Here is a 115,577-nt window from a genome sequence, read left to right on the forward strand (position 1 = left end):
TATTTCCCCATAAGTGTCATTAATCTGGTAAAGTATGAATTATCTAATCAACTATTCTTTGGTATCTCTACAACTTATCTGTTAAAGTAACAAAGCATTATTTCCCCTCTTTATATTTCCATGACATTAACTTCCTCAGGAAGCAATAGCTATAAAAGTCTTATTTTCCCTAACACATTGACACATTTGCTCTTCCCAACTGGTTTGGTCCTTGCACGTGATATTGTGCTTTTAAAAACTGATGAATAAGGGGCTGTGGTTGAGGCTCAGTGGTGGAGCACTTGCCTAGCACATGTGAGACACTGGATTTAATCTTCAGCACCACATAAAAATAAATAATATAAAGGTATTGTGTCCATATACAACTAAAAAAAAATTTTTTTAACTGATGAATAGGCTGGTCACAGTGGAACATGCCTGTAATCCCAGTAACTCAGGAGGCCGAAGCAGGAGGATCACAAGCTTAAGGCCAGCCTGGGCAACTTAAAGCGACTCTGTCTCAAAATTTAAAATAAAGGGCTGTGGATTTAGTTCAGTGGTAGAGCATCCCTGGGTTCAATCCCCATACCACCATTAAAAAAATCAGTTTATGAATGACTATACTGGGTTTTAGTCAAAAGACCTGAGTTCTAGATCTGCCTAGGTAATTTTGAGCAAATTACTTAACTTCACTGGACTATAAAATATGAGAGGTTTTAGGGTAAGTGCTATCCAGGGAAATGCTAAAATGTACAGTTAGCCTTTTCATTTTCCAAAGAAAATGGTGATCCAATTATCATTACTTATTCCAACCAATGGGCTCTTCTGAGTTAAATAGTTAAGTGCAAACATGGGTAAAGTTTTTATCCTAGTCAGTATCTTAGTTTGTGTGAATTTCTCTATGCGTGTAAAAGACCCAATACTGTGTGAGATGGCTTCTAATCAGAAAAACATTGGGGAGCTGAACATGTAAAAGAAAATGAGTGTTTGCAGAGGCAAATGCTATAAAAATAGGATATAATGACATTTAGTTTCTTGCATTAAAAAAAAAGGTAAATTACATGAATAGGAAATGTTAGAGTTTTCTTCTACACTTGCAAAATTTCTTTACATGCTGATGCTACCACAGCTCTTTGCCAGGGGCAATTACCAAGTTTAATTAGATTGAATATGTTGTGCTGAAATGTTTGTTCTCAGCACACTGATGTAAAACAAAACAATCCCTTCACAATGATCAGAAGATAGTATATGAAGCTACACCTACAAATTAGTACCCACAAGACAACAAATTACTTATGCAACACATTTGTGCAATACTGTTTTCATTCCATATATCTAGATTTTCTGCGTGATCTGGCTTGAGCTAACCTGCAATTCTCAAGTTGATTACCTACTACACTTATGCCATGATCACTTTGGCATGCACATGTGCATGTTTGTGTAGTATTTTATAAGCATTGATGTCCCTGCAAAAAAACAATGAAAACATACAATAGAAAAATTCAGGGGCTGGGGATGTGGCTCAAGCCGTTAGTGCGCTCGCCTGGCATGCATGCGGCCCGGGTTCAATCCTCAGCACCACATACAAACAAAGATGTTGTGTTCGCCGAAAACTAAAAAATAAATATTAAAAAATTCTCTCTCTTTAAAAAAAAAGTAGTACTTCAAAATGACCTAGTGCCAGATTTTAAGAAGATAATTAAAATAAATATTCATTTCAGTGCTTACTCTGAAGCACAATAATAAGGCATTGTGCTAGTTACTAAAGTACATAAAGATAATTAAGACGTGGTCCAAAGCCCATGACCTCAAGAAGATTAGTAGGTAAGGCAGATGAGAATAAAACAATTATTGTGCAAAGTAAGAAAACTGGCCACAGCGGGATATTGAGAAAAACAGTGGAATGACAACCAAGAACAATTAATTCTTATCAAAAGTATCAATAGGAGAAAACATTTAAATTGAATTTTATACAATAAAGTTTCAACATATGATCAGAGTATAAAATAGCAGGAACAAAGACTTCGGAATGGGGGCTGGGGTTGTGGCTCAGCGGAAGAGGGCTTGCCTAGCATGTGGGAGGCCCTGGGTTTGATCCTCAGCACCACATAAAGATAAATAAATAAAGGTGTCCAACTACAACTAAAAAAAAAAAAGACTTGGGAATGGGAAAATCAGAAATATTCAAAGAAAGGCCAATGTACAGGGTTTCATGCTCTAGGGATATTCCTTGCTAAGCATTTCTGATTTTATGCTTTAGGTGGTAAAGAGCTGAAAGAGTCTGAGCCAAGAAATTATATTTCCAATTACTTGTTTTAAAAATATCATTGTAGCAATAATGTTTAGAATTGTCTAAAGGGATGAAAAAGGAAAGCAACTTCAGACAAGAAGGTATGTGCCTCTTAAAAGTGAAGACTTATTTTCCTTATTTTTTTGCATCCTCTGTGCCTAGTATTGTATCTGTCACAAAGTATGTTCTCAGTAACATTAAACATTATCTTTGTGGCCTCAATAGCACAGCATGTGAATATAACAATGAAGCCTAGTATCATTTTAAAAGATTTCCACAAATGCAAGGAATAGGTCTGGACAGTAGAGGGACTCCCTCCCTTTAATTATGTTTCCTCAGCTTTGTTTATACTCAAGTAATCTAAACTTGTTTAATTTCTATTTAGATTCAAAGTAACAATGGTATAAATAACGTGCATTAAAACTTACAGGGAAAATGAACTATTATAAGATTCTCTTCATATGTAAAATTTTATAAATAATGATGCAGAAAAAGGATGATTTGGATATGGTAAAATTCCCTTTAGATATACAAAGAAAACTACCTTTAGAAACTTACAAAGACAAATAGGGAGAAAAATATTTGCAAAGTATATGGCAGATCAAAAGCAATATTCCTTTCAAAGAGTGTATGGCCTGGTTCAGAGTTTGGGCTCTAAGTCAAACTGCCTGTGTTTGTAATTCTGTCTCATACTTTCTACAAAATCTTGGGCAAGAGTTCTCAATGTCCCAGTTTTCTCATCATAAACTGGGCTTGTAATATCTGTAAACTGATCTAGTTTATAAGTTGTTGCAAAGTGTTTAGAATAGCGTTTGGCACATGGTAAATGTTAAATAAAATTTAGCTTTTAACAAAGTATTATCCTTGAGTTGGAGATGTTGCTTAATGGTAGAGTGCTTGCCTAGCATGATCAAGGTCCTGAGTTCAATCCTTAGCACCATGAAAATAAAAAATACAAACAGAAAAAACGAATTTTTTTAAAGTATTATCTTTAATGTGAGAGATTGCAATATATTTTGCAACATCTGTTCTTTTTTTTTCTTATATTAGTAGAATCTTCAAGCTGTAACCATGCACATAATTGTTCAGAATAAACACTGCATCTTCTAGCCTTTATTGCAGCCATGCATGGCCATGTCACCAGGGATTGTCCAATGAGATGTAAGCAGAAGTATTGTATGGGAGCTAATTCAAACTTTCCCTAAGAGACAACTGGACACCTACTAGATTCTCAAAATTTAAAAGTATTAAATTACTAAGGGTTGGTTAGGAGAAATAGCAATAGGAACTCTTAAACATTGGTGGTGGGAGTATAAATTGGTATAATCACTTTGGAAAGCAGTTTGGCATTTATTGAACAAATGCAAATATTTGCATATTCAATAATCCAAAAATTTTCCTAAATTTATTTTCTAGAGAGATATATATGGGTGTAATAGCCCCAAATTGTAATAATCTTAAGATCCATAGTGTCAGTCAGTTTTCTTATGATTTGAGCCATCAAACCAAAAACAAATCTACGCCATACAGATTATTTGAAAACAAATACCCAAGACAATAAACTTATAAAGAGGAAAGGTTTATTTTGGCCCACAGTTTTGGAGGTTTCAATCCAATGGTTAGCCCAGTTGCTTTGGGACATATAGTGAGGTTCATAAACATCTAAAACATCATTGTGGGGAGCATGTGGTAGAGCAAAGTTCTTCACATTATAGCTGGGAACAAAAGAGAAAAGGAAGGGGTTACAATCCCAATAATTCCTTCAAGGGCAGACCCCCAATGACCTAACTTTCTCACATTAGGCCCTACCTGTTGAACATTCCCCCATCTCCCAAGATATGCCATAGGTTGGGGGAACCAATACTTTAACATGTGGGCCTTTGGGGATACTTCAGATTCAAACTATAGCATCCATCAACAGTAGAATGGATAAATATATTGAGGTATATTTATATAATAGAATACATTCAGCAATGAAATTGAAATATATACATATGTGTGTTTTTTTGTGTGTATATATATATATATGTATATATGTGTGTGCATATATATCTTGCTTCTTCTATTGAGAGGATGTTGAGATATATATGTATGTACATACATATACACACATGATATATACATATACATACATATATGTCTGTGTGTGTGTATATATATATACACACACACACACATCCACTGAATACAACAAGCAAGAACACAAACACAAAAATTCAAAAATAGGCAAACTAGGCAAACTGTGTCATTTAGAAACGCATATTTGGGTGGAACTCTTTACATAAAAGCAAGGCAATGATTACTATAAAGTCAGGATTATAGTAATCTCTAGGTCTAGAGGGAGATTTCCTCTAGGGAGAGTTGTGATTAGAAAAGGAATCACAGGGCTTCTGCAATTTTGCAGTGTTCTGCTTTTTTACTGTAATGGAGGTTCCATAAGGATTTCTTTAAAATAATTTTTAGAACTACACGTTGACTTTATGCACTTTTCTAATATGAACATTATATTTCATAATTTAAATTGCAGATACACAGAGAGACATGGTACCTTTTAGTCTCTCCTCTTTTTCATCTTTTCCTCTATCTTGATGCTTGAAACATTCACTTAAGACTATAATAACAGAAGAAATGTCAGACTAATGATTTGGAAGGAAGATAAGTCCCTGAGAGTTCTGTGGGGCCAAGCTACCATATCAGTCCTGAACTTCTTACCTCTCGACTTTATTTACTTGAAAAAAAATAAATTTCACATTATTTTGAAGTGTTCTGTTACTTATACAGTCAAATATGACATTAATGGATATGCCTATGTACAAAATTTTCAAAAAGACAACTCACCCAATAGAAAAACTGCCTGATCTTATAGACATAAATATACATAAATACATATATATTCTCCACATTTAAATGCACGTATGTAAATAGGCAATTCATGGAAGAAGAAATCTAAAGAACTCATAAACATCTAAAACATATTTAAGCAATAATCAGAGGAACAGATGTTAGAATGAAATAGTTTAATCAATATATTGGATCAGCAAAAATTTCTGAGAAGCAATATATTCAGTACTGTTGTATATTCAAGAAAATTATCCTGCTCATCATTATTAATGTAAACTGCTATACATTTCTGGAAAGTAAATTGGCAATATCTATTAAATTTGAGATGCTCTTATAACTTGAGCCAGCAAAGCAAAACCAAATCTATGCCATAAAGATTATTCGAAAACAGATATCCAAGAATTGTATGTGATATCTGTCAAGGTAAAAATCTGGAGATAATCTGTTAATTATTCATAGTGGAATATTTAGATAAATTATGGCACTTACTATGTGTGAAGTATTGTGTTATATTTAAAAAGTGGGTTAGATCTATATAATCAGATAGTTGTTTAGTGAGAAAAGTAAGTTACTCATTTGAATATCACTAGCCAACTCTGTGTATGCCTATTTATACACGGGAGAAAATGTGAAAAGATATTAACATATAAGAAAGCATGAAAAAATACAAGTCAAATTATTAATATTGGTTACCTGGGAGTCAGGGTGGAAATAGAGATTACTTTTTCTGTATAAGTCTTTGGATGGTTTTATTGGTTACAGTGAGTATGTTACTTTTATAACTTTTACAAAATTGCTTATAATTAATAAAATATATATGTACATGTATATTTATGAATACAAAATAATTAATGTGTGTCAATGGCAGGTGAACATCTGTAAAACTGATTACTGCGAAATCAATATGATTGACGCAAATTGCGCAAACCTGTACAAAATAGAATGAAGTAGGCGACTTAAGAAAATAATGTGATTTCTGTGAATAACGTGATAACTGTAAATAGTAATGTTTTACAGTATTTCAATGATCAACTAGAAAGGCAACTATTTGCTAGTAAAATAAATACATGCTACTTCCTGGGAAAGAACTCCATGCCAAGCCATGTCATGGAAAAGAAGTCAGGAATTAAAAATTACAGAGAAAAGGGCAGTTCTTCCTCAGCTAGGTCTAGTGACTTTAAATGAGAATGTACGGTGAGGGTGGAGGGGTGGCTGCCTGTCAATCAAGGTGTAAAATCCACCTGTCCCAATTCAAACTTACTGTCTTTCTGTCCTTCCTTAAATGTTCTTCTGCCGTTAAGGCACAATCACCTAGCTAGATACCTTAAGCAAGCTGGCCTCCTCCCTTTTGCTCTCCTTTTCCCTGAATCCATTTTATTGCTAAATCCTCTCAATAATGCCCTTGGAAAGCTTCTGCCCTTGCCCTCCCTCTGGCCCCGTTGCGTTTGGCCAGGACTATTAATAACAAGCCGGGACTCTTGGGTCTTCTCGTCCCTTCACACTAGGGTCCCCTGACTTTTCCAGCGTCACACTCGGCCTCGTGCCGTCAAGGTTTTCTCACTCACGAGGACGTTGGTGACAACCGGACCGTACACGCAGGGTTCCAATATCCTGTGAGCCCCCTAGCCTGTGGGCCTCCGCCGGAAGTCGAGGGGTGGGCTGCATCAGGGGCGGGGCCTGGCTTGGCCAATGGAAGCGCTGAGTTCAGCGCCAGAAGTCACGTTCTGAGTGGGCGGGAACTTTCCTCAGGGGAGAAAACCGTAGGAAGAGCTTTTACTTCAGGGAAAAGCCCTGAGTGACTGGCTTAGGGGACGGGGCTGGTGGGGGAAGATACTCCATAGCCCAGAGTAAGAGGAGATCAGGCCGTAGCTAAAAGAGGGCAGCTCAGAAGTTTCTGGAAAACAAATTTGTGAGGCCTGGCTGATGTGGCCGTGTGGGGACGAGACCAGAACCAGCGCCCACTTAAACTAATTAGGCAAAGAAAGCGGGGTGCGGGGTACAAAGGGCACTGCCACAAAAGGCCAGTGGAGTTTCAACCCACCGGCTAGAGGTTGCTTGGGTTAAACAACATGAGTAAGGAAATGAACCTCGCCTCCGTGATCTTACATTGTTAAGATGTGGTTTTTATGTGAGGGAGGAAGGGGAGAAAGTTGGAGATGCCTTAGAACCGTGGGAGTAGGAGAAAAGCCAGCTTGAAGATTCACTCGCCTCTATGTGATTGTAATTAAAATTGGGAAAACTTACCTCCCCGGCCTTGAGCCTAAGAACCCAACCTAATTGTTGTATGCGTTTCCATTTGGGCCCAGTAGAAACCAGTCAGGAAGTAGCACAAGAGAAAGCAAATCTTTTGGAATAGATAAGCCAAAAAAAAAAAAATGGGTGGGAGGGATTGCTGCAATTCAGAAGTTGAACATTTAAATGTACCTTCTCTCTAACCATGATTTTGCTTGTTTACTTCTTTGGTTTTAGAAAATAAGAACAATTTATGTTCTTCCCATTCATCCACTACTATAAGATAGGCTCAATTATCTATAATTCAATGAAACACACTTAACAAATGAAATTCTAAGAATGTATGTAAGGTGTGATACCTTAAGAACTACATATTTAGCATGAATGTGAATGACTTCAATACAAAACCTTTTTAAAGCAGTTGATGAGAGTGTTAAGTATGAAGTTGATAGAGATCATTGGCTTCACAAATCAGATGCAAATGCTAACATGAACTGAAAGAGTAAACTAATACTTATTTTTATTTTTTGAAATGACTTCTAGAAAGGAACAATCAGATAAATTTTTGAGACAGTGTAATATCAAGAACTGGAAAATCTAGAATCAATATATATTTTGCTGATCAGTGATACACTGTATAGAAAAAGGCATAGAAATGTGATGATGGGAAATATTCTCAGAGGTAATCAGTAATAAGATGTCATATTGTCATTGGTTAAGTAATGGTAACACTTATTGTCCCACACTAGCTTATACCACAGAATCTAACAGTATTAAAGCTAATATGTAATATAGTAATAATAAGTAACCTAGATATCTTACTGGGCTCAGTTTAATTGGAAAGCTTTGTAATATCAAAAAATTATTTTGAGTCACTAATCAAATAATTGTGTTCTAGATTAGTTTATTCTTAGTTTTATAAATCTAACAATTGCATAATTTAAAATATTCACTTGGTAATAACTGAAAACAGGTGTAGATTCCTTTAATATAAATGGTGCCTTCAGATCTTTTGGTTCAGTACATTTGCCACAGGTAAGGAAATAGATAGTACCAAACACATTTAAAAATAATAGTGAAAGTAAAGCAAGACCATTTGAATTAAAATGACTATTTCATTAAATAAAATCTTCTGACAAACTACCATGTAGAAACTTTTTACTTACATTTGACTTCCCCCAGACATTTTAATTTAACCAAATACTAAGAACTATTTGATAAAATGGCCTCTTTCATAGATTAAGTTGTAAGTGTAATTCCGTGAGTTCTCACATAAATGAGAACCAGCCTAGACTAACTCTGCATTCTAAAATTTACTTATTGCTTCATTAGATGTACTTGCTGATATACTACTAATGTCCTATTGACCTAGTTGCCTTGCTGTATTATAGTTGCTTTATTACAAATAAGCTGTCTATTAAGGAATGCTAGCTTTAGGCTTTTCATTTTCTAAGTAAGAGCATGGAAATAATTTCCCAAATACTAGTTTAGTCCTTCAGTGCAGAGTTCTGCTGTTGGTTATGCAATTTCAAGACCTCTTGAAAAACATGGTTATCTTGAGAAAACTGCTCTGGCAGTCTTTGAAACTCCAGTCTCTTCTGCAACAAAATGATCACATTAACTGTATTTCAACCCATAAACAGCTATATGGTTAAGCAATATAGAAAAATGTATAAATAAGTTTATGGATATACACAATATTTTCATATTAGATTTAAATCAATAATAAATGTTATTTTATAATTAACTTTTATCATCAGAACCATTTCTTTAAATGAGTGAAACAAAGTCTTGTGATTAAGAGAGATTTTCTCCTCTTGGCTTTGCTACTTACCAACATTTAATTTTGTATTTCCAGATGTTAAATATGTATTGCTTTATAGAAACAAGATATGTTTCCAGCTTTGAAATATTGTGCAATAGACTATTTATATGAGGTAATGTTACTGGCTTACTATCTATTTACTAGGAATTATGTTCTAAAAATATTATCTGCATTCGGTATATGATGGGTTACAGTAATCCTTACATTAATCTTCACTCTAATTATTTTTACTTTCATTTAAAATTACTTTCCACTTTTAATTTGTGCTTAAAATTCCATCTTGGAAGGAAATTGCTACATTAAAATAATTAAACAATTAAAATGAATTTGAAATTACTGGAAGAAGAAACAAAACTTGGCAAGTTGGGAGGGTCTGTTAACACTCTACAGTTGAAAAATCAATCCTAGTTATCTTTATTATAAGATAATAGTAACAGCATGTATTAACCACTTATGATGGGCCAGATACTTTGCTCTTCTGTGAATTATATTCTTTGATCATTATAATTACTCCAACAGGTTTTACAATTTTACAGGTTAGGAAAATGCTTTCCAGAGAAATTAAATAGTTTGTACAAATGTTGAAGGTGAGATTCAGTCCCAGGCACATTGTTTTTTATTGTTGTTTTGGTTTTATTTTTTTTTGTTGTTGTTGTTGTTGTTTGTTTGTTTGTTTGTTTGTTGTTTTTTTTTTTTTTTTTGTACCAGGGATTGAACTCAGGGGCACTTAACCACATCTCTAGCCCTTTTTAGAGACAGGGTCTCATTAAGTTATTTGGGGCTTTGCTAAGTTGCTGAAGCTGGCTTTGAACTCTCAATCCTCTTTCTTGCCTCAGCCTTCTTAGCCATTGAGATTACAGCATGCTCCACTGCCCTCAGCCTCAGGCACATTATTAAGAAATGTATTGGAGAAGTTGTCATATAACAGTTCATTGTTCTAATGATCTTAATTGACAAGTTAAATTTTCATTTCAATTTTCATTTCATTGAGCCCATCTAGCAGGGCAGAAATAAAATTACTCTAGTTAAACTAAAATTGTGCTATATTTTACATGAAATAAGACACATAGCCATCTTCAGCTTTAGTATTTCCTCATAACTGAGGGAAGCAAATATGTAGTGTTATGAGATATACATGATAGGGAGTCAGATATCTTAACAACTTTATGAATATAGATCACTTGCAAAAGTAGTGTGTACTCAAACATCCTCAAACTTTTATCCTTGCCCATGGAATCTTAGTTTCTTGCTGGTATACTACACTCCCATGATATAATGCAAATATGATACTAATCAATGGCAGAGATTGTAAAAGATGCAAGACCTTGAAAAGTTTATTAAGACAATATTTAAGAACCAGTTAAATAACAAATAAGACTATCATCAAATGAAGATCTTGCAAACTAGATCAGTACACAGACAAAAAGAAAAGAATGATTTGAACTATCCAAGGAATCAGAGATGCCTTGCCCCCTCAATTTTTTCTTTTGGACCTGGGGATTTAACCCTGGGAAGCTTAACTACTGAGCCACATCCATAGCCCTTTTTATTTTATTTTACTTAGAGACAAGGTCTCACTAAATTGCTTAGGGCCTTGATAAATTACTGAGGCTGGCTTTGAACTTGTAATCCTTCTGCTTCAGTCTCCTAAATCATTGAGATTACAAGCCTGTGCCACTGTGCCCACCTGCTCAAATATTTTCTAAAAATATCTTCTTTATGATCAAAGGTAAAGCAATGGTTAACATCATGTACATCATAATATTGTGAGAATATTATGATAGAAAGCAATTATAGGCTAGTTATAAACAAAATTTTGTTAAAGTTACCTTTTATAATTTCTTTTTTCGATAAAGTGTTAAGCATTTTTCCTACTTACTATGAATCTTTGGTCTTCATTTTATAGAAATTAAGTTATATCTTCTCTATACCATTTATTCTTACATAATGATAACTTCCCATTTAACATAACACCTTTGGCACACATAAAAATCTTTTGGAAATAATGTAAGAAAGTATCATTTGTCCAAATATGTAGAAAAATGAATTCTGTGTGAAGTTAGTACTGCTCACAATCCCAGCCCCCAGAAAGTAGTTTCAAAAGTGAGGGCAGGATGGGCAAGCTGACCAGATGGGTCCGGCTTCTAACACACAAAAAAGCCTGCATCTGTTTTATTTATATCGGAGAACATCAAAGACTTTCCATAGTTCTCCACCCAAAATAGGATAAAGGTGGGGGCAGTTGGCTACTCAGTTCCTAACAGGTTATGCCCCTCTCTGATACTACCGCGAGGGACCTTTCTAACAGAGTGGAGGGAAAGGTCACGTACATTGGGCGGTCTGTCTCCAAGGGAGAACCATGGGAAGTTCCCAGTGCCAGATCTATGCCCTTCCTGACTTCGATGCCAAGAATAGGTCCTCATGCATTTCATGGATGGCTTCCCACAAGTTAGAGTTACTAAGGGAAGGCTTCATAAAGGAGATATTTAAGATGGTCCTTGAAAGATGAGTAGGATTTTGATAGTGATAGTAGGGTACTCTTGGAAGCACACTGTAGACTGTTGTGTTGATGAGGGAGTAACTACTGAATGGCAAGGATAGGTAGAGAAGGAACTGGTCTATTAGGGAAAACAAGTAGAGTAATGGGAATTAATGTTGAAAAGTAAAGGTAAATCTAAATTAGAAATCTGATTGATTTACCAGTTTATTCAATTGTTTGAATATCCTTTTCAAAGATCAATTTTAATTTTCTTCATTAGATATATTTTTTAAATTAGAAACATATTTGCTGGTTATAACAAGTGAAAAAAAGGACAGCCGCATTATACTGGTTAGTGATATATAAATTATATGATCCCATTTTTTGTCTCACACACACACACACACACACACACACACACACACACACCCCACACATATTTTAGCCTAACCTAAGGAAAAAACTATAACAATACACAAACTATAAATGACATTACTAGGGACCTTAACTTTCTCAGTTAATGTGGTTCTTTTTTATATATTTTACAACAAGCATGTATTATGTTTAAAACAATAGAGATTTTACTATTCTGAATATTGATAGTGTGTGTTAAAAGACTTTATAATCTTACCTTCTTATACAGAGTGTAGTTAAAAAGAAGTTCTCCAGAGATGCTTTATTGCTTCGTATCCCTTCATGTTTCTCTCAAGGTGAAAATTATGCACGACTTACTGATGATAAATATAGGCGGCCATGGACAAGAGGTATGTTTTAAAAATTATTCAGTTTAGTACAGTAGATTATTAAGAAAATGCTGTGACCAGGCATGGTGGTACTCACCTATAATACAATTATTCAAGAATCACAATTCTAGGCCAGCCTGGGTGACCTAGGGAGATGCTGTCTCAAAATAAAATAAAAAGGGCTGGGGGATATAGCTCAGTGGTAGAGTGTTGACCTAGCATGAAGCATGTGAAAAACCCTAGATTCAATCCCTAACACACACCCCCCCACACACACACACACCAAGAACATGCTGTGCTTTATTCAGTAAAAAGTCGTTGTGGGAGATCTTGGGGAATGAAATTGGCCAAATTGTTACATGCATGTACAGATATATTACAGTGAATTCCTCTATTGTGTGTTAATTATAAAGCAACCCAAAACTCATTTCACTTACATCAAAATTCCCAGTAGTTTATAAGTTGATTTTTTTATTACAGAATTTGGGTGACTAAGTATAGAATTAGAAAGTTTATACTAACTATAATAATTATAAACAAAAAGATAAATAGATGATGAAGTCCTCAAATATTCTAAGATTATAAATATTTGTTTTATTATAAGATTTTTCTGTCCCAAGAATGACTATAAATTATAATTATACACTGAATATAGAATTACTCTAAAATGTATTTGTATGAAATATTGTATCTATCAAGTCAGAGGCTAAGAAATAGGTAACTTCCTTGGAATCCAGTTTGTCCCCTTTCTCACTGGTAGTTCTTAAGAATAACTATAAAATAGCTGAGCTCAGTGGTGTATGCCTATAATCTCAGCAACTCAGGAGGCTGAGACACATGAATCACAAGTTTAAGGCCAACCTTAGCAAATTAGTGAGGCCCCTAAGCAATGTAGTAAGACCTGGTCTCAACATAAATAATAAAAAGACTGGGGATGTAGCTCTGGGTTCAACCCTCAGTATCAAAAAAAAAAAAAAAAAAGAATAATTATAAAATGTTTTGGAAATATAACATCCTGAAATAGAGGGAAATTGGCTGAAACAACTCAGTCTCTGTTCAGAAACAGGATTTCTTTAATGCTTTAACCCAGTGTGGGGTGTTTTCTGGGATCCCTCAGTTGCTACACAAGTGGGGCCCATGAAAACAAGATTCCATCCACCCTGGGTAACTTTCCTGAATCTTGGGAAACCAGCTCACAATGAATCCTAGGCTTCTTTTGTCCCATACTGCCTATCTGTAAGTAATAAATTTATTTCATTTTTCTTTTTATATGTCTCACTGCACTCAGAAAAGTTGGTAACCAGTGCATAGTGAACCTGCTTCATAACCTGGAGTTTCAAATTAGAGTTATCAAAGTGTATATTGCACATAAACTAATGAAAATGGGAGGAAACACCAATAGCATGAGTATAGATAGACCAGAGAGCTTAGGGCAGACCCTGGAACACTCCAGGTAACATCAGTAATTAAAAATCTATGTAGTCGGGGGGGGGGGGGGGGTGCTAGGATTGTGGCTCAGTGGTAGAGTGCTTTCCTAGCACACGTGAAGCCCTGGGTTCAATCCTCAGCACCACATAAAACTGAAATAAAGATATTGTGTCCACTTACAACTAAAAAATAAGTATTTTTTTAAAAATCTATGTACAGGGCTGGGGTTGTGGCTCAATGGTAGAGCGCTCACCTAGCACGTGTGAGGCCCTGGGTTCGATCCTCAGCAGCACATAAAATAAAATAAATGTAAAAAAAAAAATCCAAGTAGAAGGAGAAACCAGCTAAGAATTGAGATAGAAAAACCATGAGTATGATATTGTAAAATTCTAAAGAAAAAAGTACTTAAAGAAGGAAGTCATTGATAACCTTGCTATAAGTGGCTTCCCTGGAATATGGTTACAAATTTGATTAGAATATGGTTGGAATGTGATTGAAGTATACTGAGAAGAGAATGAGGAGTGGGGAAATAAGGTAGCAAGTTTGGACAACTCTTTTGAGGACTTTATATGAAGGAAAATTTTTAAATGAAGCACTAGCTGAAGGGAGAATGAGGTAAAGAGAATTATTCTTTGTTTTTGTTTTGTTTTGGATGTGTGATTTTTAAAAATATGTATAATAAGGAGAAACTCTAAAATGCTTATTTGCCAATGGAAATAATCTTAGTAAAAAGAGAATATGATGATGCAGGAAAGAAAAAGGAAACTTGGGAGTAAAGGGGGATAGGATAAGGAGCAGAATCATGGAAGTTGGTACCCAGTAGGTACCAGAATGATTATTCCATTGTATATATTAGCAATATAGAGTTTGTGGGTGCCTATGCCAGGAGATTGTTAGAATTGGTGGTTAAAGATGAGGTAGTTCCTCTTTGTTTATATCAATTTTGTATGTGAATGCAGAGTCATAGATAGGGATCAGGATCAGGGGGATGAGCATTGAAAATTTGAGGAGAAAATATGTGAAATGACTGTCTTAAAGAGCAAGAAAGTCATTGTATTAGGGAATATACTATTATCATCTGTCAATGTTGGATGGCCACTTAAAATTTATGATCATAACTTTAAAGAGATCATTCAACATAGCTGGATGATTTTTCCCCCATACTTTTCAGTTGTTCTATAGTACATACCCAGAAAGTTGAGAAGGTATTTTCCTCCATTAATACAAGGAAAGGAGGAACAGGGGAATCCAGAGTCTTTGTAAAGCAGTGACCTTGGAACTTACAATGTAAGTTACAACAACACTATGAAACAGCAACTACTAAGGAAACTGAGGTACATAAGTAGTGTAACGTGGAGGGTAGATGGGTGGGTTCTTGGTTTTGTGAATTCAAAGAATGAAATATATGGATACAAGGGTGAGATCAAGATAACAGGATTTATTAGAATAACAGAAAGAAAGCAGAGCTCCCAAAGAAGGAGGTGTCCAAGAGAGAGATGCCAACAGGTGTCTAATGTGTAGGAGTTTTGAAAGGTGTATTGGTGCGGTGAGGGATGTTAACAAGCCAATCAACATGTATAATTTCAATCCCTTATTTACATAATTAAGAGGACAAGTCAGAAATTGTGGTTTAACACATCTGTTGGGGAGAGGAAGGGATCTACTTTGTGGTCAGCCATTGTTAGGGATAGGAGTAGGATCAGCTAAGGAGGAGGCATTGTGGTTGAAACTGTCAGCAGCAGTGACAGAATGTTCTAGCTAAGAAGGAGGTGTTGTGGTTGAAGTTGTCAGGAGCAATGACAGGATCTCCCCTAGTCCTGATGTTTCTTCTTCTAGGAAGGCAAAATCTCATTCCCTCTTTTCCTTCAAGGCCTGTGTCCTATCTGCTTATGGGAATTCTCCTTTCCTGCCTCATTCTCTTAGTAGTAGCATAAGGATTACAATCTAGGCAGAGTGATTTCAGAACCTGTACATTTACTCATTGAACTTTCATATTTTTTCAATAAGGTATAGACTTATATGTAAAGTGATTTGTTTCAGGTATCAAAACTAGTCAGAAATAATACTGATGGACTCTGATTTTACTGGCGGTAGAATATTTCATTTGTATATTCCGACACTAGCATATGACATGGTCCATCTCCTTTAAGAACCAAGGAGGCAATTTGGGTGACAAGCTTAAATACATAAAATTTTAAATATGCAACTGCATATGATTAAGTACCAGATTGTTTCTGGCAATATTAAGGACTTTCAAGGGGAGTACATGAGAGTAAGATGGAATGGTTAGTGAAGGCCTTATTAATTATAGCATGAGCTGTTAAAGAAAAGCTGTGAAACAGGTTGATGTTTGATGATATTCTGTGGTTGAATTTTTGTTGAGGCAGGTTGTAACAATGAGAATGATTACCTAAATGTTTGGAATTAGATATCACTTTGGGAAAAAATACATTTGTGAAAAATAAAGATAATGCTTTATTTGTAAATAAATGAAAGATTCACCATGTAAAAATTTTGGTTTCCTTGTATTAAATATAAAAGAAAGTTTTAGAAGCTAATGTTTACTATTCTCTTTCCTAGTCTCAGCAGTTTCAGTTTGGGGAATGACAGACAGCTCAATCTTGGATCAATGGAAAGCAGGTTTCTTTGTGGAAGATTTCCTTGAGAAGTATGTGTTATTAACCTCAAATTTCCATTTACATCTAGGAAATGATAAGCATTAAGTTCTCCAGACACTTGAAAAGAAAAAAAATTTTCACCTCCCCACATATTTTCTTCTTTTATATAAAAAAGAGAGAGAAAAGAAAAGAAAGAACCCTAATTTGAACCACACAGAGGCTAACTGGAAATTATTTATTTCCCCCATTTAACATTTATCATCCTAACCTTTCTGTTTTTCATAGAATATGCCAATCTTGTTTCCTTCTTTAGGCCTTTGTATGGCTCTCTCCCTACCATTATGCCAGCTCCTCAGCAGGCCCTTCACTAACTATATTCTCTAAAATATATGTCTTACCAACCCACTGGCTGTTATTTGATGTTCATTTATCTTGTTTTATTCCAGTTTTTTTACCATAATTATTTATTTATTTATCTGTCTTTCCTTTAGCAGATCATCTTCGGGAGGGCAAGAACATTGCTTTGTTTACCTGTCTTTTCCCAGCACCTAGAATGGTATTAGCGTGTTATAGGCACTCAATAAATATTTTCTTAAAAGAATTAGTGAATGACAGTTGATAGAATTACACAAAAAAGAATGATAGAAAAAAAAGCTGATCTAGGTTGGAAATCTCAAAAGCGGCAGTATTTTCAGGTTAGGAAAAGGAGAGGCACCAGTGGAAAAAAACGAATAACTGAAACCCTATGACAGGAAATAAGGCGAAGGCCAAGAAACACGAATGGTCTTCATAGATCTTTGTATCGGGGAAAAGAATTGGCCATGTGTTCTCAAAATCATAGTACCAAGTATTATTACAAATGACAACTCTATCAGCAACATTTATTTTGTGTAAAAAAAAAAAACCCACCAGCTATGTAAGTACTAAAGTACTAAAGTCAAAAGTCTATAAAGACCCACATATGAATCATATGTTCTTAATCCATAATATGAATATGACCAAATGGAAATATTTCTTCCTGTAACTATGTTTTCTTCAAGAGTAAAGGAGAAATTCAAGAGATTTTTTTTCCTACCTATAATTTTAAGATAGAGCATATTCATTATTTTTATTATTTATTTTTACATTAGGAAGTTATATTGATTTGGTTCTTTCAGTCAGTACAAGAGAATTATATGGGCTAAAATATTTAGGATGTCAGAAAAAAAGGTATATTAGCATGTATGGCAAAACTATTCACGATGTGTTTATCTGCTGGAAGATCTCTTATAACGCCAATATCTTAATGGTATAGACAATGGCACATACACCTGTATCATTTGGGAAAGAGATATTGGCAAGGTTAAGGGAACCAAAAACCATTCCCCAGAACTGGGAACATCAGAAGTTTTTATTCCACCTAAGTAAGAAATAACATAGGAAATGAATAGTTATCAACATAGTAAGAACTACACCTACAGGAGATGGGCTATCCAATAAGAGATGTAACCTTTGGTGGAAGAGTACAGTCACTTCCAAATTACAGCCCAGCAGAGAAGGACTGGGAGGAATAATATTCCAACCTGTTTCTCTCACCTTTGTTCCCCTGCCAGTGCTTCCTGAACTCAACTAGAAGCTAGAGGGTACAAAAGCTTGGTTTGTCCATAGAGATCAGCTTCCCAGGTTGCAGAACAGAATATAAAAGTTTAGATAATGACATTGATGAGCAGGCATTGAATGTTCAGCACAAGGGCAGTTTGGCAATGCATGACAAAACTTTAAAAATCTGTATACCTTTAACCTCAACAGTTCCACTTTTAGGAAATGTATATTGGAAAATTATTAGATAAGTACACAAAGATGTACCTTACAATGTTGCTCATAATAGAAAACAATTAAAAGAAACTTCAATTTCTAATAATAGGGAACTGGTTGAATAAATTTTGATTTTCTGATTATGTAAGTCAGCTTTCTGACATTTTAACAAAATATATAAAGTAATAAACAGAAAAGATTTATTGGCTCGGGAGGTTCCAGTCCATGATCCCTTGATTGGTTCCTAGGGATCATTGGGCTTGTGATGAGGTAGCACCTCATGGAGGGAGCACATGGCAGAAATAAACTGCTTACCTCATGGACCAGAAGTAAAAAAAGGAAGAGGAAGGTGCTGAGATCCCACTGTCCCCTTCAAAGGCATAACTCCCATGACCTATAGACTTCCCACTAGACCCCACCTCTTGAATCCACCACTACTACCCAATAGTATACTCTGGGGACCAAGCCTTTCCTTTGGGGAACATGTAAGATCTAAACTATAGCACTGATTCAGTGAGATCCTTTTCATTCAAAAATGAAATGAATGTAAATATGCTCATGCTATTGTTAAACTAAAAAAGAACAGATTACAGAAAACTTATACACATGAATCCATTTTGTCTTAAAATATTTTTTAAAATAAAAATTTTTTCATAATTTTTGTATTCATCTTGAGTGGTAGGGCTGTGGATGATTTTTCTTTGTATATGTTGGAATTTGATATTTTTTTCCACAATGAACATATACTATTTATTAATAAAACTTTTTTAAATAGGATATAGACAAAAATAATAATTTTATAATATTATAGAAAGACAGTTACAGGAATGGTATACCAAGTAAATGGTGAATTTGAAGAAATTGTTCCAAGTTCAAATCCAAACTCCCAAACTGAAGTAGAAGAAGAAAGCTTCTACACTCATAAGGATTACAATGAAGTCTTTACACCTGTTAAGTGTTCAGAAAAATGTCCAGCACTTCAGGCACAGAACCAAGGTACAGCATTTGTCATTTCAATTGTTATAAAATATGACCTACTAACATGCATATTTTCACTTTAGTGCATTTCTATTTAATTGAATTTTAAAATTTTTATTTTTATTAAAGATAACTATGTGCATACTTATTGTTTAAACTTTGCCATATTAGGAAAATATTTCCTCTTTCATATTAATCCCCTTTCTGTAAATTGGAATTTTGTTGTTTTCTATTGTTGTTTTGTTTTATTTTTTGGAGTGTAAGTTTGCTGAGCCTCAAAATAACTTACAGAGATTTTATCATAGGTGCTCACAGCATTTGCTACAATGGTATTGGCATCTGTGTACAGATCTTATGACATAGCAATCTAGTATAACATTCAATCCCTATTATGAAGTTATGTTTGTATGTTATTTTTCAAAAAATGCTAAAGATTTTCTATCTTCTCTAATTTATGTGAAACTAAAGCTCAAAGTCTTGAATATTAAGATAAAGTTGAGTGTATAATGTAGTAGAAAGAGTCAGAATTTGAAGTCAGAAGATTTGAAATTCTAGTCCAAATCCAGTTAAGAAGTGGTACAATTTTTGACAAAATTCCACACCCCTTCATGAGAAAAGCCTAAAAAACTAGACAGAGAAGGATGTTACCGCTACATAATAAAGTCTATATTTGGAAAACTCATAGTCAGTACATACTGAATATGAAAATATTTCCAAGCAAATATATAGGAAAAAATGAAAGCATTTCCTCTAAAATCAGCATGTCCACTCTTGCCACTTCTATTCACTGTAGTATTTAATGGGAGCAAGTAGGCGAGACAAAGAAATAAAAAGGATGCAAACAAGGAAGAAAAGTCAAATTATCCCTGTTTGTGGACCCTAAAGACTCCACCAGAATACTTCAAAGTATTGGGATATAAAATTAACAAGCAAAATCAACAGATTTCCTGTACATTAATGTTGAACCCATTGAGAAAGAAATCAAGAAAACAATTCCATTCACAATGGCTTTTTAAAAAATATTGTTTAGCTGTTGATGGACCTTTATTTTACTTATTTGTATGTGGTGCTGAGAATCGAACCCAGTGCCTCACACATGCTAGGCAAGTGCTCTACCACAACCACTACCCATAGTACACTGAGCCACAACCCCAGCCCTACAATGGCTTTTTAAAATGCCTAGAATAAACCTAACCAAGGAGGTGAACAATTTTTTACAGTGAAAATTATAGAACATTAAAGAAATTGAAGAAGACACAAGAAGACAGAAAGACCTGCATGTTCATGGGTCAGCAAAATAAATATTGTTGAAATGGTAATGTTATCAAATACAATCTATAGATTCAATATCTTCTCCATCAAAATACCAATGATATTCTTCACAGAACAAGAAAAAAATCCTAAAATTCATATGGAGACACAAAAGAACCTGAATAGCTAAAACAATACTGAGTAAAAGGAGCAACATTGGAAATATCACAATACCCAATTTCAAAATATACTACATAGCCATAGGTAACAAAATATAATGGTACTGGCATAAAAATGAACACAAAGACCAATGGAATAGAATAGAGAATTCAGAGACAAACCCATGCCACTCCAGTCATCTGATTCTTGACAAAGGAGCCAAAAATACAGCCTCTTTAACAAATGTTGCTAGGAAAACTGAATATCCACAAGTAAAAGACAGAAACTAGATCCCTATCTCTTACTATGTATAAAAGTCAATTCAGAATAAATCAAGGACCTAAATGTAACACCTGAAACTTTGAAACTTCTGAATAGGACTCTAATAGCTCAGGAAATAACAAGAATTAGCAAATGGGACTACATCAGATTAAAATGCTTGAGCAAAGCAAAGTATACAATTAACAGAGTGAAGAGGCAGACTACAGAATGAGAAAAATTTTTGTCAGCTACCTTCTAGCAAAGGATTGGTACCCAGAATATATAAGGAACTAAAAAAACTTAACACTAAAACCACAAATAACCAGATCAATTAATGGATAAATGAACTGTACAGACATTTTAAAATAAGTATGAATAGCTAATAATTATATGAAAAAAATTTCAACATCTTTGACCTTGGAGAAATGCAAATCAAAACTTCATTGAGCCAGGTGCATTGGTGCTTATCTGTAATCCTGGCAAGTCAGGAGGCTGAGGCAGGAGGATCACAAGTTCAAAGTCAGCTTTGTTAACTTAGTGAGACCCTATCTCCAGAAAAGAAAAGAAAAGAAAGAACTACAGTGAGATCTCAGCTTGACTATCATCAAGAATAAATCAAGGGCTGGGGATGTGGCTCAAGCGGTAGCGCGCTCACCTGGCATGCTTGCGGCCAGGGTTCGATCCTCAGAACCACATACAAACAAAGATGTTGTGTCCACCGAAAACTGAAAAATAAATATTAAAATTCTGTCTCTCTCTCTCCCTCTCTCTCTCTTAAAAAAAAGAATAAATCAATAAATCAATAAATAAAAGCTGTTGAGGATGCAGCTCAGACATCCAAGCTTGGTGAATACTCTAATTAAAATCCACATAATATAGAGATACCTACTTACTCATGTTTATTGTGACACAATTCACAATAGCCAAGTTATAGAATCAGCCTAGGAGCCTGTCAACAGATGTGGTGTATATACACAATGGAGCATTATTCAGCCATAAATATAATGAAATCATGTTATTTACAAGAAAATGGATGCAACTGGAAATCATCATGTTAAGCAAAATAAGCCAGATTCAGAAATACAAGTGTCACATGACTTGTGAAATCTAGGAAGAATGAAAGATATGAAAATAGAAGGGAGATTATTAGAGAAGAGAAAGGATAAGGAGGTGGGGGTGCACATTAAGGAAGGGTAAGAGGGTAGACGTAATCAAAGTATGTTATGTACATGTATGAAGATGTCACAGTAAAACCTGCTGTTCTGTATAATTAAAATTCACTAATAAAAAACAAAGTGTCCTTTGAGATTTGGGGGAAAATGTTATGGTTTTTAATATTCATCTATAATTCCTTTCTCTTAATTTATTCTTCTAATTATAAAACTTTGTGAGGATAATATAATAAAAAATAATGTGTATATATGTATAAAGGAATACATATATACATGGTTTGTGAAAAATAGTAGGTTACATAAACAGGATTATTATTAAGGTAACAAATTAGAAGTCACTATTGGTTAGAATCAACTATTTACTGAATCAAAAAATGCTTTAATTTCCCAAATAATTATATATTATTCATATCCTATATTTCCTAAGAGGTCCTGTGTCATTCAACATCATTTTATAAATTTAGATTTTCAATTTCATTTATTTTCTTTGTATTCATTTTTTTATTGGTTATTCAAAACATTACAAAGATTGCAGAATCACATCAGTTACACATCCACATTTTTACATAATGCTTTCTTTGTATTCATATTGATTGTTTCCAACGTATTATAGATAAGTTGGTCTTACTATCTAAATCAAAAGGAACTTATTATACTTTGAATTTCAATTAATACTATATATTATCTGGATCTTATAATAAAGATAGAAAATCCTTAGTTATAAGATTATTTCAAAAATTTTAAAAAATTTTAAATTGTAGATGGACAAATTATCTTTATTGATTTTTTTATGAGGTGCTGAGAGTCGAACCCAGTGCCTCACACATGATAGGCAAGCACTCTACCACTGAGCACAACCCCAGCCCTATTTCAAAACACTTTTAAGACAAAAACAATGGCTGCTTTTCTTTTACTTTTTACTGGTTTGTTGATATTTGTTAATTTTCCAATACATATAATTATTTTTCTGGGTATCCTTCAGGACATCCTAGAAATACACAAACAAATGCAAATATATCTTTTATTTTTATACTTATAAATAAAGTTGTGCATGCATATAGTTTAGAGAGTCAATAGTTGATTGATGCTTGTCATAAAAAGCATCAATTCCCTGGCTTCATCAACCACTCTCATTTTTTCACTTTCCTGAGGCAACTGCTTACAACTCTTTGATACAGTTTCAAAAGAAACTCTATACCTTTGCCATTTACACTATTTATATGTCTATATATAAAAGATTTATACTGCTATTTCTTGATTTTGGGGGAACCTTATATTTTGAACTTTTACCACACAAAGATGGAACTGTCTCTACTTTTCTACTCCTTTACCACCACATACCCCCATGCTACCTATTGTTCACTCTTCCACTGTAGTTATAACTTTAGTTAGTTCAATAGTTAGTATTTATAGAATTTTGATTGTATAAAGTACAATGTATATATGTTACCCCTTGGCATTTATCTGAAGAATTAATATCATCATAGTAGAGTAGTTCATACATACCCATGTTTATAGTAGCACAATTCATAATAGCCAAATTATGGAACCAGCCATGTGGCCATCAACAGATGAATGGATAAAGAAAAAGTGGTATTTATACATGGTGAAGTTTTATTCAGTCATAAAGAAGAATGAAAGTATGTCATTTGCAGGAAAATGGATAGAACTTGAGAACATTATATTAAGCAAAATAAGCCAAACTTAGAAAGTCAAGAATCATGTGTTTTTCTTGTATGTGGAAGCTAGAGAGGAAAAAGGAAAAGAAAGGGGGGGATGGAGGAATCTCATGAAAATCAAAGGGAGACCACCAGTAGAGTAGAGGAAAAGAACCAGGGGGAGGAAGTATAGAGAGAAAGAGGAAGTATTGAAGAATGATATTGGCCAAATTCTGTTGTTATATCATGTATAGGTACAAATATGTAACAATGAATCTCATCATTATGAATAATTATAATACACCAATAAAAATGGGAAAATAACAATGTATAAAATAGTATTGTGGTGGTCAATGATTTCTTGTACTCTATGAAATTAATACTTGTTTTCTTAGTTTTCTATGAATTTAGTTCTGATCCTGAAACCCTCGTATAGTTGTCTAAATAGTTTCTTAATACATTCAAACATAAAGTTTAGTAATAGTTTTATCTATGGGGACTTTAGTTCTAGAAGCAGTCATTATCACCATCATCCTAGGGCATTCTGTTCACTCATGTCTTGTATTGGGTTCTCTGTTTCTTCAACCTTACGATAGCTGGGTTTATTCCCTCATTTCCACTAGCATAGCATAAGAATACCCTGTTAATGCCAGCTTTTTCATTGAGTATATTATTACTGATTTAAACCTTGTGATAAGTAAAAAAAGTATATTTTATTCATTTTTAAAATAATTGGTGTTTATTTGCCATGCAAATAATTTTCTTTTGTAAAGTGATTCTCACTTTTGTTTCTTTCTTGTTCATGTATATTATCTTTATATATAAGGTATCAGTAACTCCAAATATATTTACTTTGAACCTAACCAGTTCTGTTAATGTTTTCCATTATAGTTTCTTTCATCTTTTGTACTTAGAAAATTCTTCCACAATTAGATAACTGTTTACTTGTATTTTCTTTAAGATTTTTTATAGTTTTATTCTGGATTTTGTTATATGTTTAAAAGTATGGAATTTTTTCCCTAAATGTCTGGCAGCTATCTCAATATAATTTTCCACTGATGAGAAATGCCACTTGCATCATATACCAAATTCCTGCCCTCATTAGACTTTGTTTCTGGACTTTCTGTTGTGTTCTATTGTTTTGCCTAGTATCGTGTCAGTATTATATGGTTTTAACTATTTAATATACAATTATAGCATGTATTAATGGTCTCTTCTTTTTGTTATTTTTCCCTACTCATAAATCTTTATTCCTCTAAATTTCCTTTGTAATCACTTCTCCAAGTTCCAAAACAGACCTTGTGGAAAATTGAAATGGTGTTGAGATCCTTTAAAATTTACCAGTATTATTATTATTATTATTATTCAGGAATATGGTTTGTCTTGTCTTTTCTTCAAGTTTCTTTTAATTCTCAGTAAAGTTCTTTTTATTTGTTAGCAAATCAATCATTTAATAATTTTGATCAGACACCTAAGTTAACTTTTTTTTTTTTTACTTAATTATCTGGAGTGTTTTAGGTAAACAGAAGTATCTTCTGCAAAGAACAAACCCTTCCTCTTTCCTATGAATAGACCTCTTTTTTCTTCTTCTTTTCACAATTAACTAGACAAAATTTTGTTTCCTGGTGACAATTTAACACTCCCCTATGATAGATGGAAACAGTCTCTATCTGTGAAGCACACATCGTAGTTGTTATAAAGTACGAACTCTGGGGAATGCTACATAACTATGAGAGTTTAAAAGCAGCACCCTTGGTAAAACAGCCTTTGTAGAATTATAGAGAACATTGGCTGTGGTGAGATGCTGCCATCAAGTGGTTGCATCAAAAAAAGGCTGGTTGGAAAATAAGGCCTCATAAACTGACATGAGATGTCCTTATGTACTTACTCCTAGAAATATCAGAATGTATCTCCAGGTTGGGAAGACATTTGTAGGGTCTGTGTTTGGAAGAGGAAAGTGGAGATGATGATATAAATAAATGCTGGTTTTACTATTAATATGACTGCATTCATATTTTCAACATGGACTATATTGATAAACCATTTTAACTTTCTCAAATACAGCATCCTTGGGCCTGGAATTGATTTACTAGCTCTCTTTTGTGTGTCATGAAAATTTTTGTTCATGAGATTTATCAGGAGCTTAGGTTCAGATAAACAATCTCTTAGGAGGCTAGTTTATATCACAAGTTCTTGCCTGAAACACCTGTAATTCCAGTGGCTCAGGAGACTAAGACAAGAGAATCAATTGTTCAAAGCCAGCTTCATCAACTTAGCAAGGCCCTAAGTAACTCAGCAAGAGCCTGTCTCTACAGAAAAGGGCTGGGGATGTGACTCAATGGTTAGGTGACCCTGGATTCACTCCCTAGTATGATGATGATGATGATGATGATGATGATGATAATAATAATAATAATTATTATTATTATTATTATTATTTCTCTTTTCACAAAGCCATTTAGTACTAGAGATGTTCCCTGATGGCTTGACTTACACCACATATTTGTGTATTTATTAGGCATATATGGTACCACTTGTATAGTTGGCCAGGAGAGATTTCACTGCCTGAAAACTCCATACTATTATTCCTCTCTCATGACATTCTGCCATCACTCAACTGAAAGGCCACTGCACTGAACAGGAGACCACTGCTCTCCCTCCAGATGTTTTTAACATTGGGGAGTTTGGCTTTCCAAGTAGTTTCTCATCTGTACATATGTTTTCCTTTTTATCTTTCCATGCAGGAGCTTATTGGAAAGTTTTATGTTCAGAAATTGGCTCCAAAACTCCCAAGGCTCAGAAACTGTTAGAGCTCTCAGTTAGCCAAGATTCTAAAGTAACCAAAACTCAACAGGGTGCAGATAGAGAGTAAAGATTTATTCCAGCAATTAACCATTAACAGTAGTGTTTGTTAATATGTAAGACATATCACATTCTCAAGTAGATACTTTTATGTATAATTTTCATTGTAATTAACTTTATAGTAACCAGGCACGAGTAATTTTAAAATGGTATAATCAGAATTGGTTTCATTTGTAGGCTTTGTAGACTATCTTTCTTCCCCACATGTCAAAGTCTCTGGGGGATGAATTAAAGACCTTACAAGTTAAAATCATACAGAGATGAGAAGTTCAGAGTCAGCCAAAGTTAAATACTTTTATTTCTTTAAATTTTTGCTGGCTATTTGGAAGCACAAGATCTTTTTATCCAGTATTATAGTATAGCTCTTTTGGAACATTTGGCTACTCCTTGGTTTACTAAATAATATTAAAATGTATTGAGTTTTACCTAATGTTCTAGTACTATGCTACATGTTTTATATTTGTAATCCATTGAAGAACTAAAGAATTTTAAATGTGTTTGAAAAGCCCAATTATATCTAATGCTTGATTACAGTAGCTTTCAGATCCCTTTGTATAACTTTCACAACTTTTTATTATTTTTATTGTTCCTTTAAATTTCTTATTTCTTTTCAGATTTATTTATTGATGATGAAGAATTAATTTTTATAAATGATTTGGCGACGCTTAAAAGTCAACTACCAACTTTAAAGACTCTCTTGAGTAGACTAAAACTCTTTTTGATAAAGGATCCCCTTTTAGATTTCAAAGAGCAGATTTTCAAAGAAGCTAATCTTTTCAGGTATTTGTCAGTGCTATAAATATTTTTATAGGAGAAAATATTCTCCTATATTCCTTTGTACAGTCACAAGTTGAGATGATATCAATGATATTTTACCCTTGCTTTATTTCAACTTTAATTGTAGTCATTGTATACTTTGGTTAACTACATTTCTTATATAATTTGCTTTTAGTAAACACTGACTAATGTGTTTTGTTGTTGTTGTTGTTTAGTTGTAGTTAGATGCAGTACCTTTATTTATTTTTATGTGGTGCTGAGGATCGAACCCAGGGCCCCGCATATGCTAGATGAGCGCTATACCTCTGAGCTACCACCCCAGTCCCTGATTAATGTTTTATTGTTCTTATTTTAAGGAAATATTTCTCCTTTCAAGAAGATTTGGAAGTTTGTGTGAAAGAAGATTTTTATATGGATAAAGAAAACTTTTGTCAGGAGAAACTAGATGATGAAGTAGGTTTAAATGAGGTTGTAACACTTGGCTATCAATAATATTTTTATAAAAGTAAGAAAGCACACTTATAAATTTTTAGTAATAAACATTGACTATTTGCATTTATCATATATAAAAGATTTGATAATGAGTTGAATGTGTATAAATTAAGGAGTCAAATTTACTTTTAAATACTGTTTCTCAGTCTTGGCTGTACCATGGAATTACTTGAGGAGTTAATTTTTAAAAATAGTTAAAACCTGGGTCCTACCCAGATATATTCTGATTTAATTGTTCTGCTATTTATTCCAGGTATAGAGAATTTTAAAATGTCTTTCGATAATTCTAATTAATATACCTGATAGAGAAAATTGAGAAGTAATGTCTAATTTAAAAATTGGAGGCTGGGGCTATAAATATTGATTTATAAGTTATGCACAAAGCAGACAGTACCCAAGCTATATGGGAGGTGATCTCATTAAGGGAGTAAGACTACAGATTATCCAAGACTGAATCTGAAGTGCTACCAATATATAATAAGGAAAATAGCATCTTTGGGGGGCTGAAGTTGTGACTCAGTGGTAGAGCACTTGCCTAGCATGTGTGAGGCACTGGGTTCAATTCTCAGCGCCACATATTAAAAATAAAGTAAATAAAGATCCATCAACAATATATATATATATATAGCATCTTTGCATATTAAAGGTAAAACTTCTCAAAGATAGTCTTCTTTTTATGCATACAATTCCAATAGCTCACTGAATTGTTATTATAATACAGTATTTAAAGAATCCTAGTTGAGACTGTAAATAACTTTTTACAATTTGACAAGCCAAAATGTTAGATCCATATAGATTAGATACATTCACTAAGTTACTTTAAAAAATTTTTTAGAACAACTGAAAATATTTTATATTTTGGTGTTTTCTTAATATATTCAAAGGACATACATATAATGTTTGTATGTATAATGACATTTAAATGGCTTCCTTACAGTTAAAAATGTAACATGATGGTAAAAATAATCATTGTCTATTGGCTCCTTCCCTCCAGTGCCCCATCTCCTCTTTCATTTGAGAGTTGTGCACATAGTCAGTTTCACTTGTTGAAGAAGCCAGTTCAGTAGGAATGAAAGAGAACATTTTCTATGGAGTGCAGTAAAGATTCATTCCACTCCATCAAATCTTTTCACTTCTCCCCATTTACCACTTTTCATTTGCTGCAATGCTTGTTTTTAATTTAGAATTTTGAAATTTTGCTAAATTTGCTAATTTTGCATAAAGAATATGCTTCTGCATCTAGGAATAATGTACATCACTAATGTAATGAGTGATTATAAAAGATATTACTCAGAGAACAATATTTGAATATTCTTGTAATAGAATATACTTTTGGCTGCTATACTTCTATTTTTTCAAAGTATGTATATTTAAAAATCAAGTATGACTTTAGTTTAAAATTCAGTATGCCATTTAAGTAAACTACACATTTATAAATTAAAAAATATTTACTTGGGAAACCTCCTAAAAGCTTCTTTTAACTGTATATTATTTCAGCCACCAACTTTTCCTTCTGAGTTTGAATCCTTAATATCTTCAAGCTTCAAACAAGAAATTGATATTCAACCACCTTCAGAACTGAAGGAGTCACTAGCCATAGTACCAGAAATAAAAAATTGTATAGATGAAAATGAAAAAAAATTCAAAAGAGGTAAGAATTAATTTTAAAACATATTTCTTATAAAATAATATTACCTTGGTTCCTTATTAAAATATGTTCTGAACCTCCAGATTTTGTAAAAAAAAATGTTGTACAAGGCCAGGTGAGGTGGTACACTCCTGTAATCCCAGTGGCTTGGAAGACTGAGGCAGGAGGATCTTTGTTAAAAGCCAGATTCAGCAAAAGCAAGGTGCTAAGCAACTCAATGAGACCCTGTCTCTAAATAAAATATAAATAGGGCTGGGGATATGGCTCAGTGGTTGAGTGCCCCTGAGTTCAATCCCTGGTACGAAAAAAAAATGTACAAGTTACATGTTGAAATCTCAAAATTATTATTAATAAGACTCTTTTCTCACTGTCAATCTTTTTCTTTCTTTTTTCTTTTTGGTGGGGGAGGGTCAGTGCTGGAGATTGAACTTAGGGTCTTGAGCATGCAAGTGCTTGCCACTGAGTACATCTCCAGCCCATTATTCTCTTTGTACTTTCTATGCCTGAAATTTCTCTGAAATTAATCTAATTATTTCAAAATAATTATACAAATAAAGCTAAAAAACCTATATGGGTTTATAAAGATTTGTCTACTTACACACAGTGAAAGCACTATCTATTGCTTCTATGCTATTTTTAGTGAGCTACAGGAGCAGCTCTTAGTTAAGGCACTCACAATAAGTATTCATGGAATCAGATGACTAGGAGAAGCATAACCTAGAATTTAGATGATTTCTCCACAGTTAGTCTTAGTAAATATTATTGAGTTATTTTTAAGGACAATTTGAGTCATATATGTAACTACTCTCTCATAAATTCCATTTGAAATGGTCAAAGATATATAGCATTATGGAAGGATGAAAGGGGGATCTTTAACATCCATTGAGAAGAGCGATACTTACCACTCACAGATCATAGACTTGAAGGAATTCTTACACATAATACTAAATCAAGGGAATTACTGATAAGCCTACAAGTCAAAGCAAGGGATTAAAAAGCCAACTGAGCAGGTGGATCAAATCTATACTAGACCTTGAAAGTATATCAGAGTTCAAAGCCACAAGGTGGACCATGAACTTTTTAGCAGGATGCAAATCTCAACTCTATAAATGCTGATAGAAAGAACAAGTGAGTTTACTGTGATTACACTGTTAAACTCCCACACTTCACTTGACTTGAATGCTGTATTAATCAGAATATGGTGGTTATTACTATGCTATGTTATTACTGTTTTAAAATTTTTGTATATTTTTAAATCTGAGTCATCTCATGGGTTAGTGTCCATTGACATATTTTTGTTGAGTATGAGTCACATTTTCCTGTTTTCTTCATTTTGTTACTACAGAAACTGTATTTTACTATGTTCCTTGAATCAAGTTGATTTTTTTTTAGTAGGTTGTTAACTTGGTTGAACTCAAGCATTAAACTTAATCTCCCTTATGGTGGGAAAAAGCTGAAATCTCTACTAAATACATTTAGCCTTAATTACTGTGCTTGGAGTCTGCCCCATAAGTGTATATTTCAGAAATTTAGGCAGAGTTTATACATGTTTTGGGCTTTTCCTCTGTTGGCTTTCTCCTTTTCTGAATTTTTCCCTGTCACTTTTCAGCTGCTGTGGTAACTGTGAACTCTAGTTCAGGAAGAACTGTCCATAATTCTTTAAGACAATAAGATTACAAGTTATTATTCAAGTTCTAGTTGCCCCACGCAACACCAACTACAACCTCCCTTCAAGTGAAAACCTGAAGAAATGGGAAATTCATTCAGCTGCAATTCCCTTCAGTTTCTGCCTGCTTTAGACTGTAGAACCTTCTGGTAGTCATTTTACACATTTTATTTGGAATTATAGATGTTATTTACAAAAGAAAAGGAACAATTGTCAGAAGCAAAACTCTTCATTCTCTTTTACATATTAATTCTTTTTGGGAGGGATGGGTACCAGAGATTGAACTCAGGGGCACTCAACAACTGAGCTATATCCCCAGCCCTGTTTTGTATTTTATTTAGAGACAGGGTCTCACTAAGTTGCTTACCACCTCGCCATTGCTGAGGCTAGCTTTGAACTCTTTATCCTCCTGTCTAAGCCTCCCAAGCCACTGGGATTACAAGAGTGCACTATTATGCCCAGCCTACAGATTCTTTTTCATCTACTTTTTCTCTCCTACAGTTCTATTAACTCTGGTCCACAAATGAATTTTCCCTTCCTTTCTCCTATACTTCACTTTTGTGTATGTTTACTGTGATTCTAGTAGGATTTGGAAGGAAAAACTACTGGTATGTTTTATGCTATACTGAAGCAGAAGCCAGAAATACAATTTTGAAAGAAATTAATTATAACCTCTGAGATCCTGGAGAAAGGGAGAAACTTTTTTTAATATTTATTTTTTAGGGCTGGGGATGTAGCTCAAGCGGTAGCGTGCTCGCCTGTCATGCGTGCGGCCGGGGTTCTATCCTCAGCACCACATACAAACAAAGATGTTGTGTCCGCCGAGAACTGAAAAATAAATTTTAAAAAAATATTTATTTTTTAAATATAGATGGACACAATATCTTTATTTTATTTTTATATGGTGCTGAGGATCGAATACAGTGTCTCACGAATGCTAGGTGAGCACTCTACCTCTGAGCCACAACCCCAGCCTGGGAGAAACTTTTAGTAGAAAAATATGCTGAGTTCCTAATGTTAATAAGGGAATTGAGATTCTGCTTTTTTTTCAATTAATAGAAAAAAGTCAAGATAAATTATATTTTTAAAATTAATGATAATGCATGCATTTAAAATAAGATGTATAGTTTCTAAACACATAGAAAAAAAGTCTCTTAGCAGTAGAATTAATTCTTTGGAAAATAAAACAAAGCAACCAAAGAAATTAGAAGCATAAAATAAGATTGCAAAAGTACCACCTTTGTTTGAATAACAATAAATGGATTAAGCATCTCCATTAAATGAGAGATCAATTCTTAGATTAAATTTTAAAAGTAAACCTAATTGCCATATTTCCGCAATTCTAAGACACATTATCAACTGCTACCATAAGACACATTATTAATTTAATAAACATGTTTAAGGGGAAACATTCAAAGTATAAGTCATTATAAGATGAATCACAATTTCATAAAACGTGAAAAACTATGTCTTACAATCAAGGAATTACCACGTATGCTATTTGCAAGAGTTGTGCCTTGAAAGAAAGACAAAGGTGAAAAATAAAAGGATTGGCACAATGTGTCATACATCTAGGGAAAAAAAACAGTATTAATATAGACAGGGGCTGGGGGTGCAACTGATGATAGAGCACTGCCTAGCATACACGAGTCCCCTGTGTTGAATTCCCAGACCACAAGTAAAATTCCAGCTAAGTGGAGCATAGAAAGTCATTGTATACTGATGAAGATTAGATCTTTCAAAGTTATCTTATTCTTTGAAATTTTATAACTTATGGACTTGACACCCTATCTTATCTTCCAAGGATTATGTAGATTTTCCCAATTTTATATTTCTTTGTTACTTTTAATTGACAGTAGAGGGGTATGTGTACATAATTTTGACTGATAGAGAATGGCATATATAGGTAAGTAACTTTCACCATTAAGTCAGCATTTTCTTCTAAAGTCTAAATCTCTACTTCTTTCTAAAAGGAAAATTGACCTACAGTGAAGCACAATACTTTAAAAAGGAAAAGGCCACTGAACAATGTTACAAAAAAACTAATTTAATAGTACTTTTGTTGATGTACATTTTCTTCCTTTTCCTTTCAGATCTTACTACCAAACATGGAATTGATATTGATGATATAAAACGTAGCTCCACAGAGATTTCAGGCATTCAAAGCCAGAGTGAACCAGAGTGCAATAAACCAGGTAGAAAATTTCAATAATTGATCTTATCAAGGGATACCTATATATAATACAAAAGTACAATGCATTCACATATATCATCTATTCTGAGTCAGTTTCAGTTTTAAAATTTGGTTATTATAATCCTACTTTGTCATGTTTTTCTTATTCTCTATCCCTTTATATTTATTACTACCAGACTCTTATCAACATCAAGAGTGAATTATATAGAAAGGAGAGTTACAAAAAAATGGAGAAAATAGCATTAATATTAGAAAAAGAAATCTTAAAATATAACTTAATAAATAAAATTTTATATTTTTCTCAGTATTAGCAATCTTGCTGATCTCTTTTATACTCTTAAAAACTAGCTTTTTAATCCCCTCACAACAATCCCATCATCTTCTGCTCTGTCATTATTATATTATTATCTTACCTAATTTGGAACCTCAGGATCATATTTTGTTCTAATGTGATGTCAAACATATTGATGATACTGCTACTTAAATTTATAATTGGATCACATTAATCATCTATTTGGAAGTTTGCTGCTTTATTTATGAACACGATAAAACTGTTCAATACTATCAATAAATGAAGATACATTTTTCAAACCCCACTCTCTAAATGTATAACTCTGCGCGAGGCCATCTAGAGTCCAGACTTATTAAGATGAAGATTTTGTTTTCATAATACTATTTGTTTAACATCATCAATAATAAGTAAGGTGAGATAGTACTACCTCCTAAGTACTAACAAAATTAGCTACATAATTAAAACCATTATTATATATAAAACTCTTAGAACTTACAAAAATAAACTCAGTAAAGTTTAGCTGTTAGTGGATTTCTAAAAGATCACCACTATTGTAGTTGAGATATCAGATAATATGTGTGTGTGTGTGTATATATATAGAGATAAATTTAAGCCTGTGTCTCAAGAAACCCAAATTTGTCTTTACTGAAATATTTTTGTTGTAATAGAATGATTCAAACATAATAATTGATTATAAAATGTTCTGAATTTTACTTTATTTTATTAACTTTTTAATTTTCATATATTCCAGGAGAATTAGAAATACCACTGACTCGTATACACCTAACAAGTCAACTTTCTTCAGTAAATTCATTGTGTACAGGACTTGAGACATTTCCATTTTCTTCTGTTTGTAAAATGTAAGCAAAAATTATATCTAGAACTCAAGCTATGATTCAGAACAACCAGTTTTTAAAATGATCTCTCTATATAAAGGCAATTTTCAAGACTTCCATGAAAACATGTAAGAGATAATATAGTGCCTATTGTGAGCAACTGAAGGGAATATATGAATATACATATACATACATATACATACACACACATATACACATATATATACACATTTTATTTTATACATAGAATATCTTTAGAAAAAAAACATGAAAGAAGTTAACACTGCTTGTACCCAAAAGGGAACTGGGTAACCTGGCATTATAAGTGGGAGTTTTCTCTCAATACAGACTTTTCTACATTTAGAGTTTTCAATATGAATATATTACTACTAAAAATAAGTACTTTGAAAATTTTAAGATCAGAACATTGTACTTAGGACATTGCTTTAGATAGTTCCTCTACTGGCACTCACTGCCATAAAAAGGCAGTTGTAGAGTATTTGTTTGCTATGGCTTCCATAACAAATACCACAAACTATGTGGTACAAGACAACAGAAATTTATTTCCTCACAGTTCTAGAGGCTGGAAATTCACGACCAAAGTGTCAGTGAGGTTAGTTTCTTTCTAAGGCCTCTATCCTCTGCTTATAGAGGGCCAATAGCTCCTTTTGTATTCATAGGGTCTTTCCTTATCCTTGTCTTTGTCTTCTTTGCCTTTTCATATTGGAATACCAGTCCTATAGAATTAGGGTATACTCTAATGACTATTTAACCTATTTACCTCTTGAAAGACCTTGTCCTCAATATGGTCACATTCTGAGGTGTTACTAAGGATTAGGATTTCAACAATGAATGGATCGAGGTGGGAGCACACTTCAGCTAATAAATAATTTAAAGCTCTTAAGTAGAGACAGGTTTCCTGATTCTATCACTTAGTAACTCTGACCTTAATTGCTCTGTGCCTCAGTTTCTTTATCTGTTATAGTGGGTAATAATAATGTCTACTTCACAGGGTTGTTATGAGGTCTAAGAGATTTGTCATATATCTCTGACCAGAAATAGCTTAGGATCACAGAATAGTGATAGAATAGCATGGATTTTGATCAGTAGATCTGACTATCAATTTACTGCCCTTACAGTACCAAGGGGGCATATTTCATTTATAACAGAGGACATCTACTGACCTCATTCACCTCCATTAGTGTGATCTCAGTGTTGGAAAAACTGGACATGTAGAACCATAAATCTGTTTGATACCCCCATTGTTACTGCACAAAATGGTCTGTAGTCTTGGAACTAACATTTCAGGGCTGGATTGTTGTATTCTAATTTGAGCCAAAATTGCATAGCTTACTAGCCCAGCATATTGTACCTTTGACAAAGTCTGAGATAGCTTTGGTTGCTACCTTATAACATTTGGCATATATGTAATTTAATGTTTTATAAGATAGATTAATCTGGTATTTTGGAATAAAGTTCCCCCATTGCAGGCTGGGGTTGTGGCTCAGAGGTAGAGCCCTTGCCTAGCATGTGTGAGGCCCTGGGTTCGATCCTCAGCACCACATAAATATAAAATAAAGATATTGTGCCCAACTATAACTAAAAAATAAATATTAAAAAAAAAGCTCTCCTTTTCCTCTGCTTGTTACTCCAGTTAACACAACTAGGCAGGGTACAGTCCCCTTCTTCCATACTGTAAACCTGCAACTTAATGTATCCTAAAATTACATACTTTCAGGACAATTGCAGGAAAGTCTATAAGTCTCTAATGAATACTCCAGGATTAGAAACTGGGAACTGTATTCTGAGTTTTGAGTTCTTAGTTACTGGAGTTGAGCCTCTGAACTTATCACTATTTAGGCTGCTTAAGTTTCTATAGTAGTCTCAGGAAGATGTCAAGCCATAAAATGGAGGAGCCAGCACTGAGGTATACAAGTGTTTCTTCATCTTCTGTTTAAGAATTATTTGCATTTGTAGGGTAAATTTGTGCTATACAGAACTCGACCATGAATTAGGACTGTCCTATCATATATGAGCCCTAAAAATAGCATAGGACAATTATGGAAATACTATAACTTGTTTAAATATTTTTAGTCTCTTGGCTAAGTTGAAAGATGCTTATTTGCAGATGTGGAATTCGATGGGAAAGATGTCTTCAGAAATCTCATTAAGAACAACAATATTTGTCTATATTTTGTGAGGTTGGCTAAATATTTCTCCTCCTTTTTTGGCTAAAAACACTTATCTATTATCTGAAGGATCTAATTGTTAAAGAAACCTTAGTAAGATTCAAGAATTATCCAGATTCTCAAATTTTCTACCACATGACCAGATTTTTGGATTATGTGGGTAAACTGGATAGTGCAAACATGAAACCTAGCTTTCTATTAGCCTAGATTGGGATTTTAAAAATATATTTTTAAAATGGACCTTTATTTTATTTATTCATATGTGGTGGTGAAAATTGAACCCAGTGCCTCATACATGCTAGGCAAGCACTCTACCACTGAGCCACAACCCCAGCCCTAGATTGGGATTTAACTCACATGCTCACATATAGTCCACATAAACAAAACAACAGACTACAATCAATTCTCAGTCACAGGGAATGGAAGATTTGGGGCATAAAGGATTTGTGAATTAATAGAGAAGCTAAAACAGTCAGTCAGGACTTTTTCATAGTTCTGATCCTCAGACTAAGTGGTCTAGAGTTTCTATATAGAATGGTCTTAGGTAGAGCCATTTTGTAAAAATTTTTGTAAAAGCTGCTATTTGCATGATAAACATAGAAAGTTTGCTTAGATTATATTTTTATTTTTGATGGCTTAGAGGATTGGTGTTGTCAGTTTATAGAGGGGAGAGCTGAACTCTCCTAAGTCAGTCCCTTCTAGCTCCAGATTACATTGAAGAAGGTAAAGATTTACAGGCAAGCAGAAATAACGAAGGAGTTTACAAATGATTAGACCTGCCCAGAGAAGGAATTAAGTAAGTATTTGAAATGTTGTCCATGGAACGCTACTTCAGTTTACACATTTATAAGATTTAACTTTTCATTTGCTTTTGAGTGTAAAAACTTCTTAGAAAAATACTTTTATAATTGCACGGAAGATGGAAGGAGACCCTCATTGTTATACAAAATTACATATAAGAGGATGTGAGGGGGAAGGGGAAAAAAAGAGAGAGAGAGAAATGAGTTACAATAGATGGGGTAGAGATAGATGATGGGACAGGAGGGGAGGGGGGATAGGAAGGGGATAGGAAAGGCAGCAGAATACAACAGACACTAGTATGGCAGTATGTATAAACGTGGTTGTATAACCAATGTAATCCTGCAATCTGTACCGTGGGAAAAAATAAGAATTCATACCCCATTTGAATCAAATGTATGATATTTAATATGTCAAGATCATTGTAATGTTTTGAGCAACCAATAAAAAAAAGAAAAATACTTTTATTAAAAACAAAATTTTGGGCTAGGAATGTGGCTCAAGCGGTAGCACGCTTGCCTGGCATGCATGGGGCGCTGGGTTCGATCCTCAGCACCACATAAAAATAAAATGAAAGATGTATGAAGATGTTGTGTCCACTGAAAACTAAAAAATAAATAAATTTTTTTTAAAAAAACTTATTGTCAAAAAAGATTCAATGTTATTAATGTATTAAACTTTATTTCTTTTTTAGTAGTTTTCTTATTACTGAAGAATCAGCTAATAAATACTGTATGGTGTGGCAATTAGAAAGCTGTAAAAGCTCTTTGAACTCATTTTTGCATACAGGTAAAGAGTAATTGCTATCCAATGACAAGTAGAAAATATAGATGAAAATGTACAATGAATGGAAATGTAGATATCATTTTTCTTTGAGCATTGCTTAACACAGAATACATAACTTGGCACAAAACTAAAATACCTAGATTTGTGCTAAAAAGTTTATTATGCTAAATGACAAGATCTTGATCTTGCTGATTTTCTGGGTAATTCCTATACATGAAAAAAAAGAAAAAGAAAAAATACATTATATGAAATTCTGGAAAATGCAGTTTAATCTGTAGCAGCAAGAAGCAGAACATGGGGCAGGGTGAAGGAGTGGAGTGGATTACAGGGTGGTGTTATAAAGAGGTATGAGGAAACTTGGGAGGGTTAGAGATATGTTTATTATCTTGATTATGATAATGAATTCATGAGTGCATACATATTCAAAAGTTATCAAACTTTTTACTCTACTAAATGCAGTTTGATACTTATCAATAACATCTCAATAAAGGTCCTAAAATATTACTTATCTCATAGGATTATTTTAGAAACTATATAAGAATTATGCATATAAAGCACTTAGCACAATGTCAGATTTGTTTAGTAACTAGTAATTACTATTTTTAATATTACTACTTGTATTATTATTATTATTATTACAAAACTAATAATATCATTATAAAAAACACCATTCCAAACTTAGTATTTCAGAATTCATAATCCTAATTTTGAATGGATGTACCTTTGACAGAGTAGCAGACAGTGATATTAAGTAGTTGTGATACTTGGTTTCCTCCATGTATGATTTCTTCTATTTAGGCTAAAAAGTAATGAAGTAGTAACCTCTGTACCACAACATCTAAGATGATATATATCATAAAATCTGAAAAATGTTCCTTATTTAGGCTCATTACAATGAAGTAGAATTTCTGACTTAAAAAATCTTACATTCTTCAAAATATTATCAAATATATTAATTTAGTAATTGAAAATGGTCAAAATATGGTTCCTTCTTTTACTAAATATAGAATAATTTTAACTTCCTGACATACCCAAAAATTTAAATAAGTCCTTTATGTGAATTCTATTGTTATTATAACGTAGACTTTTACAAATAGTAACATCTTGAGGACAAAATACCAGATAATTTCAGGTTTCACTTTGTTCTAATGAAAGTATATTTCATCAAGAAATTTCAGTGTGGTTCTATTTATTATGTTTTTCTTTATTTTCCCCCCTCCTAAACTGTTTTCTTGGTTTTTTCTCAAGCACTAAGAATTCAAGAGCCAAACAGTCAATATTCAGTTACAGATTTTAAAAAGATATTTTCCATCAAAGAAGAAAGCCTTGCGATTAATCCTGTAAAGGCAGAATGGTGGAAACCAGCAAGACTAAATCTAGCAATAGGAGAAACTTTGGAACATCTAAATACATATGTGTGTCATGATGATCAATCTTCTAATGATACTAAAATGGAGATATTTTTGCCTAAAAAAGTGCTTCAATTGGAATGTAAGTACATTATAATAAAATATAACTTATGTGAACATTTTCATAATGAGAAAGGTTATATACCTGTGTTTCTTCTCAGTGATTAAGAAAATAAAACCAAATTCAAGTATTCATTATTGGCTCTAGCTGTGGCAGAATTTATTAATTCTGACTTCCCTGGACTTCACTTTGTAAAAGAGGGAGGGACGGAGGGAGGAAGAGAGAGAGAGAGAGAGAGAGAGAGAGAGAGACGGCTGATCTTGAAATCCTATTCTGTCCTAAAATTCTAATCTCTATTTTTAAATTTCTAGTCATTTTCAATTGACGTTATTTCCTTTTATAAATGATTGTTAGTATAGTTTATATTTATATCAGCATTTTGCATTAAGTATTTTTGACCTGATAACTAAACTTTGGTTTTCAATAATATCTAGTAATCTCTTTTCAACAACAACAAAAAACTTCATGTGTCTGGGGCTATAACTTAGTGGTAGTGCACTAGTTTGGTATATATAAGGTCCTGGGTTCAATGCCCATACTGAGAAAAAAAAAGTCTTCCTTAGCATTTTCTAATTTAGTATTTTTTACTTTTATAACTGAAGAAGGCAAATGTATTTTGTGTTCTCTTTTGCTAGTTTAGTTGCTATAAATGCCATTATATTTAACATGCATTATACCTCTTTGAATATATATATATATATATATATATATATATATATATATATATATATATATATTATTTTAAGATTAGTTTGTACACAGAGTAACTAGAAAACTTTAATGTTAAATAATTTGGGGAAGTTTATAATAAAAAAATAAATATATGTAAAAGTGAATTTGGGAAGTTATTATGTGTCCTGGTTTAAGGAAATAAGGATTTTGGATGAGAATTATTGTCTGTAAGTTGTGTTTCAAAGATAGAAGCCATAGAATGCTTTGAATGTGGTAGGAAGAAAAACAGATACACAGATTTTACCACTCAAATGTACACCAGTCCATCTCAGGCCTAGATGGTTACTCATGGTGGAATAAGAATTTATAGAGATTAGGTCAGAGGCCTGCAAATATCTAAACAGTGTATCAAACCTATGAAACTTAAAGTATTTTGATATATAACTAATTTGAGGTTAAAATAGAACATATTAACTTTGATATCTGATAGAATTATGATGATAATATTATTCTGAAGTTTAAGAAGCAGTAACTATTTCTGTATTCCCATAGTCAAGTTGTCAGAGTATGGATACTTAAAGATACAATAGTGTGGGAAAATAATCAGGAATGAACAGTTCCTACTTACCTGCTAACCAGATTATCTCTAGAGACTATCTCAGAGGTTAAAAATTGGTAGCACTCAGACCCTATTCAGCACACATTATTGACTCATAGAATGTTTCAATTACTTGACAGCATTTATAACTTGGAGGATTTAATATATTGATTGGTCTTTAAAAACTGGATTCAGATTCTTATGTGGCAACAATTAGCTGGAGCCCTTAGTAACTCACTACTCTAAACAGACCATGCACTTCCCAGCTCACTGTAGTTGTCAGCACTCACAAATTGGGGCCAGGTGTTATTTGGCAATTTAGCATTATTCTTGGACCTTTGTCTTATATCTAGTACAAAGAGGAAAATTAAATGTTTCTTATATCAATATCTATAATTTTAAAATCATAGGCCACATTTTGGAGAAAAAGAATATAAAATTTATCTTCCTAAGGATTATGATTTAAGCACTTGACATATACTTTTTATTCATTTACATCATTTAGTTGGCCCTAGAGGCAATTCAATTTTTTCAAATCTACCTTATAGGATATAACTTATATAATAAACTGCACCTATTTAACTATACAGTTTGATGCAGAGCTATACCACAAACTAATCTATATTTCATTGTGATTTTAATCTGTATTTCCCTAATGACTAATGATGGGGAGAATCTTTTTACATGCTCATTGGTCTTTTATATATCTTTTTTTAAAAAAATAGAACAACTTTACTTTGACATAATTCACATGCCATATAAAATTGGTCCATTTAATGTATACCATTCAATGGTTTTTAGTATAATCACAGAGATGTACAATCATCACAGTTTTAGAACACTTTTATTGCCCCCAAAAGAAATCCCATATCTATTAACATTCACTCCCAATTCTTCCTAGTATAACCACTATCTATTCTCTGTCATTGTAGATTTGCTTCTTCTGGACATTTCATATAAATAAAAAATAATTTAATTGTGGCCTTTATGATAATCCTCTTTCACTTAGTATGTTTTTAAGATTCATCCATGTTGCAGAATATACATATCTTATATGAAGAATTGTTAAAATCTTTTGCCAATTTTTAAATTGCGCTGCTTTTTCAATATTAAATTATAGGAGTTATTTGTTCATTTTGGATACAGTCCTTTGTCAGTTATATATATATTGCAAGTATTTTCTTAGTCTGTGGCTTGCCTGGTAACTAAGTTTTTGGCAATTGTTAGCTCCAAAGGTATAACTCATTATAAGCCTATTAGCAGTAGGGCTTTTCTGGAAATCTTTCTCTGCCTGGCAACCTAGCTCTTATAGAAAGAAAAAAGAGATATTAAATTTCTAACTTTTAAAAATTTTATTTAGACCAAAAATTGATTTTTAAAAAGTAAACAAATACTCCCAAAGATCAAATTGTGTTTAAAGAAACTAAAACTAAATGGTATCCAATACCCTAACAGAATACTCATTTAGGCATGAAAGTTATTTGGGTTTTTTATGTTCTGTTTTCAGCATGGCTAGACCATAAAAACTGTTCCTCACCAACTGTACTTACTAATGAGAAATCTATAAATGATAATATGTTGCTTCCACAAAAGAGCCCATCCCTGACAAAAGAAGTACCAGATCTGTGTTGGTCTGATGAATATGTCTCTGTTGAAAGACCAAAAAAGGAAGAAAAACTAAAGAATGATCAGGAGCTAGTTGATAGAACAATACAAAAGAAAGATAATAAAGATCATGTTGAACGTGACTGCATGGTGCCATCCAATGAATCATCTTCCTCTTCAAGAATTAAGATAGCATCTTTTGAGCCTGGTAAAAAACAGGAGAATGATTTGGACCTTTTGAGCAACTTTATTGTGCTGCGAAATAAGTACAAGACTTGCACCTCAAAGCCTGAAGTCATAGACCATGATAAAAAAGATGGTGGGTAATTTAGCAATATTCTGGCCTAGATATGATAGGTATAAAGCAAAAGTACATAATTTTTTATAAAGGCAAAGAAATAACATTCTTTTAGATAAAATTATATTTTTCACAAAGAAAATTGCATTGATTGATGATACTCATATGTAGAGATAGATATGGATATATAAATACAGATTTAAATATAGATGTACATATATATTTCAAAAAAAATTAAAAGTTGCATTTGAATTGGTAACAAAAGTCACTATCTATAAAACTTGTTTTCTACAACTGGGCCATACAAGTTCATAATATTTCCAACTTTTATTGATCATTCTGCCATTATTTTTTTCTGCTATCTGACAGCCCTATCTCAATATTTTAACTTACATTTTAATGTATATTTAAGGACTTTTCCCACTTAATTGTTTATTATATTTTATAATGTTACCAAAGAATTTCTGATTCAGTTGTAATTGTCTTGTTTCCTGCTTCTAGCCATATCAAAGGTAGTGAAATGTGTCAAATCTTTTCACTTTGGCTATTTAAAAAAAAATAGGCTTTCTAGAATAATTTTGACATATATTGTCTTGATAAAATAAATACTTATGTGACTTAGAGAATAGTTAGGTCTTACTGTCTGTCCTATATACTATTAATAGACACAGGATTTTTAGTTCTTAATGTCATGATGGTTACATATACTTTTCCAAAAGATGTGTTGGCCTTTTGTAGATCTGTTTAGAGTCATATTACTTTGTCAGTCAGAACATTTTTATAGAGAAAATCTCATAAAAATACAGAATAGAATTTAAATATTTCAGAATTTTGTAATCTTTTATGTTTATATATATTCACCTTAAAGTTGTTTTTTATGTAATAGTTTGACCAAGTTATAACTTACCCTGCTCGGTGACAATTCTATATGTAACTGAGATTATTCTTACCAATGTTTTCACTATAATTCAAGCATACCATCTACATAGAAGAATGAGCAAAATATAAAGAATCATGTTATATATATGATTAAAAATGGGAATCATTTAAAAGATTTATTTTCATAATTGTTAATGTTTTCAGAGTCTACTTATATTAGTTAAAAAAGGAATCCACTCCAAAATTAACACTGACATCCCTGTCTGGTTGTCATATTTAATAGCTTGTAATAGGATATAGTAGCAACATAAATGACAAAAATCAGCAAGAAAAGAGAAAAAGATAAAAAATATTTTCTTAAAAAAAGTTAGCCATTAATTTCCTAAACAATTAAAGGAAAATTAGTTGGAAATGCTTCTGTACTCTGATGTTTTCTCAATTAGTATTATGTTCCACCTGCTTTGCTTTTTTATACATTTTTTCCCAGAGTAGGTAGAAGGAATAATCTAAATGATAAATTTGAAAAAAAATAAATTGGATGTAAGCTTGTGGGAATGAACTTGCCAATAGGATAAGGTGTTTTCCTCAGCTTCTCTTACATCATGACTCTTTTCCCTATGAACAATTCTTTCCCAATCCAGTATACTCTAGGACTAGGTGGGTAACTCTACTTCATTCTATTGTTTAGTTTGCAAGCCCATTTGACTCTCAAATTAAGCACTATTCTCCAACTTTTTAGCTTTTATAGTAATAAATAATATTTTACTTCTTGTTTTATTTTGTAGTTGCTTCAAGGACAAGAAATGTTACAACAAGTAATATTACTTGACTATATCTTTTTAAATTATAGATAATTGAGTATTACTTGAAATTAATAACAATCTAGATAAGTATATACTCCATTATTATATTTTTAACCATGTATTTAAATCTTGTATATTAAAATTTCTCAAGATGGCAATATATTTCTAGAATTATCTTATAATTATATTATAGATGGATGACATTACTTTCTAGTTAATGTAACTACACACACATATATATATATATACATATATATATATGAACACACACATATATATATATATATATATATATATATATATATATATATGAGGACTCAGATATATACAATACCTAGGAAAGAGGAAATAAAACTAACATTTATTGAACTCTCTGTGCCAGGCACCAAATTATATATTAGAGAGAAACATGATGTGATTGCTTATCTTGAGACACTCATAGGTACTTGGTGTTTAATCTTTATAACAATACTTAAAATAGGTATTTTTGTCCATATTTTACATATGAGGAAACCAAAGCTCATGTCAGAACTGATGTTGAAATACTAATTTGATGACGACATTCTTCACAATTTTATCATTTATTTTTCTCTCCAGCATAGTGTTGTCATAGCTCTATTGATATGAAGAGTTTGTTCAATTTAATACTGATGTATTGCAGTGAAGAAGTTTAGCAACTATGATCATATTTTAGAAAAAAGTGTTAAAGCTTAATTAAAGCATGAAGTTTCTTCTGAACAATTCAAATTAATTTTTTTGTTAGAATTTCAAGATAAAGAAGAATATTCTTCAACTCTTCAAGAACAAAGTCCTGTTGTTTCCATTAATAAAACTCCAGAGAAAATAAATGAGAAAAGGGAAGTGGATGATGTACTTGAAGTTCAAGCATCAGGTATGCTACCTTTAAAATACGTTCAAAATTATTTGAGAGTCGTTCCCTGTATGTCTAGGACAAATTTTATTTTCCATGTAATTTTCTTTACTTATTTCAGAAATTTCTTTATTCCACTTCTCATTTCAAGTTATTTCCAGTCCTGGCATGCCCTGTTTACTGCCTCTGCCCCTCCTCATTACCCTACTCCAGTCAAATAATTGTTAATTCTTCTTTCATTAAAACTGCTACTGCCTTCCTACATCCATCAAAGTAAAAAAAATTCCAACTGTCAGGCTCTACTGCCCAGTCTGGAAAATGAACTGCAAATGGTTGCTCTCTGTTTTCTTAGTCACTATCAAAGTTATGTAAATTAGTTACTGTTGATTCCTGTGTTGATTAAATTTGTTTTGCTGTAAAGTACAATGTTATTGGACTCCAAAAGCATAACCTGTTTAAGAATACCAAGCTCGTTATTAAAATCAGCAAGGAAACATGACACTAGTTCCCAAATACCTTTCTTTCTTTTGGTTCAATTTTGTTTATGGCCTCCAGAAGATTATGCCCATCTTTAGTGGTATTCTAGTGAAAACTAGAAATAACTTGTCATTGCTACAAACCTGGCTTGAGTTTGTAATCTTATAATGGAAGAGGGAAAAGGAAAATATTATGTGGGTCTCTTTATAAGGCTCCTTATACTTGCTATGTTAAACTAGTTACTAAATAAATCCTTTCTAATAAGTACTATAGCCATAAAATTATATAATTCTATGAGGATTTTTTGTGTGTATTTACTATTCTACAGAATAAATATCTTAAAATAAATCTCTATACTGTCTCATGATTTTTAACTCATAAAATAATTTGAATATAAGTTCAGGTTTCTATGAAGTAACATGTTTAGTTGTTTTATCAAAAAGAGCATATTATTCTTATAAAAATATTGCTTTTAATGCTTTTATTTTTGCAGATAGCCAATGCCAGGCATACTATTTCCTAGAAGCAGCCGCTGCTCCTATCTTAAAAAAACTTGTATGCCTCTGTGCCCTCTCAGCTAATTGGAAATTTGCCACTGTTATTTTTGACCAAACAAGGTTCTTTTTAAAGGAACAAGAAAAAATACTAAGTGATGCCATTCACCAAGGTTAGTACAAATCAAATTTGCATGATTTAGAACGGGAGAAAACTGGAAATCCATATGTAGTAGAATGACACTTAACCCTTATCCCCCACCCTTCACAAAACTCAACTCAAAGTGGATCAAAGACCTAGGAATTAGGCCAGAGATCCTGTACCTGTTAGAAGAAAATGTAGGCCCACCACTCCAATAAATTGGCTCAGGAACTGACTTCCTTAAAAAGACTCCTAAAGAACAGGAGGTAAAATTTAAAAATCAATAAATGGGATGTTATAAAATTAAAGTTTCTTCACTGCAAAGGAAACAAACAAGAGCATGAAGAGAGAGCCTACAAAATGGGAGAAAATCTTTGCTACCTGCACTTCAGATAGAGCATTAATCTCGAGGATATATAAAGAACTCAAATTTGTCAAGAGCTTTGTAATGTTGTGAACATCCAATAAATAAAAAAAATAATAAAATAAAAACCAAGACGAACAAAATGAAAAAAAAAAGAACTCAAAAAACTTAACACGAAAAAAAAATAACCCAATCAATAAATGGATAAAGGAACTGAACAGAAGAACAAATACAAATGGTCAACAAATATATGAAAAAATGTTCAACATTACTAGAAATTAGAGAAATTCAAATTAAAACTACACTAAGATTTCATGTCACTCCAGTCAGAATAGCAATTACAAAAACACAAGTAACAATACAGTAAGACTATCATTATATTTAGCCTTTTCTGTTCTACTACAATTGTATTCTAAGCCATAGCTACACCTAACTCTTCTACTAAAATACAAACAACTAAAAAGACCTATGTGAAAAAGTTTTCCTGACTTTTCCTATAAGAATAAAAGGGATTGGCTAAGGAAAAAAAAAAACAAAAAACAAATGTTGGCAAGGATGTGGGGAAAAGGATACACTCATACATTGTTGGTGGGACTGCAAATTGGTGCAGCCACTCTGAAAAGCAGTATGGAGATTCCTCAGAAAACTAGCAATGGAACCACCATTTGATCCAGGTATCTTACTCCTTGACATATATATAAAGGATTTTAAATCAGCATACTACAGTGATGCAACCACATCAATGTTTAGAGCAGCACAGTAGCTAATCTATGGAGCCAACCTAGGTGTCCTTCAATAGATGAGTGGATTTTTTTTAAATGTGGTATATATACACAGTAGAGAATTACTCAGCAACAAAGAAGAATGACTTTATAACATTTGTTTGCCAATTGATGGATCTGGAAACTATCATGCTAAGTGAAGTAAGCCAATCCCCCAAAACCAAAGGTCAAATGTTTTCTCTATTGTAGAAACTAACCCACAATAAGGGAGTAGACAAAGGAGAATGAAAGGAAGGGAAGGAAGGGATGGTAAAAGGAAAACTGGAATGAATCTAACATAACTTTCCTACGTACATATGTGAATATACCACAATGAATATTATTATATCAAATTAGTAAAAAATTTATTTTAGAGGATGAAAAAAGTAGACATGGATGAAGGTTTAATTGTAGTTCAGTTTATAGTTTCCACCCCGAAACCAAGACTGGAGGATCTGCTAAGTAAGGAGAAAATGGTAAGAAATACCATCTGGCACTACTCAGTGAAGCTCCTGATTGACATGTATTATTTGATAGGTTAGATTGATATAGTTGTATAACTTAGTTTTCTATTGCCAAAACTAAGTTAAACTATTATTGTTACCACCTAAACCAATGAGTCTTCTCCAAAAAGGTTAAAAAATAGATTAAATTCAATCCTGGACTTTTTCTTCTGGCCAAGATGGAGTAAGAGGAATTAGATTTTATCCTCCTCCTAGAAATAACAACAGAAAACAAAGACAAAATACATGAAACCAGTTTTTAAGTTGCTGAATATCAAGCAATAAAGGACACTGATTCCTGAAAGAAGGGGAAAAAAACGAGGTGAGCACTTCCACTATACTAGCTTATTCTCTTTAACATGTTTTTGGGCAATGACATGGGAAGGAGTACCTGAGATAGAGCCTGGTGGAGAGTCTGAGTTGAAGAAAGAGCTGAGATCCCAGGGATACCAAGGCAGCTAGAGTTCAAGAATAGAATATTAAAGAGCAGAGAGCTTCACACAGAGAGCTGTAGACCTGCTAAGAAACTCCCTCAAGTAAACAGTAGAATATATCTGAGGAAACAACCTGAGGTTAAGAAAACAAACCATCTGGGAGTATTAGAGGGAATAGTATGCTGCATTCACATAGAGCAAGGAATAATGTTTGTTCCCATCAGCTGGACTATAAAAACTCGTAATTCTCGGGGAGTGAGTACTCAGAACAGTCTTGTCTCAGTAGTGGGGAATAATTATCCTAGACTTAGCACTTCCCTGCTCCTACTTAACAAATCACAAAAACAAGACCCAAAGGATCAAACTATTTTCAAGGAACTTAATTGCATAATAAAGCTTAAGAAGATTTATTTATATGAATACATAAATATCTAGTACTCAACAAGGTAAAATTACAATGTCTGGTATACATTCAGATTACTGTGCATACAAAGAGGCAGGAATACAACTCATAATGAGATCAATCAATCAAAACAAATCCAGAACTGACAAGGATATTGGAATTATCAGAGAAAGACACTGAAAGTTACTATAACTGTCTTCTGTATGTTCAAAAAGTGTTTGGGGCACCTACCTAACAGCTATTAATTATACCATTGCCACTGCTGACCCAAACATTGTGAGGCCCTGGGTCAGGAGAGAATAGAAAGTATTTATTTAGTATATATATATATATATATATATATATATATATATAGAGAGAGAGAGAGAGAGAGAGAGAGAGAGAGAGAGAGAGAGAGAGAGAGATATCTCAATGGACCTTTATTTTTTTTAAATTTATTTATATGTGGTGCTGAGAATTGAACCCAGTGCCTCACACATGCTAGGCAAATGCTCTACCACTGAGCTAAAACCTCAGTCCCTGTAAAACTTTTTTTTTAAAAGAAAAAGAAAAGCAATAAGGACTTTATTGTATTTTCTCTTATCCTTAGTAATCCCCATCTTCATTTCTCTGATCATGGATTGAAGACTTCTCCTAGAGGTCTTTTTATCCCTATGGTGGTATGCACTTCAGAGTTTTGGACTGCCTGTAGTCCAGGCCAGAAAATACAAAAAAAAAAAAAAGAAAAAGTAGGAATATTGACACTCGTCTGATGGCATTTTGAAATATGACCTCCTTCCCTGGTCCCCCTGCTACCACATACTTTTTGGAGTCCACAGTCTATTCCATCTTGTGTGTATAGCTATTTTGAATAGAAGAAACAAGGTGTATTGTGCCTATCATATCTTACTTGAAACTTACTTGATTTTTTTTTTCAAAGTCAATTTGCTAAATTCGTTAATTTTGGATGCCCTACATATTTTTTAAAAGACCACCTCTTTTTTAAAATAGAAAATAATTAGCATAAAAGACTATAAAAAAACATGTGGGTTTTTTTCATGTATACACAACCCAGTCTTTGGGGGACCAACAGTTTAGTCACCAATACCTTGAGTTCACAGTAGTATAATTTAGATAGAACACATCATCTGATAGTGTTAACCCATACCTTACTACATGAAAAAACTGTGAGCCACAGGAAGAGCATAGCAGTGAAAATCAAAGAATTGGATTCACACTTCGAAGAGCTGGCAGTGTGGCATGATTATACTAAATAGAAAAGAATACAGTAATTGTCAGCAAGCTATGGAAGACAACAAGACTTACACAAATTTTTTTAAAAACCATGACTTCTGAATATACTTTTGAGTTCTGTGATTCTCAGGTTTTAAATCTGTTGAATATAAATTGAGCTTCTAAAAGCTTTGAACATCATCAAGCAGAATGGTGATTATTATAAAATTTATGGAGTATAATGGAGAATAAACATGAGTTTGGGTTTCCAATTGGAACGATAGTGCTGAAATCCTGAGGAAGTAACATAATTGCTGCACTTAAAGTGCTATCATTGGCCTGAGAATTGAGGTAAAGCTAAATCTACAGGTAATAGATAAACCTAGATTAGAAGACAGACCACTTCCTACTTGTGGTTTTCTAGTCTCTGTTTCATTTTCCAAGCATGTTTACATTTCCAGTTCCCTATTTATGTTTTTTTGACCTCTTCTTACTTGTTCTAGGTCATGACTGATTGTTCCCACAGGTGCTTCCAGGGGCTGGATACATGACCTATAAATGGTGCTCCTGTTGCCTCTTGATTTCCAAAGACTACTACATATTTGCTTCTATCTTTATTGATTAGAATAAACAATTTGTAAACTTTTTAGAAGAACTCTTTGTTCAAATTAATATTTTATGAAATCCCAACATAAAACAGAGAAAAGTAGAGCTGCTCTAGTTAAAGTTAACCAATCAGCAAATTATGAATTTAATTTTCTTGTTTTATAACTGTAAATCATTTACCCTTTTTTCTAACAAAAGTAGAAATAATTGAATATACTTTGGAAGTAAAAAAAAAAAGCATGAGCTCTAAAGTTAGCGATGAGTTTAAATGCCAGCTCCACCACTTATTCACTAAATGTCTTTGGACAGTTACTTAACCTCATTAAGATTAGTTCCTCATCCATAAAGTGAAAGTCATAAGAAGAAATTTTCCTATAGAATTTTTATAAAACAACCAGTTTATATAGAGCCTGACATATAGTAAGCACACCATGATAAATTTTAGCTATTATTATAGAGCGTATTCTGAAATTTTATCATATTGTTCATGTTTTTAAATGTGTTTTTGCTTATTTAGGTACAAATGATGAAAGAGAAATGACATACAAGCATGCTGCTCTCTTACACCTTCTGGTAACAATTAGAGATGTCCTTTTAACATGCAGCTTGGACACAGCATTGGGTTGGTAGAAAAAAATTTATTTACTATTTTCTCCTATTAAAATATTTCATTTAAACCAAAAATATATATATATATATATATATATATATATATTTCATCTGATATAACTTACTTTTCTCAAAAAGATAGACCTCTTAAGAAATTATGCAGTATTCTTTCACCTCTATTACAATAAGCATATTTATATTGTGACATAATTATAATTAAATGTATATATTGGGGGCACAGTGCTGGGGATCAAACCTACGGTCTCTTGAATGCAAAGCAAGCACTCTACCCCTGAGCCACACCCCCAGTTTCATTCATATATATATATATATATATATATATATACACACACACACACACATATACATACACACACTAATTATGTTATTTATGTTAATTATTTTATTTATATATATAAATTCTAATTATGTTCATTAAAAGAAATTGTTTTTAACAAGTATTGTCAACTAGAAAAATAAGTTTAGGATCTTCTAATCTTGGTCTGAATTACAAAGTTCTAATGGCCTTATACAGATTTGGTTGCATAATCATTATCATGTATTACTTTTTAATGTGAAGCTTGATATTTTGCCACATACATTGTATGTTTGTGGCTTTGATCTTTGATAGATAAAATATAATTAAACTATCAACAATAGATTTTTGGTAATTTCTTGTGTACTTGTGTGTGTAAATTAGAATATGAATTTCTTAGATATTAAAAATCAAACTATTGAATATATTGAAAATTTTAAAGATTTTTTTTCCCCAAAATCATTAAAATGTTTTATTGTATTACTGCTTTAGGCTCCTTATTGCAGGATTATTTAGGCTCATGTAGTAATGGTTTGCCTATGGGATTATGTTTTATAACTTAAACCTTCTAGAACCCATTTCAAATATATAGTAAAATTAATATTTTTCTGATTTAAGACCCAGACATTTTCTCATACCTGTGACCCAGATAAAAATATTATTTCTCTATTCCAAACTTTTGGTAAGTATTGAGCTGAGATAAAGCACAACTGTACTTCTCTGTAGCACTAGGAACTCAGATATTTTGCTTTAATATTGTGGATTAATAGTCAGTCTAACTGTAGAACTGACATTCTTTTATGGAAACTGAGAAATATAATGAAGAAATATGACAAAACAGAAGGGCATATGACACCCCATTCTTAAACTTGTTCCAGATACTTTAAACTAGGGCTATCGTCCCCAATCCTTACTTGTCTAGAAATGGAGATAAAACAACCTTAATTCAATATCAATGCTAAAGTAGTTTAATTGAAGAAGGAAAAACCACCATGTTGATCTTTCTAAAATATATATAACTTAGTTATAATGCTTAACCAGGCATATAATCTGGCCAAATACAGAATGCTGAGTTCTTACCAAAATCTTGGATTAGAGAAATAATATTTATGAAAGATTGCTTGGAGGATATTCATCTTTAAGTGCACTACAATTTACCCTGGGATTAAATGAGACCATTGAGAGCTCTCTGTATTTGGAGCTGTATTATTTTTGCTCCTCAAAGAAATATATTTACTAAATCATGCTTTGACATTACTATTTGGCTACCTTCAGGAATACTATAAAGCAAGATTCTTGTTGGAAAATTAATTTAAGTTCTAGGTACAAAGCCATAATGAATATTCTAGCTGCATTGGACATTTTTAATGGAAGATTTTCTCACTCCTCTAAAGCAAAGATTGAGTGTGGGTTGTCTCTCTCTTTTCTCTCTCTCTCTCTCTCTATTGGCTGTATTAATCAGCTTCATGTTACTACAATGAAATATCTAAGGCAATTTATTTTGTAAAAAGAAAAGGGTTATTTACTTCAGTTTCAGAGATTGAGGCATGGTGCCTACATCACCTTAATTCTTATGAGGGAAGCACATCACTACAAGCATGCATGCAGGAGTGAAATGGTCACATATGAGACTGGAAAGAGAACTAGGCAGGTCCAAACTCAGGTTTTTTATAACAACTATCTTGAAACTACCCTCCAAAGATATGCTCCCAATGACCCAAAGGCCTCTCACTAGATCAACTTCCCAAAGACTCTAAAGCACCTCCAACAGCACCACCCTGGGGACCAAGCCTTTACATATGGACCTTTAAGGACACTCATCCAAGCCATAGCAGTGCGTGGGAAGAAAAATGAATGGGGATCTGGTTGCCTGCCCTGTTCACTCCCAAAATTCTATATTTTCTCCCAACTTTCAGTTTTCTACCTCTTCCAACACAGCAAGGTGATGCGATGAATTTTACATGTATTGAAATGTCACATTGGTAACCCATAAATATGTGCAATTTTCTTGTTTTTATGTATAAGTTTAAAATTAAATTTTAAAATGTTTTATTCATCAATATCTTTGTTTAGTCAAAATCAGAATAAAATTAAATGAAATTTTTAGTGGCACACTCATTTCCTCCTAGTATTTTTTTTAACTAGGAAGTTTCTCCAAGAAAAACAGAATTATGCAATTTTTAAAAATTTTGCTTTAACAGGATACTTGTCAAATGCAAAAGATGCCTACAAAAGCATTTTAGGTTCCTATTTGGATGACATTTGGAGACAGCTGAAGATTATACAGATTATTAGGGGGAAAAAGCCTGAAGGAAATTATAAAATACAAGAACTGCAATGCCAGATACAAAGTTGGATGCAAAATCAGCAAATTAAGGTTAAGTACTCGAATGAAGCAAATAAAAGGAATAAGTTTAAAGAAGAATTGGATGTAACAATTTTTTGCATTAAATTTGAAATTATGAAATAGATTATACTATTTGGCCCTTTGACAGTTTTATTCTTATAGTAACAGAACAAAATCAGCTCCCAGAGAAAGGATGATTTGAATCATTATTTATACGTCTTGAATTTTAAAATACTTTAATATTAATTATAAGCACCTTTCCATGGATTGTTTTTCCAGTTGCAAAAAGTCCATGAATATGTATGTGTGTGTATTAGAACTAAATACTTTATTTTTTTTTACAAAATATTTTTTTATTGGTTGTTCACAACATTACAAAGCTCTTGACATATCATATTTCATACATTAGACTGAAGTGGGTTATGAACCCCCAATTTTACCCCAAATGCAGATTGCAGAATCACGTCGGTTACACATCCACAATTTTACATAATGCCCTATTAGTAATTGTTGTATTCTGCTATCTTTCCTATCCCTTACTATCCCCCCTCCTCTCCCCTCCCATCTTCTCTCTCTACCCCATCTACTGTAATTCATTTCTCTCCTTGTTTATTTTCCCATTCCTCTCACAACTAAATACTTTATTTTTAAGACATTGAGCCATAATTTCATTTGATATAGTTGTACACAAATAAAACACTTAATGCATTTTCTTATATTGAAAATTATTTGCTTACCCTACATTAAGCATGTGAAGGCCACATTAACAAAGACTTAAGACAAGATGATCTTTTAAATTTTACCAAGAAGAAAGACATTTCAAATGCTTTACACTAAATCTTACCCAAATTTATATGGGTTTCATCTTCTTCCTCCTCTTTGTGTGTATGTATATATTTACATTTTTTTAATGTGCTAGAGCTTGAACCCAGGACCTCATGCATTACTAGACAGGAACTCTATTACTGAGCTATATCCTCAACCTTCCCCCTTTATCTTCATCCTCAACTTTATTGTTTCTTGAATAACTTTCTTTAAAAAAAATATTTATTTTTTGTAGCTGTACACAATAACTTTTATTTATTTTTATGTGGTGCTGAGGATCGAACCCAGGGCCTTGCACATGCAAGGCAAGCGCTCTACCGCTGAACCATAACCCCCAGTCCCTCTTGAATAACTTTATTAAGTTATTAAACTAAATCAAAAGTTAGAAATTTAAAATTGAACTAATTTGCTGTTCTCCCTCCAAAAAAGAAACTATAATGGTAAATAGGAAAATAAACCAACCAATTGTTGATTTTCTCCAATAAAGTCTAACGATTGAATTTTAACACTAATAAAATAGGCAAAGACAACCTATGAATAGATAGTCATATATGTGGGAATACTTGAGGAATGCTTATAATAGCAGGGGCCAGTGGTGCATGACTGTAATCCCAGCAGCTTGGGAGGCTGAGGCAGGAGAATTGAGAGTTCAGAGCCAGCCTCAGCAATGGCGAGGAGCCAAGCAACTCAGTGAGACCCTGTCTCTAAATAAAATACAAAATAGGGCTGGGGATGTGGCTCAATGGTTCAATCCCCAGTACCTAAATAATAATACTACTACCTACCCTAAAATATTTTCCTTATTGATGTTTGATGTAGAATTTATTATTTTATAATAAATTTATTAGAATTTATTCCTTTGCAATTAAGCATTGACATCTTCTACAACACAAATATTCTGTAGTCTCATCGTCATTAGTTTCATGAAACCAGTTATGTTTGTTATTTTGTCACTGTAGTAAAATAATTCAAAGACACACAGTGAACTTCTTATTTTTGACTAGATGCTGATTATACTAAGAATGGATTCAGATGGTGAAAAACATTCACTCATTAAAATGCTTAACAAAATAGAAGGTAAGATCTTTTAAATTATGCTCTGTTTAATAACAAATGCTTGAACATACAAAGATTGTTGATCAAACCAGCTTTTTAAATTAAAATATAACTGGGTTGGGGTTGTGGCTCAGTGGTAGAGTGCTTGCCTAGCATGAATGAGGCACTGGATTCTATCCTTAGCACCACATAAAAATAAAATAAAGATATTGTGTCCACCTAAAACTAAAATAAATAAATAAATATTTAAAAAATAAAATATAACTAACACATTATAAAATTCATCCCTTAAAAGTACACAACTCAGTGGGAGCCTATCCAGTTTTTAAATTAATCAAGACTATAAGTCTGCAATACAAAAATACTACAGTATGCTTATATCATTTATTATTAATAATTGATACCTTTTACTCATTACCTACTAGTTGCTAAATAATACTGACTGCTTACAAGAGCTCTCTGAATAGTTTTTTTCTTCAATTAGAGCATCATTTATACATGGTAATTGAGTTCATATTGACAAAATTGTACATTCAAGGAATTTGAATTTGAGACCCATTTCCATCACTCACTTTTCCTCCCCTCCTCCCTCCTCTATTCTATTGAACTTCCTTTCTTCTACACATATATAAAAGTGAAATTCCCTTTGGTATATGAGTAGGTTTTATTAACTCAGTTTTATAAATTAAAAAAACAGGCTCATAAAGGTGATATAGCATGCCAAATCTCACAAGTAATAGTGAGAGATTAGGATTTTAACCTAGTTTTCTCTTGTTTCAGTGTCATTCTTCAACTCTCTACCTTTCACTAACAATTCTGTCAACCCTTCCTACTTTGCTTAGTGAAACCCATTGCTTACATGCAAACTCTTCTTTCTCTCTTAACTGAAACCCAATCTTTCCCACATGATACTGTTTCCCTTATGTCCCTCTGATTGAAGTGATTTTTTAAATCTATACTTCATGAGAATGAGAAGGTTGTTTCTTGATTTCTATTATCATTTCCTCCATTGTCTGAGGCTGAGCCACATTGCTATATCATTCTCTACCACTGCTAATTATCATCATCTACTAACCACCTGATCATATACCCGGCTCATAGAATTCTCTACACTTCTAATACTGCCATTATCCTAGGTGTTTTAAATGTCTTTAATGTGAATAATTCATTCAAAACCTAGGCCTTATAGATTCATTACTCCACAACAAAAATTATATTCATCTTCAATGCTGGGATTATGGGTTCATATTCACCAAATTCAAAAGATTCTTTTTAATAACAACATGTTAGAGCAAGAGTTAACCCTTGTCTAGAATCAGGGTAATTGTAAACACTTTAAAAATCAGAAAAATTTTTGATCAGTGTTAGCTTTATAAAACCAGGGATTTGAGTAAATAAAGGAATGTTTTTTGTGAAGAAGCTGAGTACAACTTCCTGCTCCACTGAGAAATATACTTAAAACTACTATGGATCAGCTTCTCTCCTTTGGAGTCACTTAAGATGTTGACAGATTATTACTGTATATCTTTTTTTATCTAGGCTTCGTGATGAACACCTTCATTTGGTAGTTGGGAATTACACCACACCATTTTTGCTATCTTCATTTCAACAATGTCTATTGACACAAAAATCTTGAATCTATAAACTGAAAAAATGATTTTACTGTCTTCAAACTAACACATATCCAGGTTTCTAGGACCTAAGCTTTATTTATTTATTTATTTTTAGTTTTAGTTGGACACAATACCTTTATTTTTTTATTTATTTTTATGTGGTGCTGAGGATTGAACCCCAGGCCTCACGCATGCTAGGAGAGTGCTCTATGCTGAGCCACTACCCCAGCCCAGGTCCTGGGCTTTTTTTTTTTTCCCTATCTAGTTTTAGGGAAAAAAATGTGATTTCATTTTCCACGTGTTTGCAAAATCTAATAATACAGTTACTGAGTAATCTAAGGATAATAGCTAATATAAATTATTTAAGCAGATTAGGTTTTAAATAATATTAATCACCTTATGAATTGTAAAAGAGAATACTCATTCCTACCACTACCAAAATTGTCATGTCAAGTAAAGTTACATATAATTATTAGTCATTACTCTGTCATTACATGACACCTTTGTGAACCTTAAGTTTAGCAAAAGTACACTCAAAGGGAGTAAAATTAATTTGAACTAGATTTAGCTATTCTGAAATTAGTTGTCTACCAAAAATAAATTGAATGTGAGGTTACAGAATATTTTTATCTTTACATATTTTTAACCCTAGTAAAATAAACTAGTTAAATTATAATTAAGAAGCAGGGGTGAATCTAACAAACAGGTAGTTTCCAATAAGTCTTCTGCTTCTTATGCAGCTAGTAGAAAGTGGGGGAGCATTTATATCACATTGAAATATAGTCCCTTGCTATTTAGTCATACTTAAATTCTTGGCTAGAGAAAAAAAAAATCTAGGGGCTTGAGGTATGGCTCAGTGGTAGAGTGTTTGCCTAGCACATGTGAGTCACTGGGTTTGATCTTCAGCATCACATAAAAATAAAGAAACAAAATAAAAGTATTATGTTCATCTACGGCTAAAAAATACATATTTTAAAAATTCTTTTTAAATTCTTGGCTGGAGAAAAATTTATGATTTTTAGCTAATAAGATTAACTGTATAATTAATGAGTTTTAATTTGGTTACTTTTAAATTATGATCAACTTTATTATTTCATATAAGAAATCTAGACTTTCCATGCACTCACTCACTCCATAAACACACACACACACACACACACACACACACACGAAATAATTACGTAAGGTTTGAATTTTCTTATGTTAGACTTCAAAAATAATGCAGTAAAGTATATTTTAAGCAATTTCCTTGTTTATAAATGTTTATTTTTATGATGGTGAAATATCTGACACCCTAAAAAATGTTTATGAGCAAAACTCTGGTTAAAAAAAAAAAACTCTGTTGAAAAAAACTCTTTTTTTCCTCAACAGGTTTAATATTGACTGTCTCTCATTCAAATAAAAGAAGAGATTTTCTGGAATCTAAAGATGTTTTAAATGGGTAAAAATGTATTTCTTTGCCTATGGGGATAAAACATAGAAATAATTTATTTCCATGGGAAAAGCAAAATTTCTCCTAGAATTTGGGCTGGGGATGTATCTCAGTAGTAGCTCACTTGCCTAGCATGCAGAAGGCCCTCTTGGGTTCAACCTCCAGCAGTAAGAGAAAAAAAATCACCTAGAATTTAACTTAAGAAGTATAACGAAATCTGAAATCGGTCAATGTCTCTACCCTTTTCCTGAAAAACTCAGATCATAGTATTATGTGTTATATGTAATTAGCGTTCAAAATATTTTAGCAGCCCCAGATACCATTATTATTGCTCTTAGTACAGAATTAACTATTTATTTTTTCTACATTTTTATTGTTGCATTATAGTTGTACATATTGATGAGATTTGTTGTTATGTATTAGTATGTGCACACAATAAACAATACAGTTTGGCCAATATCACTCCCTAGCACTTACCCGTTCCTTCGCTGCCTCCCACTCTGTGGTCCCTTTCCTGCACTAATCTCTGATTCTTATGAAACCCACCCCACCTTTGTTTTCCTTTTTCCTCTCTAAATTCCACATATGAGAGAAAACATACAACCCTTAACCAATTGAAAATGCCAAAATTTTTTTATTTATGGCTGAATAAAACTCCATTGTGCATATATACCACATTTTCTTTATCCATTCATCCGTTGATGGATACCTAGGCTGGTACCATAGTTAGGCTATTGTGAATTGTGCTACCATAAACATGGGTATGCATGTATCACTGTAGTATGGAGACTTTACTTCTTCAGGATAAATGCCAAGAAGTGCTATAGCTGGGTCATGTGGTGGTTCCATGCTTAGTCTTTTGAGGAGCCAGAGGTTACCTATTTAAACTTACCCTTCTTTTTACCAGTTTCTTTGTTCAGTGTTGATTTTTTTGACATCTCCTTTCTTTCTTTTGGGTTCTTCTTTCTCAAATTCTTAAGTGAAGGCCTGCTAATAATAAATCTGACTTTTAAAATGTCTTTATTTTACCTTATTTAACATAGAAATTCTTTATTTCTAATATTTGGAACCAAATAATTAAAAGAGATACAAATCAAATAGAAACTCATAAAAACTGGACATAAATTTTTTTTAACTTCTAGGTTGCTCTAGACAGAAAGCAGTAGTAGACAATTTTAATTAAGTAGATGCTATGATATATGAACTTTGAAGATGCAAAAGCTAAACTTGTGATATTTAAGTGTCTATATTTTTGTTGTTAAAACATTTATGAAGCTAATTGAGAAAAAAAATGCCCCATTTCAGAGTTGTTAAAAATATTATGTAGGTTTTCAAAGATGAAAACCTTACTTTTGGGGCTGGGGTTGTAGCTCAGTGGTAGAGCACATGCCTAGTATGTGTGAGGCACTGGGTTTGATCCCCAGCACCACATAAAAATAAATAAATAAAGGCATTATGTTCATTTACAACTAAAAATATGTTTAAAAACACTTTTGATTGAAAATGAGATCAATTTCTCATATTGATTTCTGAGATTGATTTTCATTTTGACAGTACCAAGAAATAAAATCAGGATCATGTTTTAGGTGGGAAATAGTCTATAGTTTTATGTATTCTGGCATAAGAAGTATGATCATCAAAAGAAAAATAAGAGATTAAAATAACTAAAGAAGAAATGAACAGAAAATGCCTATCTTGAGTAGGTATAGATTAGAAGATAGCCAGAAAATAATCATTTTTAGCATTCCTCTTAAATAATGATACAGTATAATCTCATTTTCTTGGCTTTCTTTTGTCTTCAGTGCAAGTTCCTGTGTGATTGTACATAATAAAAATATTGGAGCAGATTTTCCCTGGAGCAATTTCTCAGTTGTGATGGAATACAATTATGTAGAACACTCTTGTTGGTCTAAACACTGCAAAATATTGAATATTCCTTATATGGCCTTTAAAGTGATTCTTCCAGACACAGTTTTAAAGAGTAAGGATATAAATCAATATCCTTTTTTGCTCCATTAGAATGGAAACTTTCTGTTTTCTGTTTATAACCTATGGAAAGAAAATAAGCTGGCCGAAAATATTTTATAGTTATGTAAATTTAAATGTCTTTGATTACTTCTCTTTTTATATGTGAGTTGATCTTATCTAGACATTCTTTTATTAATTTCCCACTTAAGTCCTTTGCCCATTTATCTTTAGGGTATATCTATTGCTTTGTAAAATGTTTTTCCTATGATTATTGTACGTAATCTAAAAATTTGATATACACCACCATATACTTATACAGTAAATGTCCAACATATACTTACGTGAATAATGAAGGTTTTGGCATTTCAGATAGACAATCAGCCAATTTTTCCTTGTTTTTTTTTAAGCGAGTATACATGTATAAGTATAGGCAAATAAATACATAGAGAAACATCTAGAAATATATACTAAATTATTTTTAGTATATAATAGTTTTAGTAAACTAGCTCTACTAACTCTTATTCCTAGGTAGAAGGATAACATTGTCTTTTATTTTCTTCTTCAGATCTTTATTCAGATTTCTTATAGTTTATGATGAATATTATTTTTATAGTACTCCTTATACATAAAATTCATTATTTTAATATTCAGAAAAAATAGAAAGAGCTGGGGTATGAGAAGGCAAAAAAAAGAAATACATATGCATTTTCTCTTATTTAGGAAGCATCTTGCCAGATAGATTTGGTGGTTTTCTTCTTGAAATTCAGATTCCATATGTGTTTTTTGCATCTGAAGGAATTCTTAATACTCCAGAACTACTTCAGCTGCTAGAATCTAAGTAAGTTCATAACTTAAGCAAACATGTATGTGTTTATATTGATAGGCCAATTATTATGCTCTCTATATGTAGCTCTATATCTGATCTAAACCTGGAATTATATCATATAAGAATAGTTTTTCAGAGTTTGTTTATATATCTGCTCTAAGACTATACCCTCTAATTACTGAATATTGTCTTTTTTGGTAATATTTACCAATTTTGTTGACAAAAAGTAAAATTTAATTGTTACTTAAATTTACATTTTACTCTTATTTCTTTTATTACCAGCAAATATAAACATGTTATTATTCTGTGAATGGGATGTTCAGATTTTTGGGTCATTGACAACATTAAGAAAATATTCTTGTCTGGGGAATTTAAGTACTACCTAGGAAACAGGCTCTGAAGTTCTAAATAAATTTTTTTTAGATCTTCAATTCTATCATAGCACAGAAGTTGTCATAGGAATGTTGGACCTTGGGCTGCATATCAAGGAAAGATAATTGAGTTATTTAAAATGTAGATCAATGTTCCATGCTTTTGTTTTAATATCTTAGGCTGTGGGGCATCCATAGAACACCATAAACTTATAAAAGGTAGTTAAAGTGTAGGTAATAGCTGGGGGTGTAACTCAGAAGTAGAGCCATGTTTAACATTTATGAGGCCCTGGGTTCAATAATAGCAGCCACCTACCCTAAAAATGTAGGCCAGTTTAAAGGAAAAATAAAAGAACATTCTGATAAATGGAAAATGTTTTAGTCTCACAACATAATAGTTTCATTTCATGAATTATTACCTAAAGAGCTAGAATAACTTGTTCAAGACATTTATAATGGTATTGTGTGCCATAAATATCTAAGGCAGAATGTATCTCAACTAATTTGTTTTATATGCTGAATAAATCATAATTTCTTTCCTAAAATTTATCAAGTAAAATAAATTGATGTGTGAAATAGAAAGCACAGTAATTTAAATAATGTAATATGCAAGAGGACAATAAAACTTCTCTTGAAGAATTTTTCTTAGCCATTTCATTTGTTCACCAAAGAATACTGTATTTTGTAGCTACAATATCACACTCATGGAGAGACCCTGCAGTGAGTCATTGAAACTCTTTGGAACCAAAGAAAGTTATGTAGTGGTGACAATTGATGAACAGACTGCCATAATTTTACAGGTAAAACTATGCAGTAAATAACATAAGCTATTTAAAAAAAATACACTAAGATACATATAACTGTGCAGTTTGTTATTATATTTTATAGGAAAAAACTCTTAATCTATTAGTGATTTCTTCTACATTTTGCAAATGGGCCACAAGTGCTAAATTATTACTATAGAAATTTACTATTACCAAACGTCTTCAATACTTTATAATTTTTAATATAAATTTAAGAAAAAAGTAAATATAAAATCTTTAATATCATATATTGGCCTGTTTTTAAATACATTTAAGATAATTGCCGCAGTCTTGGCTGGGCACAAAATCACGAGCCACCACACACCTTGTAGATTCAAACAGCAATTCTTTATTCCCGAACTCACACGGGCCTCTACACACACATTCTGGGGAAATCCAAGTTCTGCTGCCGCCCAATTCACCTACTCCACGAGGCTTTCTTCTCCAATACTTTCTGAATCTCACAAGAGCACCACGGGAATTCAAGGATCCGGCGTGCCTGAGGCAGCAGGATACGCCCTATTCCCCTGCAGGGTACACCTTAAACCTGGAACTTCCCTAAACCCAAGATTGTCTTAAACCGGGAACGCCTTAAACTTGTCTTAAACCGGGAACGCCCTAAACCCAAGGAGCGGGATACTTCCTAAAACCTGCAGGATACACCCTAAACCTGGATCCACCCTGGTCCTTGAGCAGGGTCACCTTTCTCAAACACACATGCAATGTCACAGCGAATTTCCAAGGCAAGTCCATTTAACATGGGGTACGCTGGCAAGGAAATTTCGATGCGTCATTCCTACTTGGCAATGGCCCTCAGCAGATAATTATAGTATAGGAAGCTTTAAAAAAGAAATCCTAGCTACTGTGATTCTTACAAGAGGGTAGTATATTAATTGATTATTGGTAACATGGCATTTCCTCTAAGGCAAAGAGGGATTGCCTCTAAGCAAGTTGGTTTTTAAAGAGAAATTTTCTTCAAACATACATATAGTTTAGAAGTTAAGATGTATAAATCATTGCAGACTCTCACTTTATGTGTGCTTGACTGGAATACCAATTGGAAAGAAATTGATTTAATAGGGTAGGGGTGTGGAATAGAAGTCAGGTTTGATGGACAGTATAAATTATTGGCAAATACATTAAGGTACAGTCTTGATGAAGAAAGTTTACAATATAAGAATTATATGATAGAAAAACAATTCTGTTAGATTTTTAAAAGATATTGTGTCATGTATATTTAAATTCTTAAACAATTACTTTTCCATCTGGCAAAACTGTTTGAATTCACAGTTGAATATTGTCTGAAGGACAATTTCTGAATTACTCACCCTCTCAAAAATTACTCATGTTAAAGGAAAAGGGAATTTCAGACCCTTAGATAAGAATTCCTAGGAAGTCTATTAACTGCTGCCTTCTCATTTCTCTTGAGTAAGTATGCAGTGCAGTTATCTCATAGGTTTTTAAACATATTGTCCATTGTCTTTAGAGTGCCCATATCTCAATCCACAAAAGATACTTCTAATACAACGGCCCTCTATATGCTTCTTTCTTCATAACTATGACTTTGGTAGATTCATGAACCTTTCTTGCTGAAACTCTCATTAGTTATTTTATGTCAAATACAACTACCCCTACTACTTTCAGTGTGATTTTAATTTTTCCATGAAATGGAAGCCCATAGCTGTGCCTCTTCTTGAGTTATATTTATATATCATATGTTCTACCAGGGACTGAACTCAGGGGCACTCCGCCTCTGAGCCACATTCTCAGCCCTATTTTGTATTTTATTTAGAGACAGGTTTTCACTGAGTTGCTTAGCACCTTGCTTTTGCTGAGGCTAGCTTTGAACTGGCGATCCTCCTGCCTCAGCCTCTGGAGCTGCTGGGATTACATGTGTGCGCTACCATGCCCAACTATATCATATGTTCTTGAAATATGACAACACTAATTTTGTAACAACTATTCAACCTAATGAATCTTTATTTTCTGATAGGACCTAGAAGAATTGAATTATGAAAAGGCATCAGACAATATCATTATGAGATTGATGGCATTATCGTTCCAGTACAGCTATTGTTGGATCATATTATATACCAAAGAAATATCAAATTCAGAGTAGGTAAACATTTCATCCAAAAATCATGTTTATATTTCTTATTACTCAGTCTTTTTTTTTTTTAATCTGAGAATTGAACTTAAGAACACTTAACCTCTGAGGCACATCCCCAGCGGTCTCCCCACCCCCACACCACCCCCACCTTTTTTTACCCAGCCCTTTTTTGTATTTAATTTAGAGACAGGGTCTCAATGAGTTTCTTAGGCCCTCACTGAATTGCTGAGGCTAGCTTTGAACTCATAATCCTCCTGCCTTAGCCTCTTGAGCTATTGGGATTACAGGCAGTCATTTTCTTTTAATAGAGATAGCTATGCAAATCTTGCTCACCTTGTTAGTGCAAAAAAAGACCAGGAGGAACACAAACTAAACAAATCAGCTCAGCACTTTATTCAGGAACAAAGTTTCACACAGCAGCATGGGATGCAGGAACTGAAATGACATCGTGGTGGGACCCACTTTCCTGGTGGAAAATGAGCCCCTTAACAAAGAAAGGGCCTGGGCTTGCATAAGTTATTCTGAGAGGTGGTCTAGTGAGCATATCAATTTTCTTTGGGCACCCAGGAATTTGGAGTTTGTTCTATCAATCAGTGAAGGGATCAGTTTTAGTGTGAAATGGGAGGGATTCTAGAGTCAGTGGTCAGTTTCCGGGATTTATCTTACTGGATCTGATGGAGGACCTGGGGTTAGTGGTTGGTATCTGGAAAGGATTTGTTTACAGAAGGATTAATGCTTTGGCCTCTTCCCAGAGACTGCCTTTCCAGGTTTGATGGACACTTCTTCCCCAGGGTTTGTTTTATCACTGGAAAAAAATCTATTGGGAAAGGACCAATGATCTCAGTGTATGGCTTTCCTTTTCACTCACCTTTTCCCAGGTTTCACTACTTTTAGGATTTGTCATTTCCATATCTAATACATCTAGTTTGCTTTAAGTCAGGAATTCTCAAGATGGAGAATCAGAGGAAAACAAATTTGAATTTTGGAGATGATACATGCTAGATATACTGTGTAAATTATCCTCTCCTTCCCACATGTCACTAATAAATCCTGCAATTATGTGATCTTCTAAGATAGCTTTATATTCACAATATAAAGAGTTATAATTTATTCACAATGATGTATTATTATAAAATGTAATTATTTCTCAAGCTTCTAGATATCTCAGTTCTATATTTTTAGATGATTGGAACATTTAGGAAATGTCTTAATCAATTGACCAAATGAGGGAAAATGAAAATACAGTAGAAATGGTTTGGATTATTTTAGTAGTTCATGCTATCAGTTCCTGTTTGAGGAAGAGTCAGGGGTATACTTGAGAACACCCAAGGTTTGATGGTTTGCTATGAGTATGATTATATGATGTTATAATTTATTGTAGTACAAGCTTACAAAGCCTCATAATGCAAAATAAGCAAGAGAAGTTCAGAGGGCACAATCTAGAGAAATCTTCTAGTTTGCTCATATGTGCTTGATTTCCTCAACAAAAAGCTATGACAACCATAACCTTTTGTCTAGCAGGAAAGCTTATTAGAGATACAGTGCCCAGGGTTTTGACATGTCAAAGTTCCAGATTCTAAAAAGGAAAGAGAAACCAAACTGTTTGTACAAAGTTTAGGTACAGTGAGCCAGTCTTTCTATGATGTTTCCAGACATGCTTATATTGTGCATTGATCACTGCCACACTCACTTTTACCTTTTGTCTTCCTCTTTTATAGACCCCTCCCCCAACTCCCTTCTTAGTCCCTAGTTCCTCTTCTGCTTTGTTTTTTTTCTTTTTCTTTTTTTTTTTAGTTTCTGTAGTAGAGAAAAAACATGCAATACTTGTCTTTCTATGTCTGACTTATTTTTGCTCAACATGATGTCCTCCAGTTCCATCCATTTTCCTGCAGATGAGAGAATTTCAATTCTTTATGACTGAATAAAAACATATTTTCTTTATTCATACATCTCTTGAGGGGCTCCTGGTTCCATAACTTAGCTATTGTGTATAAAATTATGATAAACACAGGATGCAGGTATCTCTTTTGTATGTGGACTTCATTTCCTTCAGAAATATATACCCAAGAGTGGTATAGCTGGATCATATGGTAGTTCTACTTTTAGTTTTTTGAGGAACCTCCATATTGTTCTCCATAGTGACTGTACTAATTTACAGTGTATCCTTTTTTTCCCACATCCTTGCTTTGTTATTATTTTTTAAATTTTTAAATTATCTTTTTAATAATAGCCATTCTAATTGGGGGTGTGGGGGGAGATGGAATCTCAATGTGGTTTTGACTTGCATTTCCCTAAGGGCTAAACTTTTTAGGCATTTTTTCATATATTTGCTGACCATTTGTAGTTCTTCATTTGAGAAGTGCCCATTCAAGTCATTTGCCCATTTTTTAAATCCTTGAGCCAATAAATGGATGAGTTAAATTTCTTCCTTCACCCCAGACTTCTCCTCCCAACACACATCCTCAGCATCCCCACAAGTCTGGTAGTAATGGCCTAGCCAGGTTATTCTATTAAAACTATGTAATGTGGAAAGAAAAGAATTTTTGAAAAACACAATCAGATGTCAAATGAGTAGAAGTATAGTAATATAATTATCTTTAGGTACCATCTTACAGAAAAGACACTTCATCACCTAGCACTGATTTATGCAGCTTTGGTTTCCTCTGGGCTTAAATCTGAAGAACTGGATGTAAAGGTATTATATTCCTATATTTTTGTTCATAAGCATTTTTCATAAACAAAACTTGAACTCAAGTGACTATAAATAGGCAAATTAAAAGCTGCTTAAAAGTAAAAAAAAAAAACAGCTTCCAATTAATAGGTTTATCACCTAAACTTCCGTTTTAAAAACAGTTTAGTGAACTTAAAATCAAATCATATTTCATTTCTTAATTGCTATTTAAATTTCTCTTAAAACTTGGCATGATATGAAGAACAATATTGCTTGATCAAAAATGTCCATATGTTGTGTAATGGATATCTTTATAACGTATGAATAGGATAATACATTGATGGACACAATACCTTTATTTATTTTTATGTGGTGCTGAGGATGGAACCCAGAGCCTCACAATTGCAAGACAAACGCTCCATCACTGAGCTACAACCCCAGCCCCCATTTATAAGTATCTTTATTTTTAACTTTGGTTTTTAACAAATACCGCACTATATTTTAAAAATTCTTTCTTATATATATTCTTTTTCCATATTTTATTGGTGCATTATAATTATATATAATGGTGGAATTTGTTATTACAAATTTGCACATGCACATGAAATAACAATGTAATTTGGTCAATATCATTCCCTTGTATTTTCCCTTTTCCTTTCCTCCTCCTTTATGTTTAAAATTCTTGTTTTTAGTTGAGAATTATTAGGTTTACTTTAAAAAAAGCAAAATATTTAATATTTCTAGTGATATTCAAATTTCTCTTTTTGCAATAAAGATGAAACATAACACTAAACATGTTTTTAAAGACTTTATTAATAAATGCCAAATGGAAGTAAAAAGCAATTTTATTCCAAAAATTAGAAAATACCAGGAAATGATATTTAAGGAAGGAAAGAAAATTGGCCCCCCTCACAAATTAAATGACCTGGGCTGCACAGATATATTAATAAAGTATATCTAAAATGGTATTAAAATTAAGAATCTACTGTTTGAAAAATTCTCTTTTAATTACAAATTATTGTGGATGATGCATTTTGATTCCTAGTATTTCCTATAATCTAACACATTAAAAATATATTTCTAGCTTATAATTGCCCCAGGAGTAGAAGAGACTGCATTAATAATTCGACAAATTGCTGACCACAATTTGATGACCTCAAAGAAAGATCCTTGTGAATGGTTGGATAAATCCTGGCTTGAAGTTTCACCATCTAAGGTTTATTTTTATGGCTTACACATTTGCAAAGCAAAATATAAATACATGTTACCTGAATTTCCTTCTTGATACCTTTTTTTCCCAGGTGTCTCAAATTCAGTAGTACATTCAATGACAAAATTTTAATCTGCTGGAGTGAGTAGAATAAAATGGGTCACTTTCAAAAGATTGCTGGCTAATTGTGCCATAAATTCTTTCTTAGGAAGAAATGTACTTACTTGATTTTCCATGTATTAACCCATTGGTGGCTCAGCTTATGTTAAATAAAGGGCCTTCACTGCATTGGTTATTATTAGCAACTGCATGTCAACTTCAGGACCTCCTACCCGAAGTTCCAGAAAAAGTGTTAAAGGTTAGTTATTTGAGATGCATATTCTTATATGAGTTTATTTCCTTTCCACATAAGTACCTATTTTTACCACAGGAGTTTTAAAATTAAGGTATCTGACTTTGTTTTGAACTTCACATAGCAAAGAAATAATTTATTTAACTTTCATATAGATTTTCATTAGCTATCAATCACATAAGACTTTTATAATACTTCAATAGTTTATCACATTATGTCATTTTGAAATAGCATTAGGTCCACAAATATTCAATTAGTTATATATTTATATTACCTCTTCCAAAAATCATGACATCTTTCATTATAGCAGTAAACAGAACTTGAGCCTTATTGGTAATATTTTAAAAGTCTTACCAAGAAAATAGTATTCATGTATAACTTGTGTAACTAAAAATTCTATTGTTGCTGTGAACCTAAAACTTCTCTAGAAAATAGTCTATTAAAAAATTTTAAATGATTAGAAAATGAATGCAAATTTTGTTTTCTTTTAATGAAGCCTAATTAATGTATGTTCCTGATAGCAAGGATCAATGAAGTATCTATGAGTATAATAATTATATTTTTCCTTCTCTACATAGAGATTAGAATTGTTATTTATGTTTACTAGGCTGATGTTTATATTACGTTGTATTGATTATTTTTTAAAATTTTTTAGCATTTTTGTAGCATTACTTCCTTATTCAAGATTAGTTCTTCCTCCACAACAAAATCACCTCAAATTTCATCACCTCTGGAAGAGAGTAATCAGACTAGTACCTTTATTCCTCAGAGTTCATCTTTGGTCTCTTCAGACTCTGTAGTTCAAGAATATAATGAATATTACCCACATGCAGACTTAAGAGAGAGAGTGCAAGAAGACACAAATACCACCTCAAATTATAACTCTACTCTTATGGAACTAAGAGAAATGCCAGATATTTTGCCATCTGTGACTTCTTACAATCAGACTAACTATTGGAAAGGCTCCAGTTGTAGCCCCAACATAGTGCAGAATAATCCTTGTCCAGATAATATAGAATCAAAGAAAACAGCTCTTTACTCCTTTCCAAACCAGAAATATTCCAAGTCAGATGTCTTTTCTTTGGGCCTAACACAAATAAATTGTGAAACTACAATATCACCAATTGATACTCAGAGACGAGTTGCCCCTAATTTTATAAATTATCAGAAAAAGGGAGCACGTGAAGTCAAAGAAACCACATATAAAGAAGTATCTGCTCCAGTCCTTTCACTGGAGGGCTCTCAACTGTCTCCTCGTTGGAACTTACAGAGAAATGTATACGAAAAACAGAATCACTCATTCAACTTAAAATATGGAGCAGAGCAGACTACCCATGACAAATGGTATACTCACAAAGATAATTTATTCACTAATCAGCAAAAATGTCTATCAGATGAATTAGAAGGCTTCACATGTGAAAGTTCAAATGTTGTGACTAAAAAGACTTTATGGAGAGAATCGCCACCTGTTTCCCGTTTTGATTTATTCTGTGCTTCTGATTCTAATGTGAATAAAGAATTTAATAGCCTTTATTTCTACCAAAGAGCTGGAAAATCTTTAGGACAGAAAAGGCAACTTGAATCTTCATCTTATGTGGAAGTCAAGGATACTTTAGCAGGTAACACTATCCAATAGTTGATAAAACCACTCTTATTTAATTAAAAAAATAAAACCATATCCAAATTTTAATAATTTTCTTATTTTAATTACTACATTGAAATTCTCTAGTAACTTTTGAGTCAAAGAGAAAAATTAAAACTTTTGGATCATAGAAAATAAATACATAGCTGGGATTGTGGCTCAGCAGAACACTCACCTAGCATGTGCGAGACCCTGGGTTCAATCCCTCAGCACCACATAAAAAAATAAAAAAATAAAATAAAGGTATTGTGTCCAACTACAACTAAAAAAACACATTTAAAAAAAAAAAGAAAAGAAATACAAAGAAGGTATGTCAAATTCTTGTTTTAAATGAACTACACATTAATTATAATACAGATAGATTCTCTCAAGGTACACAGAGACCAGGGTACATCTTTATTTAAGGTTCAGAGTCCATCAGGGTAAACTTATAAGTAGTTTTCTAATTCATGGGAACATACTGGAAACCTTCAGGAATTAGAGTACCTTTCCTGAGCTCCTTCCAAAATCATTTTGGATTAGATTTTACTTAAAAATATTAGAACCAGGGCTGGGGATGTAGCTTAATAGTAGAGTGCTTGCCTAGCATTGCACAAGACCCTGAGTTCAATCCCCAGCACTGCAAATAAACAAATAAATAAATAAATTAGGAACCAGCAAGAGACCTTAGAGATCATAGATAGTATAATTTCAGAGAAGACGACATTGAAATTCAGGGAGTTCTATCTGCACAAGGAATATGCATACTAATTTTTGATACTGAGCCATTAGGTAGGTGTATGTATATTAAAATGTAATTTAAAAAAATTTATAGATGGACATAATACCTTTATTTTATTTATTTATTTTTATGTGGTGCTGAGGATCCAACCTAGTGCTTCACATAAACTAGACCAAGTGCTCTGCCACTGAACTACAACCCCAGCTCCTAAAATATAATTTTTAATTGTTATTATTTATCCCCATTTGGAAATTGTTAACAGTGTGGATAGATGACAGACAGGATCCACTTGTGCTGCTGGAAAAAAATAGCTACACTTTACTATTACATGCAATAAAATGGTTTTCATTTTCCTCTTTTAACAGGTTTAATGTGCTCACAACCATCACCACTCAAAAAACGACGTCTAATGTATGAAAAAGTCCCTGGAAGAATTGATGGGCAAACCCGGCTGAAGTTTTTTTGAAAGAGGGAAAGAACAGTGTTATATCCCATATTCTGTGACAATTCTGACAATTCTGTAACAAAACTAGTTAGATTTGCTTATACATTAAAGAAAATTTACTTATTTTTAGATGTTCTCAGTGTTTCTGTATTAAATTTTCATAACATATATTCTTTCTTATAGTTTGCATCTTTGTAAGTAAAATATTCTGATGTATCAATTAGCATAACAATTACCATAGAGCCAAAATGTCTTCCAGATTCACTTAACCATCATGGGCCTTTTAATAAGTCCCTATCACAGTCTTTGGATCAAGAAGAGAAGTTCACGTTTTAGTAAGCTTTTTGCTGGTGTGACTAAATCACCTGACAAGAACAATTTTAGAGGAAGAAAAGTTTATCTAGGGGCCCAGAGGTCTTAGTCCATAGACAACCAGCTGCATTCCTCAGGGCTGGAGGTGAGGCAGATCATCAGGCAGAATGTTGCACAACTCCATTTTTTTTTTTTAAGATACCTTTAGAAATTCAAATTTGTTCCAAAATGATAGATACATTAGGGAACAATTTGAGTATACACAAATATCAAATTTTCTGATGCATGATTTTGTTCACCAAAAAACACTAGGGAACTCAAATATTGTACCCAGCTGAGCTAGGTAGGAATACAAAAATGCTCACATCACACACTCTATAAGGTCATTGAGCCACACCAAAAGTAGCTCAGTGCCACATCTGGTGCTTCAACTTTGACTAGATAACCCTCTTTCTACCACCTCACAATAACACAGATTTATAACTTGGCTGGGCAGCCCCACACCCTCCCTTTCTTCACCTCTCTCTCCTTTCCTCTCAGTTCTTTACTGTTTCTCTCTTCCTGTTTCTCTACACACACACACACACACACACACACACACACACACACACATATTTCGTTCTTTTCCTTGAGCAGAGAGGGTTGTAGGCATAGGAGTTAGGCATGCTAGCCAGGAGGAGAGTGGGGCCCACAGGTCCACAAACCAACATCAGTTTTTTCCCAAGACAAAGAGCCATATTTATTACAATTATGTTTTCCTTAACCATTAACACATAAAACCGAGCTATTATTTTGACTGGATTCCTATCTTTTTTGTCACTGATGAAATTTGTGAGTGCTCCATTTTCCCACAAGCCCTGTGGTTTTTGTGATTTCACATAACTTGCTGAATTTTTGGAATGTATATTTCATATTCAGGCAGCTCTGACTATATGTATATCCTTCTTAGCAACTGCTTTATATATCATGCCACAATATATTTAAGCATTCTTTCACGAATGGCCTTTTATGTTGACTTCAGTTTGGGCACCAAAAAATATATGAAGAGATACATCAAACGTTTAACAGTGGGTGTTAGGATGAGAATAAATACAAAGTCTGTCATTCTGTATACAGGTGGGTATATTCTGCAGGTACAGCTGCTAGTTTAGATATATGACATAAGAGAGAGGACTCAGGAATAACACCAAGGTTTTTGGCCTGAGAAGCTAGAATGATACTGTCATTTACAGATATTGGGGACACTATGAGAGTATAATTTAGAGAGAAGATCAGGAGCTGAATTGGGGGCAAATTAAATTTGAAATACTTACTAGACTTCCAAGTGGAAGGCATTTGAATTATAAAAGTCTCAAGTTCAATAGGATATGTAAATGTGGGAAGTACAAATTTGAGAGATATCAGGTATAGGTAGTATTGAAAACTACAAAACTGAACTACATTACCAAGGCAGCAAATTCTATTTTTAAATTTTTAAAAATAGAAAAAGTTCAAGGACAAAGACCTGTGATGATATTTGAGAAAAATGGAGGGAAAATGAAGGAAGATTGAGAAGGAGCAACCAGTGAAGGAGGAGGAAAATTCAGGAGATTATGATGTCATGGAAGCCAAATGAAGATGTTTCCAGATGGAACCATGGATTGTGTCAATTGCTACTGACAGATCAAATGAGAGGAGAAAAGAGAATTAACCACTGGATTTACCAAAGATAAATTAAGATCATTGATGATTTTTAGTAAGAGCAAGCAATGTATGAAGGAAGGGTGGAGCAAAAGCCTGATTAGAATTCAAGAAAAGGGGATTCAAGAAAATAAAGATAGGAAAAAAGAGGTGAAGAGTTTATACAACTCTTTCTGGAATTTTTGCTGCCTAGGTATTTAGTTAGAGAAAGAAGTCAAGAGTGTATTCTTAAGATCGAGGTCCCTCACCATGTTTGTATGCTGATGGAAAAAAATCTAGCAGTGGGATTTGGAAGTTAATGGAGGAGGAGAGAGAGAGGGAAACGGGCAGATGTGGTGAGGGAATATGGACATTCTCTTCTGATTGCTTCTAATTTTTTTTTCCTATCAGTTTTTCTTTTTTCTGTATTACATTTTTTGGTTTGGTTTTTTGTTTTGTTTTGTTTTAAGTTGCCCAGGCTGGCCTTGAACTCCTGGGCTCAGGCAATCTCCTGCCAGACTCCTCAGTAGCTAGGACTATAGGTACATTCCATTCTGGACACTATTTTTTCCCCCAACTCTTGTACTGTTGCTACATTTATTACAAGTATTTTTATAGTCTTATCATGAAGTAAAAATGGGATTTAGTTTCCATTTTCATTTTTAACTAGCTATTGCCAGTTAAAAACTTACTTTTGTATGTATTTTGTACTCAGCCAATGTACCAAATTCTATTAAAAATTTAAGTATTTCTTTCATTTTCTTGAGTTTCCTGAAATGTTTACACCATTCCATCTTTTCATCTTACCATAGTAAGATTTCCAAAGCAATGATAATAAATAGTGGTGATTAAAGACCTTCTTGTCTTGTTGCTATTGGGCTGAATGCTACATTTCCCCATGCAATATTTTTGTTGTTGATTTTGATAAACTATCTTTATCATCTTTAAGTAATTTCTTTTTACTCCTATTTCTCTAATCAACTTAGTTTTACTCAGAACAAATACTGAATTTTATCAAAAAACTTTCTAGCATGAATTCCCTTCTTTATACTGTTCATGAAATGAATTACATTGATAGATTTCCCTATATAACTAGCCTTGTCAGGTGCTATATTTTTTGATAAATTACTAATTTGATTAATTTATATTTAGGACATTTTCATCTATATCCATAAGTGAGATGTATATAGCATCAAGTTTTTGCTGAAGGGGAAAGCAGAATCAAAGAGAGAATTTTATTTTGATGGAGATTTTTCTATTCTCTAAAGACAGAGAGTAGAACATGTTTAAATGATGATAGGAGGGATGAAATAGTTAAAGATGAAGGAGAGAAAGGGAAATTAATAGTATTAAATTTTAAAGATCTAGAGAAAAACTAGGGGAGAGAGAACCAAGGGATATCTGAATTATGATGCAATGGAAGGGATTCAGGTCACTCAGATCTGGAAGTTTAGTGGCTAAAAGTTAAGGGAGATCCCATCTAATGGCTTCTACTTTCACTACTGTAACAACACTACCTATTCCCAAAGATATTTCCACTTATTTATTTATTGGTTTTATACATAGCTAATTCAAAGAGCAAATGTTGTTAGTAATTATTTTTCTAACTCTATATCATGTACAACCAGAAGAATGAGAAGTTATACTCCTTTTATATATGAGGTGTCAAACTGCATTCTGTCATGTATAACTAATTAGAACAAATGAAAAAGAAATTTTTAAAAATCTGTAATTAAAGAATATATTTAGAAAAGAACAAAACCATAGCATTTGCAGGAAAATGGATGGCATTGGAGAAGATAATGCTAAGTGAAGTCAGCCAATCCCCAAAAAAACAAATACCTAATATTTTCTCTGATATAAGGAGGCTGACTCATAGTGGGGTAGGGAGGGGGAGCATGAGAGAAATAGATGAATTCTAGATAAGGCAGAGGGGTGGGAGGGAAAAGGAGGGGGCAGGGGATTAGCAAGGATGGTGGAATATGATAGACATCATTATCCAAAGTACATGTATGAAGACACGAATTGGTGTCAACATACTTTATATACAAACAGAGATATAAAAATTGTGGTATATATGTATATTAAGTATTGTATTGCAAAAAAAAAAAAAGAATAGCATTACCTTAGATTAGGTAGAGGGAAGTGAAAGGAGGGGAAGGCAGGGGATGTGGGGATAAGAATGATAGTAGAATGAGGGCTGGGGATGTGGCTCAAGCCATAGCGTGCCCGCCTGGCATGCGTGTTGCCCGGGTTCGATCCTCAACACCGTATACAAAAACAAAGATGTTGTGTCCGCAGAGAAAACTAAAAAATAAATATTAAAATTCTCTTTCACTCTCTCTCTCTCTAAAAAAAAAAAAAAAGAATGATAGTAGAATGAAGCAGACATTATTACTTTATGCATATATGTGACTGTATGACCAATATGATTCTACAATATGTATACTCAGAAAAATAAGAAATAATACCCCATCTATGTGTGATATATCAAAGTATATAAGTGCATTCTACAGTCATGTATAACTAATTAAAACAAATAAGAAATTTTTAAAAGAGTAATGCTGGTTAAAAAAAAAGATTTTTTTTATATATACATATACACTTTTTAGAATGTTTATAAAATTCTACAGGACTTACAAAATTTTTACCTCCCACTTAAAGCACTATTCTCACAAGCAGATAGAAATCCATGACTAAAAGAAAAATATCAGACACAAATGTTGCTGTCATAGAAAATGATGAATTAAACAGAATTTATTTCCAAGATCTTCAAAGATTATTACAAACACTAAGTATCCTTCTAAAAGTATCCCAAATTAAATCAAAGGCACATCATCAAAGTCAAACCCTTGTGACATGAAGAATTCTTTTAGGTCATAATATTTTCACATTACTTTGTTTTCAATCTTTTGCAATGTTCTGTACGTAGGTCCTACTTTAAACATTTTTTTAAAGGCATGAAATAATGTAGTATCTTTTTAAAAGTGCAACCACAACTATAAAGTAAAGGAACTTAAAAAGAGATAAAATCTGCTTCATACATAAAATGGGACAACCTAATATATATCATAACATGAATCTTTCTAAACAACACCTCTTGTGTTAAATAAAACAATCTTATTTAGAAAAAATCAAGGCATCATTTGATTAGTAAAGTCTATTCTTCCCCCACAATTTTATACTTTCTTGTCTTCATTTAGTAATTGTAAATTTATGATAGAACAAATTTTATTATAGTATAAAAATCTTAGGAACAACAAATTACAAATACTCCATTTTTTTTAATAAACAAAAGTGTTTTCCTTCCTAAAATGTAAACATCCAGTTAATAAAACATACATGATATTTTAGGTATAGCAACACCAGTAACTCACTTATTAAAGAGGTGTATTTTGGTATATTTGGTGGTAAGGTTTTTATCTTAATACAAAGCACTTCTTCAGAAGAACCAAGCCATTATTACTTAAAACAATTCTATTTCTTCACTCAGTTTCCTTATTTGAGTAGAAAATCATTAATTTCTGTAGAATTTTGGCTGTAAGATCAGGACACTGGAAAGGTCTGAAATATCTCAGTCATTTGGCTAAAGAAAAGTGTTTTCTTGAGACTTGGAGTCAGTCATTCATTACTTTGTGCTCGAAGGCATTTCTCAACAAACTTCTTCCCTATTAGAAAAAGAGTTTAATTGGTTTTCACTTTAGTAAGGTTTATTTATAACTATTCATCATTTCATAGGGCAATTTAGTATTCACAAAGTAGAAAGTAACAGGTAAACACAATCAACATCCTAACCACATCACTGGATGAATAATAGCTATACAAGTACTTTGTCAAAAGAAAACTACTATGCTAACACAAGACAACTATTTTAATATCCTGAATATGTATATTTTCCATTAAGAGGTACAAGAATACCTGATAATAGAATTACTTCCTTCTTTTATATATATGTATATTTTTTCAGTTATAGATGGACACAATAACTTTATTTATTTATTTTATTTATATGTGTTGCTGAGGATCAAACCTAGTGCCTCACATATGCTAGGCAAGTGCTCTACCACCCCAGCCCCTACTTCCTTCTTTTACATGTGAACAATTCCTTTTACAAATTTACAAAAAAGAACTTAATATCATTACTTACAGTATAAACATCATGTAGAACATATCATTTGAAATATGTTAGCCCAAAAAGACTAAATCTAGGTCCTTTTCCTCTTAAAAAATAATAATGAAGGAGCTGGAGTCGCGGTTCAGTGGTAGAGTGCTTGCCTGGCATGTGTGAGGCCCTGGGTTCGATCCTTAGCACCACATATAAATAAATAAAGTAAAAAATCCATTAACATCTAAAACATATTTAAAAGAAAATAATAATAATGAAAATGTGAATAAGACCTCAATACAAAGAATTCAAACTCATGAAATTTCTAATATGCTACCAGAGAGATGTTTTCATTTCACTCTTGATTTTTAAAGCTCTCTTAACCCTATTCACACTTTACCCCAGTAACTATATTTCTTCCTTCCATTAAAACACAAAGATATGAGAGTTTTCAGGAAAGAGATCATAGCTCATGGTAGGAACAAGTCTCTCCATCTGAGGAGTCCTTAGTTCCAAGAATTGAAAGTCTATAAAGTAGCAATCACAACTCTGGGGATGATGTAAGGACAGAGGGTGGGGATTAAGGTCAAGAAATCACTACTAGTCAACTCATTTAAAGAACTTAATTATATAAGAATACTGGCATCTCATGAGTTAGTGCCAAAGAGAGAACTGAGTTTGTCTTAATTAGATAGAGTCTACAGGCAGAGTCACTCTAGTCTACAAACTAGAGTCACTCTTCATGGAAAGTTGAACATTCTCCTGGTCTTTTATGTTAATTCCCCCAAGAATAGTAGATATTCAAACCCCAGTTGCCCAAATCCTTTGGGAAGCCTTGTGATAATGTCGTAGCCCCAAGATGGCATGGTGTATCATTACTTACAAGTCTTCAGAGTAAAATGCAGGATCTGGGCTCTCGGAAGGGGTTGCTTCCGGCTGGAACTCCAACCAGCAGAGCATCCTTACAGGCATTCTGCATGCAGTACTGCTGAAGCTCTGCTGCAGCCTGAGAGACCTGAAACCAAGGCACAGCAACATGATGCACTGCTCGCAGCCAGACGCAGTCCAATGTCATCTGATATCCTGAATATGATCACCAAAGCTGATAAAGGTCAAGCTTTTTGCAATCTCCAAGTGTCTTTTTCGCTGATTCCAATAACCCAATTCCAAAGAGGAAAGGTCGTAATTTCTATAAACTTTAATTTAGGATATTTTTTACTTAGTTGCTTATCCAGCAAAGGTAAGAAAAAGCTGTAGCTGAAGGTTCATTTAGAAATCTAATTCTATTCTTTTTTAAAAAAATATTTATTTATTTTTGTTTTAGGTGGACACAATATCTTTATTTTACATTTATGTGGTGCTGGGGATCGAACCCAGTGCCTCGTGCATGCTAGGCGAGCACTCTACCACTGAGCCACAACTCCAGCCCCTAATTCTATTCTTAACAGAGACTGAATTGGCAAAGAAATAGCTCTAGTGTTCCTTGTATGAATTTTCATTATGTAAAGCATATATATGATATATTCAAATTATTTTAATGTTTGCAAAGCTGGACTCTTACCCAGTCTACTCCAGAAAAGTGAGTCTCTACTGAGGCTATCAAAATAGTGCTGGTTCAAACATATCCATAGGTCTAATGAAGAAGGTTGCCAAACACACAACAGACGTTCTTAACCAACAAAACATTGCACAAGTACTAATGCCACATGTTTGAAAATCCCTTTCTTGCTTTCTCTTGCTTCCTCCTCAATTGTCCACCAGACTTTTAGGGGAAATATATGTTATTGGTTAAGAATTCAATCTCTAGAACGAGACGTCTGGGCTCAAATTCAGCTGTATCACTACACATGTGATCTTGGGTAAGTTACTTAATTTCTCAGTACCAATCTTCTCATTTGTGAAATATATTTAGCAAGAGTAACCCACTTCCCTTAGGTTGATGTGATGGTTAAGTAAAGCACTTAGAGAAGTGCAAACAATTAGTAATACATTTGTAGCAAACAGCAAACATGCTCACAATAATTTACAGCTCCTTCCACAATCAGGAAGAATCTACTTACCCTTAAATCTGGGCTGGGCTTATGACTTGCTTTGACCAACAGCATGTAACAGAAATAATTGGCAAGTTCCAAATCAACTCCTTAAGAATATTTGCAGCTACCACTTTTGCCACAGTTGAAGCCCCTGAGACCACCATCATCCTGAATGGGCCCAACCTAGCTAGCCCTGTTAGAAGACTTGGGGAAGAGAACCACCAGGTGGCCCCACCGGCCCACCTCAGGACAAGTGAATCACCCAAGTTCATGCAGACAGCGGCCAAGTCTCCATCTGATTGCAGATACATGAGAGAGTCCAGCCAAGATAAGTGGAACCATATGGTTGGACCAAGCTCAGATTTATTTTCAAGTAGAGTTATTATCTGAAATCTTTTTATATACTAATGTTTATTATCATCCCCACTACAATCACTCTATTCCCTGGAATAGCCCATGTCCAGGTGCAGGGAACTGAGTCTATCAAAATAGTGCTGGTTCAAACACATCCATAGGTCTAACGAAGAAGGTTGCCAAACACACAACGCTTCTTAGCCAATGAAACATTGCACAAGTAACTAGTGCCACATGTTTGAAAATCCCTTTCTTGCTTTCTCTTCTTCCTCAATTGTCTGTTTGGACCTTGGTCGCACGCCCTGGTCACTGCTCTTCATGCAAAGTGCTCTTCTCACTCCTACACATTTTAATGACCTCTTTCAGCCTTGCGCTCTGAGCTTCAGTCCACAGCTGAACACCTCTTGGATATCCCCGCAAAGTCCGCTTATCCAAAACGGAACTCGTTTCTTCCAAACTCCTTCCCCCTCCTCTCCACCTCAGCTACGGCAGCTCCATCCATCCATCCATCCCGTCACCGCATCAGAAACCTGAGACCCTTTCTCCTCCCTCTCGCTCTCATCCTATCCAAGCATCACTAGGTCCTATCCATTCCGCGCCTCCCCATCGCCAGACTCCATCTTCCTTCCCCAGCCGAGTCCAGGCCGCCAACGTGTCGCCCGCATCGTGGGTCCCCGCCAAGTCGCTCTCCACGCTGCACGGACCAGGGCTAGCCTTCCAGATTGGAAGCGCCCACGGGGAACCCCAGAGCCGTGCCACGCCCGCGGGGCCAAGCCCGTGTCGCGGGGCCGCCACGGACCCGGCCTCTTCCCCAGGTCGCTGGGTCCTGCAGGGCCCTGCGCGCACTCCCGGCCCGCAGCCCCGCGTCTCCCGAGCCCTCCGCCGCCCCCAGCGCCCGCCCTGCTCGCGCCTGGGTCCGGGTCAGCAGCCATTTCCGCCGCGGCCTCAGTCCGCCCCCTCTCACGCCCCTCGGGTGGAGACTGGAGCCCGGGTCTCAGGGCGCCGAGGGGTGCGCGCCTCTGGGCGGGCCGCACCTTGATCCTCTCCACGCTGGCCTCCAGCTTGAGCTGCTCCACCAGGCGCTGCAGGGCGCTCACGCTGGCCCCGGAAGACATGGCGGCGGCAGCGATGGCTCCGAGGGCGACTGAGCCAGGCTGGGCTGAGCCGCCGGCCCCAGTCAGGCGCCGCCCCGGGGCGGGGAAGCAGCTGCGCCAGCCCCGCCGCCCGGATTCGACAGCTCGGGGTCCCGCAGCTGCAGGCGAGCAGTTAGCGGTGCTGGCTGGCTGGCGGTGCTCTGAACCCCTCCTGCAATGAAAACCTACGTGGCACCTGCGTCTCGTCTGTGCCTGGTACCTGGGCTGGGACCGGAGGCCCGTGGCAGGGCGCGCAGAGCAGCGCCCATCTCCGCAGCGAAGCTAGGGCTCCTAGAGGGAGCGAGAGTCGAGTGAGGTGTGCACTCCTCAAGGGGCAAATGTTCCTGGTGAGCGGATTCCCCGCGTCTGCAGCCAAGGTGTGAAATGAATTGGAGAAATAAGGGGCCATGAGAAGACTCTCCCGAGGGAAGTGGACAATTTGCAGGATTTCATGAAATAGTAACAGGCTAACCTATAAACCTGTTCCTGCCTCATGGAAAACCTACCAGTCGGTCTAAGGGTCAAGGAAGTAGGGTAAAACTATCTCAGCCCCCGCTGTCTTCGTGAAACATATTGAATAAAGTTAGATTAGCTTCCCTCGCCATTTACTTATGACCAGTTTCTGTTTTCCTGCATTTTCTTTAATGTGCACGTTCTAAGACTGGGATCATTACTATATGTAAATTTGGAGGTTTTTTTTCACCTAATGTATTATGAATATCATTATTCTTGTATACCATTAATTACATTTGTCAGAACCCACAAATTGAGTAATGCAAAATGTAATATTTTGGCTTCTATAATTGAAAAGTCCATGGACTTTAAACTGGTGGATTTAATTACCTAAACAATAGCTTCAGACTCTTCTCCATCTCTTGGCTTTGCTTTCTCTGAGCCTTGGCTTTATTTTCTTCAGTGGTAGATAGGCTCTCAGTGCTGTGAAGGCAAGCTTCATGCTTTTATTAGCCAAGCCTAAGAAGCGCAGTAGCAAATATACCTCTTCCTACTGGTTTCAGCAAAAGTCCTCACAGTGGATCTCACTGGCTGGTAGTGAGTGATGGGCTCAAACCCTGAACCAGTTACTACTTCAAGGGAGGGATTTGTTGGAATGGTCAGATTTGCTGCCTGGGCCAAGAGCAGGATGAATATCTGAGTTAGCCTTACCTGTAGTGGGCCAAGGTACACCACCCCAGTTCCTGTTTCAGGACTGAGGCACTCATTCCTCCAGAGGCTGGAAGTGGTGGCAGTAGATGATTCTGATCTGTGAACTGCAGAAAACATGTAGGCCAGAGAACACCTAGGCCAAGGTCACAACCCTTCCAGTGTTAACCCTCTTCCATTGGTTGATGGAAGGAAGATATCTATATATACATACACACACACACACACACACACACACACACACACACATATATATATGCATTTTTATATAGGAAAGAAAAACATAACTATAAATATATATGTATACACATATACTTATGTGTGATGCATACATATATATGTGTATAAATATATGTCATCAATAAGCTCTTTTGAAACCAACCAGGGCACTACAGTCTAGAGTAGAAGATGTGATTTCCCTGCAACTCCAAGATCCACTCCTAGGTGAGAATCCTGTGGAAGCCTTTGCAGGTGTGCACAGGGGCTCAGGCAAGAATCTCAATTTGCCATCTGCTATAGGATATCTAGCACAACCATTGGCCTCAAGTTACACTGATAGATCATCCCAGCTCTGGAGCACCTAAAGGGATCATCTCAAGTCTTCATGAAGCACAGGCCAACTCCTCCTTCTGCCCAATCCTCACTTTCTGAACCCTCTGCCAAGTGTTGGTTTTAAGGCACTCTCCAATAAACTTTCAATGTGGAAATTTTCATCACAGGGTGTTTCTCTTAGGAATTCAAACACATGGACCAAGATGGGGGAAGCGGGGTTTCCCAAAGGAAAATCAGGTTGTTGATGTCAGAAGAGGGGAAAGGATAGAGAGAAGAAAAAAACTACAGCTACTTTTAATGACTGCATGATATTCCATTGTACAATTGGATAACAGTTTATTACTGCCCTATTATTTAACACCATCACCATAAACATATATCTCTGTTCAGATATTTCCTTAGGATGCACTCCTGGAAGAACTAATGGGTCAAAGAAAATACTTAAAACTTTGCTACTTTATCTTCTTGAAGGTGATAACAACTAATTTTCCCACTAGAAGATGATGAGACTGCCTATTTCTGTGCCATCGTATTGAATAACTCCACACTGTAATTCTTAACCATTCTAATAGGTGAAAAAAATACATCAGAACTTTTAAAATACCTTCACTATTAAGACTGAACACTTCTTTTATACATTTTGTGAGCTATGTATTCATGGTCTATTGTTGCTCTTGTTTTGTTTTCCAATTTTATCCATGATCTTTGGAGTGATAAAATTAGGAGTGATACTACCTAGTAACAGGAGCATATTTGCACATTTGAAAGCCTTCTCCTTGGCAAATTTCTTTGCCTCAAAAAAACATTCCAGTAGAGATGGAAGCATTACTAGACTGATGAATGGGACAGAATAGAATGTATTTTAAAAACATGGCATTGGCAAAGAACTCAGCACAAAGATATAGACTGGAGGAATGAAAGGCTCCTCACAAAGCTGCTAAGAATGAGAGTCATGGGAAACTTAAAAACAATCAAAAAGACAAGTTCTGTCTTTTCGGTGGGAAGAACAGCCCTGGCTAGGGCTTCGAGGGTGGGAAGGTGGAGAGACATATCAAAAGACTCCATCCAGGTGGTTATGAAATGCAAAGGAAAGGGGGACAAGGGTTCTGAAGTGGAGTAGGCCAGAACTGATGCCAATAATGTGCAGTTTGGTTTAGGAGAAACTAAGCCCCTTTGGTTAAACATGTCCTCTAGGCTGTTAAAAATGCTCAGTAGTCAAGATGTTAATGAGAGATATCTGCACAGTAATGACAGCTGAATTATAAGATTATCTTAAAATAATTACACATGAAGGTTTTGGATCTGCCGAGAGGGACACACAGTATATTTGTGTCAGCCGTGAGGTAGCAAAAAATCTGGGGGTGTGGCCCATCTCTCTGCTTCATACCCACACACACCTACTGCCCTTGCCCACCTCAGTGTTCCTTTGTGCTACTCTTCAAGAGGAATGCTTGGATGTGAAATTGCCTGGTTTTGGCACACAGCCCCTAGACTGATCCATGGACCAGTAGGCCAAGTGCCACTCATACTTGAGGAGGACTGGCCATCTGTGTGATGTTTTTCTCTTTACCAAAATTGCTTCCCATCCATGACTTTTCCATCATGGAACTTCTGAGCTGAGAGGAACAGTCAGATAGTGCAGCACATCTCTGACTTTAGAGAGGAAGAAAGTAACACTCTCCAAGGAACGTGAAGTCACCGATCTATTATCACAGAAAATGGGAGTGGGGACAAGAATTTCCATCTTAACTTTCAAGAGAAGTCACCACCCACCTGGAGGACGAGGGGCCCTTCCCACATGTACAATGACTTCCAGAGGTGAGGCATGGGGACGTTCTCTCTGCAGTTAAAATGCACAGATCCCCAGTATTTTTTTAAATGTTACTTTTTTTTCCCTTGATTAAGCTAAAAACTTTTATTAAAATCCCCAGTTTCCAAGAATGTCAGTATTTTTTAGAAATGTCAATGCCCTTATAAAGACAAGTGCTTCATTTGTTTCTGCTCTGATCTGCGGTTCTCCACTTTTCATAGTGACTTATTTTTCCAGAAAAGGTTTATGAATCATTCTTCTCCATAAAAATGATACAGTGGGAAGGTACTTCCTTCTGCCAATGTTATCCTAAAATTGCAATAATGTATACCTTCTGTAGCTTCCTAAAGTAATAATAGTGGACTATATTCAGCTGGGCACAGTGGCACACATCTGTAGTGCCAGCTACTCAGGAGGCTGAGGCAAGAGGGTCGCTTCAGCCCACGAGTCCAGGGCCAGCCTGGGTGGCATACTGAGGCCCTGTTCCCTCAAAACAAAACAATTTAAAAAGTTCACTTCCTTTACCTATTGTACTTTTAGAGCCTTAGATTGAATGAATGAATCAGGAGCTGAAACAATCTACAGATGTCCACAGGCATTTTGGTCTTTGGGAGGTGGTGGAACTTACAGTTACCACATCTTCTTGAGCAACTGTTCTGCTGCTCATTTTCTCAAAGGAGATTCAGAGGTCAGAAAAATGGCCCCATAGACAACCTTAGTGTATTTGATTACAAAGTCAGAGTCACTCTATTCTACCTTGCTCTTATTAAAAGAGGAACCTCTAATTAGAAATCCGTATGACAGTGATCTGAGACCATATGATCCATTTCATACACAATTTCTGAAGATATCCCAAATCCTTTAAAAATTAAGACATCTTCGGGCTGGGTTGTGGCTCAGCGGTAGAGCGCTCGCCTGGCACGAGCGAGGCCCTGGGTTCAATCCTGAACACCACATAAAAATAAATAAACAAAATAAAGGTATTGTGTTCAACTAAAAAATAAATATTAAAAAAAATTTAAGACATCTTCAACTAATTATGTAGCCTTTTTTACTTAAATACTCATAACATTTCTTGATCACAGATAATCTATCTACTTTAGTCCTATGTGAATTAGGCAGGTTCTAATTATGGAATTTTAAGTCTCCTATGCTACACTAATATTTTAAAAATTATATAATACAAAACCAGTGAATAAATCTTTTAAATGTCATATGAACAAACATGATATATTGCAACCATTTTATTAATATGAAGCAATGGCATAAATCCTTCAACAGGAATATTGGTTCACTATTGTAAATATGTATTGATACTCTGGTATAGTATCATGCTTGATTCAGTAAAATTATGTGTCATTTACTTTAGCTTTCACATTATAAAAACATTTATATTTCAGTAGTTGAGAAAACAGTATACAGCCATGCTTATCTTCTTTCTAGTTTAAATGCATGTAAACACTCATGTACAATGGATTTCTCACTGCTCAAGGGCTTCATAAACTATGAACAACTTTTTAGCGCTATTTGTCCAGCCATTTTGTTTTAATTGAAAAGAAAGAAAGTGAGCGAGCAAACAATGCTGTGGTACAAAAGATCTTCGTACAAGATCCTCTTCTGAAGAAATGTTTGAGTAACTATAGTCCTATAATGAGACTATAATAAAGATCATCCTACAAGGACATGAGGCAGACCCACTCTCTTGGAGAGTTTCCGATCTTATTAAGAGTACTATTACGACTGGGGTGGAGTGGAGATCATAAAGACATTCTGGAAGACTCTCCTAGAGAGATTATTCTGAACATATCTCAATCCTATAATGACTATAATGAAGACAATATGAAAATTGAGTCATTCTGCTGAAGACATTTGTGTCCATAAAGACACAGTAATATAATTAAATGATATAATTATATTACAATATAATTAATTTTTTTATGTTCAGTGAAAATATAGAGGCCATGAAAGCAGAAAAATGTGGCACTATGACAAAGAATAAGGAAGCACTCTTAAAGAATAAACACTTAACACAAAAATATTTCACAGGTATCTAATAAATTTTCATGTCAAATCTTTTAACTAAACATATAAAAATTTTAAATGGCAACTAATAAATTTCCATGTCAAATCTTTTAACAAAATCCACAAATAGATTATAAAACTTGAACAATCATGTCTTATGTATAAAGTTTTACGGAAAAGTTGAAATTTCTACATTATTCTGTTTAATCAAATGCTGAAGGAATTTGAGTCACTGTTGAGGAGCAGTTGATACATTTCTGAAATAGTTACGAAAATAATATCACAATTAAGGTTTGGCACAGTAGCATTCCATCAATCTTCAGTCATCTACAAAAGTTAACCGCCCAGGCCCTTCATTCTTCATCCATCTCCTGTATCTCTTCCATCTTGGGTCATTTGCCAATTTTTTCTTCAATTCTTCCTCTTGTTCTTGTTTGTAAACCTATAAGTATAAATAACACTAACTGACTTTACAATGCAAAGAGAAACATTTGCCATTAGCTTTATTGCATTTTTATACTTTTCAAATATAACTTAGGTAAACGATTCCAAAGAATATATTGACTGATTTGATTTCTGAAGATCATTCATCTACAAATGCTAAGCAATTAAGTATTACAGTCAGTGTTAAATAAAAAAAAGAACAAACTGTACAAGAACAACTACTTCTTTTTTTGTCACTGAATTCTACAACTTAGAAATGCATTTCTTTTCCATATTGAAATCATACATGAGCTGAGTTTAAATGGCTTAACATTTACTCTCTACAACTAATGTTCCAATATTAAAGCATCAATATTTTTTAACATGGTATGTTGTAAATTTAACTGATGATTTTCAGATTTGTTGACCTTAACTAAGGAACAAATTGACTTTAAATATATATCTGCTCAAAACTAAACTTATACCTACTTTTATCTTCAAAGATAATCACTGGTTTTAAAAAAAATTATTGAAGTCTCCAAAAACTAGATAAGCCATATAGGTTAAGAACAAATGGATGCTAATTGAAACTAAATAGACAAGTTGCCATATCCAGTTTCATAGCTACATCAAATTTTAGAAATAAATACTATTTCCATATTTTTGGAAGCAATGACTAAAATAACCTGACATAATAACAAGATAATTCAGCTCTGTACAGCAATCTAAGAAAGGCAGTATTATGTCTAAAAGAGAAAACTTTTCAAATAGTTTGAGAGCTAAATAGTATCTTTTTTAAAAAAATATTTTTATTAGTTATTCATGGACCTTTATTTTATTTACTTATTTATATGCAGTGCTGAGAATCGAACCCAGCACCTCACACATGCTAGACAAGCGCTCTACCACTGAGCCACAACCCCAGCACCCTAAATAGTATCTTAACCTTCTATTTATTTGTAAACAGGCTGAATATATTTACTTGTTTCCAGATGTCTATCTGGAAACTTCCAGTAAGTTAATGGTCACATAAAATTTAAACCAAAACTTTACTTTCAATAAAATCTACTTAGGACCTCACATAGTTTTGAAACTAAAAAAAAAAAAAAAAACAAAAAAACAAACCTAATATCTCTCAAATTTCTTGATAGTTTCAGTGTGTTCTATTTGACATTTAACATATTAATGAATTAACTGTATTCAGAACTTAAAATTTGAGGACAATTATAGTAACAAGAACTGCTTGTCCCTTTGCACTATGGGGAGGAAGGTGATGACTTCAAAGTAATTTTTGTAACTGAGAAGTATAGAATAAAAAACATTTAATAAAATGAATGAAGTTTAATGACATTACAGTAAGTCAATTTAAAAGTAAAATAAGACAAGCACATCTGTAATCCCAGTGGCTCAGAAGACTGAGGCAGGAGGATTTCGAGTTCAGAGCCAGCCTCAGCAACTCAGCAAGGCCCTAAAAAACTCAGCGAGACCCTGTCTCTAAATAAGGTATAAAAAAGGGGCTGGGGATGTGGCTCAGAGGTTAAGGGCCCCTGGGCTCAATTCCTGGAACCAAAAATAAAGTAAAATAAAATTTTCCATACATAGATTAGTTACTATGCAGAAGGTTCTGGGGTCAATAATTTTCAAAGAGTATTTCAACAAAATTTCCATCTCTTATTCTCTCTGTTTTGCTTTTTTTTTAAATCTCTGTCAAAGAAAACTTGGGAAGGACCAAATTTTAGTGCAATTAACAGAAAGTTGTTTAACACCCCTGTGAACACACACATCATTACTCTACAGATTAACACAACAAATCTGACCTTTTCTCGGAGTTAGCCGAATTTGAAATTTACCTTATAAAAAGGCAAATTACAGGCTAAAAACCCACTGCCCAATTACAATCACACTTTTACTAATAAAATAACCTTTTCATTATTCAACTCTTGGATTTCATACACTTCTGCATCCCACCGTATCCATAACCCAGACTTAGTGAGGGGGCAACACTAAACCCACAGTAGTGTCACTACTCACCTCATAGTTCTCCTTTATCCAGAGCTCCCGTTTAAGAAAGGTTTCTTTCTGATGATCTTCTAGACTATCAAACTGAGACTTTGACATCTTCATAGATTTACGTATGATATACAGTCTCTCTTCCTCCCCATATTCTTTGCCTTTGATGTTAAAATTATAAATCCACCGGCAATACCAGGCTATATATGAGCACAAGTGAAAAGGAGCTAAGATAATTTGAAACAGGAGAAGATCACGTATTTGGGGTTTCTGGTACCCTCCCTTTATATCTATTTTACTTTTTATAATGTTCTTTATGATGTTCTCCTCCTCGTCACGAATTTCCTCTTTGGATTTTTTATTTCTGCCTTTTTCTTTGGCTTTCTTGAGAAGTCCCTGCTGCTTTGCAATCTCAGTTGCTTGGATACGGAACTTGGGCACTGTGGCGAGGTAGCTAATTGCCTTATTGTAGCTATTCCACCAGCTGAAAAACTAAGATATTTAACAAAGAAAAATAAGTCACTTTTATTAATAAAATTCATCTATACTAAAGCAATAGTAGAGAGTCTTGGTGAATACCATCATCCAAAAATTCCATTCTGATTAAAATCAGGGATCTCAAAGATCTTACATCATAAGTGGACATGCATGTGCTTTCTCTCTTGTATTTTTGCAGTACTGAAGTTTAAACCTAGGGCCTTGTGCATGCTAGGCAAGCTGTCTACCCCTCAATTACATTCCCTGCCCCTTCTTTCTCTTTAACTGCAACCACCTACTAGAGGAAAAGTTAAATGGCCAAAACTAGATGGTAAAAAATTAGTTTCTAAAATTCCTGGAATGTAGCAGACACAGGCAACTAGGTTCATTTTTATCCCTTTCCTACACCATCTACATATATCAGAGTGATACTTATTCAATTCTGAACTGAAAGATTCAAATACATATTAACTCCATGTATTTGGACAGGAAAACATTTAATTTCGTGAATAAATTCTACCACAAAGGGTTTTATTGTCAGAAAAAGGCTTGTTCCTCAGTACCTCTATACATTTCAAAGTTTCCATTTTACTAAATGCATACATCAGTGATACTATTAATATTCTGAAAGAGTATACAAATAATCTATTAGAAATAGCAAAGAAAAATCAGTAGGGTATTACAATGTCTAAAACAAAAAAGTAAGATTATCCTTGTTTTCCCCCTCGAAAGGAGGGGGGGAAGATGATATATTTAAAATATATCTTCAATAGGGAATTCTAATTTTTGTTTGGGTTTTTTCTTTCACAATTTTAATAAAATTAGCACTTTTCCTAGATATTCCTGCCCCCTCTTCCCTTGACCAAAGAGTAACAAGGAATTCTCTTACTACATGAATTGCAGTTGAGAATCATTTCTGGGAATTAATCTGAAGAAGTCATTTTCAAACTAGTAAAATGCTCTATTCTAGTCCTCTCACTGTTCTTTTCCATTAAAGGAGCACATGGCAGGTGTGGTTAGTGTAACAATAACAACAGGGAAAACTTGCTATAGGCTCAGTTAAATTTTTGTGATATTTTAAAGCAACATAAAAAGTTACTAAACCTATTTTAATCTATCAGTGGTTTTCAACCTGAGCAGAAGCACCTGTAGGGGGGCATGTGGAACGATGCAGGACATTTCTAACTATTACAATGGTGAGTTCTACTGGCATTGGTGGATGGGAGCCAGGACTTGCTATGCCATAATTAGAAGCTCTTATTTCTCCCAAATTCATGGGAAATCACTGAATAGTTCTAGAGAGGCAAATGATATAATGTAGCTGTTATGTGGCAAATACATGAGAAAAGATTTGTATTCTGTGGGGGTTTTATAGTTACATAACTACATTTATCATCAGTTACTTAGTTTTCCCACTGACAAAGATTCTAACACTGTTGGTTGCTAGAACAAATGGATGGTAGTTTTCTAGACTCAAAACTTAATCTCAAAAATTTTAATCTCAACTAGAAGTCAAATATTACAAAAAGGTACTTGAGCTGTTTTTAAAAGAGTAGGCAATGTACACCCACATTGAAAGACATCCACAGATACACACCTGAAACACTGAAATAGCACACACACTGACCAAAATCACTATCCTAACGTCCACTTTGGGGGTTAAGCGTCTGCTGTAGTAATGGTAGTAATGGCTGTAGTATTCTTCTGGATGATCCAGCATATAGTCATAATCTTTTCGTGTTTCTTCATCCTGCAAAAATGACAAGATTTCCAATTGCATAGGACATTTCATTAAATGGTCTAAGTTTATAATTTAAGTCAAACCTAGAAGTTTATAATTATGAAAGATTATTCCAAACAAAAGTTAAAATTGTCAAAATAAAAAAAACTTCCCAATGCATAAATAAATTTGTTTCCAGAACTTCCATATTAGTTATAAAATAAGTGTAATATAAAAATATTCCAAATTTTTATTATTAGTCTTCCTGGAAAACATACACACACTTTAACAACAATTAACCATGACTTTTTAGCTAATGCTGTGGTGCTAATAAGCACCATGTTCCTATAATGTAAGAGAATATTGACACCTATTCAACTACCATTGATAGAAAAAATGTTTATCTCTTACATATATTCATATTCACATTCCAGCCTTATATAGAAAGTCTTATGTTGACAGCAAGGATTAAGATCAAAAAAAGGATGAAGCCAATCTGGGTCTACAAAACTATGCTTATCTCAAAAAACATTGAGAGGGCTGGGGATGTGGCTCAAGCGGTGGCATGCTCGCCTGGCATGTGTGCGGCCCGGGTTCGATCCTCAGGCCCAGGTTTGACCAGGGTTTGATCCTCAGCACCACATACAAACAGGGATGTTGTGTCTGCCGAAAGACTAAAAAATAAATATTAAAAAAAATTCTCGGGCTGGGGATGTGGCTCAAGCGGTAGCGCACTCGCCTGGCATGCGTGCGGCCCGGGTTCGATCCTCAGCACCACATACCAACAAAGATGTTGTGTCCGCCGAGAACTAAAAAATAAATATTAAAAATTCTCTCTCTCTCTTTAAAAAAAAAATTAAAAAAAAATTCTCTCTCTCTAAAAAAAAAAAAACAAAAAACATTGAGACATCAATGTAGTATAAGGGTCAAAGTTTAGCTTTGTGAACCTGGGTAAAATATTAAGCCTCTGTGAGCCTCATTCTTCATTTGTAAAAGGAGATAATACTGCCTGCCCTAATATTTTTACATGATTGTTTTATTAAATATCAAATGACATACATGGTACATAAACATGTTACAAATATGTAGTGCTTTACTATTATAATACATTGTCACAGCCCAGTTCACAAACAAACTCACTGAACTAACTATGGCATTCTGAAAAGCTGTCCTGAATATTTACAAATAAAACATTTCCTAAAATATCTAATTCTAACCTATTTCTTTTTTTTTTTTTTAAGAGAGAGGGGGAGAGAGAGAGAGAGAGAGAGAGAGAGAGAGAGAGAGAGAGAGAGAATTTTTTAATATTTATTTTTTAGTTCTCAGCAGACACAACATCTTTGTTGGTATGTGGTGCTGAGGATCGAACCCGGGTCGCACGCATGCCAGGCCAGCGTGCTACCGCTTGAGCCACATCCCCAGCCCCTCTAACCTATTTCTAACAGAGATAAATGCCAGTGTTTACTGAGCTACCCAAGTTAAGGAGCTACTAAAGTAGGTTACAATTTGCTTTGTATCCCACAAGAAACCTGTTTTTCAACTTGTCCCATTTAAAAGAAAAATGCCAAAGGACTAAGACCAAAATGAGTTCTTTAAGCTCTATACATGAGTAGAATAGAAACCATTACAAAAGCAAAAATCTTTTTTTAGTTAGAAGATTTTCTTGTTAATTAAACTATTCATCATTAATAAAGCTGCATGTTCTGAGTTGAAGGCATTTCAACAATTAATCTAGTGCCTTGTCACTGCAGACAGATTCTCTGGAGGTAAATTCCTGTTGATAACTTTAAAATACACCTAAAATACTACCCAGACAAAAAGGAATGCTAGTTAAAATTTTTAAATTTCATTTTACACTTGAGATTTGAATTTGTATCAACCAGCTATGAAAAAAATAATTTTGAGTAAAAGGGATGGAACCCAGGGGCACTTTACCACTGAGCCACATTCTCGCCCTTTGTATTTTTTATTTGAGACAGGGTCTTGCTGAGTTGCTTAAGGTCTCACTAAGTTGTTGAGACTGGCTTTGAACTTGCAATCCTCCTGCCTCAGCCTCCTGAATAACTGGGATTACAGGCGTGTGCCGCCAAATTCAAAGAGCCTATCCATAGAGGTCACATAGTCCTAAAAGCTAAAGCCCACATGTCTTGTTGTGTCTCATTTTTGAGTACTTTAAAGTGTCCTTTCAGAATTTTTCCATTCTCCCTTCAGTTTTTGCTTTTTTAGGCTAACTTTATAGAAATGCCCTGCTTGAAATTCTTGATTTTCAATTCAGCCTTTCAATTCCAGCAGATGCCTTTTGAAATGTTTTACTTCAAGCATGATTCTTCTTGCTTCAACTAGATCACATGTACTTTGAAACTTAACACCAGACTTGAGATAGAATTCCTGAGTTTCCAGCAGCCCTGTCTACACAAAGCCATTTGCCCAGCTTGGGTGGCTTACTCCATTATACACACAGCAAGGACTTCAAGTGTCACTGAAACCCAGTAGTGGAAGGCATGTGTCCTGTGGCTGTCCTCCCTTCTTTGTTCTCTTCATGAAGGTCACATTCCATAGTATGCAGATGCCATACCTCTTCAAGCATTTCACCCAGACTGTCCCCCATGGTCACCGTCTTCTCACTGTTTTCAGATTTGTGACTTTACCAAGCCCCGAGCTCCTCCTACAGGAAGGTTAACTAATGCTCCAGACCAGCAACTCCAAAATCTATACCTGTGACTAGCTTTCTACTGCAAGCAGAGTCTGTGGGGTCTATTCAGGGCCCCACAGTTCTCAAGCTACCTAATTGCTATAAAGGTTTTCATGATCAAGTCTGACTTCTCTTAGAATAGTTTTTTACTTCAGGTAGGAAGAAAATAAATTTATGAGCCTGTTTTGGTCATGATTAAGAAACCAGAAAGTTGGCCACCTCTTTGTCATAGCATTTATTCAAACTGATTTAATTTTCACTTAAAGTTTTCTCTCCAAAATGAAGAAAACGATCTTTAATCTGAGGTATGCATTCAATTTAGAAGGTATTCCAAGTTGACACAAATTGGTAAAAGTTAGTAGATCTCAATAGCCTAAGTCAAAATTCTATTCTTTAGTAACCTACAAAATTTAAAACACAAGAATACCAGGAATAGAAGAAAGAAAAGAAAAAAAAAGACAATAAGAACATCTTTCTTTTTGGGACCCAATTAGAGAGCTAAGGTACAGTCTTCCTATAGCCACCAGTTTTTTCTCCAACCCATCTTAGAGCTAAGGTAGTCCCACATTTTTTGTTATTTATCTCCAATGCTTCCCACCAGTTATAGTTTAAAACTTCCTTTGTATGTAAGAAGTCCTCCACAATTGGCCCCAATTTACCTCCTAGCAAACATCTCTTATCATTCTCCCCTTCTTCTACCCACAACAAACATTCAGATAGCAATTTCTGGCATTTTACATGTTCTTCCAGTACAGCTTCTTTTCTCAGACCTATGTCTTGGAACATATAAATCTCTCTAACTTGAAGCCCATCCTTTCTTTCAACTTCATGAGTTCCTGTTAACCATTTAGGACATGCCTCAGACAGAGTAGGGCCTCCCCCTTCCACACATCCCCTCTTTTTTTTTTCTTTTTGCAGTGCTGGAAGTCAAACCCAGGGCCTTACACATGCTAGGCAAGCACTCTACCACTAAGCTACCCCCTAGCCCATGGACCACTCTCATTATACTTAGTATCTATTTATCATAGCACTTATCACATTGTAAGCATTAGTTTTTTCTGTTCTTTGAATAAAAATTTCTAGGAAGTAGATAGGGTAACTCATTAATCTCTGTATATATATCTAAGACCTACCACAGTGCCTGGCATTCAGTAACTGTCATTTCAAAAATGAGTGAAATGTTATAAAGGTTCCCCTTCACTATATACATCTCTCCAGCCACACAGGTCTCTCTCCATCTCACCAGCAAGGCTGGATGGGTAATTATGTCACAAAAACTTTTGCTTGGCAGAAATGACTGCTTGATTCACTGCTTACACAAATTTGCTAATGTGCCTAAAATAGCTTAAACCTTAAAATAGTTTAATATCTTACCTTTCAATAAGGTAGTACTTTTTCTTTCAGCAATTTTGTGGATCTTAAGGTCCCAGAGTCAGGAGATTCCAACTTCTTTCCAAAACCAAAAACTTTATACTTGTATCTTCCTCCTCTCTGTCCTGAGCCTTGATAAGCAGGGTAATAAACTCCTTGTTTCTAATCTCTACAGGAATAAATGGTGCTTCTGCTGGTGTCCATCCACTCCCAATCCTCTTGGGCATATGCAGGAGGACTGGAACATAACCACCAATATCTAGATCAAAAGTGAACAAGAGGAAACCCACAAGCAAAGAAAGCACTGAATCCTTCCTTTTCTTATGAAAACAATCATCCCTTCCCCAGAGGCAAAACAAGATGTTCCTGCCCTTCCAAGAAATGAGTAGCTTGATCTCAATAAATATAAGTTGCAATAATATAATTATTGCAGCCAGTTTTACATCAAAATTTTCTATTATACAGAGTGTTGAAATCATGTGGGGATGGTAAATGCTAGGAATCAATAATATATAAAAACAATCATTTTACGAGCTTTTAAAAATATATATTAATTTTAAAAGAATCTCACTCTCTCTTTCACAAACACACACACGATATTTAGGAAATATAATCTATGTTGAATTTTTTTTTAAGCCATTACATCCTACTGAAGAGGAAGAAAATTAACTATCAGTTTCATTTACTTGTTCCCTAGCCAACGATCACTAGTGCAACTATCTTCTCATTCTCAATGACTTCCATGATTTGGATCATTACCAATACTCTAGTGAGCATCTGATTTTCCTGCCTCCTTTCAACTATGTCCTGAATATTTTCTAAACATAATATAAATACCTACAATTTAACATGCTCAAAAATCAAATTTGTTTCCCTGTTTCCGATAATATCACCATCTACTTGGTCACCTGAACTTTCAAAAACCTTTGTCACTTCAATTCAGCAAATAATGACACAAGTTATCAGCCTTGTGTTAAAAACAAACAAAAACAAAAACACAAAGACAAGGTCTTGGCCTTAAGAACCTACCTATCTAGAAGAAGAATCTAGCAAGCAATAATTTGATTTGCTATGGAATAAAGGACCAACCAACTGCCTGGGACCACAGGCAATGGGACTGACAGAAGAGATGAGAGGAGAGCTGGATCCTAAATCAAGTAAGATATGAAACTTGTTACAAGCAAAGGGAACAGCAAGTGTTGGAGCATCAAGGAACATAAGTATTCAGTGAAGCTTGAGCACTAAAGAAATCCAGAAAAGACTAGTACACTTATCTAGAAAGGTAAGTATGGTTCTTACCATAGAGGATTTTATATGTATGCCAGAGTTAGGGTGTTGTCATTTGTGATATTCAAAAATGAAATGTTTGAAAGTATGAGAACAAATGGATTGACTAGAAGGATGTACTCTTGAAAGACAATTCCAGTATCATTATTAAAAGTGGAATAAGGGAGGGCTGGGGATGTGGCTCAAGTGGTAGCGCACTCACCTGGCATGCACAGGGCGCTGGGTTCAATCCTCAGCACCATATAAAAATAAAAATAGAGATGTTGTATCCACCGAAAATTTAAAAATAAATATTAAAAAAAAATTAAAAGAAATGTGTCACAGGGCTGGGGATGTGGCTCAAGCGGTAGCACGCTCGCCTGGCATGCGTGCGGCCGGGGTTCCATCCTCAACACCACATACAAACAAAGATGTTGTGTCCGCCGAGAACTAAAGAATAAATATTAAAAAAAAAAAAAAAAAAAAAAAAAGAAATGTGTCACAGTAGATTGGGTAGAAAGAGGGGAGGGGAGGGGAGGGGAGCAGAATACAATAGACACTAGTATGGGCCTATGTATAAACGAGGCTGTATAACCAATGTGATCCTGCAATCTGTACATGTGGAAAAATAAGATTACGTAGCCCAATTGAATCAAATGTAAAAGATCACTGTAATGTTTTGAGCAACTAATAAAAAAATTTTTAAAAAAGAAGTAAAAATATGTCAAACTTAATAAAAATATTTCACAAATCCTCAAAAAAAATTCTCTCTCTAAAAAAAAGTGGAATAAGAAATATTTTTTTTAATTTTAATTTGTTATATATGACAACAGAATGCATTACAATTCATATTACACACATAGAGCATAATTTTTCATATCTCTGGTTGGAGAAATGGTTTTTAATAGTTAAGAAGTAGAATAAATAAGACTTGATGATGGGGCTGGGGATGTGGCTCAAGCGGTAGCGCGCACGCCTGGCATGCGTGCGGCCCGGGTTCGATCCTCAGCACCACATACGAACAAAGATGTTGTGCCCGCCGAAAACTAAAAAAAATAAAGATTAAAAAATTCAAAAAAAAAAAAAAAAAGACTTGATGATTAAAGGGGCACACAAAAGACTCAAAGGAGATGTTGAGCATGATACTGAAATTTCCAATTACAATTACCATATGGATCATGTTACTGGCTAAGATAAACAATGGAGGAAGAGGACAGCAAGTGTAGAGAAGATGTGAGGGGAAATTTTGAATTGGGGGAGTGAAAACTGACTAGATACCCTTTCAATCTCTGGAGTCTCCAAAGATTATCTTTGTCTGTCTATGATTAACCTACTTTAATTCTGTTAAGAAGTAACTTATAGAAAACTGGAAATAATGCAAATAACTCCTGTTCTCAGGAAGGCAAACTCTGTCCAGTAGAATGCAGCTGATTACTGCCTTGTAGTTATTAGTCAGTTTTACAGGTACTCCAAAATTCCCTATGACTACAAATGTGGAACACTTTTTCTTTTGAACTAGTTCTAATACCTTACTGGTTTCCTCATTAATTAATGAGTTAAAAAAATATCTGCTATTTATTCATTTTGTTTTTGTATGAGAGTCATGATTATAACCTCTTTTAAAGTTTACATTTAACATGGGGCTGGCATTATAGCTCAGTGCTAAAGTGCCTGCTTGGCATGTGTAAGGCACTGGGTGCGATCGTCAGTACCACATAAAAATAAATAAAAATAAAGCAAAGATATTGTGCACATCTACAACTAAAAATAAATTTTAAAGTTTACATTTATTGATTGATGATTGATTGATTTCAGACATATGATAACTGTGTTACAGATAAGAGGCAGCTGGAAACATGAGTCTGGAGAGCATGCAGGTTTTAAAGTGGTCAGCTTAAGAGCAGTGACTGAAGTCAAAGATGTAGAGTTTTGTCAGAAAAAGCTTAGAAAATAGAAAATACACAGAGGACAGAACTCCAAGGAAAAGCAATGTTTATGGATCAGGCAGAAAAAAGACTTTAAAGACTGAAAAGAGAACTGAGAATGTATTTCTCAGGTAGAGTGTTTGCCTAGCATGGGCAAAGCCCTGGATTCAATCTGCAGCATCACAAAATAAAAATAATAGTAAATTACATCAAGAAAGTCAAGACAGGACACCTTGAACTTAATTGTAAACAACACTAAATGCCACAAAGTGTTCCAGCAAGAAGAAGAAATGAAGAGCAGCCATCAGATCTGATAATCAGAGTGCCATTTTCCACTTGTTAAAAGAATAGTTCCAGTATGTGTGCTGGTACACATGTTAGTCTAATAGCTTTAATAAAAGAGAGATGAAGTAAATACAATGAATAGTAAAGAAAGAAAAAAATGCACGTGTAGCTTTACAAGAAACAAAATTAAGTGAATGGAGTAAGAAATGAATCAACTAAGAGATTCTCAAGTTATAAAAGAGGAAAGATGAGATTCCAAAGGAAGAATACAGAAATAAAATGAGTTCAGTCAAGAATACCTTCTTGCTCTCCCCAGCCCATTCTCTACATTGCTCTCAAAGTTTTCTTTCTGTAACAAACTTAAGATTGTGTCATTTCATCACTTTAAAACCTCTGGTAACTACTCAAAACGTAAAATTCAAATTCCTGAAAAGAAATTATGGGTCAATCATATCTGATCGCAAACTACACTCCAATCTCCTAAAACTGTCTCCCACGCAGTTCACAGGCTTCCAACCTAGAAACAGCAGAAGCATGAAAATAAGTCTATAAAGTTATGCACTTGTGTATATCTCGAAATGTTTCATTTACCCATGGTAAATCTATATAAGCTAAATTAAAATGCCAACTACTCAGTTCTTGGCTAGAATCATACCAACTCAGTAGTTTTCAAGTTGATCTGATTGGTTGATTAGTTGCAGATGACATCAGATGTCAGGTAGCCAACACCAGAATTCAACACATCTGATACATAATCAACCTCAGCCATAAGTAGGACATAACAGCTGAAATTAAGGAATCATTAAAAAAATAAACAACACTTATGGTTTCACAGCTGAATGTAAATGTTACACATGCTACCACAGCATTCTGGGCCATGGGAGAAATCACTATCAAATGTATTACTCCTTCCTGCTAAACCCAGAAAGGTCTCAAGTGTTCCAGATAGTCATGCCCAATTGGAGTAAACATGTAAAATAAAAACTATCTGCAGTCTATAATCTGTAAACTTTCTCAATCTAGTTGTTTACCAGCGTCAAAACTATACTAGAATTTACATATTATAATATTTTCATGAATATAGCCATTCTTGTTATTTGCAGGGGACTGGTCCTAAGACCACCATGGATACCAAAATTCTCACATGCTCAAGTCCCTTAAATCTTGGTAACCTTCAGTCTTGGTAACTTTTTTCTAGATTCATCCAGCTCTAAGAGTACATTCTTCTCTAACCCCCTAAGAATAAATAATTGCTTCCTCTCCGTGGCACAATATAATCTGCACATACTTTTATTATATAATTTAAATAAATAATAACCAAACAATAAGTATATCTGCCTCTGTTAAGGGGGTTAACCCATTAAGTCCCAAGTTTTCAATTCTGCAAACATAACAAATACTTTAATAGTATTTCAAAGTTACCATAAGCGGTATATTTATTGCTCAATATAGGTCTTTTTAGGTGTTTCACATATGGAGCAATGGGACAAAGTGGGTTAAAAGCTTAAAGTCAGGAACTGCACTTTTTCTGTCCATTGTTATGGTCTCCTCCTCAGCACCCATGTCAGTGCTGGTTAGAGAAAAGGGTTGAGTAAAAGAATGTACTAAGGTATAACAATAACACAGCAGGGGAGGGAGTTCAGAATCCCCTTTTTGCCAAATTCTTCTCAGAGGTTAAAGCACTGCCACATTAGATTGATAAAAAGAAACTGAAGTGCCCTTGTGAAATCTCCCTCCTTTCAAATTCAAGGCTGGAGTAGAAGGTGCTCTGCATATCCTTTCAACTTACAGATAACCTTCATGCCAGCATTACTCCCAAGAATTATTCTGTGTTCTCCTCTTGTGATCTTGCAAACTACTATCCAATTCTACTCTTTCCCATTTCCTATCAGTTTTTTCTAGGTATCCTTTCTAGCTATTCCTGCATCTGCTAATTTTTATGCAATTTTTCATGTTTCATCCATTTCATCCAATTTTTAACTACATTCAAAAATGATTTTTAAGGCCGGGAGTGGGGGCACAGCGGCTGGGGAGGCTGAGGCAGGAGGATAACTAGTTCAAAGTCAGCCACAGCAATTCAGTGAGGTGCTAAGCAACCCTGTCTCTAAATAAAACGCAAAATAGGGCTAGGAATACGGCTTAGTGGTCAAGTGCCCCTAAGTTCAATCCCCAGTAACCCCCCTCCAAAAAAAAAAAAAGAAAAAAAGATTTTTTATAAAATGATTATAGTTCTCACTGAAAAACCACCCAGAGCATTAAAAGAAGAAATGCAATTTTTCTCTCATACAGGAAATTTTTCATTCATAACATCTATGCTGCTCTTTAACATTACAATTAATGTGGGTGGAACTGCAAAATAGATAGCACATAACAATATCAAATGCCCAAAATTCACTTTCAATTTCCATTCTATTTGAATCTGCTTCCAGATGTGTTTAAATGAATAATATTCATTATCTGATGTGCCAGACACTGTGCTAGACTCTATGGATATACACACAGAAAACAAGGAGGCCAGGTTTAGCGGAGAGGAGAAGGGCTACTCAATATTCATGGTGCAGTGTGATAAGTGCTATAGTGGCAAAAGAACAAGAAAGCAGTAAGCAGGACTAGAGTGTTCCACCTGGTAAGATTCAATGTTGACATTGTGAGAGTTTACTTAACTTCCAAAGTCCATGAATTCCCTGAACCCTGATAGTCAAATATGCTAAGTACTATTGCACTGTCTTAACTTACACAACAGTGTATGAAATCATTATGGTCTGAAATCTTGCTGAGATCTGGAATTGTAAATTATTTGGAATGGGAATGAAGCATGACTGGGCGAAAGCATCTTTCCATTATTACTTATTTTTCTTTTTCAGATTTTCCCCAGCCTCTCCCTGCATGAGCCCAATCTTTGATTGCTGATATAGTAATAACTTGAGTGTCATATTTTCTTGTCTTAGCAACTACACTTAAATCATGTTAGTATATTTATTATTCAATAACCACCATCTAAAAAAATCTCTAGAGTCAGGCACAGTGGTGCATGCCTATAATGCCAGCAACTCAGGTACTGAAGCAGGAGGACCTCAATTTTGAACCAGCCCCAGCAACTTAAGAAGACTCAGTCTCAAAAAAAAAAAGGGGGGGGGGGGATTATGTCTCAGTGGTACAACATCCCTGGGTTCAATCTCTAGTACTGGGAGAAAAAGTCTCTTTCTCAAAAGAGCTTTTATTTGACTAAAACAAGTTCAGAGTCATAAATCCACCAACGCCTTATATAAACAGTTGCCATTTTAGTGATAGCATTTATTATCAACAGAGACAGGCTTATAAATGCCATTTTTATTCTGGAGCCAGTAGAGCTCAATTTCTCCCACTATTCTCCCTAACCTGCTCCTAGCAAAAGTCATCAGGAACTCCTATCCCTCACAAACCCTTTTGCCAGCTTGAGGAGACCATTTCAAGCAAAATAGTGATTGCATCACCCGAGCGTCAACGGGATAACTTTAAACCTGAGGTCCTCCAAATTGGATGACCCGAATTTATTAAAACTTTGCATGACCCAGAAATGATATTCTCTGGCAACTTTTTCACAATTCTCCATTATGACAGAAATTAAATCAGGCCACCCTGTTTGTTTTCAATAGCTTCTCCCATACACAGCAAAGTCCTTTTCCTTATCTCCTCATCTGCAATGAGGAAAACAGATCTTGGGAGGGACTCCACTTGGAAGCTGAATCTATGTTCATCTTTACAAATTCTAAACAGGAGTTTTAACAGTTAATGCTGGGTCTGACTTTCAAAGGTCCAAACTACTCAAGACACTCCCTTTCTTTCACAAATAATTTCTATCTTCTTGCAATAAGAAAGTGTGTGTGTGGAGGGAGTGGTGCCACAGTTGGGGAGCTACAGAACATCTCCAGGCTTCTCTCCTCCAGCAGTACAACTTCATTTTTGTTGGAAGGGTTTATAACTACTACAAACATCCTGTCAGAGTCCAGAAGTATTTTCCTCCAGAAATACTAGTTTTAACTGCCTAAACATTTCTTGTTATTGAGTGGACAAATTATTTTATCTAGATTTTTATTAGTTAACACTTTAGAGGTTTCTTCCCCTATAAAAGCAACCACATAGATTCACCAGATCAATCCTCTGAAACTGGCTTTTTAAGAAAATGGCAAGAATATTAAGAGTCCTGGGGGACCTCCTGGTACAAATTTCTCCTCCCTAACCATGGCACTTGTTTTCAATGTTCTTACCAATATGCTCACCATTCTCAAGCCAAACTTACCCATCTCCAACCCCTCAAAACCCAGAAGACAACAGTTGCCCTCTCTTTTGGAAATTCTCCATCTGTCCAGAGCTCCCCATGCACTACCATAGCTTTGGAGCTTCACCAGCGGCTGTCTGTCTACACTAACATCTGTCCTCTATAAAAACAGGATGACACTTCAACATGTTGGGTTACCCCAGTGGAAAGACTTCCTTTCTTTTCTGAAGTCTGTCATCAATCACTTTTTACCCTAAATAATGGGCACCTATGCCCTCTGACCTAAACACTTTCCTAACTCTTCACCTACTCCTGTTAATTGCCAATAAAAGTTACAAACCAAGGCTATCAAGAATTTAGTGAACCAAGCACACTTTTTTTTTAAATTCCTAATTACCCAAACTGTACTATACAGAGTTTCTAACTCTCAGTATTTTCAACTCCATAAACCTAATTTGGAGAAATGATCCATGGCTACATTATAGTATATCCAGTCAAAATAGTCATTAAAAGCAGACTGTAAGCTAGGCATGGCTGAGCACACCAGTAATACCAGCTACATGGGAGGCTAGGGAAGGAGGATAGCAAGTTTGAGGACAGACTAGGCAATTTAGCCAGACCCTGCCTCAAAATAAAATTTTTTTAAAAGGGGTGAAGATGTAGCTCATTGACATAGTGTTTGGCTAGCACAGGAGAGACTCTTTGTTCAATCCCCAGTACTCGCTCACCAAAAAAAGCAGACTAAAGGAGGGACACTGAAGACAGTCTTAAAATAATACCTCACAACTATAATTGCTGTTGAATTAGCACGATGAGCCCTTGAAGCAGTAATAGCTCCATCAAATGTGATTTATTCTTGGTGATTTCTCATATGGTCTGATCTTTGCAATAACAGAAAAAAAAAAATGGTGTCAGGGTAAATCTCCCCCACCCTCATTCCCATAGTACACAAGAAAACCTTTGTTAAATAAAAACACATACGAAAAATATTTCTTGCTAGAAACTCTCAGTCTTGTAGCCCAAGTCATTAAGCATCTATTTAGGGGTCCTACCTGGGGGATTTCTCGTGCTTGTCAATAAATCCCCGTAATAACTCTGTGAGGAGTTATCATGCCTGGCCTTTATTGTGGTATGAAGAAATAGCTATCCAAGGTCACGAAGGGGTATCAGAGCCAAGAGTCAAATATCTGGCCTCTGACAGATTGTTCATTGTCTTTCTTTTAGTTCCTTAAACCTAAACTAAGTGTCATCATTAATACCATCCCTAGAAACCAACCTTCTGTCACATCAAATTGGCATGAGCAGTGTCGCTTTGTCATATCAAGTTGGCATGATCGGTGTCAATATGCTTTCTGAGCAGCATATTATCACCATGTTTTCATGAAATGATAAAATGCCCAGCAGTGCTGTCCATAACAAGGACTGTTTATAAAGAGGAGGGGGCCGGTTATCCTCCCCGGGGCCGGAGGAGTTTCCCATTTCCCACCCTGGTCAGTGGGCCAAGCTGACTTTCACAGGGCCACGTGGCAAATGTGAGCCTCCTAAAGGTCGAGGTGGCGGCCGCTCCCGAGGCCGGGGTCACATAGGACCCCGCCACGAGGGCGGAAGGGCCAGACCACCGGCTCCCCGCGGCCGGTCCTCACAGGCCTCACCTTGAGAGTCTCGTAGGCGGTCGCCACCAGCAGGAAAGCCTCCTCGGCGCTCCGCGGGCTCTGGCCCTCGTCGCCAGGCTCTGGCCGGTAGCGGTCCGGGTGGTAGCGCCGGGCCAGCTGGCGGTAGGCCCGCGCGATCTCCGCCTTGCTGGCCGAGCGGCTCACGCCCAGCACGGCGTAGCAGTCCCGCGTGCCGCAGTAGAGCCCCTCCACCAGGGCCTCCGCGGGCCGCGCCAGAAGCGGCACCAGCAGCAGGGGCGATAGCAGGAAGAATCGGCGCCGGCCGGCAGGCCCGGCTCCCCAGCGCCGACCTTGCGGCGCTGCCATCCCGGCCTCGCTCGCCGCTCTGCCACGCCAGCTGCTCCCTCACTCCGCGACGTGCCCGGCTCTGACGCCCCGGCCCTGACGTGTCTGCAGGCGGTGCCTCCGCGCAGGCGCACACGCTGCGACTGCTGCCTCCACTTCCTTCACGACCGGTTGCTAGGGGAGAGGACGCCTCAGCCGCCAGGCCGCTTCTGGCCTGTTGCCCAACGCCCTTCCTAGCCTCTGCGGGCTGAGGGCCTGATCTCCGCCGAACCTGGATGAGGTCTCTGTGTCCCAGGCGCACTTAGCTAGTGGGTGCAGAGCGCTCTGCAGTCCACATGCTCAGCAGCCCTCGCGTGCAACCTTTTCCCCCTCGTGATTCATAAGCTGCAGTAGGTGCTAGGGTTCTTTGCATCGCCTTAGCGTCAAGAAGATACGTGAGTGATAATGAAAGGTTAATAAAATAGGTACTTGTCACTCCGTTTTTCTATATGCTTAACAAAACACTGTTTGCTAATCTTGTTCCCAGGATGTGCTGTCCCCAACTGTGAACTGTTTGGAGACCAGCATGCTAGGGCCCAGAGCTCTCTATAGCAAAGAGAGATAGAGCCCTGAGAACAGCTTGAGCAGAGCTTATATACTTTCCCTGGAGAGGGCAGGGAGAGAAGTTACATTTTGTAGTTTGGCAGTTGGGGACAGCTCATTCTGGGAACAAGATTAGCAGACAGTCCACAGCTGGGGACAGCACATTCTGGGAACAAGATTAGCAGACAGTTCTTAAGATTTCAACAGTGTTTTGTTAAGCATATAGAGAAACTGAGTGACAAGTACCTATTTTATTAACCTTTCATTCCCCACTTCTTCTTCTGGCTACTTTTAATCATAAAAGTGATCATTGGGGGGTGTCACATTCTGTGTCTGCTAGTGGGGTATATTGTTGTCTGATTACCATAAGTTTGATTTGTCCAATTTGGGCCTGGAGAAAGGAAACTACACAGTTGAGCAAACAGGGTCCTAGAGTTAGCAACAATATAAGAATTATTAGAGGACCAGCCAGGGCTGATAAAAGCGTAGTTAACCAGGGGGACTGTGTGAACCAAGACTCATACCACCCTTTTTGGGTCTCTCTCTCTCTCTCTCTCTGACGCTCTTCAAGGCGTCTTCTTAGTTTACTCATAGATTCTTTTACAACTCCAGTATGGTCGGCATAAAAACAACATTCTTCCCTTAATGCAGCACAAAGGCCCTCTTCTCTCAAGAAGAGGAGGTCCAGCCCTCGCCTGTTCTGTAAAACAACTTCAGAGAGAGAGGTTAAAGATTCCTGCAAAGCTGTGATGGAGGTTTCTAATATCTTTAAGTTTTGGTCCATTGCTGTTTCTAATTGGGTCATTTGTTGTGTCCCACGGATCAGGGCAGTAGTCCCTGTGCCCACCCCTGCAGCAATTCCCATTCCTAATAAGATGGCTAAAGTGAGGGATACAGGTTCCCGGCGAAACCGGGTTATATGTTCCTCTATTTGATCTTCAAATGAATCTGCGTCATGATAGAGCACTCTGGGAAGCATCTGCACCATTACACAATAATTTACAGAGTTGTTAAATATCTGGGCTGAAATGCAAGGAGTCAACCCTGTGTCACATGCCCACAAAGTTCCATTATCAGGAGTAAGGAAACCCTGTGTGATGCCAATATTTTTTGTCTGGCTACATAAGTGTTGTTTACTTTTAGGTGGGGACCCTATACATAAGCCTGCCCCAGTTACTTCTGGGAGGGTTAACTTAGGATTTTCACCCCAATTACAGGAGGAACTCTGCGCTTTTACTGCGTAAGTCCCATCAATTGCTATCCCTTCATAATAAGGAGGAGCAGAGGAGAGACAGAGCCAACAAGACTGAGTGAGGTCTGGTTGTGGCTCCTTCAATTAGCCTCCAGGGGAAGGGGTTGACTTCACTCTGAATTGGGGAAGTAAATGAAGGTGAAACTTGAGGAGTATGGGAAAGTGAAAGGTCCCTAGTAGGTTTAGGTCCTGGTGGTCTATGAGGCCCAATTTCTGGCTTGATGGGGTTGGGTCCTATGGCCAAGGGAATTTCTTTTCTCTCAAACCTGATAGTGAACCAAAGGCCAAAATCATATCCTGTGGTGTAAAATCGCATTCCATAGGTTTTTCCTAAAAGCCATGCCCAGATATTTTGGTTTCTTCCTTTGGAGGTGAAGGTTATATTTAGGGGGTTGCATAGGCTATTTGTGTTACATGGAGTAGGGTCAACTAGTCCAGAAGTCCCCGCTTGGGGGCTCCCTTTAAATGGGAGACATTGTTTGGGATTTAATTTAGTATTATTTCTTCCTACCCGAATCAGACTATCAGGGGAGTTTGGGTTCCACCAGACAGCCCCTGTATGCTCACATCCCCATGACTTACAGAAGAAGTCGGTTTTTCCCCCACACAGCCGTGACTGTTTGCGGCTTTGATAGTCCGCCGGGCAAACATAGTAATTTAGGTTAGCCAACCTACATCTGGCTTGCATGTCCCTACATCCATAATGTTTGTTTCCATTATCTATGGTACGGAGGGGATTTAATGGAATTAATGGATTAATTGATTACAACAGAAGCAATGCCCTCTGAATCCGGCTGCAACCAAATAGGACTGTTTCCCTGTCTTCAGTGCTATCTTAGGTGCCTTGCCTTGTCCGTCCCTACAACAGTATAATTCTATATACTTGAACATTATTTATGTATTTTCATAAAATGGTCAACAGATGTGATTAATTGTGTAATGGTGCAGATGTTTCCCAGAGTGCTCTATCATGACGCAGTTTCATTTAAAGATCAAATAAGGGGACATACAACCCGGTTCCGCCGGGAACCTGTATCCCTCACTTTAGCCATCTTATTAGGAATGGGAATTGCTGCAGGGGTGGCAACAGGGACCACTGCCCTGGTCCATGGGACACAACAAATGACCCAATTAGAAACAGCAATGGACCAAAACTTAAAGATATTAGAAACCTCCATCACAGCTTTGCAGGAATCTTTAACCTCTCTCTCTGAAGTTGTTTTACAGAACAGGCGAGGGCTGGACCTCCTCTTCTTGAGAGAAGAAGGCCTTTGTGCTGCATTAAGGGAAGAATGTTGTTTTTATGCCGACCATACTGGAGTTGTAAAAAAATCTATGAGTAAACTAAGAAGACGCCTTGAAGAGCGTCAGAGAGAGAGAGAGAGAGAGACCCAAAAAGGGTGGTATGAGTCTTGGTTCACACAGTCCCCCTGGTTAACTACGCTTTTATCAGCCCTGGCTGGTCCTCTAATAATTCTTATATTGTTGCTAACTCTAGGACCCTGTTTGCTCAACCGTGTAGTTTCCTTTCTCCAAGCCCAAAATTAGACAAATCAAACTTATGGTAATCAGACAACAATATACCCCACTAGCAGACATAAAATGTGACACCCCCCAATGATCACTTTTATGATTAAAAGTGGCCAGAAGAAGAAGTGGGGAATGAAAGGTTAATAAAATAGGTACTTGTCACTCTGTTTTTCTATATGCTTAACAAAACACTGTTTGCTAATCTTGTTCCCAGAATGAGCTGTCCCCAACTGCCAAACTACAAAGTGTAACTTCTCTCCCTGCCCTCTCCAAGGAAAGTATATAAGCTCTGCTTAAGCTGTTCTCAGGGCTTTATCTCTCTTTGCTATAGAGAGCTCTGGGCCCTAGCATGCTGGTCCCCAAACAAACCCTCCCTTCTGCTGTTGCATAAGACAGTCTCTTGTGGTCTCTTCCTCCGACGTTTCGCCGGACCCTTACAATACTAGCCAACTTATATTGTTATAATGTGTGCATGTACGAGTATGTACAACAAATCCCAAAATAGTGCACCAATTTTAAAAAATTGGAAAAAATTTTAAAAAAAGAAGAAGAGAGAAGAAGAAATGTACATGGAGGAAAGAGAAGGAGGAAGAGAACGAGGACGAAGAAGAAATGTGCATTGCTTTTAAAGCCAGGTCTCCAGTTCCGGACACCTTTTTTCTCTAACCCCTTTCCAAAATAAAAGATGAACTTAGAAAATCCTGGGCGCTGCCTACCAGGAACCCCATTACCTTCTAGTTCTCTTCCCATTATTGACATTTTGGATCAAATAATTCTTCGCCTTGGGAGGGCTGTCCTAGTTAGTGTAAGATGTTCAGCATCATCCCTGGCCTCTCACACTAGATGTCAGTAAGTAGTACCACCACCCCAGTCATGACAATCAAAATGTCTCTAGATCTTGCCAAACGTATCCTGGGGGAAGGGTTACAAGAAAAAACACAGAATGCACCATTACATTTTAATTTCAGATTAACAGCAATTAATTTAGTATAAACATGTCCCAAATATTGCATGGGACTATATAACAATAATAACTTGTGATCAGCAACTTGATCACAGCTATATTAGGATTCTAGTAATTGGGATTGGTCAGTGCAGGCATTAGTAAATTGTGATAAACAGTGTTAGAAACTCATATGGAATACATAAAACTTTCTAGTATCAACGTGGACTCAAGATTTCCATAAACATAAACTTAACCTTAATTATTTCATTTGATGTTAATTTGAGATGGGTCAAGCACAAATACTTATTCCAAAATAGAATTCTATTAATAGTCACATTTGCAAATTTGCAAGTACAGGCACAATTAATTCACATACATTGGAAGAAGTTTTACAATTAAAAACTTTCCCTTCAAAGTGGAGAAGTGTGGGGCAGGGGATGTGGCTCAAGCGGTAGCGTGCTCGCCTGGCATGCGTGCGGCCCGGGTTCGATCCTCAGCACCACATACCAACAAAGATGTTGTGTCCGCCGAGAACTAAAAAATAAATATTAAAAATTCTCCCTCTCTCTCTCTCCCTCCTCTCTCACTCTCTCTTTAAAAAAAAAAGTGGAGAAGTGTTTCAATGCACATATATTTAAAAACATATATTTTTAAAAAGCTATGTCAAAATCAGCTTTGCACTTAAACTTCCCTTTTGTCCCATATACAAATTTGTTCATCTTAGTGCAAGTAGACTGCCAGTCCACAAGTCTGCTAGTGTGAGGTAGGTGGTGACGGTGCTGGAACTTCACCAATTTTATGGCCAACTTCACCAATTTCTTGGTCAAGCTTGTATGAATATGACTTCTCTTTTGCCTTCTCAATATATGTCTACTGTTCACAAATAATTAATACCTCTTATCTCTCCTGAAATCAATTCACTTTAAAAATGGGGGGGGGACATTTTGCCTGTACTAGCTCCAGTTTTTCTCGCATCTGCTGCCCTTCACTATTCAGTTCTTTCAGTCACTTCTGTAAAGAAACTCATTTTTCAATTCTCACACTCTTCCAGCATTCTAATTTGGGGCAAGCAGAAAAATCACACAGCTCACACAACCCACTCCTAGTGGGCTTATATCCTGGACCTGCTAGGTCATTAGGGATAAAGAAGCCAGGTGTTTACTTACTGACCACTAGAGAGGGAAGAAAATTACTGATGAGGAGAGATTTTGGGAGAGGACTCACTAACCTTTCTTGAATCTCACCAAGGGTCCCATCAGAGACCATGCTCGTTCCAACATTGTCCACTAGAGGGTACTACTCACTCCTGCACTGTCTGTTGCAGATATCTGGATTCCAGAATTCATGATGGTATATATTTTCCCTAACCTTCCTCAGAATTCATGAAAGAAACACTTTAAAACCAAACATCTTTGGGCTGGGGTTGTGGCTTATCAGTAGAGTGCTTGCCTAGCATGTTAGAGACCCTGGGTTCAATCCTCAACACCACATGAAAATTTAAAAAATAAAACTATTGTATCCAACTAAAAAATAAATATTAAAAAAGCATCTTTAATAAGAGAAAATAAATCTATAGGATTGGATGTGTAAACAAAAGAGGAATGCTAAAAAACAATTCCAATAACCACTCCTCTGCACTGTTCCTATCAGGATCAAGTCAAACCCTTGCAGTTGACTCCTTATTTTTTTTTTAATATTCTTTTAGTTGTCAATGGACCTTTATTTTATTTATTCATTTATAAATAGTGCTGAGAATCGAACCCAGTGCTTCACATGTGCTATGCAAGCACTCTACCACTGAGCTACAGCCTCACAGTTGACTCTTTTTAAGGGAGAAAAAAGGATTTTCAAAGAAAGATCTCTAATGTGCAGGCTGACATCTATTTACATTTTGTCCAAATGAGTATGAAATTAGGCAAACAGTCATTTTTGAAATATGGTAAGATCTTACATGGGAAGCATAGGGAGATGAGCATTTACTAATTAGCATGATACCAAAGCAGCGGCTGGCTTCTGCCTCAGTGTGAATCACTGTATCCCACTGAAACAAAATGAAAGTCAACATTTAAAAAGAGATGTGAACCCTTAAGAAAAATTTTGATACAGAGAAGGATTTGTAAGTTGAGAAATGGTAAAATTTTTCAAAATTGATTACACGAAACTTAAGAGTATGTATTAAAATCCACAATATTAAAGAACAAATAACTAATTGGAGGCAGATAGAGAAAAATATGATAAAGGATTAGTACTTTATATAAAAATCATACAAATTATTTAAAAAGTTTAAAGACACTATTTAAAATTTAAAAACAACAATCTGAATTGACTGCTGCCTACATCGCTGCCGCCATTGCTGATGCCTCTTATTCCCCCGCTGCCAGACTGGAATGGCCTGAAGGTCTTCTTTCTGGGTGCTGCTGCCGAAGAAGAAACCAAAACTGCTATCCCAGATGCACCTGCAACGGACACTGCTGCTGACTCCCAGAGATGGCCTGGTGACGCTGCCCCCACAGCTGCAGTTGCAGCTGCTGCTGACATGCAGCCTACTGCCAACAACCACCTCCACTACCTCTGCTACAGGGGCTTGGAGGCTTGGTTCAGGAGGGACTCCGGTTTGGTTGCACATGGCTGCACTCTTTTAGGACACCAGCCAGGGCCTGGGGCCTGGGTGCCAGCATAGAAGCCTCTGTCTGGGGACTCCAGCTGGGACTTGCAGGTCCAGTGTGGGGTATCTACAGGTTTGGAGGAGCCTGGGGTCTTTCTGCTGCAAGTGCTGGTGGCCCTTATCTTGCTGCTGCATCTAAGAGTTGCTCCTTCACATGAGTGTGTCTCTCTGCAAGTAGGAGCAGCATTGAGATCTTGAGACTGCAGCATGGCCCAGCCTGGGGTATCTGGAGCCCAGATCTGTGGGATAGAGACTGGGTTTATGAGGGCTGATCTGGGTTTGGTACAGAGCAATGTCAGTGACAGGGATGAGAAACTGTTGAACACTAACAGAGACAGTTTGACTTTCCAGCAAGATTTATTTTATTTTTCGATTCACTGATCTCTCTAGCATATTTGGAACAGGGTGATTTTTGTGCATCTGTGTGGAGGACAATAATATATGAATGGTATTTTGCATTTTTGTTGTATTCTTGTGTCTTTAATTTTGTTTCTCTTTGTTCGTACTCTTCCTCTCTCTTGTCTATTTTCTTGGATTTTCTTTCCAATTTTTCTCCAACCAACAGCCAGTCTCCTATCAGCTCCTCTTCCACACTTCTGAGAATTTTTACTTCTGGCTTCTCTCTTCCTCCCTCATGAATATTGTATACTGCATTACCTTTGTTCTCTCATCCACCATTTGAGATTGTAAATCTTTTTGACAGGTATTCTGTTTGTACTATAGATAGTTATTGAACTTGTCATTTTGGTTTAGTGCGAGAAAACCGTGGACCACTTGGTGGGAGCTACTGGTTTTAGGGCTGTATATTGTGTACACTGGGTACTGTTGATTTTGGTCTCACCAGTGAAGGTGAGGTGCTGGAAACCTTTGGGGACACTGTGGGTCTACAGATTAGAATTTGTACTGCCTTGGATCCATATTTCTGTGAGGGAAAACACACAAACAGCGTGAAAGAATGGGGGAGTGAAGCGCCCCAAACAAACCAAGATACTTCAACAATGGAAGCCTCTGAAAACACAGTAGAGAATGTGTCTTAGAAGAAGTTCAGATTGTATGTGGTTAGATGGATATATAAAATAAAGGATGGTGTAGAGAATGAGGTCAAGGAGGGAATACGGGAAGTGAAAGACCACTTCAATAAAGAAAGATCATGAAAAAAAAAACAAGCAGAAATCCTTGAAATGAAGGAATCAGTGGACCAAATTATAAATTTGGACCACTTAGAGGACAGAGCCTCAGACAATGAAGACAGGATTTGTAATTTTGAAAGTGGAATTGAACATGCAGAGAGGATGGTGGAAAACCATGGGAAGAACATCCAGGAATTGTTGGATGGCATGAAAGGATCAAATTTGGGAGTTGTTGGAGTGGATGGAGGAGCAGAGATACAGGCCAAGGGAGTGCACCATCTTTTCAATAATATGGTAGCAGAGAATTTCCCAAACCTAGAGAATGGAATGGAAAATCAATTACAAGAGGCTAACAGGACCCCCAAATGTACAAAGCTGCAGCAGACCCCCACCAAGAAACATTATAATGAGAATGACTGACACACAGAATAGAGATAAAATCTTGAAGGCTGTGAGAGAAAAAAATCAAAGTATGTATAAGGGGAAGCCAATTTGGATCTCAATTGATTTCTCAACCCAGACCCTCAAAAATAGGAGGTCCTGGGGTAGTATGTTTTGGTCCCTGAAAGAAAATGAATGCCAACCTAGAATTTTATATCCATCAAAATTAAGTTTCAGATTTAAGGATGAAACATCCAATGATAAACAAAAATTAAAGGAATTCACAACTGGAGAGCCTACACTACAGAACATTCTCAACAAAATATTCCATGAAGATGAAGTGAAAAAAAGAGGTGAAGGCCAGCAAAGGGAGGATCTACACTGGGGGGACATTCAACCAGGTGAGGGACTGGGAGGGATCAGGAACCAGGGAGGGGATCAAGATGGTGGGGAGTGCAGATCATGTCTCAGTGGTAATCCTGAATGTTGGTGGCCTGGGCTTGTTGTTGGATTACATAGACTGGCGGATCGGATTAAAGAGCGGGAACCAACGATGCTGCCTTCAAGTCACTCACCTAATGGGCAGAGACGTCCACAGGCTGAAGGTGAAAGGATGGGAAAAAACTTATCACTCATGGGGATTGCATAATCAAGCACAAGTTTCCATTCTCATTTCAGAAAAAGTAGACTTCAAACCAAAGTTAATCAGAAGAGACAAAGAAGGACATTTCATCCTTCTCAAGGGAAGTATATATAAGCAGGACATAATAATTGTAAATATTTATGCCCCCAGCAATGGAGCAACATGTATATCAAACAAACCCATCTCAATTTCAAGAGTCAAATAGACCACGATACAATAATACTGTATCATGATTTTGGCACACCTCCCTCACTACTGGACAGCTCTTCCAAACAAAGACTAAATAAGGAAACTATAGAACTGGACAATACAATCAATAATTCAGACTAAACATATATAGAGAGAATATTTCATCCATCAATGAGCAAATATACTTTCTTCTCAGCAGCACACAGCTCCTTCTCTAAAACAAAGCAGCTCTTAATAAGTACAGAAAAACAGAGATAATACCCTGCATTCTATCAGACCACAATGGAATGAAATTAGAAATCAATGATAAAATAAAAAATAGAAGCTACTGTAAACAAATGGAGACCAAATAATACACAATTGAATGATGAATAGATAGTAGATGAAATAGAAAAAATAGAGGTAAATGAGAACACTGATACAACATATCAAAATCTCTGGGACACTATGAAGGCAGTACTAAGATAAAGGTTGGTTGAATTGGGTGCATTCATTAAAAGAAGAAAAAGGGGCTGGGGATATAGTTCAGTTCATAGAGTGTTTGCCTTGCATGCACAAGGCCCTGGGTTCAAACCC

The 115,577-nt window shown here is 35.1% G+C and overlaps 3 protein-coding genes across 7 annotated transcripts; 1 reads left to right on the top strand and 2 right to left on the bottom strand.

Moving 5' to 3' along the window:
- Positions 1–9,234: 9,234 nt before the first annotated feature.
- On the top strand, positions 9,235–72,178 carry SHOC1 (shortage in chiasmata 1; the record flags this gene model as incomplete). Its single annotated transcript, XM_081280181.1, has 27 exons — positions 9,235–9,279; positions 12,290–12,410; positions 16,398–16,485; positions 19,041–19,225; positions 27,185–27,350; positions 27,704–27,815; positions 29,337–29,490; positions 33,247–33,348; positions 34,391–34,499; positions 38,157–38,251; positions 39,497–39,739; positions 42,496–42,912; positions 45,346–45,465; positions 46,415–46,588; positions 51,358–51,462; positions 53,967–54,142; positions 55,942–56,014; positions 58,978–59,047; positions 60,841–61,019; positions 61,727–61,844; positions 62,892–63,003; positions 65,000–65,121; positions 67,718–67,811; positions 68,872–69,003; positions 69,206–69,355; positions 70,005–70,968; positions 72,078–72,178. The coding sequence occupies 27 exons, from the start codon at positions 9,235–9,237 to the stop codon at positions 72,176–72,178; spliced, it is 4,527 nt and encodes a 1,508-aa protein (XP_081136307.1).
- A 4,652-nt stretch (positions 72,179–76,830) lies between these two features.
- Positions 76,831–82,276, bottom strand: GNG10 (G protein subunit gamma 10). 4 transcript variants are annotated; one of them, XM_081281623.1, is made up of 4 exons: positions 81,655–82,262; positions 79,117–79,248; positions 78,276–78,432; positions 76,831–77,796 (listed from the first exon to the last, which is right to left on the bottom strand). In XM_081281623.1, the coding sequence occupies exons 1-2, from the start codon at positions 81,733–81,735 to the stop codon at positions 79,123–79,125; spliced, it is 207 nt and encodes a 68-aa protein (XP_081137749.1). In that variant the 5' UTR covers positions 81,736–82,262; the 3' UTR covers positions 76,831–77,796; positions 78,276–78,432; positions 79,117–79,122. The 4 variants fall into 4 exon arrangements, with proteins under 4 accessions (XP_081137749.1, XP_081137751.1, XP_081137750.1 ...); XM_081281625.1 differs by lacking the exon at positions 78,276–78,432 and having other exon boundaries at positions 76,832–77,791; positions 81,655–82,275; XM_081281624.1 differs by lacking the exon at positions 78,276–78,432 and having other exon boundaries at positions 76,832–77,796; positions 81,655–82,273.
- Positions 82,277–86,505: 4,229 nt separating this feature from the next.
- On the bottom strand, positions 86,506–105,798 carry DNAJC25 (DnaJ heat shock protein family (Hsp40) member C25). Of its 2 annotated transcripts, XM_081281621.1 has the most exons (5): positions 105,378–105,798; positions 91,806–91,958; positions 90,031–90,223; positions 89,753–89,931; positions 86,506–87,740 (listed from the first exon to the last, which is right to left on the bottom strand). In XM_081281621.1, exons 1-5 carry the CDS (start codon positions 105,702–105,704, stop codon positions 87,618–87,620), a joined length of 975 nt encoding a protein of 324 aa, XP_081137747.1. In that variant the 5' UTR covers positions 105,705–105,798; the 3' UTR covers positions 86,506–87,617. The 2 variants fall into 2 exon arrangements, with proteins under 2 accessions (XP_081137747.1, XP_081137746.1); XM_081281620.1 differs by having other exon boundaries at positions 89,753–90,223.
- Positions 105,799–115,577: the final 9,779 nt, after the last annotated feature.

The sequence above is a fragment of the Spermophilus citellus genome (assembly GCF_964194105.1).
Source record: "Spermophilus citellus genome assembly, chromosome: 2".
Lineage (NCBI taxonomy): Eukaryota > Metazoa > Chordata > Mammalia > Rodentia > Sciuridae > Spermophilus > Spermophilus citellus.

What these genes read in the sequence shown, in the direction of transcription:
- DNAJC25 (XM_081281620.1), bottom strand. Translation starts at nt 105,704, where the DNA reads ATGGCAGCGCCGCAAGGTCGGCGCTGGGGAGCCGGGCCTGCCGGCCGG. An exon ending in GTGCTATTTCAGTGTTTCAG is followed by an intron (nt 90,224 to 91,805) that starts GTGTGTATCTGT and finishes TAAATATCTTAG; the next exon opens with TTTTTCAGCTGGTGGAATAG. An exon ending in GGATAAAGGAGAACTATGAG is followed by an intron (nt 87,741 to 89,752) that starts GTGAGTAGTGAC and finishes TTATACTTATAG; the next exon opens with GTTTACAAACAAGAACAAGA.
- GNG10 (XM_081281622.1), bottom strand. Translation starts at nt 81,735, where the DNA reads ATGTCTTCCGGGGCCAGCGTGAGCGCCCTGCAGCGCCTGGTGGAGCAG.